The 131,464-nt window shown below is 42.9% G+C and overlaps 6 protein-coding genes across 10 annotated transcripts; 2 read left to right on the top strand and 4 right to left on the bottom strand.

The window, feature by feature from the left end:
- Positions 1 to 3,140: 3,140 nt before the first annotated feature.
- On the bottom strand, positions 3,141 to 18,065 carry rwdd1 (RWD domain containing 1). Its single transcript, XM_061715556.1, has 7 exons — positions 17,964 to 18,065; positions 11,261 to 11,326; positions 8,978 to 9,108; positions 7,583 to 7,726; positions 6,419 to 6,551; positions 4,531 to 4,593; positions 3,141 to 3,386 (listed from the first exon to the last, which is right to left on the bottom strand). The coding sequence occupies exons 1-7, from the start codon at positions 18,034 to 18,036 to the stop codon at positions 3,274 to 3,276; spliced, it is 723 nt and encodes a 240-aa protein (XP_061571540.1). The 5' UTR covers positions 18,037 to 18,065; the 3' UTR covers positions 3,141 to 3,273.
- Positions 18,066 to 22,062: 3,997 nt separating this feature from the next.
- LOC133440838 (calcium homeostasis modulator protein 5-like) lies at positions 22,063 to 28,451 on the bottom strand. The gene is made up of 2 exons (XM_061718164.1): positions 27,810 to 28,451; positions 22,063 to 22,836 (listed from the first exon to the last, which is right to left on the bottom strand). The coding sequence occupies exons 1-2, from the start codon at positions 28,350 to 28,352 to the stop codon at positions 22,447 to 22,449; spliced, it is 933 nt and encodes a 310-aa protein (XP_061574148.1). The 5' UTR covers positions 28,353 to 28,451; the 3' UTR covers positions 22,063 to 22,446.
- A 9,327-nt stretch (positions 28,452 to 37,778) lies between these two features.
- LOC133440837 (calcium homeostasis modulator protein 6-like) lies at positions 37,779 to 43,785 on the bottom strand. The gene is made up of 2 exons (XM_061718163.1): positions 43,240 to 43,785; positions 37,779 to 38,621 (listed from the first exon to the last, which is right to left on the bottom strand). The coding sequence occupies exons 1-2, from the start codon at positions 43,783 to 43,785 to the stop codon at positions 38,193 to 38,195; spliced, it is 975 nt and encodes a 324-aa protein (XP_061574147.1). The 3' UTR covers positions 37,779 to 38,192.
- Positions 43,786 to 57,884: 14,099 nt separating this feature from the next.
- Positions 57,885 to 78,615, top strand: LOC133440836 (CCR4-NOT transcription complex subunit 10-like). 5 transcript variants are annotated; one of them, XM_061718161.1, is made up of 19 exons: positions 57,886 to 58,003; positions 62,557 to 62,648; positions 63,057 to 63,218; positions 63,294 to 63,444; positions 65,271 to 65,410; positions 67,783 to 67,866; positions 68,099 to 68,182; positions 69,643 to 69,760; positions 69,862 to 70,011; positions 70,224 to 70,426; positions 71,184 to 71,305; positions 72,841 to 73,020; positions 74,430 to 74,510; positions 74,606 to 74,719; positions 75,428 to 75,558; positions 75,643 to 75,690; positions 75,764 to 75,891; positions 78,229 to 78,304; positions 78,390 to 78,614. In XM_061718161.1, the coding sequence occupies exons 1-19, from the start codon at positions 57,988 to 57,990 to the stop codon at positions 78,548 to 78,550; spliced, it is 2,241 nt and encodes a 746-aa protein (XP_061574145.1). In that variant the 5' UTR covers positions 57,886 to 57,987; the 3' UTR covers positions 78,551 to 78,614. The 5 variants fall into 5 exon arrangements, with proteins under 5 accessions (XP_061574142.1, XP_061574144.1, XP_061574145.1 ...); XM_061718162.1 differs by having other exon boundaries at positions 57,888 to 58,003; positions 75,643 to 75,675; positions 78,390 to 78,612; XM_061718158.1 differs by having other exon boundaries at positions 57,885 to 58,003; positions 63,057 to 63,444; positions 78,390 to 78,615.
- A 6,784-nt stretch (positions 78,616 to 85,399) lies between these two features.
- LOC133440835 (T-cell activation inhibitor, mitochondrial-like) lies at positions 85,400 to 103,653 on the bottom strand. Its single transcript, XM_061718157.1, has 10 exons — positions 103,482 to 103,653; positions 99,299 to 99,431; positions 98,906 to 99,056; positions 97,098 to 97,353; positions 94,919 to 95,041; positions 93,455 to 93,552; positions 92,630 to 92,721; positions 89,603 to 89,835; positions 87,388 to 87,519; positions 85,400 to 86,442 (listed from the first exon to the last, which is right to left on the bottom strand). The coding sequence occupies exons 1-10, from the start codon at positions 103,589 to 103,591 to the stop codon at positions 86,217 to 86,219; spliced, it is 1,554 nt and encodes a 517-aa protein (XP_061574141.1). The 5' UTR covers positions 103,592 to 103,653; the 3' UTR covers positions 85,400 to 86,216.
- A 10,647-nt stretch (positions 103,654 to 114,300) lies between these two features.
- LOC133440834 (gamma-glutamylcyclotransferase-like) lies at positions 114,301 to 129,117 on the top strand. Its single transcript, XM_061718155.1, has 5 exons — positions 114,301 to 114,485; positions 114,563 to 114,708; positions 114,777 to 114,909; positions 119,096 to 119,277; positions 129,040 to 129,117. Exons 1-5 carry the CDS (start codon positions 114,375 to 114,377, stop codon positions 129,047 to 129,049), a joined length of 582 nt encoding a protein of 193 aa, XP_061574139.1. The 5' UTR covers positions 114,301 to 114,374; the 3' UTR covers positions 129,050 to 129,117.
- The last annotated feature ends 2,347 nt before the right edge of the window (positions 129,118 to 131,464 follow it).

The raw sequence follows: 131,464 nt of genomic DNA, 5'->3' as shown, positions 1-131,464 counted from the left end.
TAGTCTCGGCACCAGTACTGGAGTTGAGGGAGGATGGTATCCCCCCTGAAATAAAAACGGTCCAAATCATCCTCCCTGAAATAAAAACGGTCCAAATCATCCCCCCTGTAAAACTGCCATCCCTCCTTTCCATCCCTTATGTCATTTCATCAATGAACGTGGTTTTACTGCTATTTCAACATTTAGAGTCATCACCAGAAAAATAACACCAGAAAAATAACTTATTTGACAATTTTCACCTGTTTCAGGTAAATTTTCACTTGAAATAAGTAGAAAAATCTGCCAGTGGGACAAGATTTATCTTCTCATTACAAGCAAATAAATCTTGTTCCACTGGCAGATTTTTCTACTTATTTCAAGTGAAAATCTACTTGAAACAGGTGAAAATTGTTGTTTTTTCCAGTGATGAGTCTTGTTTTAAGTGTAATAATATTTTTTTACTAAAATTAGACATTTTAACTAGAAATAGGACAAATATTCTAGTTAAGATTTTGAGTTTTTGCAGTGATCCATGTTACTTATCCTGTGAAGGACAGAGTCATATTGATAAGTTCAGAAAAGTGTTTTTTATTGTTGTGTTTTGATGTATTTGATGTAAGCCCAGTGGATATTTAAAGCTTACAGAAGGCTGCATTTAACTGCTGCTATGTCATTCCTGCAGTATTTCTGCAGCTGTTTTGGTCACTGCTATTATTTGTAATATATTATATTATTTGTAATCAGCACAAATTATCTGTCCCCATATGATCAAATCCACCATCCCCCCAGATTGTTTTTTACAACTCGAGTACTGCTCTGCGCTGCTGAAAAGTCAGCTGCAGTCGTGAGCAGCTATGAAGAGACAGAGCTCCTGGTAGATCTGGTCGTTCCTTATCTCCGTCTAGATCTTTTTAATTCTCTCCTCAGCACCAGGTTTATGAACATCTGACCCTCAGAGTTGGATCATCAAACAGACTTTTGCTGCTGTTGCTGGTTGAATAAAATGAACCAGAATCCGTCAGAGTCTCTTTCTCTGATTTCCTCCTCCTGACTCAGACGTCTGACTCCAACCCCCCGACCAATCGGTGGCCTGTAGTGTGATGATGTCAGATACAGCCCACTCAGCAGCTTAGAACCTCGGCAGAATAGTTACAGAAAAGTATCTACTCGGCACGTTAGACCCCTAGTGGGAAAGAACCAAACCGAGGTGAGTCGGGCTGAGTAAGTTCTAGTGGAAAAGCTCCATTAGTCTTGATTAACTATTTCTCAAGAAGCTAATCTGACCACTTGGACCACGGTTGGGAAGGTTGACATCATTGTTGCCACAGCCATGAGGTATTAGGAGCCCACAGTTGGCTTCAAATGAGTTCTCATTCACTCAAGATGCCCGTCCTTGCTGATGGTGCATGTGCCATCATCAACTCAGATGTTTCCAGGCTACAAAACCCCACTGCACCCACGCCTCTCTCTCACTCGCAGTTCTGACTGCGTTGAACAGTTTTAAGGTTTTGTTTCTCTGTTTATTCTTATGGAAGAGTATTAGGGCCATGCAGAAGAAGAAATATTTGAGAGAGGAAGATTTTTTTTTATTGTGCACTTCGAGAAAAAAAGTCGAAATGTCGAGAAAAATGTTGAAATACAATTTCGAGAAAAAAGTACAAATTTCAAGATTCAAGAAAAAAGTCGAAATGTCAAGTATAAAGTCGAAATTTTGCCTTTTTTCTCAACATTTCAACTTTATTCACGAAATTTTGACTTTTTTCCTCAACATTTTTAATTTTTTCGCAAAATTGTATTTCAACATTAATCTCGACATTTTGACTTTTTTCTCCAAGTGCATAATAAAAAAAAAAATCTTCCTCTAAAATATTCTTTTTATTTTTCTCCTGCCTGGCCCTAATACTCTTCCGTATATTCTAGTTTCTGTTGACAAAACTGATTGTATTCAGTTTGTTCAGTTCATATACAGGCACTTTAGTGCTGTTTGCATTGTTTGTTATGAGGGGGCACGTCCTCAAGGACGGGCCGTTTTCTTTGAGGGTGCAGTGCTGCATTTAGGAACGCTTGGAGTTTTCTGTACGGAAATGACCTGAAACAACTTTCCCAGATGTTTCTAGAACAGGGCTCGGCAACCCAAAATGTTAAAAGAGCCGTACTGTATTGGACCAAAAACACAAAAAACAAATATGTCTGGAGCCACAAAAAATGAAAAGTCTTGTGTAAGTGAAGACAACACATGCTGCATGTTTCTATATTAGTTAGGACTGGGTCCTCGGCTGCAAATGTCTTTCCACATGACTTTTTGTTACGCGAATCTATGGAAGAGTATTAGGCCCAAGCAGGAGAAAAATTAAAATAATATTTTATAATCTATTTATTTATTTAGATTTTTTTTTTTTCATTATGCACTTCGAGAAAAAAGTCGAAATGTCGAGTTTAATGTTGAAGTACAATTTTGAGAAAAAAGTCAAAATGTCGCAAAAAAGTCGAAATGATGAGAAAAAAGTCGAAAGGAAAAAAGAAAAACGAGAAAAAAGGAATAAAAGAAGAAAAAAAGGAAGAGAAAAAAAAGCCGCAAAAAAATGAAAATTCTTGTATACGCCTTAGAATGAAGGCAAATGGTGAAAGGTCGAGAAAAATTTGAAATGTCGACATTAATGTTGAAGTACAATCTCGAGAAAAAAGTCGAAATGTCGAGAAAAAAGTCGAAATGTCGAGATTAAAAAAGGAAAGGAAAAAGGAAGAAAAAAACTGAAAAAAAGGAAGAAAAAAAAAGAAAAAAAGGTCAAACATTTTTGAAAAAGCTCGAGGAGCCACTAGGGCGGGGTTAAAGAGCTGCATGCGGCTCTAGAGCCGCGGGTTGCCGACCCCTGATCTAGAACGGTGTAAACACGGCCAGAGGACACGTCTGCCGTGGATCAGGATCAAACCACAATTGGAAGCGATCTCTCCACACAAAAAGAAAAGAACCAGGAAAAGCCTGAGCATCCTCCTGCAAACTGTACTCAGTTAGCAGTGGTGACGGTGTGCAGCTTCCTCCTCATGTCCTGCTGGGGTCAGAGGTCAGGATTAGGAGACAGCAGACCAGGAGGAGACCAGGACGGTTGGTGAGGATACATGTGATGTTTTGCTGACCCCTGATGGACAAACGGAGTGAAAGCGGTTTTCTGGAATCTTTAATTGGTGTGATGGGAGTGAACACTGGAAGCTGCAACAGAATTTAAACGAGTCCTTAAAACATGTTTGCAGTCAGAACGCCGCGTTCTGCTGGGAGTTTGAAAAGTCTGAAAGGGTTCAGTCTTCGTCGCTGCCCATGTCCAGCGGGTCAAAGTCGGGGTCGTCCTCGTCCAGGTCCAAGTCCTCGATGTCCTGGAACAGAGACTCATCCACCTCCACGTTGTTTCCAGCTGCAGAACAAACACACCAACGCGAGCACACGTCATCACTCCACCCAATGGTTTAGGCATTTACAATAAAGAGAAAAGTCAACATTCATGCTGCATCCTCCAGAGAAAAGGACTACAGGACTGTCTCAGAAAATTAGAAAATTGTGATAAAGTCCTTTATTTTCTGTAATTCAAAAATGTCATACATTCTGGATTCATTACAAATCAACTGAAATATTGCAAGCCTTTTATTATTTTAATATTGCTGATCATGGTTTACAGCTTAAGAAAACTCAAATATCCTATCTCAAAAAATTTGAATATTCTGGGAATCTTAATCTTAAACTGTAAGCCATAATCAGCAATATTAAAATAATAAAAGGCTTCCAATATTTCAGTTGATTTGTAATGAATCCAGAATGTATGACATTTTTGTTTTTTTAAATTGCATTACAGAAAATAAAGAACTTTATCACAATACTCTAATTTTCTGAGACAGTCCTGTATGTTTCTAAGGCCCCGTTTCCACGTAGCAAAAACGTTGGTGTTTTCATGCGTTTTGGCCGTTCGTTTACGTGAAAAACGAAGCTCAAAGTCTCCAAAAACCATCATTTCTGAAAACTCCGGCCAAAGTGGAGATTTACAAAAACTCCGTCTTCACGTTTGCTTGTAAACAGAGAGAAAGGGACATTTAGTCTTCAGAACGTCACATTATGAGACAGAAACGTCACCAGCGTCATGAGTGACACCTGTGTTTACAATTTGTTTGTAACCGTCAATATTTTCTTGTATTTTACCTGTTTTATATTCTAACGTCACACTTAAAAGTAACTCCACTTCTCTGTCACTCCAAACCAAAGACTCTGGTTCATCTTGGAAGTAACTGGAAGTTACTCGTGTCATTTGTTGATGTTTTTTTCCAGGATTCTGATTGGCTAGCATGACTTTATCTTCTCGTTACACTGCCCCCTGTAGGTTTGGCTGCTCATAGCACCTTAACAGATATTTATGCAGGTTCCTGGAAATGATGGGATTTTTCAAAAAGTAGAGGGGGAAATATCTGTTTTTGTAAATACCCGGCTATGTGTAAACGTGGCCTAAGAATGATTATTTCCTAAAGGGCCAGATAATGTCAAGCGTTTTCCCTCAGCCGTCCCGTGCTTACCGTCCTCCAGGAACTGGATGTCTGACGTGTCCAGGTTGTGGTCCGTCTCGAACAGCTGCTTCCCTGCAGATAAAAACATGCTCATCATTTCTGCTGAGAGAGCTCTGGTGTGTGTGTGTGTGTGCGTGTGCGTGTGCGTGCGTGCGTGCGTGCGTGCGTGCGTGTGTGTGTGTGTGCGTGTGTGTGTGTGTGTGTGATAGCGTATTATCTTCCCCTAGTTGTGTTATGTTCAGACAATGGCCACGGTTACATGATGTTTTTTAATTCAGAATAAATTATTCCGAATTGAATCATTCAGAATTAAAGTATTTTCCTTCAAGTTTACATGGAAATAGTCATTCTGAATTGAGGTTTACATGGAAAACACGTTTCGTCTTAAGGTCTGGGGGTTGGGAAGGTTCTGATTGGATAGGGGGGCGGACCGGAAGTTACACTACCGGAAGAAAAACAACTTTGAAAAGCTCACAATTTTGATGTTTCCTGTTTCCATCTGTTCTTTTAATGATTTCTATTTATTAGATAGATGATCTCTGCTCTTGACCAGCGTTTACTGCTGCTGCATCTTGAAACTTTGTTTGGAAAACCAGCCCAGCGTGGAATATAAGATCATGGAGACAGACGGGCGAGAGAACGAGCAGAAAGAAAGACCAGAATTAATTTAAAGAGGAATACATTTATACATGATCACTGAATTATTCTATTCAGATTTTAAATCAGAATAAACCAGCCACTTACTTCAGAATTAATTTAAATTCAGAATGGCCATTTTCATTCAGAATTAGGTGTTTACATGGTCATTTTTACTCATTTTAAATCGGATTTAATTTTAATTCTGAATTAAAGAAGAATTAAACTTCCCATGTAAACGCATTGATTGTTATCAAATCAGTGTAAACAAATATGTTTACAGGTGGTGATTTACTTCATTAAATCTAAAATATTTATCAACAAAGTATTAAATGTTGGGGGCACGGTGGTGCAGCCGGCTCACAGCTACAAGGTCCTGGGTTCAATTCCCGCTGTGGGGGGAAAAGAAATAAAATATATCGTGATAAAAAATGTTCCTTTTAAAGAGGAAAAAAATAGAAGTATTAAATGTTGAAGTCCAAATATGATATTACAGTAATCCCTAGTTTTTAGCTGGGGTTTCGTTCCAAAAAGAACCCGTGATAAGTGAAATCCACGAAGTAGCAACCTTTTCTTTTTTTTTTTTTACAATTATTTTACAAGGCTTCAAATTGCAGAGATCAGCCCCGCCCCAACACGACCAGAGTTATTGGATTTGAATGGGAGAAAATGAAAAATTATTATGATAAAACTACAATAAGTACAGTAAGACAGATTGTGACTGGTGCGTATTTCCCTGCTTTTCTGAGCCGCTGCATCCTGACTCTGTAGTGTCTTTTTCTCCTAAAGCCGCGGTGCAGGAGTGTTTTTTCCAGAGTAGAACATAGTTATGGGTCGTTGCTGTCGCTCTTTTTTTCTTCTGGTTAAAAAGATTCTTCTAAACCGACATGGATTATATCTGAGACTGTAATGAACGATTCATCAAAGTTCCCGTTCTTGAGCTGCTGCTGAAGCTCATTGGTCGTTCTCAGCTTGTTGCTAAGCAACCAATGTTATTGACACAGGAAGTGAAGAAGTGGGGAGACTGTTCAGCCAATCAGAATGCAGAACACGATGCACAATGTAAATCCGTGAAGTAGCGAGACGTGAAAGGTGAACCGCGTTGTAACCAGGGATTACTGTATGCGATTACCAATAAAACTATCATTAACAGGTTAGAAGGAATGAACAGATGAAAGCTTCTCCGGCCGCTGCGAACAACCCCCCCGGGTGAACAACCCCCCCGGGTGAACAACCCCCTGGTGTGTTTGCAGCCGTTTACCCGTCAGTTTGCCTTTTCCAGCCTCCACCTCCTCTTTCTGCTTTTTCCTCCGGGCTTCTGCCATCTCCGACACAAATGTGGCTTTCCATGCCAGGAAGTTCTCGATGGTGACCACCGTCCCCTGGAACGCCACCTGTAATACACACCAGCTCTGTGTTACTGACCCCCACACACACACAAACCTGCTGTCCCCTAAACGTCCCACACGACCCACAACACCAGGGGAATGGGACTGGAACAGGGGGCGGCAACCCACAATGTTGGAAGAGCCATATTGGACCAAAAACACAAAAAAACAAATATGTCAGGAGCCGCAAAAAATGAAAAGTCTTGTATCAGCCTTAGAATGAAGACAAATGGCGAAATGTCGAGAAAAAAGTGAAATGTTGAGAAAAAAGCCAAAATGTCAAGATTAATGTTGAAGTACAATCTCGAAAAAAAGTCTAAATGTCGAGAAAAAAGACGAAACGTCGAGAAAAAAGTTGAAATGTCGAGATTAATGTTGAAGTACAATCTCGAAAAAAAGTCGAAATGTCGAGAAAAAAGTCGAAATGCTGAGAAAAAAGCCAAAATGTCGAGAAAAGTCGAAATTTCGAGAAAAAAGTCGAAATGACGAGAAAAGTCGAAATGTCGAGATTAATGTTGAAATGTCGAGATTAAAAAAGAAAAAAGGAAGAAAAAAAACAGAAAAAAGGAAAAAATGGCCTGCTTTTCTATACACACAGTTGTACCTTGGAGTGGACAATTATTATTATTGACTTTACTATTTATTTTTTTTTTTTAATTTATGGGTTTGTTATTATATACGTATATTTTGGAGTGAATAATTATGTTGTTGTTTTCTCTTGTTTTATTTGCTTAATACTTAAGCTTAATGTGTACAAATGTTGTATGCAGCTGAAAAAGGGTAAAGGAAAGAAGAAAATATATGTGGTGTATTGTTGTTGAAAACCAAATAAAAATTAAGTTCCAAAAAAAAGTAAAAAAAGAAGAAAAAAAAGAAAAAAAAAGAAAAAAGGGACAAACATTTTTGAAAAAGCTCCAGGAGCCACTAGGGCTGCGCTAAAGAGCGGCGGGTTGCCGACCCCTGGACTAGAATGCAGCGCTGCACCGCTGCTGCATTCCAGTCAGTGAGAGTGAACGCAGCAGAGGGGCCGGCGTTACCTTCTCTGCCTCCTCAATCTCCTTCTCTTTGCGTCGCGCCTCCTCCTCCCGTCTGGTCTTCATCACATCTACGATCTCGTTGAGCTTCTCCTGCACGGCCGTCACCAGCGTGAAGATCATCACCATCCCCAGGTTCTCCTCCGCCTGCAGGAGTCAACACATCAGTTCAGTTTCATACAGAAACCCAGCAAGGCCCCTGCAGACTTCAGTCCAACCACAACCCCGGTCACACAAAGCAGTTAGAATCCCATTAGGCTCCAACTGAGTCCAGATAGGAAGATGACACGTTCTTCTGGGTTCTCTGGTTTCCTCCTGCTGCCCAGAAACATGACTGACAGTTTGATCTGCGGCTCTGGGCAGGAGTTAGTGTGACCGACCCCCCCCCCGGGACAAAGATCTGAGCAGAGGTCAGACTTGTGCACAAGTCTAAGGGTCTATCCCAATCCCCCCCCTACTTTCTACCACTAGCCCTCACCCACTACCACTAGGTCCTTGTAATGTTCCCTAGGGATTGGGACACCACTTGCTACGTCACTGCGTGGTTTACGTTCGGGTACGTAAGCGACTGCGTAGTTACGTTTGCACATACGTCACACCATATCAGGAATCCCAGAGATAAAAGCTGTTTTAATTTCAGCTGTAGCGCTGTTAATATGCCACTTTATTAAGTTTTAATATTTTTTCAGGCGTAAAAGTAACCGTTAAGATCCCCAACCTGGGCTCAGTTTATCCAAATAACGCCTGTTAAGAAATTTGATCCGATGTTTTCGGAGATGAGAAGAGCCGCCGGCTCGGAAACTGATTTATGGTTCCGCGTTAAATCAACGCAGAGCCTACGGCGCCGCGTAACCTACGCCGTAGGCTCTGCGTTGGTGTAACACTGAACCATAAATCAGCCTTTATTCTGGCGAGATCTGAAGATACAACGCAACAACGAGCAAGCGAGTGATTATGTACATTCACTGAGTGAATATTATGAAAGTAAAATATATATTTCTCGCTAGAAATGTAATCAAAACACATTTTTATGCAGAAACTAACTCAAAATACTGATTTTATTCACCAAAAAATTAGAAATGTCCGCCATGTTTTTTGTTTGATTCAGTCTGTAAATGATGACGTAAAGCATTCTGGGAAATTTTCTCTAGCCCTCGGTCGGTGAGTCAGTATCTGAAATCCCTCACTGTGAAGGGTTAGATTCATCCACACTAGCCCTCGTTATGTCCACTAGCCCTACATGCAAAGAGGAATTGGGACACCACTACCCTCACGGGAACGCACACAATTTAGGGGTAGGGCTGAAAAGTAGGACTAGGGGGGATTGGGACTGGCCCTAAAACCTGAAGAAAACAGATGAAAGCACATTGTGTTACAACAGGCGACGTTTCCACAGACCTGCTGCTGCAGCAGGACCAGGACCTCCTCCATGTCCTGCTCCTCCAGGTTCTCCTGGGACTGGATCTCCCACAGGGGGGACTCGTCGGGGTACTTCTCCACATACGTGAACTTTAACAGGGCTTCCACGACTGGAAAACAGGAAGGTACATGTGATTGGAGGTTGACAGGAAAGAGGAGTGAACAACAACAGATCAGATCAGGAACACCTGCAGTGATGGTGTGTTTCTCTCCGCCTCGTGGCCGGGTCTTTGGCCCCGGGACCCGGCCAGGCTCAGCCCACAGTGGGACCTGCGGGACAACTTCTCCCAGACTCCGAGGGAGGGTGGGGGCATTGACAACGTTTACATGCAGTCAAAATTGGGGTTATTGCTAATATTCCGGTTACTGAAACATTCAGAATATTCCGTTTCCATGGTAATTAATCATTGGGGATATCTGGATTAAACCAGCGACGCACGGAGAACATCATGACGCAATTACCGTCATTTCTGCTTCTTCTTCCTGTATCCAAATTCAAAACAAATGCTGCTTCACGCAACTTTTCTCTCACCTTCTTGTAAATCTTCTATCCCGGTACTTTCTACCGTCTACAAATGCAGAAATGTTCATATCCTTCATTACATTTATGAAGTGATTAGTCTCCTCCTGGTCTTGTTTCTCCGTGTTTAGAAGAACTTCCTGGACTCAAAAGACCAGGATTCCTTGTGAACAGAGCATGTGCAGAAAACAAATTCCTGTTCCGTTTGATGGGGATATTCCGTTTGGCGTTTACATGACCCAATATTCAGGTTTTAAAAGGAGTAACCCAGGGCTCATATTGGGATTTTTAAAAACCCGAATATGAGCAAATTCGGGTTATTCAAAGGGGTTATTGGTCGACATTTACACACGGACATGGCCGTGAAAATTCGGGTTATTGCCAATATTCGGGTTTTAAAAGGGTTATTGATGCATGGAATAATGGACAGAAATTCAGTGGGAGTGGGCAGGAACAGTCAGGGCTCTACCATGATCTATGCCTCCAATATCCACGCAGCGGCTCAAACTTGTGGACACACCTGTCATGCCGGCAATACTTGGAGGATCTCCTCAACCCGACTGACCTGCCTTTAGCTGAGGAAGCAGAGAGTGGGGACTCTGGGGCGTGCTCATCCATCACCCAAGCTGAGGTCACAGAGGTGGTTCGTAAGCTCCTCAGTGGCACCGGGGGTGGATGAGATTCACCCTGAGTACCTCAAGTCTCTGGATGTCGTAGGGCTGTCTTGGTTGACACGCCTCTGCGACATTGCATGGAGGAAGGGGACAGTACCGCTGGGGTGGCAGAGTGGTGGTCCCTCTGTTTAAAAAGGGGGACACTGGACCAGCTCTATACCCCCCAAAGAGTGCTTGAGAGTTTTGGGGAGTTTGCTCAACCATGCCACATGTGCTTTGTGGATCTGGAGAAGGCATTCAACTGCGTCCCTCCTGGTAATCTGTGGGGGGTGCTGTTCCAGTATGGGATCCGGGGCCCTCTGCTAAGTGCTGTTCGGTCCCAGTACGACCAGAGCAGGAGCTGGTTTTGCATTATCGGCAGTAAGTCAGACCTGTTGTAGTACCGGACCGCCGAAAGGCAAATCTCTCGATTTATTGTTCCCTCTACACTCCCACCCTCACCTATGGCAGTCCCTCTTGTTGTCTTCCATCCTCACATCAATCAACAGACAGGTCAGAAGCTTAAAGCCAGGTTCTTACTTCTGCGTAGCAGCTACGCACAGAGCCTACGTCATTGCTCGTGATTCTACTTCTGCATCACTCTGTAATCCCACCAGCAGCTGCTAGGGGGCAGTGGAGGCTCTTTTCTGTAGCTTGCAGTGCCATTTCCTCGTTCACTTCCTGTTTGTAGCTCAGACATAACATCGGAACATATAAAGGATGTTGTACGCGACTTGGCACTGATAAATGTTCATCAGTCTTTTATATATAGTTTGCAGCATACCATCGTTCTACCCAACTTGAAAACAACAAAGAAGAAAGAATAACGAGAAATTGAAAGAACAAATACCACACTATCACATTTCTTGCAGTCCGCGTTGACGTGACGCAGTTACATTTGGAGCGGTGCACGCCGGGCTACGCCGTAGCTACATGTATACGTCAGGCAGCAGAGCACCTGCTGCTGGATCAGATGGGAGGAACAAACTGTGTCTAATGTGCGTTTACCATGGAGCTGGGAGATAGAGAAGGTGTGTGTGTGTGTGTGTGTGTGTGTGTGTGTGTGTGTGTGTGTGTGTGTGTACTCACTCTCCCCGTCCTCCCCTGCATCTGATGTCACAGTGATGGTGAAGCTTGTGGGCTCCTCTGACAGAACTGCAGGAACACAGAGGAGAACGTCATGAATGACAACATTCAGGTGCACAGACCTGGGGCCTCATTTATAAAAGAGTGTGTAGGATTCATACTAAAAGTGCACGTAAACCCAAAAGCCGGAAATGGCAGGCGCAAAAATTTTTATAAAACTGTGTGCACGCACACTTGCACACAATGTTCGCTTTATAAATCACAGTCCAGCTGGAAGGTTGTGCAGGTCAATTCGCCTCATATCCCGCCCTCTACATACCATAAATGGGCAATGCAAAGTAGTATTTCCATATAAATGAGCCTGCTGATCGATCATGCGCAGCGGCTTCCTGCAGTCTGTTTCTGCTGCGTCAGGATGAATGAGACGTGTCGAGCCACCGTGCCACTAAATTTCACGGAGACTGAGATGGAGATGTTGTGGATGAGGTGGAGGCAGGAAAACGATATTATTTGGTGGTCACAGCAAAAGTATAAATTGAAGAGATGTGATTTGAAGGTGGAGGCCAAGCGGTTTTTTATATATATATATAATGAGTTTTACGTGCGCGCGTGAAAGCTTTAAGGCTGATTTATGGTTCCGCGTTACACCAACGCAGAGCCTACGGCGTAGGTCGTTTTAACGCGGAACCATAATTTAGGCTCACGCACGCACGTAAAGGTTTCACTTGCGCGTAAAACTTATTATATATAAAAAAAAATCTGAGTCCCTTTAGGGGCTCCGTAGAGTGGCCCGGCACTCATTTGTTCTGTTCTCAGTCACTCTACGGTTGGGAACGGCCGGTGGGTGACGAGGAGGTTCCCGGCCCAGCGTGTCCTGCACCGCGGCTGCAGCAGCAGCACCAGAGTCCTGACTGACGCTGAGCTTCAAACACAGAGGGACACGATCAGTGCTATTATATTATAAGTCTGATATGTGATGACATTAAAAGTATGACACGAATCTGGCTTCATTTCACCACCTCACCGCCTGCATCGCCAGTTCCCCATATCTTAAGTAAGTTCCTACGGGAGGGTCAGGGTTGGCGTAGGGCAGGGGTGCTCAATACGTCGATCGCGATCTACCAGTCGATCGCAAAAGGTATTATTGGTAGATCGCGTGACATTAAAAAAATTGACGTCAACCTATCATCCATCCCGTCTTTTGATTGATATACAGGGCAGCCAATCAGATGACATCTGAATTTTGTCTGAGGTCATAGGTCGCTGCGCATGAGCAAACAACTGCGCTAAGTGCTAACCAACTAGCAAGCCGAGTTACGGCCAGTTTTCAGCCTTTGGTTTTTTCTAGGGTTGAAACGATTCCTCGAGTAATTCGATTACAAAAAATGATAGAGGAATTTTCTCTGCCTCGAGGAATCGTTTAACTTTTTTTTCGTTTAATTCCACCAGCTCAAAGCCTTGTATTACGCCCGGACTACGTTTAATGCGACACAACGCGCTGACGCTGCGCCGTACATACATGCGCTGCGCACGTTAAAGGGGGAAGAAAGAGGCGGCGGATATATTTGTTTTGTAACATGCCGTGCTCAGGCAGTCTGCAATGGCCCAGACGGGAGACACATGTAGTTCAGTGCTTAACTTTTATTTTTAATCCACGCTATATTCTTCTGGTCCGTACCTGCCGTGCAGGCTCTCCACGGCTACGCCGTAGCCTACGGCGTAGGGTACGCAGCGACGCACACCATTCTGCGTTGTTGTAACGCAGAACCATAAATCAGACTTTACCCGGTATATAAACATCGGTTCCCGCTACAGTTTTAACTAAAAGAAAAGGCAGAAAATGTCAGAAAAATTAAAACGTAATAAAGCTAACTGGGTAGTTTTCAATTTTAGGTCCGTAGTCATTCATGGATAAAACAAGCAGCACTGGTGTCTAATGTGCTCCAATACAGCAGGGCTCATCCTTTTATTTTGAACACTGCCAAAACTCTAACTTAAAACTTAACTAGAACTTTAAATTTGCTTGACACAAATGAAAGTTCAATTGAAACACGTGGGAAAACACCTAACCTTTTAAGTTATGTGTGTTATCAGGTGTAATGGCATTTTTAGGTTAGAAATAAGAACATTTCTTGGTAAGATCCTTAGTTTTTTGAGTGAACATAGTTAATTGTGTTGTGTTGTGCAATATTGGCTCATGCGATATAAAGAATCCTCAATATATTTATAAATAAATATATGTTTTGCATTTTTTGTAGTAGGTGGTAGATCATTTTGACTTGATCATTTTATAAGTAGCTCTCATGCTGAAAAAGTGTGAGCACCCCTGGCGTAGGGATACGCACATTTTTCAGTTAGTTTTTTCTTTTTAAATCCCAACCTTTGCGTAGAAGGTGGCTTGCCCATCTTTCAAGACCTGTTTTGTGCGCAAGCAAGCTTTATAAATGAGGCCCCTGGCACTAGGGCTGTTCGATTAATCGATTTTAAATCGTAATCGCGATTATGTAATTAGAACGATGTTAAAACGTGAAAATCGTAAAATCGATTTTTCACTTTTTTTTTTTTTTTTTTTTTTTTTTTTTAAAACCTTGGCTGCACACATATTAATGATTGATACCATATTAATGATTGATGGAAATACCTCTCAATACCTGCGACAAGTGCCCCATCGGAGAGGCTCTTTAGTGTAGGAGGGGGCGTTGTAACCATGGTGATATACTAACATTAGGGTTGCACGGTATACCGGTACCAGTATAGTACCGCGGTACTAGAGTTTTGAAAACGGTACTATACCAGCATTTAAAAACAAACGGTACTTTTATATATTTTTTCTATGCAAACGAATTGGTAAATTGGAGCCTGTCTCTTTAAGCACGGCAAGGTCCGCGAGTGTGACGTAGTTGCAGAAGCAGAGCCGCCTCCCCCTCCCACTCGCATGCGGAGGAGAGAGAAACGAGAAGTCGCGTGTTATTAGACAGACAGAGCGGGTTGAAATAAAATTGAAATAAAAAGAGATGGCAGCTGCAGAAAAGCCCGTACTTTTGGACAAAATGGGGGCCCGAAGTACGGTGTGGAAATATTTCGGGTTCAAACCGAGCGATAAGGGCGAACCACTGAACCAGACGCACCGCAGTGCAAGCGCTGCTACAACGCGTGTCTCGCAAAAGGAGGCAACACTTCAAACTTGTCCAAACGTTTAAAAGGACAACCACGCGGACTTCTTCCACGACTTCAGTCAAGAACGACAGGTGATAACTTTGTTCACCAGTTCACTGCACTGTCATGTCATGAAAGAAGTACAGAGCCTCTCCCAGCCCGTAGTAAACCTACAGCAGCCTATACAGAGAGTTAAAACATGTCCATGGTTAATAAATGCAATTTTTAAAATATATAAAAAAAAAAAAAATTACATTCTTAAAATATTTAAATAAATTCCACACACTAGAATATAACTTTAATATATTTTTTATATTTTAATATTATTTAATGTTTCATATATATTATAAACCATTAAGGCAATGAATTATATTAATTAATATTATATATTAAAACACACTTTTGTAAAACATTCCACTAGCCTACAATATCTAATCCTATCCTAGAGGACTGTCTCAGAAAATTAGAATATTGTGATAAAGTTCTTTATTTTCTGTAATGCAATTTAAAAAAACAAAAATGTCATACATTCTGGATTCATTACAAATCAACTGAAATATTGCAAGCCTCGAGGACCGGGATTGAGAAACACTGCTGTAGATAATAGAATGATCCTCAATTTATTTTTCTAGTTATGCCCATTTAATATTTCATGTGGCCTATAGTTTCAAAACACAAACCTTTTGAACAATGAGAACAAGTAAAATAAAGCAATGGAATTCAAATTAAAATGACCATGTTAATTAAAATACTGTACCCCCTCCCTCCCCCAATTACAGAAGTCCAGTGCTCCTGGCTCAGAGAGGGTGACACCACCCACTCAGAAGCAGGAGTTTTTGCTGCTACAGTATTTTATTTAACATCGTGACTTTAATTTGAATGGCATTGCTTTATTTTACTTGTTCACACTGTTCTAAAGGTTTGAACATTTTAATATCCCATGCCAATTATTTATTTTATTTATTGTTGTTATTGTTCCCAAAGTCTGCTTTAAAATAAAGGAAAATATTGACATTGAGAGAGTTCCACCTTTTTACAAAAAGTAGCGAAAAGTATCGAAAAGTATCGAAATACATATTGGTATCGGTATCGAAACAGAAATTTGGTATCGTGACAACCCTAACTAACATGCCACCGGGCATCCCTCAAGCCAGATGCCGTAGACCGGCTCGTGTTCCTTGCAAAAAACTTGCAAATGTGAACAGCAAATGTAATGACTGACATTACACACCTCTACCTCCTTCATGGGTTGCATTATTATTTAGCATGCAAAGACCCAGTTTAGTTTAATTAGAAAATGTCTTGTTTTATTTAATTGGAAATATAACTTACTGTATGTTTGCAAGTGTTGATTTGCTGATTTTTTTTTTCCAGAGATAAAACTTTATATATTTTTTTTTTTAAACTTTTTTTAAACTTATTTTACAGAGCTTTGCACTTTATTCATTAATTTTTGGTTTAATAAGAGCAAAGTTTGCACTTAAAGCCCAATGGGGCAAATGTTCAATAAAAAAACAGCATATTTGAAATAATTTCTTTGCCTTTTGTCAATTCACAAAATAATCGTAATCGTAATCGAAAATCGGATTTTGAGAGAGAAAAAAAATCGAGATTTTATTTTTGGGCAAAATCGAACAGCCCTACCTGGCACGTTTGGAGCTTTTCCACCAGCACCTACTTGGCTCAACTCAACTCGGCCAAATTTCTTTTCCATAACAATCAAACACCCAGATCAGAAGTAGGAGGTTGGAGAAGCTGCTGTGACGTATTTGATTGTGTATCTAAATGAAGAAGACAACAACACTAAAGATGTAGAACCTGGAGGAGATGATAGATGTGCTGCTGGGTCTGTGGCTTGTGTTTGATACCAAGTTAAAAAATGAGAGTGAGAGAAGATTCAAGCGGCGACGCTTTAGAATTTTCTTTTGGTTGTCTCTGAGCTGTGAGCAGCTATGACATTCCTTATCGCCCGTCTAGATCCCCTTTTAATTCTCTCCTCAGCCACCAGGTTTGTGAACATCTGCACCTCAGATGTTCACAAAGAGGCTGACGATCATGTACTTTAACAGCGACGTCTGTAATAGGTGGAATCGTAATTTTGTTTGTTTCTTAGAAGTTGGTTAACGCAGACTCAAACAGCAAGTCCTGGGAAAGCTGCTCTGCAAAAAAGAAGTCCTGTTGGGTTGATGGAGACGTCACACGGACATGAAGGACCAGGACCAGGACCGTCGATGGCCCTAAAAACTAACGAGGACTCAGCGTTGCCCCAACAGATTTCCTGTTCATCCCATCAGTTACCAAAAGATAAAATGATCAGAACCAGAGAGTAGAACCAGAAGATAAGCAGACCTACAGTACCAGAAGGGGTAGCGCCCCCGTGAAAATGTATACAATTATACAATCGAGCCCGTCGCCCCAGATTGACGTAGAAAAACAAAATTTGCTACACATGTACAACATGTCAAGACGCACCAAAAAGTCTCTTGGACCAATACCCTAACACCAACAGGAAGCCGGCCCTCTGATGACCGAATGTTCGCCATTGTCGCGCATCATATTTGAACAAACTAGTCCTAGGGATTCTATCACACCTTCTTCTGATTGGTCGATATGTGATAGTTCCTTTTTTCTGCCATAACTTTTGAATGGTTTGACATAAAGAGTCACGGGTGGTGTCATCGGACTTTGTTTTGAGTCCTTGACCTTTATTGGTGAAAATTGCACGCGCGAGGGCCCGTTCATCGCTGCTTGCAGCTTTAATTTTCCCTTTAATTTTATTTATTTTCTTTTCCTTCTGTTTTCTCTCAAATGCACCTGTTCCTTGAAGCATTTTGATAGTTTGATGCCTTGTTTGTATATAAAGATATTTATATCATTTATTTATAATGCTCAGGTATAATATTTATAATGCTCAGGTATAATATTGTAATGAAGTGCTGTAATATTTTTATAATGTACTAATAAGTATATTTTTTGTTAAAGTAAAGCTTGCTGTTATATATATTTTTTTTTTTATTTTGTATTCGAGTAAAATTTAAATAGAAACAAGGGGTAGGACTTCATAAGTTTTTACTTCCTCCTACTCCTTTTCGGGCATGAAGTTTTATTTCTTTTTGATTTTGTTTAATGACTGTTTATTTGTATTCTTTTTCTGATGTTTTGTGTAATTGTTTTTTTGTTTTTATAATAATTTTATGCTCGAAATAAAGATTTCAATTAAATTCGAAATTCCAAATTTTTCAATAAAAAAAACTCTCCACTGTATTGAGTTCAGCTTCTCTTTTTTCTACGGTAGCCCCGCAGGGACAAATCACCTCCATCACCAACACACATGACCCAGTCTGTTACAATACCGAGCAGAACCGAGAGAGAAGCAGACCCAGCAGCCTCCACATCCCGAGCCGCGTGTTTTGTGGAGGTTGTGTGTGTAGATCCTGCGGTCCTGCTGGATCTCTGCTGGGTGTGTAGCTGGACTCACGTGTGCAGCGGGTTTAAAGCGTGTTTACAGCGTGTTTACAGCGGGTTAACCCCCGGCCCCAGGGGCTCTAACCTGTGAAGGAGTCCGGGTAGATGGACTCGATGGCCTCCAGCTCGTTCCTCTGCTCCTCCTGGTAGTCCGTCATCTCGGGGGTTCTGGTCCTGACACGACTCTGGAACAGCCCCCGGGTCTGGCAGTCAGAAGGCGCGCCGATTTTTTCCAGTGGCCAGCCGCGGTACTGCAACCAAAAATCCCATGCGGCCCAGAAAGCTTTTTTCCCATAGACCGCAATAGTAAAAGAGAAGCCTCTAAAACTGTTCACAGGACACCTCCAGCTGTAATCCCCGGCAATTACTAATCTTTGTATTCTATATTTTTAAGTCATGGACTTTATATCCGTCAAAAATGTTTTATAACGGCCAGAAAAGTAAAAGAAAAGTCTCTTTCTGGGCGTGACGTCACGGATGACGTCACAGCCGTGTCCGTGCATTCCACGGATGTTTATATTAATATATATTATGTAATTATATTATATTAATACATTAATAATATATGTAATGCTATACATGTAATAATATACATTAATTTATGTATTATATTAATACATATTATATTAATATTCGCGGCATTCCCCCGGGGCATGATGGGAGGCCCCAGAGCATCATGGGAGGTGACTCAACTGCGCATGCTCTATGGGCCGCTGTATGCGGAAGTAAACCCGGAAGTCAGAGATTTTTTCGGCTTATGCGCTGGCTGAGCAGAATGCATTGAAATGAATGGGCGGCCATTTTTAGTCTCCGATCCAGTTTCTATAATACATCCATGCTCTGGAACCTGCGGCCATCGTCGTCCGGAACGACACTGCGCATGCGCGGCCTCTCAGAGGAAAAGCCGCGCATGCGCAGTGGCGTTCCGGACGCTGTACCGCCGCCAGCAGGACTGGAGGATCATTACAGGAGATACGGGGTTCCTGCTTAACCGGTGTTCTGCCAAGTTCTGCTGCTTTGAAAAAAAATGCTACCTAATGGTTTTCTACCTTTGTAGAGCTACAATTTTACTGTGTTTTACTCCCTAAACCACTTCCTTGTCTCTTGCCAGGCCGTCATTGTAAATAAGAATGTTCTTAATGACCTGCCTGGTTAAATAAAGGCGAATGAATGAATATCAAATAAAGCGATAGAATTTGTTTTTTTTTCTCTTTATCGTATAATGTTCACAAAGTGTAATGCAATTCATGTCATGGGTAAGTGTATTTTGAAGAATCAAATACTCAACATCCCATATTATCCATTTGTGCAAGAAATTGCAAACTTTGAAAATCGACTGTGCTCGTGCGCAGGATCAAATACTCAACATCCCATATTATCAATTTTACATCGTGCAAGAAATGATGGGCAATCAAACTTTGAAAATCGACTGTGCGCGTGCGCAGAACCACAAATTAGCAGTTTTCGGCAGGGAGCAAGAATTGGTAGAACACCGGTCCTATGATCAGAGTCAGGACCGGTGTTCTGCCAATCCTTGCTCCCTGCCGAGAAATGCTACTTTGTGGTTCTGCGCACGCGCACAGTCGATTTTCAAAGTTTGCATCATTTCTTGCACAAATGGATAATATGGGATGTTTAGTATTTGATCCTTCGAAATACACTACCCATGACATGAATTGCATTACACTTTGAGAACATTATACGATAAAGAGAAAAAAAAACAACAATTCTATCACTTTATTTGATATTCATTCAGTCATTGGCCTTTATTTAACCAGGCAGGTCATTAAGAACATTCTTATTTACAATGACGGCCTGGCAAGAGACAAGGACCATTTGGGGGGTAAAAGGAAGTGGTTTAGGGAGTAAAACACAGTAAAATTGTAGCTCTACAAAGGTAGAAAACCATTAGGGAGCATTTTTTGGCAAAGCAGCAGAAATTGGCAGAACACCGGCTCTGATCAGAGTTTGCTATCAGAGGTTAACTGGAGTCAAATAAATCACCATCATGGCATCAAGGTCTGCTAATGAAACGTCTGTCAGGGTGAGTTGAAGCAGGGAAACAGGACGGGGGCGCTGCAGGACCAGGGTGGGGAAACCCTGATCTAAAACCTGCAGGACGGGGGCGCTGCAGGACCAGGGTCGCTGTCTCACCACCATGTGCACCCCCACCCTCATAGGTAGCTACATGACTGACAGGGTTCACAGCTACACAGCTCATGTATTGCTGTACTTTACTGCCCTTTCTTTTTATTATTTTACCTCTTTTCTTATCATTTTATTTCATTTTATTTGTTAAGTGTAGTCTTAAATTAAATACTTATGACTTTTGAAAACCGTGCAAAGTTACACTAGTGATGGATAACCCCTGAATGCAGGGATTGTTACATAGAATTGTCAAATTGGTTTAATTCACCATAAGAATTGTTACAGATTACTTTTGTAATACTGTATTAGACCCGATCTTTGTACGTTTTGACCGTATAGAAACTTAATTCTTGCCATTGTAAGAATGAGATGTACCTGCTGTATCTACTGCCCTTACTTTTTAACAACTTGTGCTTTTTATTATTTTACTTCTTTTCTTATCATTGTATTTGTTATTTACTGTTTGATTGTGTCTTGCCGCTTTTAATGTTGATGTAAAGCACTTTGAATTACCTTGAATTGTGCTATACAAATAAACTCGCCTTGCCTTGCCTTTATTACAAACCCATTCCTGCCTATTGATACAGAGGTTGCAGCCAAATTTCAGAAAGTATTATCTTTGCCAGGGGAAGTGGACATGGAGATGGTTGAACTGCAACATGACATAGAGCTGAAAGCCATAGTCAAGGGACAGTGACTTTTGGGAAGTTGTCAGCAGAGAGAAGTTCCCTCTCCTCAGCGCATGTGCACTAAAAGTGAGTGCCTACTCTGGATCCACTTACCTCTGTGAAATGGCATTTTCACAGATGAAAATCACCAAATCCAAGTTCAGGAGCTTTCTGACAGACACCTCACAGTCTGCCCCAGCCTGGCTGTCTGTGCTTATGAGCCCAACTACAGTACAGGGCTCACAGACAGAGTTCAGTCACAGCCATCACCAGTACCCGAGTTGTAAAAAAGAATCAGGGGGATGGTGGATTTTATCATGTGGGGACAGATAATTTGTGCTGATTACAAATAATATAATATATTACAAATAATAGCAGTGACCAAAACACCTGCAGAAATACTGCAGGAATGACATAGCAGCAGTTAAATGCAGCCTTCTGTAAGCTTTAAATATCCACTGGGCTTACATCAAATACATCAAAACACAACAATAAAAAACACTTTTCTGAACTTATCAATATGACTCTGTCCTTCACAGGATAAGTAAAATGGATCACTGCAAAAACTCACAATCTTAACAAGAATATTTGTCTTATTTCAAGTTAAAATGTCTCATTTTAGTAAAGAAAATCTCATTACACTTAAAACAAGACTCATCACTGGAAAAAACAACAATTTTCACCTGTTTCAAGTAGATTTTCACTTGAAATAAGTAGAAAAATCTGCCAGTGGAACAAGATTTTTTTGCTTGTAATGAGAAGATAAATCTTGTCCCACAGGAAGATTTTTCTACTTACCGTATTGACCCGAATATAAGACGACCCTGATTGTAAGACGACCCCCTCTTTTTCAAGACTCAAATTTGAAAAAATACTTTTTTAACACCAAATTAAATTTTTATGCAGAAAATAATTACAGTACATCTGAAACAAATGATTATAACAATATATTTGAGAGAAAAAGCATGTTATTTTGCCTCATTCAAATCATGATCTTGAAGTTTGCATCATAACTTCTTCGACCCACTTTTCTCCAGATTGTCACCACGTTTCACCATTTTCTGTTATCTCTTCTGTTATTTCCTTGTCTTTTCTTTCTTACCGCTATTTTTTATTTTTCTTCTTCATGCTACTGCTATTTTTATTTTTGTTCTTCGTGACAGGGGTTTGCTTTGGCCTGGGAAGTTAAGTTCAGCATTCGCTTTAAAGATATCTGGCGCCATCTAGCGTTGTGAATGGGTATAACGTCTAGACCCCGAATGTAAGACGACCCCCACTTTTTCAGTCTTATTTCAATGCAAAAAACTCCGTCTTATATTCGGGCCAATACGGTATTTCAAGTGAAAATGTACTTGAAACAGGTGAAAATTGTCAAATCAGTTATTTTTCTGGTGTTATTTTTCTGGTGATGACTCTAAATGTTGAAATAGCAGTAAAACCACATTCATTGATGAAATGACATACGGGATGGAAAGGGGGGATGGCAGTTTTACAGGGGGGATGATTTGGACCGTTTTTATTTCAGTACTAGTTATGAAACATCAGAAAAGGGAAAGAAGGCAGTAAACAACCTAAAATAAGGAACTGTTTGTGGTTTTTGCTCATGCTCTTAATACTCTTAATCCTCTCCATGTCTTCCATCATGAGATGTGCTGGCAGGGTGTGGAGAGGACACATTCCTCGGTGAACACAAAGGGCAGCGTTGTTGTCTGAGACTCTGCTGGGACGGTGCTGGTGAGTGCCGAGCAGTCCTCACTTCATCTCCAGTCCGTGCTCCAGGTCCAGGACGGGTCTCCTCTCATCGGAGAAGTCCCGGTCGCTCCTCTCCACGAAGCGCTGCAGGGTGCTGTAGTACTGCTCGCTGCGGGAGAAGCTGTAGTAGGCAGAGATCTCCTCCCAGGCCTTGTGGTTGGGGAAGGACATGGCAGCAGGTTCCTTGTTCTCAAAGAAGCTCTGCAGGTTCCTGTTGGCCAGCTTGGTGGCGTATTCCACGGTGTAGGAGTCGAAGCTCTCCTTCTCTTTCTCCACGTAGCGCTTCCAAAAGGTCAGCTGCAAGTAGCTGACTTTGGAGCGGCAGTTTTTGTAGCAGGTCCCGATGAGGCCGACGATGGCAGCGATGATGATGATAATCCAGCCCAAGATCTGCAACACAACCAACGGAAGAGACATTGTTGAGATATTTCATCATCACTGGAAGACATTTTTTTTTTTTTTACCTCTTTCAAATAGATTTTCACTTAAAATAAGTAGAAAATTCTGCCAGTGGAACAAGATTTTTTTGCTTGTAATGAGAAGATAAATCTTGTCCCACTGGCAGATTTTTCTACTTATTTCAAGTGAAAATTTACTTGAAACAGGTGAAATTGTGAAATAACAAGTTATTTTTCTGGTAATGACTCTTGTTTTAAGTGTAATGAGATTTGTTTGACTAAAAATGAGACATTTCAACTAGAACTAAGACAAATATTCCTGGTAAGATTTTGAGTTTTTGCAGTGTATTACAAGAATTCTGGGATAATATTAAAAAGGAAATAGACACTATTCTGGAGATAGATGTTACACTAGAACCAATGTTGTTCTTGTTGGGAATCATACCCAAAGACATGTATAATGTAGACAAACAATAATCTTACCAGGAATATTTGTCTTATTTCTAGTTAAAATGCCTAATTTTTAGTCAAAAAATCTCATTACACTTAAAACAAGAGTCATCACCAGAAAAATAACTTGTTTCAAGTAAATTTTCACTTGAAATAAGTAGAAAAATTGAGAAGATTTATCTTCTCATTACAAGCAAAAAAATCTTGTTCCACTGGCAGATATTTCTACTTATTTTAAGTGAAAATCTACTTGAAACAGGTGAAAATTGTTGTTTTTTTCCAGTGATGAGTCTTATTTTAAGTGTAATGAGATTTTTTTTGACTAAAAATGAGACATTTTAACTAGAAATAAGACAAATATTCTTGTTAAGATTTTGAGTTTTTGCAGTGTATTTATTTATTTGGCAGGGACAATGCAGTCAAACATAGATACAAGCTCACTCTCCCACACAAATATATACACTATTTACAGATGAGTACAGGTTAGATTTTTCTTTAAGCAGGTTTTAGTTTTGGTGAAGAACATGTTAAACTCTGAGATGGATTTAGTTTCTGATGTCAGTGAGTTCCAGAGTTTACAGCTTTTATAGGAGAAGGCTGACTGAGGTTCTGGTGACTCTGTTGCTGTTTTGTCTCTCAGCAAATTGACAAAGTGGCTCAGGTGCTAAGTTGTTTATACACTTATACACCAGGAGAGAAGATGGAATGAAAGAGACATCACAAAATACATTTCCCACGCTTGTATCCTCCTCTTTTAGGCCCCGTTTACACATAGTCGGATATTTACAAAAACGGATATTTCCCCCTTTACGTTTTGAAAAATTCCATCGTTTACACGAGATCGTTTTCAAAATCTCTTTGTTTACACGAATCCGCATAAATACGCTGTTAACGTCATGCCAGCCAATCAGAATCCTGGAAAAAACATCAACAAATGATGATAGGGTACGCGGCGACGCACACCGTACGGCGCGCATCGCCGCGTACCCTACGCCGTAGGCTCTGCGTCGATTTAACCACAATTCAGGCTTTACTTCCAAGACGGAACGAGATTCTTTGGTTTGGAGTGACAGAGAAGTGGAGTTACTTTTAAGTGTGACTTTAGAATATAAAACAGGTAAAATACAAGAAAATATTGACAGTGGCCAAACAAATTGTAAACACAGGCCGCACACATGATGCTGGTGACGTTTCTGTCTCATAATGTGACGTTCTGAAGCCTAAATGTCCGTTTTCCTTTGTTTAGACGCAAACGTGAAAACGGAGTTTTTGAAAATCTCCACTTTGGCCGGAGTTTTCAGAAATTATCGTTTTTGGTGACTTTGAGCTCCGTTTTCGTGTAAACGAACGGCCAAAACGCATGAAAACGCCTCAGTTTTTGCTCCGTGTAAACGGGGACTCAGTCACCACCGTCAGGTCCACAGGTGAGGTGAGGTGAGGTGAGGTGAGGAGGGGAGGGGGGCACAGATCCACAAGGAACCGTCTCAGCTCTCTCTTTACCACACAAGTACAGAGTCCACATGCCTGCAGACTGACGGTTTGATAAGCTGATAAGATATCAGAGTTTAATGGTAATGCAGTAGCAGCTCTAAAATGTATAAACTAAGTGAATTTAGCGTAGACCTGATCGATCTGGCCCGATCACGTCATTATCAAAACATCGGTATCGGCCAAAAAAGTAAAAAGAGTATCAGGACATACCCAGTTATTTATGTTTTTAATATATTGATTTAATATATATTGATTTTATGATTGTATTTAACAACTGTATTTAACAATACAGACAGCTGATGTAACGTTTATAAGATATTGCCTTATAATATACATACACACACATACATATACACTGTGCTGAGTGTTTGTGTGAAATAAGAGTCAGGAGAGTCGTTTGTGTTGATTCTGTTAAGTATTCATTAGGAACAAACCACAGAACATGAAGACAATGCTGCTCAGCGTCTTCTGCCGGGACTACCATTAGTGTACAATAGTGGGGGGATTCTTACAAGGGAACATTCCCCCTACGCAATATGGAGCACCAAAGTAGCTCAAGTTTAGCTACGTAAACGCCAAGCACCCGGTCTCGAGCGCAGCCACAGCTAACGTTAGCAGCAACGATTTTGCCACAGCAACGATGTTGCCACAGCAACGCTCTTCCCCAAACTGGAGACTGGAGGAGAGCACTGTGCATGCGCACGTCTGCAACAGAAAGGCTGGCGAATGTTCCTGCCAAGTGGATGTGGCGAAGAGCATCTCTGAATGCACAACACCGGAACCTGCAGCGTGGGCGTGAGAGGGGCAGGGTAACGGCCCGGGCAGGCGGGGGAGAGATTTGTCCGTCAAGACTCCTCTCCCTGGCCCTGCCCCTTCTCAACCTTTCCCGACCCTGAACCTAACCTGGGGCTTGCTGATTGGGCCGGAGCTTCGGGAGCTGCGTGCTGGCCTGCGGTCCCCACCCCCGGTCATCCCGCTGCTGCTTCCACCTGCCTGCTGTGTTGTTGCCGTCCCTGACCAGGGGTGGACTGGCCATCGGGCATACCGGGCATTTGCCCGGTGGGCCGATGGGGATGTTGGGCCGGGCTGGGCCAAAAAAAAAAAATAATAATTTTTTTTGCCCGGGCAGGCCCATCGGCCCATTTGATTTTGTTTTTTACCTGACAACAACTGGTACCACTGGCCGATTGGTTATGATGAGTTAGATTGGTTATGGGCTGGAGTCAGGGCCGCCGCAAGGGGTGTGCGAACCGCGCGCCCCAAGGGGCCTCCTCGCGCCCCAAGGGGCCTCCTCGCGCCCCAAGGGGCCTCCTCGCGCCCCAAGGGGCCTCGCGCTATGGGCCGTTTTTTTTTTTTGTTTTTTTTTTCAAATTTATGTTTTTTTTTTTTCGTTTTTTTTTCTCGTTTTTTCCCTTATAAATATCAACAGTCACGTTCAATTACAGACCTAAATGTGTATTAGTCTGTGCATATCAATAAATATATGTGCAATGATGCGCGTGTCTGTTGTTCAACACAACTGATCAGACCAAGCGCAGACACAGGCTGCTCTGATCCAGACGGGTGGAGTTGGAACAAACTGTCACACAATGTCAAGAGAACGAGACAGGATCCGGAAATTTCCATCAGGGGATGAAAAAAGAAAAAAAACTAAAGAAAATGGAAGAGTTTAATGTCTCTCTGAAAGGCTCGTTTGATAAATTTGTTACAAAAATCACCGATCCGACCGGGTCTCAAGCAGCCGTGGGGCCCCGCATCGAGGCAAGAGATGATGATGAGGCAGGGGAAGGTATCCAGTATTTTGCTAATTGGAGAGTAAAATTGCGCATATAGACACCCGATCCGACCCGAAAAACCCAAAAAATTTCGCGCGCGCTCGCTATGCTCACGCGCGAGGGCCCCCCCAGCCGTTCCGCACAGGGCCTCGCAAATCTCCCAGGCAGCTCTGGCTGGAGTAGTCACAACATTAGAGCGCGTGGCTTATTATTGATATTATTATTGATACTATTTGAAGAATGATGAGTTCATATTCAATATCTTATATATTCTATAAAACTAAATTAGCAACTCCAAATTTAAGTTGCTTTTTTGACAGGGACAGTGGTGTTTGAATTTGTGATTGTCACTAAATTTTAATAATGCTGTGATTAATAGTGGGTGGGTGAAATAATACATCAATCTTTTTGGAGAAATGTTTACCTACAGTGATGCCATCGCCGCAAAGACTTTGTGTACATATATTGGAAGAACCCACTGTTTAGGCAATTCATGGTCATTAGTTAGTAAAAACAGAGGCAGCGCTGCATTCCCCCTGTTTAAAATGGTCAAATATGATGATATCCATCAATACCTGGTGGGCCGGTCTAGGCTCAAAATGCCCGGGCCGATTTTTTGTCCCAGTCCAGCCCTGTCCCTGACCCACCAGTCTGGCCCTCGGCAGGAGGGTCCCCCCTTATGATCCAGGTCCTGGTCCAGGTTTCTTCCCTCCTAAAGGGGAGTTTTTCTTGCCACTGTTTGGTTTAAGGTTTTTCTCCCACTAGGGGAGTTTTTACCTGCCATTGTTTATGTAATAATTGCTCGGGGGTCATGTTCTGGTCTCTGGAAAGCATCTAGAGACAACTTTTGTTGTATTAGACGCTATATAAATAAAATTGAACTGAATTGAATTGAATTGGATGTAAATGGCTAGGACTGCATCTGGTCAAGTCTGTTAAAAATTACTTTATAAAGCCACTTTTTGTTGTTATATATCAATCTTTTGATCTGCCACAATAATGTAATGAATTCAAACGAAAACACCTCAAAAGGGCTTTTCCCAGAGATTTTTAGGTGAGATTAAAAAAGAGATTAATTAGATTAATTAATTACAGATCTTAATTCATTTCAGTAAATAAATTGTAATCGCTTGATAGCTCTAGTTATAGTTACTGCAGTTTTGGCATGATATGAATCTGAATTAATGTGAACTGGAATTACACTGAATTATAAATAGATGTGAGTGAAGTGAAGTGAATGAGTTAATACCTGCGACTGAGCCCTGAGCATCAGCAGCAGCTCCATCCGCTCATCGTTGGAGAGTTTGGACCGATCACAGGGCACTCTGGCCAACTCCTCCCGACACCTCAGCGTCTTGTTTTTACAGAACAGATCCACCACCACGTTCTCATCCAGGCCGCTAATAGCACACTCGTAGAAGGTTCCGTTGAGCAGAGCCACGGAGAGCCACATCAGGGGGGGCACACAGGCGCCGGTAAAGATATTGATCAACACCTGGAAACATCCACAGCAGTTTCCACGAGGACAAAGCTTTTGGGGATTGAGACAGCAGCCGGTGTAGAGTCTCCAGAACTGACTACTCAGGAACAAACCCAGGACTAGGAGCACCACAGCAGGACCCAGCAGGAAAGTCAGCCCATAGGCAAAGTTCTGCTGGTGGTTGCAGGGGCACTGGAAGGACACCACAGAGAAGATCCGCTCCCCACCGATGGTGAGCAGGGCCATAAAGCTGTACCCGATGGTGGTCTTCTGGTTGATGATGAATTGCAGGACAGGTTGGAACTTATCCATGCTGTTGACTTTGAGGTGTTAACTTTCTATGAGTGTTATTGGTTACTCCTACTGGTGTTGCAGCAGCCTTGGTTACTCCTACTGGTGTTGCAGCAGCCTTGGTTACTCCAACCGGTGTTGCAGCAGCCTTGGTTAGTCCTACTCGTGTTGCAGCCGCCTTGGTTACTCCTACCGGTGTTGCAGCAGCCTTGGTTACTCCCAGTGGTGTTGCAGCAGCCTCGGTTACTCCCACTGGTGTTGCAGCAGCCTTGGTTACTCCTACTGGTGTTGCAGCAGCCTTGGTTACTCCTACTGGTGTTGCAGCAGCCTTGGTTACTCCTACTGGTGTTGCAGCAGCCTTGGTTACTTCTACTGGTGTTGCAGCAGCCTTGGTTACTCCCACTGGTGTTGCAGCAGCCTTGGTTACTCCTACTGGTGTTGCAGCAGCCTTGGTTACTCCTACCGGTGTTGCAGCAGCCTTGGTTAGTCCTACTGGTGTTGCAGCAGCCTTGGTTACTCCTACTGGTGTTGCAGCAGCCTTGGTTAGTCCAGCTGGTGTTGCAACGGCCTTGGTTAGTCCTACTGGTGTTGCAGCAGCCTTGGTTAGTCCGGCTGGTGTTGCAGCAGCCTTGGTTACTCCCACTGGTGTTGCAGCAGCCTTGGTTACTCCTACTGGTGTTGCAGCAGCCTTGGTTACTCCTACCGGTGTTGCAGCAGCCTTGGTTAGTCCTACTGGTGTTGCAGCAGCCTTGGTTACTCCTACTGGTGTTGCAGCAGCCTTGGTTAGTCCAGCTGGTGTTGCAACGGCCTTGGTTAGTCCTACTGGTGTTGCAGCAGCCTTGGTTAGTCCGGCTGGTGTTGCAGCAGCCTTGGTTAGTCCCGGTGGTGTTGATTCTGAGGTGTTGGATCTTTCCAAAAGAAATGCAACCAATAAATGGCAGCAACAATGAGCTGAGCAGCCTCTGTTATCTCTGCTTGACTCCAGGAAAGACTGGTCTGTCCAGCCGGCTGCCGCTCCTCCTTGTTGTGCTCCTCCCCTCAGATTATTAGTTTCCTCTTTCAGTCACTTCCTTGTTTTTCCCATGCAGCTGTCCATCATATCTTCTCTGTCTGGGAGTGGACATTTCCGCACGCTTATGCTGAAAACTGAAATGTCCTCGTATTTGCTGATGTTTGCTTTCTCTTTTTCTTTATTCTGTACCCATCTCTAATTTCCATGGGTCAAAAATCCAGTGTTTTGTTATTTTGACTACTATCCATGTTATATATAAGAGGTATATATAAACTCCAACCTGAAACCATTTCTTGTTAGTAAAAAGTAAAAACTAGAAATACAGCCACCAGAGAGTTGTGATGCTGCTGGGATTGTCTTTAACCATGTGACTGGTTTCTTTTATTGCATGTGAAGCTGCTGTAAATACAGATCTCGTAAAAACATGATGAAACTTGCAGACATTCCACTGCAAAGGAAGGCGAGGCCGCCAGCAGGACTGGGAGGAGTGGTTTTTCTGTTCCAGTCCTGCGGGAGCAACCACTCTGGAATCAATAAGTGCTCACATCCTCCCCACACACGCTCTTCAGAACATCGTCTCTTGTCTCAGCAGACCAGTAAAGAGCTCACATTACTGCAGATGTTGCACTGAACCAGCTGTTAATCTACTCCAGCCTTCCTTCACTCATGAACTGGACTCAGAGGGGACCGCGCCTTCTCTGTTCCAGCTCCAAAACTTTGGAACAGCCTGCCTCAGCAAATCACAGGCCTCTTCTCTGTCTGTTTTTAAATCTCTTCTCAAAACCCACCTTTTCTCCTTTTTATTCACTTAACTTATCATGGTTGTTTTATTTATGTGCCTTGTGTTTTATGGTGTTTTGTCTTCCATTTGCGTGTCCAGCACTTTGGACCATGTTGGTGTTTTTAAAGTGCTTTATAAATAAAGTTGACTTGACTTGACTTCAGGGGAAAATGTACATGTTTTTTTTTTTAAATACATTTATGGAATTACTCTGTGTCTATTTGTATTGATTATTTAATACATATAAAATAACTACAAATTTATATCAGAACAACATGATGGATTTCACTAGGTCAGGGGTCTGCAACCTGCGGCTCTTCATCCCTTTGGCCTTGAAAAAAACCCCGAACATAAATAAATGATATTTCTGAATTCATTTTTAGTCATATTATTAGTTTATTTTGTTGGGCAGTTGTCTTGGAGTTTGAGTTGATACCATCTAATTTTAAAAGAACTATTTTTAATTTCTATATTTATTTCTAAAGCTGCTAAGTTGTAGCTACATTTTTTATTTATATTAAAGTGGGGTATTTTTTTTATTTTACTTTTACACAAATATAGACTGAAATAGGCCTACAGTTCAGAGTTTAATTTATTTCAAAGTACGCCTACAAATGCACACTGCTTAAGGTAAGATATCAAATCACCCTCTTATAAATCTGTTTAAGGGAAATATTTGACTTTTTTTACTCTCTCCTTTTTGCATTTGGACTTTAACTGTTTTAAGTTAAACTGGGATGTCCACGTTGATATTGTTGCACTGACATAGTGAATGAAGTGAACAGAAATGAGTTAAATTGCGTTTGTCAGATACGCTTTTTCTGCTCTCTAAAAGCTGATTTATGGTTCCGCGTTACACCAACGCAGAGCCTACGGCGTAGGGTTTGCGTCGATTTAACGTGGAACCATAATTCAGGCTTCCTGACCACACAGATAAGCTACATAGCAGACTTCTGTGACTCGTAACCTTGCCATACTTTAGCTTTGACTGAATTGACGCCACTGCTCACCACCATATGAACCATCTCACCAGCAGGTGGTGAACAGCTGACGGCTCAGCTCCTCTCTTTACCCGGGTGTCCATAAAGGTGATCCTCAAACTGTGGTGGCCTGTAACACCTGGAACTCTTCATCACGAAACAACTAGTGTGGTGAAGAGGAATGCAAAGAGTTATAAACTTTGCTGTACGAACATGTTTTGAATATTTATGTTGCATGTGTGAAAGACTAAGTCAGGTGACTTAGACCGTCGAACAGCCGAGGAAGCGGTTACCCCTCGTAGACACTGAACCAGGTCACCACATTTCCTGCTGGAGCCCACACATGAATGTTTGATAACTTCTGGGGCCCTGTTTACACGTAGCAAAAACGGTGGTGTTTTCATGTGTTTTGGCCGTTCGTTTACACGAAAACGAAGCTCAAAGTCTCCAAAAACCATCATTTCTGAAAACTCCGGCCAAAGTGGAGATTTGTAAAAAACTCTGTCTTCACGTTTGCTTGTAAACGGAGAGAAACGGACATTTAGTCTTCAGAACGTCACATTATGAGACAGAAACGTCACCAGCGTCATGAGTGACACCTGTGTTTACAATTAGTTTGGCCACCCTCAATATTTTCTTGTATTTTACCTGTTTTATATTCTAAAGTCACACTTAAAAGTAACTCCACTTCTCTGTCACTCCAAACGAAAGACTCTCGTTCATCTTGGAAGTAACTGGAAGTTACTCGTGTCATTTGTTGATGTTTTTTTCCAGGATTCTGATTGGCTAGCATGACTTTATCTTCTCGTTACACTGCCCCCTGTAGGTTTGGCTGCTCATAACACCTTAACAGTATTTATGCAGGTTCGTGTAAATTATGGTATTTTTCAAAACATAGAGGGGGAAATATCCGTCTTTGTAAATACCCGGCTATGTGTGAACGTGTCCTGGGTCTCCTCTTACATGAAGGATCAGAAGGTGTGATCCCAGACTACATCACCTTCAGACCAATCAGAGCTCAGGAGCTGAGCAGCTCAGAGGAACCGTCCGTGGGGGAGTGAGGCTGATGGAATTAAACCAGCAAGGAAATGAAAAGGTGAGACCACTCTATGAAGGAACAATAGTTTCAAAGTTTATTTAGACGGGACAATGCATATTAATGCACACTACATTAAGCAGTATGAATACACCGGGTTTTAGCAGTAATGCTAGTTTCCACCCGCAGTCCCCACATACAACCAGACACACTCACACTCACACCTACGGGCAATTTAGAATGACCAATTAACCTAGCATGCATGTTTTTGGACTGTGGGAGGAAACCGGAGTACCCGGAGGAAACCCACGCAAGCACGGGGAGAACATGCAAACTCCACACAGAAAGACCCTGCTGGGCCTGGGAGTCAAACCGGGAACCTTCTTGCTGTGAGGCCACAGTGCTAACCACTAAGCCACCGTGCCGCCAATAGACACCAGAAAGAATGTCCTGAATGTTGAATCAAAAACAACTCAGTTTTCTGCGAGCTCCTTGGAGCTGCCTCTGCATCCCAGCTCTTTTAGTCTTGTTTACAATTAGTTAAAAACAGGACATTTCAGAACTATGATGTAATGAAGGGACACTGCACTGGCTCACCAGGGCGGAGCAGTCTCCACTTCTTTTTTTTTTAAAGATTTTTTTGTGGCTCTAGTGGTCCTTTATTCAAGTTGCAGACAGGAAGGGGGTAGAGAGAGAGAATGGGGATGACATGCAGCAAAGGCCGGGATTCAAACCTGCAACCACTGCAGGAGGACTGTAGCCTCAGTATATGAGCCGCTTCCTTAATCCACTGCACCACAAATTTTTTAATTAAATTTATTAACGGATAGCCCCTTGAGATAAATCATCTCGTTTTCGAGGGGGTCCAACATAAAACATACAACACAGTACAAAGCAGTTACATACAACATACATAATGGCTCCAATACACCAGTCCCCAAGACCAGCCACACCCGAAGAACACAAGTAAATACTGCATATAACACAGTAATAACAACAGGAACAACAATATTAATTACAGTCATTGTCATCATCATTATTATACAATATATGAAAAAATAGATACATTATGTATTAAAAAAAGACACAAAGGAAAAGGCAATACTCGAGGCAACTACATGGTTTATTGAGATTTAAAAATAATGAGTTTTTAAAGAGATGTAATGAATTGAGTTCTCTTATATTGATGGGTAGGTTATTCCTGATCTGGAATGGGGTTTTGAACTTAAAAGCACGTCTGCCAATATTTTTAAACATCAAAGGAACAAAAAAGGAGGACTGCTGAGTGTTTTTGAGAGAATATGAGGATGTATGTGGAATCAAATATACTTCAGCACTATTGTCCTTTTTAAATTTAGGGAAGGGAAGGTCCACGAACGGGAAACTAGGTAAGTCCAGGAGAACGGGCAGAGTACAGGGCTCTGAGCTGGAGAATCATCTGACACCGCAGCTTGTGGGAGGCAGGTTTAAGAGCAGGCTGGTTGATGAGGCTGACGGTTGTCAGGTGTGGAGAAGGTGATGAGGATCAGCTGCGGTTGCTCCGGCCAAGCCTGACCAGGCTTTGGCGCCCTCTGGTGGAGGAAGGGTGTGCAAAACCCTAACAAACTTGGCATTAACCATTTATATGTATAATACAGGACTGTCTCAGAAAATTAGAATATTGTGATTTTCTGTAATGCAATTACAAAAACAAAAATGTCATGCATTCTGGATTCCTTACAAATCAACTGAAATATTGCAAGCCTTTTATTATTTTAATATTGCTGATCATGGCTTACAGCTTAAGAAAACTCAAATATCCTATCTAAAAAAAATTGAATATTCTGGGAATCTTAATCTTAAACTGTAAGCCAAAATCAGCAATATTAAAATAATAAAAGGCTTGCAATATTTCAGTTGATTTGTAATGAATCCAGAATGTATGACATTTTTGTTTTTTTAATTGCATTACAGAAAATAAAGAACTTTATCACAATATTCTAATTTTCTGAGACAGTCCTGTATACACACACAAATATATATATATATTATATAACATTATATAATTGTTTAACTGACAAGTGATTAAGACGCCTCACAGCTACAACTTTAACTTATTGTTATCAAAAACATTTTTACCACCAACCAGCTCAAACTGTATTCAGCAGCAGCCAAATCAAATGGTATCTTTTCTACCAAAAGAGGGGTGGGGCATTGCAGGAAGGCAAATTAGGATGTGTTGTTGTCTTTCATAACATTTATGAGAGGCCAGCTCACAAGTATTAAACCCAGGTCCTCTGGGCTGAATGTGGCCCACGAACTTGTCCCATTTGGCCCATAAGAGAGTGAATAAATGGTTGTATAGTTCATGCATTATCCAGTTGCAGTGATTCTGCTAAGGTACATCAGTGATTGTCATAGTGTGGTCGAGTTGGACCCAGATGCAGGAGTTCCAGAAACGTGATTTATTTTAACTTAAAATAAAGAAAAAGCGCTGCTTAGCAGGATTGCAAAAACCAAAACATGAAAAAAATCCAAAATAACCTGACACACTGGGGGTAGAACAGTACTGACCAGCAGGGGGCAAGGGAAAGACAAGACAAGATATACACTCAGAGGTGGACAGAGTACTCGACCCCAGTACTTGAGTAAGAGTACAAATACTACTGGTCAAAATTTACTCTGTTACAAGTAAAAGTAGCTCAGTCAAAATATTACTCGAGAAAAGAGTAGAAAAGTACTTGCTTTTAAAGGTACTTAAGTATCCAAAAGTAAATGCTTTTAAATGTACTTTAAGTAAAAGTAAGAGTAAATTTCTTATTTTCCACATCAGTAAATTACTATATTTTTTCTAAATTAATTTAAGGATCTTTTAACTCTTGTTTCTGAGAATTAACTCTTTGAAACCAGCTGCACTGATGTGCTGCTTTTAGAACCACAATGTTATATAAAACCTGCAGATACACCAAAAACAAATCAAATGAATGGGATCATAAGAGGACAGCAAATGATGCAGAGTTTATTAACAATCATTAACTGAAACCAAATGAACCTGCACCATCCAACTAAGTCTGGATCCCCCTCAAAGACCACTGCTTTACAAAAAACTACATCCCTGCTTTCAATAACTCAAATGCGGCTCTGTGACAAACGCAGGCTACTTTGGCGGTATCGTTTTGAGGAGGCTTGACGTATTTCCGCTTTACGTACATCCCAGTGGAGAGCGTGCACTGTGATAGGTCTCCTCCTTTGACAAAAACAGCTTGTGTCCAATAGGATTTTAGGGAAGAAGAAAAAAGAGCAGACCTGAAAGTAACGAGTACTTTTCAGCCTTCCTAGAAATTTACTCGAGTAAAAGTAAAAATATTTGTCTTGGAAATGTATTCAAGTAAGAGTAATAAGTACCAAAGAAATCTAATACTCAAGTAAAGTACAAATCCTCTGGATATGTACTTAAGTACAGTACTCAAGTAAATTTACTCCGTTACTGTCCACCACTGTATACACTAAAGGCTTGATGAGACACAGGTGCAAACGATCAGGGCAGATGGGAACCAGGGAAGTCAAGACATAACTTAGACACAGGCGACACAGGTTTCAAAATAAAACATGAACTTAAATACCAAAACCTGAACTCAAAAAATGCGACAGTGATGACAGGACTCAAAACGAGTTGTATCTAGTGGCTCATTCACATGAGACCAACATGGAACCACCTGTCAATCCCACATGGGGCCCATTTTTTAGCCCCAACCCCAACCTAAACCCCAACCATAGTTTACGTGAGCTCTTCAACACCAAGGGGCTAAGAATTTTAACGTTAACCAAAAAGAAAAGTTGCTAAAAAACCTGATGCAGTCAGAAACCAGCTGGTTGAGAAAGGAGTTTCAATTAGATATTGTTGAAAGAACCAATTCCACTGATGCAGCAGATATGGTCATTTTTAGAGGACTGAAGGCCGGTTCATCCCTTACACCACTGAAAAATGTTTTTTTTTATTAGCAGTTAAGTACAGAGACAGCGATGATAGAAGTACAGTCGCTATAGAACCTAGTCTTGGCAACCAGGAAGTTGACTGTCCTGAAGCTCCTTCTGATTCAGATTCATTCCAGATTCAACAGAGCTCTTTCAGAGGTTTCCAACAGTACAAAGGAGGCATACTCCACAGCAGTACCTTTGGTTTCAACAATAACAGCCTGATGTAGCAATGAGTTTTGTGTCTTGCTTAAGAACATGCGGAAAATCAGGGAATCAAACTGCTAACCTTCTGATTGGAAGATGATGACTCTGCAGCCCTTCAGTTCCAAACCAGAACCAGCTGTCGGTTTGAGCCTGGGAGGCAGAAGCACTCGTCGTAGAACCTAACAGGAACAGAGCTGTCTTCTCACGTTCCCTCCACATCCTCAGACTGAACTACAGCCTGTCCTCGCACTTTGCTGACCTGTTAGATGGATGCAACCAGCGATGGGGACGATGATGGTGATGATGATGGTGAAGATGATGTTGACGATGGTGATGATGTTGATGTGGTATAGAGGGAATGCACATGACGTCACAGATGTGACTTCACAGCGGGTTTCGCCCACTGAGTGTCAGAAAGACTGAGTGTCAGAAAGACTGAGTGTCAGAAAGACTGAATGTCAGCGTAAACTTTCAGTTTGAGCAACTGGAAAACATCTAAAATGGGAAAGAGCTGTTGTGCGATCGACTGTACTCATAGATTTAGCAAGAAATCAGAGTTATCGTTTTACAGACTGCGGAAAAATAAGCTTAAGAGAGACAAATGGATCGCTGCAATTCGCAGAAATAACTGGATTCCAAGCACCGAAACGTTGATTTGCGGTTCCCATTTTGTATCAGGTAATGTTGGATGTTTGGGTAGCTAAAGTTAAACGGTCAAATTATAAAGTTCGGTGTCGTCATCACTTTAATTTCGCCAACAAATCCTGCCTTGAAGTCGGACCAAGCATCAAGACTTTTGTATGCCTTCAAGCTTTGCTTCGTGTATTTCCCCGGCGTAGAAGTTTAGTACATATAAATATCAGGAAACTAGATTGGTGGCCAAATATTAATGTCCATGGACCACTGGTTCTTGGTAACTCTACCAAATATTAATGTGCATGGACCACTGGTTCTTGGTAACTGCACCAAATATTAATGTCCATGGACCACTGGTTCTTGGGGTAACTGTACCAAATATTAATGTCCATGGACCACTGGTTCTTGGTAACTGTACCAAATATTAATGTCCATGGGCCACTGGTTCTTGGGGTAACTGTACCAAATATTAATGTCCATGGACCACTGGCTCTTGGTAACTGTACCAAATATTAATGTCCATGGACCACTGGTTCTTGGTAACTGTACCAAATATTAATGTCCATGGACCACTGGTTCTTGGTAACTGTACCAAATATTAATGTCCATGGACCACTGGTTCTTGGGGTAACTGTTCCAAATATTAATGTCCATGGACCACTGGTTCTTGGTAACTGTACCAAATATTAATGTCCATGGACCACTGGTTATTGGGGTAACTGTACCAAATATTAATGTCCATGGACCACTGGTTCTTGGGGTAACTGTACCAAATATTAATGTCCATGGACCACTGGTTCTTGGGGTAACTGTACCAAATATTAATGTCCATGGACCACTGGTTCTTGGTAACTGTACCAAATATTAATGTCCATGGACCACTGGTTCTTGGTAACTGTACCAAATATTAATGTCCATGGACCACTGGTTCTTGGTAACTGTACCAAATATTAATGTCCATGGACCACTGGTTATTGGGGAAACTGTACGGGTCGCTGTCAAGTCCAAGTGCCTTTAATTTAAGACGATAATCGGCTGTTATCCCGTCTTCTCCACAGTTTCCCCCACTAGTTGCAGCTGTTTTTGCCACTCAGTGCGAGTAAAGCCTGATTTATGGTTCTGCGTTAAACCAAGGCTCTGCGTTGATTTAACGCAGAGCCATAATTCAGCCTTAAGGGAGCGTGGTCCAGTGGGAGAGTGACGTCAATGCATACCCTCTATTACGTGCACCATCTTTGAGACGTGGATGTTCTCCTCATGGGGACATTGGACCCCCATCCACAAAATCAAGAGCAGCAGGGCTATAAGCAGATGAGTTGGAGCGAACTGAAACCATCTTAATGCCAACATCCGTCTCAGAGCAGTTCTCCACGCACCGGTGCAGAGTGCTGTAGTACTCGTCTTTGGTGCTGAACTTGTACAGAGCTGAGATCTTTTCCCAGTCCGTGTTGGAGGGGGTTTTGAAGTCTGCAGGGGCCGTTAGGTTGAAAAAGCTCTTCAGGTTCCTCTCGGCAAGCTCTTTGGCATGTTTGGTGCTGTACTCCTTGATCAGATCACTCTCCTCCTGAGTGTAGGCACTCCAGAACTTCAGCTGCAAGTAGCTGATAGGGGAGGTGCATCGCGCCAGGCAGATCAGCAGGAGGTTGGACAACATGATGGATGCGATGAGGAGCCAGCCGAGAATCTGTCAGCATTCACACAGAATCAGAAGAGTTGAAATGTTACAGCTGTTTTCACACATTAAAATGTTAAAACAGAATAAAAATTAACTGATCGCTGTGAATCTTATGGCACTTTTCCACTAGCACCTACTCAACTCAACCAAGTTTCTTTTCCATAAAAATTCAGCACCTGGAGCAGAAGTAGGAGGTTGGAGGAAGCTGCTGTGACGTATTTGATTGTGTGATCTAAACGAAGAAGACAACACTAAAGATGTAGAACCTGGAGGAGATGATAGATGTGCTGCTGGGTCTGTGGCTTGTGTTTGATATAAAGTTAAAAGATGAGAGTGAGAGAAGCTTCAAGCGGCGACACTTTTTAATTGTTTTAGTTTGTCTCGGCCCTGCTGAAAAGTCAGCTGGAGCCGTGAGCAGCTATGAAGTGACAGAGCTCCTGGTAGATCTGGTCGTTACTTATCACCGTCTAGATCCCTTTTTAATTCTCTCCTCAGCACCAGGTTTATGAACATCTGACCCTCAGAGTTGGATCATGAAACAGACTTCTGCTGCCGTTGCTGGTTGAATAAAATGAACAAGGATCCGTCAGAGTCTCTTTCTCTGATTTCCTCCTCCTGACTCAGACGTCTGACTCCAACCCCCCGACCAATCGGTGGCCTGTAGTGTGATGATGTCAGATACAGCTGACTCAGCCGCTTAGAACCTCGGCAGAATAGTTACAGAAAAGTATCTACTTGACACGTTAGACCCCTAGTGGAAAAGGACCTAGTGGAAAAGCGCGATTAGTGTTAGACAAATGCCACCTCCGATGAGTAGCATGTTTCTGCTGTTTTTCTCCAAACATGGTTGAGGACATGAAGACCAAACTTCTCCGGTCTGGTTTCATGTGTCCAGAGGACATTGTTCCAGAGGTCTGCTGGTTTGTGGACCTCAGTCGTGCTTCCGTGATCTTTTTAGACAGAAGAGGTTTTTGCCTGGAAACTCTTCCAAACAAACCGTTCTGGTTCAGTCTTCTTCTTGTTATTGTGCTGCCATTGACTTTAACGTCTAACATTCTGTGTGAGGCTGGGAAAATATCTTCCACTGTGTTTTCTACCTGTAAATGTGTCACAGTGGAACAATGAAAAGGTTTTATAACTCTTTCCAGTAGGGATGCCCCGATACCGATATCGGGGCCGATACTGCTCTCATATACTCGTACTCGCAAAGATTCTCCAATACCACACACCAATACCACTTAATTGTTGCTGTAGTTACTGATTAGTGACTCTAGGGGGAGATGTTGAGCTGCAGTCAGCGTGGTGATGAGAAGAGAGTGATACATGAGTGAGAAGAGAGTGATACATGAGTGAGACTGGCAGCGCCATTTCAGGCAAGATAGCGACAATTAATGCAGCGGGACGTCAGCAGTTGGACATGTTTCAAAATAAGGGAAGAGGACAGAAGCAAGGCAGACTGAAGCTACTGCTGCTAAGGTGTCAAGAGGAGGGAAGGAGAATACGTTTTAATACCAGCAACTTGATAAAACCAGGCCAACGCACGGCCAAAGGTCTGGGGGCCGTCCTCGGGACCGGGCAGACAGTTCGGGGGGGGGGTCGCCCTCGAGGCAGAGCAGACAGGATGCGGGGAGCCGGCTTCGGGGCAGGCGGGATGCGGGGAGCCCGGCTTCGGGGCACAGAAGATCCTCGAAGCTGGCTCGGGGGGAACCCGGGTCCTCGGCGCTGCCTGAGGGGGAACTCGGGTCCTCGGCGCTGGCTAAGGGGGGAACCCGGGTCCTCGGCGCTGGCTAAGGGGGGAACCCGGGTCCTCGGCGCTGGCTAAGGGGGGAACCCGGGTCCTTCGCGCTGGTTAAGGGGGGAACCCGGGTCGTCGGCGCTGGCTAAGGGGGGAACCCGGGTCCTCGGAGCTGCCTGAAGGGGAACCCGGGTCCTCGGCGCTGACTGCGGGACCATCACCGGAGCAGAGGCTGATGCATCCGGGACCACCGCCGGAACAGGAGCAAGCTGGGGCTGGGGCTGGCGCCGTCGTCGTCTCCCCTGAGCCTGAAGGCTCCTGGGCCCACCCAGAGCCAGGCGTGTTCCGCTGAAGGGGGACTCCTCCTCCTCGGCCCAGCACATGTTCTTTGCCGATTCCCGGCAGAAGAACTCCAGCAGCGTGATGAGCTCTCCCGCTGGGTCCATCTGGTCGGTCCGTTCTGTCAGGGTGTGGTTGATGAGGACCCAAAAGCAGGATAGCGGCAGGCAGGAGTTCCAAAAACAGGGTTTATTTAACAAAAACCAAAACCAAAAGCGCTGCTTAGCAGGATCAAAAAAGGCAGAACAGAAACAGGGATCCAAAACTAGAGGAGAACATGGAGGGAGCAAACAGTACGGACCGACAGCGAGCAGGGGAAAGACAAGACTAGATACACACAGGGGATAACGAGACACAGGTGCAGACAATCAGGGCAGATGGGAAACAGGAGGGACAGAACTGAAACTCAAAAACTGGGGGAAGTGTCAAACCCTGACATAATATGTTGGATATTTTCTTAAATGTGAAGACAGTGCCAGTGTGGAGACTTTTTATTTACACAGAAAGATAGTTTTTTGTTTAAAATAGTTATTCCACTCATTTTATTTATTTTTATTGAATTTATCTGTTGCAAATAAAACTTGTCTTCCAATTCATTGCATTTTTCACTACTCCCTACTTTCTAGACTGAAGGGCAACATCATCTGCTTCTCTAAGACTATTGCTGATGTCATCACATCTTGGCATGGTGTTTTTGAATGGTCCAGATAAGCAAACTGACAAAACAGCTGCTTTCACGGAGGTCTACTCTGCTGAGTGGATCCATGTGGTTTATGTAAGAATTGTTACTAACTCTCCACGTTTAACACCATCCATACCTCTGTTTAAAAAATTACAAATACTAACAATCTATGATGTGAATAAGTATCAAACAGGAATCCTGATGTATAAAGTCATATGCTCTCTGTTAACTTTACCCAAACATTTTCGTAATTATTTTGAGTTTAATTCTTATTATCATTCATACTCCACAAGACGAAGGAATGATTTGCATATCCCCTTTTGTAGAACCGCAGCTACATTTTCATTTATGTATCAAGGTGTTGTGCTGTGGAACAGTTTAAAACATCTAAGTGAAACGTGCTCAACATTATCTGCATTCAAAAGAAAGCAGAAAAAAGTTCATAGATTTTTAATATATCTGTGTTTTTCATTCACCATTATTCAAATATATTTCTAAGCTATTTAATTGTATTTTGAAGTATCGTATAACTCTGAGTTATCAGTTATACTGTATAGGCCTATGTATTATGCTATGGTTTTATTTTGTTCTTGTTTTTAGGAGGGGGGAGTCGCTTATAAGCCATCCAGTGCAAAAACTCAAAATCTTACCAAGAATATTTGTCTTATTTCTAGTTAAAATGTCTAATTTTTAGTCAAAAAATCTCATTACACTTAAAACAAGACTCATTACCAGAAAGATTTTCACTTGAAATAAGTAGAAAAAATCTGCCAGTGGGACAAGATTTATCTTCTTATTACAAGCAAAAAAGTCTTGTTCCACTGGCAGATTTTTTTCTACTTATTTCAAGTGAAAATCTACTTGAAACAGGTGAAAATTGTTAAATAACAAGTAATTTTTCTGGTAATGACACTTCTTTTAAGTGTAATGAGATTTGTTTGACTAAAAATGAGACATTTTAACTAGAAATAAGACAAATATTTTTTGCACTGTTCAAGTTTTTATGACCTCTCCTGCTCATCTTTTCTTAACTTTTTTCCTCTGTGTAATGTTCCTTTTTACGAGTGCAAACAATAAAACAAACAGTTTTTTATACAGGACTGTCTCAGAAAATTAGAATATTGTGACAAAGTCCTTTATTTTCTGTAATGCAAAAATGTCGTACATTCTGGATTCATTACAAATCAACTGAAATATTGCAAGCCTTTTATTATTTTAATATTGCTGATCATGACTTACAGTTTAAGAAAACTCAAATATCCTATCTCAAAATAATTGAATATTTTGGGAATCTTAATCTTAAAGGAGCATGAAAGAGCAGAAATGAGACTCTCTAGCGCCACCCTTCACCACGACGGCCGTACTGCAGCCAACAGTGAAGCCGGCACGGGAGAACGGGGAGAACGTGCATGCAGCGTCATGTGACGTCACATCCGCAGCCCAGCGCGGGAAATTCGGGTCCACAATTGTAGCACATTTTGCAGCACACAGCCTGTTCAAGGCAACGGAGAGATACACTAGAGGACTCATTCTTTTTGGTTTGGAACGCTTCATCTGACATTATTACTAGAAAACTTAAAACGTATACTAATTTTTTTCATAAATCCTGCCTCAATCCTGCCTCAAGCTCCTTTAAACTGTAAGCCATAATCAGAAATATTAAAATAATAAAAGGCTTGCAATATTTCAGTTGATTTGTAATGAATCCAGAATGTATGACATTTTTGTTTTTTTAATTGCATTACAGAAAATAAAGAACATTATCACAATATTCAAATTTTCTGAGACAGTCCTGTATATACTGATATGGTTGATTTTGAGTATAAATTTGAGTTGGAAGTCTGGTTCCGGGACCCCAGCAGGTGTCTTACCTGAGACTGAGCTCTAAGTGTGTTCAGGATCTCCTTCTGGACCTCCAGCCGGACCTGGCTGTCCCCCCCACAAGGCAGCCGGTGCAGAACCTTCTCACACTGCGTGTTGGAGTTGGCGTCCTCACACAAGTGTTGGTTGTAGACGCTCACGTTGGTCCCGGTCATCGCACACTCGTAGTAGCTCCCGCTGAGCAGCGCCACGGCGATCCAGCTGGACGGCGCCACCATGGCGGCGGCGCTGATCTGGAAGAAGGCCTTGATGCTGGACAGCAGGTTCTTCCGGTGCCACGGCTTGGCCCGGTGCTGGCACACACCCGTCACCAGCTTCCACGTCTTGGTGCTGAGGATGTAGCCCAGCAGCAGCAGAGCCAGCGCCGGGACCAGGAGGAACACCATCCCATACAGGAAATTCAGCTCATTGCAGGGACACCGGAAAGCCACAGTGGAGAAGATCTGCTCCCCCCCGGCCGTCAGCAGAGCCACCAGCCCGAATCCATAGTTTTTCTGTTTGCTGGCGATGTTCAGCACCGTCTTAAACTTATCCATGTCTGACTGCTGGTGCCGATTAAGCGACAGTTTCACTTCCACCCTTCACATCAGCCCCTTGCCCTCCCCCCACCCACCGCGTCTCACTTCCTGCACATCAGCGTGTGGCAGAAACTCTGCCGTCTGCATTTGTGGACAGTAAACACAGCCTCACTTTACAACTGACATTTACATATCTACATGGATCACCTGTGATCAGTTCCTGCTCCGCCTGCATATAAACGCTCAGCTGTAGACGCCGGTGGCACCTCAGTGGGTAACTTCTGCTAAATCCACTATCACGGCTTGACTTGAACTGGATCGGTCTGGATTCAGCTGTAACTGGAACAGATCTGACATGCACGACTGATGCTTAACTCCTGACATCAGGATCAGATCACCTATGTCGACTAAAGACAACCTGAAGCTCCAAACTCTTCGTGTTTCAATGTAAAAACAGTTTGCCTGCAGCACACAGTTCTATTATATGTTGTAATATATTAAACCAAGTGCACTTCCTCATTCAACCACAAACCCCAGAAGAACTTCCATATGCACAATACAATCCCCAGCACTCAAACCTGCACCGCAAAGCTAAAGCTGTGTTCCCGTTCGGCGATACTTCTGCTGCAGATGAAAGCAGAAAAATCTACATTCAGTTCCATTCAGAGATTCAGAAACACAACTGTGTTTTGTCTCTGATGTTATTCCTGCACCTAGTCTCCAAGAGTCGTTCTTATTCTTCTGAAACCAGCCCAAATTACTTTTAATCTTGGTTATTACCTGTTGATGCTGTATATACATCCATATATGCGTTACACGAGGTTCTGCTTTGGTGTTCCGCAGGGTTCAGTGCTAGGGCCATTGGGAAATATAATCCAGAATCACGGCAGACATTTTCATTGCTATGCTGATGATACACAGCTATCTATCTATCTATCTATCTATCTATCTATCTATCTATCTATCTATCTATCTATCTATCTATCTATCTATCTATCTATCTATCTATCTATCTATCTATCTATCTATCTATCTATCTATCTATCTATCTATCTATCTATCTATTAACACAGAAAAGAAAAATAACAGACTTGTCATGGTCAGATCCGTGTCACCTGAACAGCACCAGGATTCCCCAGCATCTACACTTTAGCTCTCCTGTACTGTGTTGCCGACTCGTCAGCTAACTCCAGTGTGTTTGTATCCCGCCCTGATTTTGTTGCAACGGTCGGATTCTAGTGGTCCAGTCCTGTTTCTTCTGACCTGGTCTCTTGTCTGGCCCCTCTGGGTTTGCCTGCTTAGCCTCTTCAACCCCAGTGCCCAGTAAGAGAAAGAAGGCTACAACAAAAGCTAAGAGCAAATTGCCCCAAGACACAGGGATTCTACTGGAGAACAGATTTACTCCACTCCCTCAAAATCCTGACTCCCTGAGAGAAGGCTCATCTTCCATCACCAGAGACAGGTACGAGGCTAAATCCTATGCTAACCACTGGGCCTCGTACACTGATAGTGGGCGACAGAGCTTTGAATGAGATAAAATGCTTCTGCAGCAAAAACACAAAAGTACTCTGTTTTACCAATGACATTGCATCTGATATCTCAAAGAAGATCATTACTGCTGAGCATCCGATAGCTAAAGCTTTCATCATACAGACAGAAGCCCTTGATGTTGTGAAGCAACAATGGGAGGTATTAAAGCAAGACTTCACTGATCTGATGAACAAAGCTGGAACAAAGCTGGATGCTTAAATACTGAGGTGTTTCTCAGTGGACCTGTACCGACGGTTCGGCAAGCAGATGAGAGATTCAGCAGGCTGATGATGCTAAACAAATGCTTGTGCCGCTCAATCAATGAATTTTATTGACTATTTCAACATCTTTTGGGTTCGCAGACATCTCTTTAAAGGGGACCTATTATGAAAAACAAGTTTTTTCTTGTTTTAACATGTATAAAGTGGTCTCCCCTCACCCTGCCAACACAGGGAAGCACAAAACCCATGAAAATCTGCAGGGTCTGTACACCCCGCCCGATTGAATCTTCCAGTGTAATGTGACTTTTTTGAGCCATTCTGAATCTGCTCCCGTCGTGACGTCACGACAGGAGCAGATTTCCATAGGCCGGCCTGTACGGACCCGGCAACTGCACACGAGTCTGCGGTAAGTGACGTTATTTTTTTATGTTATTTATATTTGTCTACAAGTTTGTTTTTGCATGGGCTAAGTATTTAGCTTAGCTCCGGAGCACCGGGGCTCCTCACCGGACCGGACCGGTGAGGAGCCCCGGGCCCCGGCGGCTCCAGTGTTCCCCTAACTTGTTAGCTAAATTAGTAATACATTTTTTTTCTCTTTATGTTTTCAGATCTTCCAAGCACCTGAAGCTCCTTCCTTGAGCCAGCAATAGTGCATACATGTTATTTATATACAACTCATGTTTTATTTTTTTAACAATAAAGTTGCCATTTGTGAAAATTCAGTATTGTGATTTCTTTACAGTTAATATGATTAATTTTTGTTGTAACATAAGAAATGATGAGAAATCTTCCTGTGTGAAGACGAGGTGACTAAAGGTTGATTTATGGTTCTGCGTTACACCAACGCAGAGCCTACGGTGTAGGTTACGCTTCGATTTAACGCAGAACCGTAATTCAGGCTTTAAGATCCGTTTACAGCGTGTAACTGAATGAGAGCGTCCGACTATCACGTCGAGCTGCGGGACATCGGACGCTCTCTGTCCACACTGAAACTGTTAAACTCTCTCTGTCCACACTGAAACCCTTAAACTAGCGGCCAGTTAGGACAGTCCAATACAAAAAAATAAAGCAATGGAATTGATTTTGTCGCAGAAGCTTCTCGCACGGGAGACGCTTTGTGTATGCAGCCGGCTCTTCAGCCCGGAGCGAGACTTATTCTCCTCCCCTCCTACACGTCATTCAAGCAGCCAATCAGCACAGAGCCTCATTATCATAGCCTCGCCTCCCCTTAGAATGAAGCACAGAAAAAGGCTTTAGAAGCTGTAAAACTAGAGACATGGCCCACAGGCTGAATTTCTGATTTATGTAGAAAAAACAAGCTTTAGATTGTTTTTAAGACATTCAAGGCCTGTTTAAAATATACATTAAATGCCATAATATGTCCCCTTTAAGGCAGGTGGCTCTCGTCCGAACAAGCCAGGAGGACAGTTGCTAATCAGCAACATTTTATATCATTTGCGCCACAAACAAGCCCCCGTCAATAACAAGAGATGTTCTAAAACAACCGATAAAACGGCGCTCTGGTGAGGACGTTGAGATAAGGACTGACCACAGAGGACAGAGTCAGAGGGAAACTGCAGGGTCATCGTCCTTATCCTCACCCCAACAGGGGGAGTCTCCCCCAGCCCCAACAGGAGACTTTGTGCCCTCCCCTGCTCATTCAGGTAGCCAATCAGCACAGTGCCTCAATATCATAGCCCCGCCCACTCAGAATCCCTCATAGAGAATGAGGTTAGAGAATGGGAAGATAAAGACATGGCTCAGAGGCTGAATTTCTAATTTATTTAGCAAAAAACATCAAAAGCTTTTTTTTAAGACACTCAAGGCCTGTTTAAAATAGGTGTTAGATGCCATAATAGGTCTCCTTTAGCCCCCCACATCACCCAACCCCTCCCGAAACCACCACCTCAGAAACAGCGGCCAACCAAAAGTCACTGCCCCCTCACCCCATCTCCTCTGAACCTCCTTATCAGTGATGTCTAATATGTGCTGGGTTCAGGCTGTGATGTCAATATTAAAGGGGACCTATTATGGCATCTAATACCTATTTATTATTTTATCATTACGACATCCAAAAGCAAACGAAAAGGTCTTCCATGGCAACAAAAACTTAAATAACGTGGTCAAAAAAACTGTAGACAACCACCACCCTCGTAACCAAACATTTTGGTTTTCCAAGCCGCGCCGCGCAATGACCTGACCCATATATCCTCCTGACGTACACAACACACACCCCGGAGACATAAAAAACAAAAAACAATAATATAAAGATTCTTAGCAAAATCATAAGCAGAATAAACACTATATAACTAAGACTAAAACTAAAACTAAGTTAAAGGGGACCTATTATGGCATCTAATACCTATTTTAAACAGGCCTTGAATGTCTTAAAAACAAGCTTTTGATTGTTTTTGCTAAATAAATTAGAAATTCAGTCTCTAAGCCATGTCTTTATCCCGTTTCTAACCTCCATCTCTATGTGGGATTCTGAGTGGGCGGGGCTATGATAATGAGGCTCTGTGCTGATTGGCTGCCTGATGCGATGGCGCGGTTGGTTGGCAAATCTTTTTTAATCAATGATTTTATTAATGAACACAATCTTGATTTTATGTTTTTAACTGAAACTTGGTTAAGTCAGGATAATAGTGTTGACGTTCTTATTGAGTCAATACCCCAGAAGTTTAGTTTCTTTAGTGAAGCAAGAATACATAAGAGAGGCGGCGGAGTTGCCACTCTGTTCAAGGACAGCTTCCAATGCAAGAAAATGTCTTATGGTCAATTTGACTCCTTTGAATATGTTGCCATTCAGTTAAAATCCCCCTGTCGAGCAATCTTAGTGACCATCTACAGACCACCCAAATATGATGCAAGTTTTTTTGATGAGTTTGCTAAACTACTGTCAAATGTGTGCATGGATTTTGATTGCATTGTTTTAGTGAGTGATTTTAACATTCATGTTGACAATCCTAAAGATAAGTGTGGAACTTTTAAATATTCTGGATAATTTGGGGCTTTCCCAGCATGTCACAGATCCAGCGCATAACCAAGGACACATATTAGATCGAATTATTTCCAAAGGTCTTAATATCTCAGAGGTTGTAGTGAACGATGTTGCTCTCTCTGATCACTACTGTGTATTGTTTAAAATGACCACAGTTGCCAATCCTATGAAAGGTGAAGCAGAGGTAATCAGAAAGCGTTATATAAATGATAACACCTGTGCATTATTCATCCAGGGTTTTACACCATCACCAACCCTTCCCTCAGTTCTAATTGATGACTTTGTTAACAGTTTCAGTTTAAATGTTATGACTGTTATTGATTCTATCGCCCCAATTAAGACCAAAGTTCTGTCCGGGAGGAAAAAGTCACCCCGGAGAAACGCCACACTGGTTAAAGAACAGAGAAGGATATGTAGACAAGCAGAACGCAAGTGGTGCAAAAACAAACTCCAGGTATATTACAACATTTATAAAGAGAGTCTTCGCAACTATAACCAGAAACTGAAGAATGCAAGGCAATCGTATTTTTCAGAGATTATCGATAGAAACAGTAATAATGCCCGCACACTGTTTTCTGTGGTAGAAAGACTGACAAACCCCACAGCCTCAATCCCACCTGAACTGCTGTCTGAAAAGGCATGTAATGATTTTGCTGACTTTTTCACAAACTAAATATTACAGATAAGACAAGCAATGTGCAGCCCCAGCTCAGGAATGATAACACTTGTGCCTACCCATCCTCTAGTCTAGTCCAGTGTTTCCCAACCCTGGTCCTCGAGGCCCACTGTCCTGCATGTTTTATGTTACCCTGCTTCAGCACACCATGATACAAGTGGCTGTGTCATCAATAGAATTGTGCAGGCCTTGATGACAAGCTAATTAGGACCATTAATTAGAATCAGGTGTGATGATGAAGGGAAACATCTAAAACATGCAGGACAGTGGGCCTTGAGGACCAGGATTGGGAAACACTGCTCTAGTCAATCTGGGACATTTCAGCCTCTTAGATTATACAACCTCAACGGAAACGGTTTCAAAATTAAAGCCCACAACATGCTGTCTTCATATTCTGCCTTCAAACTTTTTTAAAACAGTTTTTAACTGCATAGCTCCGGATGTATTGCAGATAAATACTTCTTTTCAAACAGGCCAGTTTACCCAAGCCTTGAAAACTGCAGTAATAAAACCTCTTCTAAAAAAATCAAATCTGGATGCTACAACACTTAGTAACTATAGGCTAATATCAAATCTGCCATTTTTGGGGAAAATCATTGAAAAGGTCGTTTTCCAGCAAATTCATGCTTTTATGATGCAAAACAATCTTTTTAACACATTTCAGTCTGGATTTCCACACCACAGCACTGAGACTGTACTCATCAAAGTCTTCAATTATATTCATCTGAATAATGACGCAGGCAAATCCTCTGTTCTGGTATTACTGGATCTCGGTGCTGCATTTGACACAGTTGATCATAACATGCTACTCAGCAGATTGGAAAAGTGGGTGGGACTTACCAGGACTGTGCTTCAATAGTTCAAACCTTACTTGCAAGATAGGGCCTTTTTTGTGTCAATTGGAAACCATGAGTCTGAGAGAACCAAGATCACATATGGGGTTACAAAAGGGTCCATTCTCCCACCACTTCTATTCAACATCTATATGTTAGCCCTAGCTCAGATTATGGAACATAATCATAATAAACAGCTAGTATCTACAACTACTAACTACAGATGGTGTCTAAAGCTAATAACTGCAGCTGGTATCTAAACCTAAAAACTGCAGGTAGTATTGTTGTGTGGGTGTATCAGGCATTTACCACACAGTAGTAAGGAACAGAACAGGACGCGACTTTATTCATCATCATTTCTTCTCGGTCCTTCTCCTTTTTCCTCCAAATCCTTCTTCCTTCCAAATGCAATGTCTCATTCCCTTCCATTACACAGTGTAACAGTGCCCTCTTTAGGACTTCAAATATGACAGTCAGGCAATTGCAGTGCAGGCATATTATTGTAAGAATTATTCATTGCATGAACACAACATCTTCCCCTCTTCAACAAAGGATACTTCTTATACCATAAAGAGCATTTCAACGCAGCAAAGAACATTTGCCTACTACACTCCGTACTATGTATAGAACCAAAATAAAGAATAAACTTGAACTCTTTCACAGATGTATGCATTTCTATTTACTCTAATGCCCATTTTCTTTTCTCTCACTTAAACATGGCAAATCCAATTAGGTGGGTTTCTACTCCTGGTAGGTCTGAGTGGGGTACCAGAGTCAGATTCAGGTGGTTTGTCAGTCCCTCGTTCAGTACAGTCCATTGTATTGTCAGATTCAGGTTCTGGGGTCAACTCTGGCAGTGCAGACAACAGAGACGCGTTCCAGACTCTTCCATCATCCAGCAAATAACTGTTTGAACTTCTCCTAGTCACAACAGTCTTTGGTTTGGTGAACTTCAGTTCTCCTTTTCTCACTTTCCATGGCTTCCTAACCCGTACTTGGTCACCAGGCTGGAAGTCTGTTTCTCTGGCATGTCGGTGAGCATCTGTGTATTGTTTTGATTTCACTTGGTTTTTTTTCACTCTTTCACGCACAGCGTGTTCGTCTGTAGACGGTACAGGCGTATCCTTTATCACAAGCTTTGTTCTCATCCTTTGTCCATGGAGCAGTTCTGAAGGGGATACTCCAGTGGTAGAATTAGGCGTTGCTCTGTAGTCCATAAGCAATGTTCTCAGGAATGCTTTCCATGGTTCTCTTTGGATTGTAGCATTCTGTAGGCAGTCTTTTATGACGCGGTTAAATTGTTCGACTTCTCCATTAGGTCGTGGATAGTAGACTGATGATTTCAGGTGCGTTATCTCCCTCGTCTTGAGAAACTCTGCAAACTCAGCGGAGACAAACTGAGGTCCATTATCACTGACAAGCTGTTTTGGATTCCCCTCTTGAGAGAAGACAGTGGTCAGGAACTGAATCACAGTAGCGGTGTCAGTATGGGAAGCGGAAGCTACATCAGGCCATTTACTATGGTAGTCTACCAGTGTTATGGCAAACCTACAGTCAGCAGGTGCTATCTCGAACTGGCCTACAGTGTCCACTGAAACCTTCTCCCAGGCAGCAGCTGGTAGAGGCACAGGATGAAGTGGAGCATCATGGGTCACAGTTGTTTTATCAGTTCTCTGGGGCATTGTTTAGTCCTCACAATGCCTTGGTGCGTTTCATGAGCGATGTCAATGAATCTTTTCTGTACAGACTCAGGCACGAGTAACCGATGAGTATCTCTGACGACACAGTCCTCTAGGACTGCAAGCTCATGTCTGATCAGTTAATAGGGCTGTAAATCAGGGTCAAGTGCTTTTTTCCTTAAGGGCCAGCCCGTCTTTATCTGTGTACGGAGCTTTGTGAGCACCGGGCAAGCACGGCAGGCGGACTGGAAGTCGTCCTCGGAGACAGCCCTCAGATCAGTTAGAATGGTCGCAACAGACTCTACATTTTCCGCGTATGCACCGTCTGTCTCAGGAAGCGGAAGTCTAGATAGACAGTCAGCCACATTGTTCAGTGATCCTTTTCTATATTCCACATTATAGTCAAACTCCATCAGGCGAGCAGACCACCTGGCTACCCGTAGGCCAGCACGGTTGTTCTCTTTGGTCGTCAGGAGCGGTGTAAGAGCTTGATGATCAGCGCGCAAAAGGAATTTTCTCCCCAAGAGCCATGTACGCCACTTCTCGGCAGACCAAACGCACGCCAGTGCTTCCTTTTCAACGATCGAATACTTCCTCTCAGCATCCGACAGACTGCGAGAAGCAAAGGCGACAGTCAGTTCTTCACCACTGTTGTCTAGTTGAGTCAGAACGGCTCCAAGCGCATAGTCTGAAGCATCAGTAGAAACTATGGTAGGCTTGGCGGGGTCGAAAAGCGCCAGTGCAGGGCTGTCCACGATCAGCTGTTTGACTTAGTCAATACTCACTTGTTCTATGTCGTTCCATTGGAATGTACAGTTCTTTCGCAGCAGAGCTCTCAGGGGCTCCCCAACATCAGCATAATTGGGCACAAACTTACTGTACCAAGTTGTCAGACCCAGGAACGAGCGCAGTGTAGCAAGGTCGGTAGGAGGTGGAGCATGTAGGATTGCAGTTATGTGAGAGTCATCCCGGTATGAGACCATCCGGGCTGATCTTGCAGCCAAGAAAGCTCACAGTAGTTTGACGAAACGTGCATTTATCTACATTGAGTTTCAGGCCTGCTGCATTTATCTTGTGTAGCACAGCCTTGAGATTGTCATTGTGCGCCGCTTTGAAAGTTCCGTAGATGATTAACTCATCAAGGTAGCACTGTACTCCTTTGAGGCCACTGAGGATTGTTGACATCATCTTCTGAAATGCGGCAGGGGCGGAGCTAAGTCCGTAAGGAACTCGGCAGTATCTGTACAGGCCTTCATGTGTTATGAAAGCAGTGAGCCCTCTGCTATCTTCATGCAGTGTCAGTTGGTGATAGGCAGATTTTAGATCTAGCTTGGAAAACATGACAGCTCCACGCAGCTCAGACAGTATATCCTCGATCAACGGCAAGGGATGGCCAGCCACGACGACGGCTTTGTTAGGTTCCCTCAGATCCATGCACATGCAGATGCCACCAGTCCTCTTCTGGGTAACTACAATTGGGGATACCCATTCAGACGCATCAACTCTCTCAATAATTCCATTTTCCTCCGGACTCTTTAGTTCACTTTGTCACAGTATCACGGACTGAAAGTTTTAAACGGCAGAGCTTTTGTTGTATTGGCTTCACTTCCGGCCGCACTTTCACCTGGTGTACAAAATCTTTTGCACATCCGAACACAGCTGAAGTTTTCACTTCCTGTTTGCAGGTTGTAGTCGAGGCTTTAGTTTGGTGGAGGGTTGCACAGACAGTAGCATTTTCGGTTAACCACTGTCCTCCTTTTATCTGTAACTCAAGAGCAGTCACAAAGTCCATACCTAGTATAGGTGTTCCGGTTTTGACTATGTAAAAGTCAGTAGTTGCACACTTGTCATGGTAAGTAATGTCAGCTTTAAGACATCCTAGCACTTTCAACTTCTCTTTAGAATAGGTAACAAGTTGCACTTTAGGTACATTTAGTTCAAACTAAAATGATCATGGCACGCTTTCTCAGGCAGTATAGAAACACCAGACCCTGTATCAACAAGCAGCTCAATATCACAAGCCTGTACAGTAGGTGCAGTAATAGTAGCAGTATACATCAACTTATTTATGTCAATGCCACTTCTCACAGTCAAGTCATTTCAGGCAAATTTACTTCCTTACTATTACTATTATTCCTATTAGAAACTTCATTTAAAGGTTTAACAGAGGACACACTCTAGAATAATGACCAATTTTCCCACATGTTTTGCATTTACATTCTTTAGCAGGGCAGGCTCTATCATTAGCAAGATGGTTGTCTGACCCAACCATCAACAACGATAGCATGTACTGTAGTGCGTGTTCCGTCTATCTTTGGCTTAGCACATTTTGGCTTGAAATTGCCCGCCTTCTTTTTCACATGCACAGCCGCAACATCCTTTGAAGTATCTGCAATGGCTTTCGCATTAGCTATAGCAGCTTGCACCTAGCTACATCCAGAGTTCTGTCCAGCGTCAGATTCTCTTCCATTAGCAGTCTCTCACATATGCAAGGATTATTGGTCTTATCTACAATCTGATCACACAGCATCTCATTCTCCATGCTGCCAAATCCACATTGTTTAACAAGCTTGCACAGTGCTGCCAAATAGTGATCCATTGACTCACCCACAGCTTGTGCTCGTTGCCGAAAAAAGCTCTCGTGGCCAATCAGCGTGTTTTCTGTCATTCTTTATCCAATCTGATTGACTCATGAGCTGTCAATCAAAGTCAATTCAATTCAATTCAATTCAATTCAATTCAATTCAATTTTATTTATATAGCGTCTAATACAACAGATGTTGTCTCTAGACGCTTTCCAGAGATCCAGAACATGAACATAAACATAAACATAAACAGGGTGCAGGCAGGCGGAAGCAGCAACAGCAGACATCCACGTAGGCAGGTGGAAGCAGCAACGGGATGACCGGGGATGGGGGGCGGGAACACAGGCCAGAACGCAGCTCCCGAGGCTCCAGCCTGCAAACATTCACAAAAGAGAAAAAAGGGGGGCCGGCACAAGAAACTACAGGAGCAATGGACAAAAATGATAGCTATGAGATATTTATAATAAATAAAAATGGTAATGGAGAAGAGAGGAAGGGAAAAGGAGAGGAGAAGAAGGGTGAGAGGCACCGCCCAGCGGATCATGTCGGTGCCCCCCTGCAGCATAAGCCTATAGCAGCATATCTACCGCGAAGCTATATTTGAGACTAACTATTATAGTTTTGTTCTATAGCTGCAACTATGACTACTGACTCTAACAGACTAGAGTTTACACTACCTAAAGATTTACCAACACCAGCTAGAGGTTTACTAAACACTAACTATAGGCTTTACTAAACAGAAAGGTTTTAAATTTAGTTTTAAAGGTGGAGGTGGTGTCAGCCTCCTTAACCCAGATTGGAAGTTGGTTCCAAAGTAATGGTGCCTGATAGCAGAACGCCCGCCCTCCAAATCTACATTTAGATACTCTAGGAACTACGAGTAAACCTGCACCCTGGGAGCAGAGAGCTCTGCCAGGAACATAAGGCACTATCAAATCTTGTAAATACTGCAGAGCTAAGCCGTTTTGGGCTTTATATGCAAGTAATAAAATTTTAAATTGAATTCTGAATTTTACAGGTAGCCAATGGAGCGACGCTAACACTGGAGAGACGTGGTCTCTCCTGCTGATTCCTGTCAGCACTCGTGCTGCTGCATTCTGGATCAGCTGGAGCCTATTCAGCAAATTACTTGGACATCCTGCTAACAACACATTACAGTAATCCAGTCTAGAAGATACAAACGCATGAACTAGTTTTTCTGCATCACTCTGCGAGAGGATTTTCCTAATTTTTGCAATATTACGGAGATGGAAAAACGCTATTTTACAAACCTGATTAACATATGGTTTAAACGACAAATCCTGATCGAAAACACACCCCTGACAGTGTAGACGCGCGACTGAATCTGTCACTCGCTACAAACGGAGTCACAAAACTGCCATAGACATCTATCTGTATCCGCCCCATGGAGCTGCTGCGATACGTCAATGTCGCCGCCATATTGGATGTTGAAAGACTGCGCTGTAAACTAATACAAGTAAATTGACTAATTTTCATAAAGCGCCTTTCTACAAAGAAATGTACGTTTTACGTCTCATTTATTCATTCACACACGCACTAATATACTTGGGAAACAGTTAGGCACCAAATATAATATATTTAATTTTCTGAGATTGGCAAAAATAAGAACTTTACTGATCCCACATAGGAGTAATTCATGTTATATCAGCTATAAAGAACAAGGTAGTGCCGAAAAACAATATATATCCCCCTCACAAAAATAGGAAAAATAGAGAAACATATTTTCTCATCAACAAAACAAATTTAAAATTTTTCAAATAACATATTTGAACCATTTTTCAGACAATATCTGTCAATATCTATATATAATAAATGAAAGAATCTGAAAAATGGTTCAAATATGTTATTTTGTTACTTGAAAAATGTTAAATATGTTTATGTAAAATATGCTACATGTATATGTATATGCATATGTATATGTAGTATATGTAATGTGTAATGTAATAAAAAATAACAAAAAAATGTATGTTCAAGTAGAGTTTATAGTTGTGTTGTAATCCCCACTCGCCAGTGCGCCCCCCCAAAAAATTTTATCACCAGCCGCGACTGAGTACGGAACAGAACAGGACGCGACTTTATTCATCATCATTTCTTCTCAGTCCTTCTCCTTCTTCTTGTATTAGTTTACAGTGCCACAACCAATATGGCGGTGACGTTGACGTAGGGTTCAGCGCTCGATGGGGCGTCTAAGTCTATGTCTATGTACCACACGACGAGTGTTGTTTCTGTGAAGGATCCCCTGAAGATGTTTTTCATTTATTTTGGAGTTGCTCTTTCTCTACAACATTATGGGTCCATATCTGTAATTTGATTTGTGTTTGTGTTAAACCACATTTCTCCCTTTGCTTTGAACATGTATTGTTTGGCTTCATTGACTATCCTTCTGTTAAAAAAACAATTTTATATTATTAATCTTATTATATTATTGACAAAATGGTTTATTCATAAATCCTAGTATACTAATCAAAAGCCTCTTTTTTGTATTTTTGAAAATGAGGTCAAACAATACATTAGAACCATTAGTCTCTCCACCAATGCAAAGGCCATCAAGAGTACAAGTAACAAAGTACAAATACTTTGTTACCTTACTTATGTAGAAATTTTGGTTATCTATACTTCACTGGAGTAATTATTTTTCAGACGACTTTTTACTTTTACTCCTTACATTTTCACGCAATTATCTGTACTTTTTACTCCTTACATTTTAAAAACAGCCTCGTTACTCTATTTCATTTCGGCCTTTAATAAAAACTATCCAGTTAAATTGCTCCATCCGGATAGAGTGAATTTGGTTGTGGTTGTTTCAGATGTTCTTGTCCAGTTTTGTTCTTACATCCGTTCCCTCAGATTCCTGCAACTAAACTTGGATGTACATTCCAATAAAGGTTAGGATAAATGATAACATGCCTCTGAAGTTTGACTTTTTGCACCATTACAATACTTATAGGCAACTAGTCATCATATCTGCTGCTCTCTGAAACACATGTTAATGCTCAATAGTACACATATATGGTTCTTTAATATATTTGCATTATACTAAGATGCATTCATTTTTAAAGGCTTTTGTCCTTAATGGCTTTTTCCCCCTTACATTACTTTTACTTTTATACTTTAAGTAGTTTTGAAACCAGTACTTTTATACTTTTGCTTGAGTAAAAAACTTCAACTTCTACAGGAGTATTTTTAAACTCTAGTATCTATACTTCTACCTGAGTAATGAATGTGAATACTTGACACCTCTGCTCTTTTCAATGTATTTTTGTAGTTCATTGTTTCAATGTGCCCTAATTTTCCGCTGCTGAGTGTGTGTGTGTGTGTGTGTGTGTGTCTCCCCCTGGCGGTGGATTGTGCTGTTTGCATCTTGTCTTTCAATAAAAAAAAAAAAAACCCACGACGAGTGGAAGGCGCATGCGCAGGTGCAGTGTGTTCCCCCGTCAGTACCACCCCCCGCCTGCAGGGGGCGCAGCAGCGCAGCAGAGCGTTATAGCCACCGGCGGCTCTGGTGCAGAAGAACAGCCCTGGACCGCAGCAGGGACGGTTAGCGTGCTCAGTTTAAACTGCCGGAAATCTGGAGACATTCTATCCATAATTCCTGCCTCTCATTCACAGAACAGGCAGGTTAATCTGACGCGAGGGAAACATAACGCCGGAATTTTGGGATAAACGGCTGAAAGATGGCAGAGAACACAGGTGAGTAAGCTGGAGCTAGCCGAGCTCGGCTGGTTGTTGTGAGCAGAACCTCAGAACCTGAAACGGTCCCTTCGCTGCTCGTTCCTCACCTGCCCGGTTGTCATGGTAACTGTCCTCACCTAATGAACAGCTTCTGGTCCGGCTCGGGCTGAATGATGGGCAGGCTCCTTGGTTCGGTTCCTGCTCATCAATCAGAACCCTAAAGCAACTGCCACAGTTCTGGATGTCTGCAGGTTCCTAGGGCTGGAAATCCTGGGAAGTTCTGGAATTTCAATGTTGTGGTTTCAAGGTCTGAAAAGTGCTGGAATTTTAGTTAAAGTGCTTGAAATTATAACTCTGTGTCTTTTACAAAATTGGGATCAGACTGTATAGTTTAGTTATTACAAGGAGAAATAAAATCAGTAAGATAAAACCAGGGTTCCTACACATTTTCCAAGGTCAAATTCAAGCACTTTCAAGGCTCATTTTCAAAATTTTCAAGCACCTTATCGCTGGGGTAAAATATCGACAGGAATATATATATACTCATGATTTTTTCCGCCTTTTATCACAATTTTGTACATTGTATCGTGCTGTAAACATCTAGTTATCAGGGTTCCTATGGGACTTGAAATCCTTGAAAGTTCTTGAATTTCAATGTTGTGTTTTCAAGGTCTGAAAAGTGCTTGAATTTGAGTTTAAGTGCTTGAAATTATAACTGTCTTTTACAAAATTGGGATCAGACTGTATAGTTTAGTTATTACAAGGAGAAATAAAATCAGTAAGATGAAACATAACTAGATGTTTACAGCATGATACAATGTACATAATTGTGATTAAAAAAAGCGTAAAAAACAATTGAGTATATATATTCCTGTAGATATTTTACCCCAGCAATAAGGTGCTTGAAGATTTTGAAAACCACCCTTGAAAGTGCTAGAAAAGTGCTTGAATTTGCCCTTGAAAAATGTGTAAGAACCCTGTGTCTGACACTGGAAGTTCTGGTTTGTGGCTCGGTGTCAAATGATCAGACCTGCGGAACTGCAAACGTAGATTTGCCAAGAACGTTTGAGGTTGGAGCATCTTGGATGTGACTGAAGAACCGAACCCCAGTGGTGGTGATGATGGGCCCGTGGAGGCCTGGGGGGGGCAGGTCGCCCCAAAGGTCTTAGATGGCTCCAGGACTTTTCTGGAGGCAGCCTGCCCGCAGGCCAGTGTGCAGGAGAGCAATGGTCCCCGGGCCGTGGCCCAGTACCGGGCCGGGGATCAGAAAGAAAAAATAATTTCTGTAGCATCCCCGACTGATGATGAATGACTCTCAAAATGATGGTTCACAATGTTTTTATTCCTTGGATGTAAATACACTGCAAACACACCGTAAGAGCTATAAAGGAATAAAATAAAATAGTTAGTCTTTTTACATTCATATAAGTGTCATTTAACTTAAATACAGACCGACGCAGCTGCTCGCTCGGCTACCGTTAACCACAATACATGAGTAACCATGGCAACCAAACTCAATATGTACATAAATGGGGAATAAAATTTGCAAAGAAAACAAATCCTTACCAGCAGGTGCGTTTTGTGTCAGTTAGGCTCCACTTTAGCATTCCCGACACTAGTTTAGTCTTTCAGACAAATTTTCTACTGCCGTTAAACCTTTACCGCCAAAGTCCGAAGCGCCGGATGTTGACGAGGTCTCGGCGAGACGCCTTCATATTCTCCTTATATTCTCCTTTTAATATATAACGAATGAAATAAAAGCCTGGCTTTAAATAATGTTAATTAGACATAAAAACACATTTATAGAAATACTCATATTAAAGGTAATTTACAATTTCCATTATGTTATATCATTCATTATTATTGTTATTATTATTATTACTATAGAGAAAATACCATAGTTTTTAGTGCCGATCTTGTCATTTTATTTAGTTTTTATCAACTACACCTTTATATTGGGCCGTGAAAATATTGTCAGACATTAAACCGGTCCTGGTCCAGAAAAGGTTGGGGACCAGTGCAGGAGAGGGTTTCAGCTGGAGTTGGCTCTGCCTCCAGGACCAGACCTGAATGTCTTCTGGTTGTCATGGTGATTGATTGATTGATTGATTGAAACCTTTATTGTCCCCTCTGTGGAAAATGAGTTGCCAAACAGCTCATGACATTCAAAAGAGAAAGACGAACAGTCTACAATACAACAACACATATAAACACCAAAATGTTACACTTGATAAAAGAACGTTTTCTTTCCTCCAGGTGAACATTACATTTTATTTTTATTTGCAAGTCTTCTCAGCACTGTGCAGAAAATGTGACAGAACAGTGTTTCAGTCTCACACAACGATGCATTTTCACTGTAATATCTGATGTCAGACCGGTTTACTACCAGAAAAGTGTACAGTAACCACTGGACTCATCTCTTAATCCTATTATAAGCATCTGACCCCTGTTACATTACTACACATTTCAAATTCTCTATAGTGCCAACAGTTAATACAAATAATAAACTCAGTTTGGCTCCTTAAATAATTCACCTTAATCAAAAACCATTTAAAATAACTCACCTTAATCAAAAACCATTTAAATGTCAGCATTAAAAACACCTCACTGACTGTATTTCCTTTTTTCAATAACAAATTATGTACACACGTTATCTGTAATTTCTGTATGTAATTACCTTCAATTCGACATGCATAATCAATTACAAATAACACACCAAATGAATAAATGGACATTAAACCCACTTAACTTGTCCTGATATAAGATGTGTGGATAGGTTGATAGAGACAGACAGCAGTCTCCATGGACTCCCATGTTTGTAGATGAGATCTGAATGGAGCAGAGGAGAAAAAGAGAGACAATCAGAGCCAGAATCAACTTTATTTGCAAGATTTTTTCCAAACAAATGAGGAATTTGATTTGGCACACTTTGGTTCTCAAGTTTCAATAAAATACAATATAAACTAAATGAATAAATTAAAAAAGCCACAGCAAAAAAACATGCACACCAAATAGGAGACAGAAGCAGCATTCACAGACATGAAGATGCTGCACAAATGTTCCCCCTCGGAGACCGTTGGAAGTTCAGCAGAATGCTGATCCTGAGGGAGGAACTGTGGTGTCGGTGCCCGGCGCTCTGTGCCGTCTGCCGGATGTCAGACGTTTGAAGATGGTGTGAGGGTGTGAGGCGTCTGCAGAGACGTTCCAGACCAGGGCTTGGGATCGGTTCAAATGTCAAGAATCGATTCGATTCAGAATCAATTATCATTTGGTTCGATTCCGATATTGATTTGGGTTAGTGTTATTAAAACAGTTTTTTTTGAGCTGTTGCATGAATTATATGACTGTATTTCTGCAACATATTAATACTAGTATTATATTGAGATTCAACAGCAAGTATTGCAGCTAATGATGCTGTAAGGACCAATCAGCTCCCAGAATGCTGATAGAACTGCTTTCAGAAACATCGTGGGGCAGAATTACCAAACAGATCCAGGGCAGCAAACAGACGGATGAAATCGGTTTTATTTTTTTCCATTTTGGTCTTTTTCGGGTTTTTAATTTTTGAGAATTTGGTTTTTAGCTTTTTTTTCAAATGTAACCCAAAGACAGTATATAAAGCAATGAAATATGGACAATTTATGCAAATATAACTGAAAACTTTAATGTTTTCATACCTTTTAAACATATTTAAAGGCCAAAACATCGTGCCCAACAAAACATTCCTTTTTTGGGCATAAACACAAAAATACCAAAAGTTGTAATGATGGAAAAAAAAAAATGATTTTCCGATTCTAAATTGATTCTCATATTAATTCCTAAAAATCGATTCGTATGTATAAAGATCCTTTTTTTTTCATTATTACATTTTCACCCGGTGAACTTTAATTCCAGTAGTCACGTCATTTAATTCTCACATGCGCGTGATGTGAAACTATCAAACAATGGACATGGCGTGGAAGAGTAGCGGTAGCGTTAACAAAGCGCTGGTTTTGAAAACTCCTGAACTAAATGAACTTTTCTTTAGAGAAAATGCTGGATATTTCAGCTTAAATTTCAATGAAGTTCATATCTATATTTACTATAGCTTGTTTGTTTTCTCTGTTATCGGACACACGGTTTGTCATGACACACCTGAAAAAGGTGCTTCATGGCGAGCATGATAATAAATTAGACAAGCTAAAATGATTTGTTTACTGCTGTTGCAATTTCTTTCTTTTTTTACACTTGGATATTTATTTCTTAGTTATTTCACAATAATTATTGTAAAATTATTATTTCACTAGTTATTTTACAGTCATATAATTCAGGCAACAGCTCAAAAAACATTTTTATTAACACTAACCCAAATCAATATCGAATCGAATATAATCCTGATAATCAATTCTGAATCTTAAGAATCGAATCGATACCCAGCCCTAGTGATAGAAGAAGATGAATAAGATGGACACAGGTCAATTGCGGTGGATAAGAAGATATCGAGACCTGCTGAGCTGCATTTTTGTGTTTTAATTCCCAGCCTTGTAAAGACTGGTCTTTTAAATGCCTCCTCTTCTCTTTTCTCTGGTCAGAACAACACGAGGCCAAACACGACGGCTCGGCATCTAGTGGGATGACGGACCAGGAGAAGGAACTGGCCACCAGCGCGTATGAAGCTTTTCTGGTAAACACTTGCTGTCACACTGAGATCTGAACCTGACCTGTAGATTTAAGAAAAGAAAATGGTCATGAAACACTTTGATTTCAGGATTCAACATTTGTTTTACTTCTGTTAACGTCAATCAACAGGTGTCCAACCTGCTTTGCATCAGCAAATGGCAATGGCAGCAATGATATAACTATATAAGAGTAGATATGCTATATATACTGGTTCATATATTTACCTCCAATTATATATTATAAAAATTGCTATAAATGCTTAATGTAAAACAGATAAAAATGTCTCAAAGAAAAAATAAAATGAAACATTTGTAGAGCGCTGGGTCCGGAGTTGGCGTTCCCCCGGCGTCCCAGCATTAGTGAGGTTGTGGATGATGTGGCTCAGATTTCTGACGTGCAGCTCCTTTTGCAGGCTGAGAAGTACGAGGAGTCTCTGAAACACCTGGAAACTCTCCAGGAGCACAACAAAGACGACTACAAGATCGCCATGAACAAAGCCGTGGTGGAGTTCTACAAGAGCAGCCAAACCACCACGGGGGTGCTGAAGCAGACCCTGACGGCCATGAAGAACCGGGTACCTGCACGTCTCCGGCGACGGTCGGGCGTGGAGGCAGCTCCGTCCCTGACGGCCGCTCTGTCTCTGTTTCAGCTGCACTCGTCCTCCGAGGACACCGACGGTCTGGACGACGTGGAGAACAGCCTGCTGTACTACAACCAGGCCATCATCAACTACTACACCCGCCAGTACTCGGAGGCTATCTCCATCGGAGAGAAGCTCTACCAGTTCCTGGAACCCTTCGGTACGTCCCACTGGCCACACGGACCACACTCCAACATGTACCTAACCACACGCAGCAACAGGCAAAATAAGATATGGGAGAGGAGAGGAGAGGAGAGGAGAGGAGAGGAGAGGAGAGGAGAGGAGAGGAGAGGAGAGGAGAGGAGAGGAGAGGAGAGGAGAGGAGAGGAGAGGAGAGGAGAGGTTTAAAGTCGAGAACACAGCAACCCGACGTCGCCCGCTGTCGGCCGACTGCTGTGTCGCCTGGCGTCGCCTGTGTCGGGCTGGGTCGGCTCAAAAAGAAGCACTTGAACACACCGCAAAGACGACACCGAACGGCAACTAGCATGTCTGCGTTTCAATTTGCTGCGATGTTTTCGGAGAAGAGCCGCCGGTCCGGGGCGCAGCAGCAGCTCACATACAGACGTGATCGCCAGGTCGACCTGCCGTCGTCCCGGGGAGAAACCTGCAGCTCTGTGGAGAATTACTGCTGGCTGAAATAAATCATTTAGGAAGATAAATGTTAGTTTAATAGATGAAATCTAACAGTTGTACCTACGCCTGTTAAGAAATTTGCTCCGAAAATTTCGGGATTTCTGCCTGCCGGCTCCGGAGCTGATTTATGGTTCCGCGTTAAATCGACGCAGATCTGAAACAGTGTTTCCTCTAGAAAAAATTGGCACCGGACAATGTGACCGGCAGGGTTTCAGTTTACCGGACAAATGTTTAAAATTCCGGTCACATAGGCTATATGAATTTATTGAGGTTAAAAATAAATCATATGCAGTAGTACGATATCAATGCAAGTCATTTAATAGTATTTTTTATTGAAAAACAGGTATTTAAAATAAAATAAGTCCCGTCAATTGACTCACGAGCGTAACTTCAAAAAATAAATAAATATTGCAGAAGCTTGCGCGTAACCTACGGCGTAAGGTACGCGGCGACGCGTACTCTACGCCGTAGGCTCTGCGTCGGTGCGACGCGGAACCATAAATCAACGCACACGTGGATGTCGGCGCCGCAGCTCCGCTTCCTCCCGGCACCGAGGCTCGGCGTGTCCCTCCGCGGTACTCCCGGGGACTCTAGTCCCGCAGCACCAGTGAGTATTTTCACCGGACATTTTGACCGCAGAGATTATAAAATACCGGACTTCGGCATATTTTACCGGACAAAGTCCGGCAATTACCGGACAACGGAAACACTGATCTGAACAGCCAATCACAAAGTGAGGTATTTGACCGACCGTCAACGCTGATTCGACATGTTGAATCGGCTGAAAAGCTGCCGACTGGCGGCTGACCTGTGGCGACGTGCGGGACACACCGGGGAAACTAGCCCGACAGACGAGCACCGACGGCCGACAATCAGCTTGGTGTGTGAGGGCCTTAAGGTTTAACAAGCCCTTTATTGACCAATCCACAGAATCACAACACACAACACTTCATTATCATCAACCCATCAAAAGAAAAACCTTCAGAACTGAAGCAAAAGTCGTCATCCCGCCCCCAACACAGCACATATACCCCTCCAACAGACCATCTATCCTCAAAAGCCTCCAGGTTTCCAGGCCCAGTGTTGGGACTAACGTGTTATTTAGTAACGCGTTACAGTAACGCCATTAGTTTTGGCGGTAACTAATACTCTAACGCATTACTTTTTAAATTCAGTAACTCAATTACCATTACCAAACGGTGCGTTACTCTGTTATTTCTGGCTACAGTTTCGCAAAGTGGAGATATTGAAGTGTTGAGTTGAAATGGACCTTTGCTGAGCATCCAGTTGTGCATCTCTGTGTTAATAAGTGAACACGTGTGTGAGTGTGAGGTGTTTTGTTGTGTGTTGCAGAGGAGAAGTTTGCCCAGGCCGTGTGCTTCCTGCTGGTGGACCTGTACCTGGTCACCTTCCAGCCTGAGAAGACCTTCCACCTGCTGGCCGTCCTGGACAAACTCTCTGCTCAAGGAAGCAGCAAGAATGGCAAAACCGAGGTAGTTACTGCACCGCCATGTCCTGGGGGTCCTGGGGGGGGCTCCAATCAAAACCAGCCATCAAACAGCTGGGGTGGTATTGTTGAACTAGGCTGATAGATTTATTTCAATACAGTAATCCCTCGTTTTTCGTGGGGGTTCCGTTTCAAAAAGAACCCATGATAGGTGAAATCCGCGAAGTAGCAACCTTAAGTAGCTTCAAATTGCGGAGATCAGCCCCGCCCCACCGAGACCCGAGGAACTGGATTTGAACGGGAGAAAATGAAAAATTATTATGAAAAATATACAATAAGTACAGTAGGACAAACTGTGACTGGCGCGTATTCCACTGTTCTTCTGATGCTGCATCCTCCTAAAGCCGCGGTGCATGTGTTTTTCCCAGAGTAGAACATAGTTATGGGTCGTTGTTGTTGCTCTTTTTTTCTTCTGGGCAAAAATATTCTTATAAACCGACATGCCACCATGGATTATATCTGAGACTGTAATGAACGATTCAGCAAAGGCTCCCGCTCTTGAGCTGCTGCTGAAGCTCATTGGTCGTTCTCAGCTTGTTGCTAAGCAACCAACGTTATTGACACAGGAAGTGAAGAAGCGGGGAGACTGTTTAGCCAATCAGAATGATTGGGTAAACGATCCACAATGCAAATCCGTGAAACAGCGAGATGTGAAAGGTGAACCGCGTTCTAGCCAGGGATTACTGTACTGGATGATACTTCAACTGTACCTGCAGCTGCAGAGGAAAGAAAAAGTATGTGAACCCCTGAGCGTCATGTGCATGAACGGAGGAGTATAGGGGCATCCTGAACCAGGTCCACATGGAGCACCGGGAAACAGAGACGGGTACAAGCTTCCACGCCTCATCTTCACTGGAAAGCTAGTTTGTTCCAATACTGTGGGTTTGAACGGCACCAGCAAGGTCTGGGTCTGGAACCGGCGTCGCCAAGGTCTGGAACCAGCATTACTCATATGTCCCCAGGTCTGTGGAACTGGAACAGGGCCCAGGTCTGGAATCGGCGTAGCCCAGGACTTGGGCCACGTTTCCACATAGCCGGGTGTAGCATGGCGAGTGCCACTGGGCCCGACTGACAGGATAGAGAGGACATGGAGTTTAGTGCAGAACCCTTTATTTGGCAAAATCACCGCCACACGTGCACAAGCACAGCTTCACTCGGCAGCTTCAGCTTCAGTCTGACCCAGCTGCAGTCTCTCAGTCCTCCTTATCAAGGCTGGCAGGGTGGAGAGGCTGATGGGACACACCTGTGTCCCGTCAGCCTGAGTGGCTGCAGCTACTCCACCCTGCCACACACCCCCAACGTCAAACTCGTGCCGGGGTCCGTCCGGCCGAGCCTACTTCAGCCGTCAGCCTCTCAGGGATCTGCTGGAGTCTGTCCACCTCTCTTCAGGTGAAGGGCAGGACTCACCTGGACAGGTGACCAGTCCATCACAGCACCACATGCTAACAGCCACACTCATGGGCAGGTTAAGACGTACACAAGAACAGTGGAAGAACCAGGCCCTTCTAGATGTGAAGGAACAGTGATGACCTCTGTGCTGACCACTGTGCTGTCCTAATGAATAACTGTAAAGTTATATCTTATTGATCGTATGTTACATTCTCCTTTACAGAGTTAGGAAAGTAGATATGAGGTCAGAGCTGATGCCTTCACACTGCAAAAACTCAAAATCTTAACAAGAATATTTGTCTTATTTCTAGGTAAAATGTCAAATTTTTAGTCAGAAAATCTCCTTACACTTAAAACAAGACTCAGCACTGGAAAAAATAACAATTTTCACCTGTTTCAAGTAGATTTTCACTTAAAATAAGTGGAACAAGATTTTTTTGATTGTAATGAGAAGATAAATCTTGTCCCACTGACAGATTTTTCTACTTATTTCAAGTGAGAATTTACTTGAAACAGCTGAAAATTGTCAAATAACAAGTTATTTTTCTGGTAATGACTCTTGTTTTAAGTGTAATGAGATTTTTTGACTAAAAATGAGACATTTTAACTAGAAATAAGACAAATATTCCTGGTAAGATTTTGAGTTTTTGCAGTGCAGTCTCATCCACTCATCAATCAGATCAGTTATTGACCAACTGCAGACCTAGGGTACTGGAACAGAGGCTGAAAAGGTAGTTCCTAGTTCCTGGTACAAACTGGTCCAACTGTGTCTGTGGTTTAGGCCAGTTATCCCTGATCCGGTTCTGAATTTCAAGCAGCTAAAGACCAGAGATCATGTGTCCTCACCCAGAGAGGAGAGTTTGAATGAAAACAAGCCTGAAGGAACGTGACCATGTTGTTGGTGACATGTTTGTTCATAACAGTCTCACTGAGGGAAGGTCATGAGCTGTTGAGTGTCTCTGATTTCAGGGCAGCAGTTCCGGCAAAGATGGATCCAGCCAGAGGGCAGAGTTGGCAGCCATGATTGAAGCAGCCAAGTCCAAGATGCACCAGGTAGGAGCAGGTCCAGCCCCCACCTCAATTATCCCCCGAGAGCATGTGAAGACACGTCTTTTCTGCTGTGACGTGTACACGGGCCCACTGGATGACACTATCTCAAGTTAACCCGTTTCCTACAGAGGTTTCATGGTTAAGTCATGGATTGAAAAGAAAGAAGTCAAGAAGAAGAATCCAGTTCAGGGCTGTTTTTGGACCCGTCTCTTCCTAACTGCATATTATTTTCCAGTATAAGGTGAGAGGATACATCCAGATGAAATCCTCCAAGGCCTGCAAACGAGAGATCAAGTCAGTGATGAACACAGCTGGCAACGTGAGTGTCTGCACACACCCGCACCAACACTTACAGGGCACAAAACACCCACACCAACACTCGCAGGGCGCAAAACACCCACACCAACACTCGCAGGGCACAAAACACCCGCACCAACACTCGCAGGGCACAAAACACCCGCACCAACACTCGCAGGGCACAAAACACCCACACCAACACTCACAGGGCGCAAAACACCCACACCAACACTCACAGGGCACAAAACACCCACACCAACACTCACAGGGTGCAGAACACCCACACCAACACTCACAGGGTGCAGAACACCCACACCAACACTCACAGGGCACAAAACACCCACACCAACACTCGCAGGGCACAAAACACCCGCACCAACACTCGCAGGGCACAAAACACCCGCACCAACACTCGCAGGGTGCAGAACACCCACACCAACACTCACAGGGCACAAAACACCCACACCAACACTCGCAGGGCACAGAACACCCACACCAACACTCACAGGGCACAAAACACCCACACCAACACTCACAGGGCACAGAACACCCACACCAACACTCACAGGGCACAAAACACCCACACCAACACTCACAGGGCACAGAACACCCACACCAACACTCACAGGGCACAAAACACCCACACCAACACTCGCAGGGTGCAGAACACCCACACCAACACTCACAGGGTGCAGAACACCCACACCAACACTTGCAGGGCACAAAACACCCACACCAACACTCACAGGGTGCAGAACACCCGCACCAACACTCACAGGGTGCAGAACACTCACACCAACACTCACAGGGCACAAAACACCCACACCAACACTCGCAGGGCACAAAACACCCACACCAACACTCGCAGGGTGCAGAACACCCACACCAACACTCGCAGGGCACAAAACACCCACACCAACACTCGCAGGGCACAAAACACCCACACCAACACTCGCAGGGTGCAGAACACCCACACCAACACTCACAGGGCGCAGAACACTCACACCAACACTCGCAGGGTGCAGAACACCCACACCAACACTCACAGGGTGCAGAACACCCACAGCAACACTCGCACCTTGGACAAAAGGGTAAATGAAGACTGTGTCTAGTTGGATATGAATTAAAATCAGATGAAAAAAGTAAAAAACTGCTGGAAAGTTTATGAAAAGTGTGTTTTTAAATACAGAAATGACACACATAACTGAGGCTGCGCCTTTCCACAAGGCGCGCCGTATGGTTACGAAAATACGGTAAATGTCATGTGATCGGCTGCTTTGAACTATTATTTTCCGATCTCCGATCAAAACTGATAGGAGTAATATCGGGCCGATGCCGATCGACCGGTGCATCTCTAGATGAAGATGAGCAGAATATGGCCACTTGAACCTGCAGCCATGACCTGTGAAATTGAGCTAATACACTGCACTGTGGATGAGCAGGTTCTGACCCTGTCCTGGTTCTGACCCATTTGTCCTCCAGTCTGCGCCGTCGCTCTTCCTCAAGAGTAACTTTGAGTATCTGAGAGGAAACTACCGGAAAGCAGTGAAGCTGCTGAACAGCTGCAACATCTCTGATCACCCGGGCCCCCTGAAGACGGGTGAGTTGGACTCCTGCAGTCCGCCCAGCACCAACACTGGAATCACTGATGTCTGATTCTTGTTGCTATGGGTTCCTGTCTAACGTGACTCTTGGATGCAGGGGAATGTGTTCGCTGCATGTTCTGGAACAATCTGGGCTGCATCCACTTCGCCATGGGGAAACACAACCTGGGTCTGTTCTACTTCAAGAAGGCCCTGCAGGAGAACGACCACACGTGTGCTCAGCTGGGCAACAGCAGCAACGGACAGTGTAGGTCCCGTCTCTGCTCCACCACAGCTGCTCATGTTCTCCTTACATCCAGCCTTCAGCACCAGGGTCACATGACACAGAGAACATTAACGTTACCACATGATGCAGTAAACACACCATATACTCGCCTTGCTTTGGATGAGTGACTGTGTGACTGAAATAGTGATAACTACCTGCTAAACTGCTGCCTCTCTCCCGCCCCCCTCCTGCAGCTAAGAGCTTCTCCGGCATCCCCATGTGCGCGCTGCTGGCCAACAAGCGCTACGAGCTGCTGTACAACTGTGGGATCCAGCTGCTGCACGTGGGCCGGCCCCTGGCGGCCTTCGAGTGTCTGATGGAGGCGGTGCAGGTCTACCACTCCAACCCGCGGCTCTGGCTCCGGCTGGCAGAGTGCTGCATCGCCGCCAACAAAGGCGTACGTCTCCACATCTGCCACAACGCTTTTCTTACTCCACCCATTCACAACAAGAGTCATGTCAGGAGGAATGAAATTGAAGCCTCATATCAGCTCAGCGTGGTCTGAAGTCCAGATCGAGGCCTTTTCTGTACAATCTCTTTATTAACCAGACAAATGTAATGTTCTGATACAGAAGTCATGTGACTGCATATTCCAGAAACTTCACACTTGACATGATTGCTTGAATGAAATTGAATTGACATTTTTTTTAAATTGAAAGTTAAGTATTGCAAACACTATAATAATTAGCATATTGAGGTTTATTCACCATTTAGTCCGAAGCGAACCGAGTCTTTTAAAATTGGAATGATGTCTCTACGATAAAGTTCGGCCGAGCAATGAGCACCCACATTTTTGCCATTTTTTTTTCAGCTTTTTGGCATCTAACGTTGCCACGATAACACTTTTGACGAAGAAAAGTAATAGCCATCAAGGCACGAAGGAGACGCATGTAATGATGTATGCCATGCCTGGGTGCACGTTGATGTTTGACCGCATTAACGGACGATTTATTAATATTCTCCTCCATGCAAATGGATAGGTTTTAGTTGCCATGGTAACACGCCCCATAGGATGGAATGGGATAATTTGGCTTCAATATCTCCAAAGCTGTAAACGACAGCCTAATGACTGACATGATTGGAGTTGTGACCTGGTGAAGGTGAATCAGGGGACGGGGGTCATGGTTGGTTTACCGGTGTGTTCTTGTCTGCAGGGCTCAGAGCAGGAGAACAAGGGCTTACCCTGCAAGAAAGGGATTGTTCAGTCGGTCATCGGGCAGGGCTACCATCGGAAGATCGTCCTGGCGTCCCAGGCTGCTCAGAACACCATCTACAGGTCAGTGTGGACGTAGACTCTCCAGCTGGGGGCAGCAGCGCTGCACCTGCGTGGCTGGGACAGTTGACCGTCACAGGTCACCTCCTCTAGGTTCATCCAGTACAGTAATCCCGGGCTATACCGCGGTTCACCTTTCACGTCTCACTGCTTCACGGATTTACATTGTGCATCGTGTTCTGCATTCTGATTGGCTAAACAGTCTCCCCGCTTCTTCACTTCCTGTGTCAATAACGTTGGTTGCTTAGCAACAAGCTGAGAACAGCCAATGAGCTTCAGCAGCAGCTGAAGAACGGGACCTTTGATGAATCGTTCATTACAGTCTCAGATATAATCCATGGTGTCGGTTTAGAAGAATCTTTTTGCCCAGAAGAAAAAAGAGCGACAACAACGACCCATAACTATGTTCTTCTCTGGAAAAAACACACCTGCACCGGAGCTTTAGAAGAAAAAGATGCTACAGAGTCAGGATGCAGCAGCTCAGAAGGGCAGTGGAATACGTCACAATTTGTCCTACTATACTTATTGTATTTTTTTTTCATAAACATTTTTCATTTTCTCCTGTTCAAATCCAATTTGATCGGGTCGCGGTGGGGCGGTGCTTATCTCCGCAATTTGAAGATTGTATAATAATTGTACATACATAAAAGTTTGCTACTTCGCAGATTTAACTTATCCCGGGTTCTTTTAGGAACGTAACCCCCGCCAAAAACCAGGGAGTACTGTACCACGTTACTGTGACAAACCCAAATCATAGGGTCGTTATCATTTACTGTCATGGATGTTTGGTCCACACAGCTGTGTGGTCACGTAGAGGTCTGAGCCGGTGTTCTGACCATCCATGCTACCCGTCCAGAACTGCTACTTTGTGCTTCTGCGCACAGTCGATTTTCAAAGTTTGATTGCCACGCGCATAATTTCTTGCATCCCTTCAGTCCACGCTGCAATTTGTTTGTTTGTGTGCCTTTACTTTTATTTCTTATTTTATACTTATCAATCCAAAAATAGTGATTACAAAATTGATAAATTGAGGTGTAAGTTGCTGACATTCATCCTGCAGTGACAGTGAGGTGATTAGTATCTTACATGAATGCATTAAGTGACAGGAGCATTATTTGATAGGATGTTACTGAACTATCAAATTATGCTACCCCTGAAATATTGATTTAAAATTGATAATATGGGATGTTGAGTATTTGATCCCTCAAGATAAACTACCCATGACATGAATGCTTTGCAGTTTGTGAACATTATACGATAAAGAGAAAAAAACAACAATTCTATCGCTTTATTTGATATTCATTCAGTAATTCGCCTTTATTTAACCAGGCAGGTCATTAAGAACATTCTTATTTACAATGACAGCCTGGCAAGAGACAAGGACCACTTAGGGAAAAAGGAAGTGGTTTAGGGAGTAAAACACAGTAAGATTGTAGCTGTACAAAGGTAGAAAACCATTAGGGAGCATTTTTGATAGGGTAGCAAAAAACAGAGTTGTGTGATTCTGACCCCTCAGAGGTGTCTCCTCTGTGTTCCAGCGAGGGCCAGTCGGCCGCCATCCCCGTAGCCAGTATGGAGTTTGCAGCCATCTGTCTGAGGAACGCTCTGCTGCTGCTGCCCGAACACCAGCAGCAGGACGCCAAGACGGACACCAGCTCCAAGAGCTGCAGCCAATCAGCCAACACAGAGAGCGGCAGCGAGAACAGCGACAACTGCAGGTCAGTATCGGGTTCTGTGCAGTCAAATGAAATCTAGTCCAGTCTGGTCCTCCGTGGGGCGGCTGGTGGCCCGGGTTCAGGGTTCTTCCTAGTCTGCTTCTGGTGGTACCCTCCCTCCTCCACTATAGTTACAGTTCAGGTAAAACCCTGTTTTCACCTCACACACAGACACACACACCTGCTCACTCACCTACATACTCACTCCACAGTTTTGGGGGGCAGATAATCTCAGTAGCCTAGTCTGGATTCAGTCTCAGGGACCTGGAATGGTTGCTGTTTGTGTCTCTGCTTGTTTTCTTGTCTCTTTGTTTTTTCTCTCTTGCAGATCTCAAAGGCTTGTGTGCCCGTTGTGCGTTTCCCTGTGTTTTTCACATTTGAGACTACCAGCGGATGCCACCCCTCACCCCCACCCCCGACCCCCCTTCCCTTCACATTAAAAAAAAAATAATTAAATACCGTATTTTCTGGACTAAAAGCCGCTACTTTCTTCATAGGTTTTCAACCAGCAGCTTATACAAAGGTTTCTATTCTGTGGATTTTTCTTCCACCGCTCGGGGCGCTCTAACCAGAATTAGAATCAAAACTAAGACAAAATAAATGCAAAGAAGAATACGCTACTTCTTCTTTAGCAGATAGAAGTAGAAGCAGATTTCAAACAGATAAATATATAAATAAATACCGGTTATTTTCTCTTGGTTCTGTCCCGTTTTAATCATCAAAGTTGCTGCCGTGTTAAAAGACACTTAGGAAAGATCTATTTAGGTACAAACATGTACATCATTTACAGTTCAACATCCTTCTGTACATGTAGTAAATATCTAATCTAACAACATAAATATCTGAGGCTTGCATATCTTTTTTTTTTTAAATAGAGCGGATGTGGCTTGTATATCTTTTTTTTTTATTATTATTTTTTTTAAAATAGAGCGGATGCTGCTTATATGCAGAAAATGCGGTATATAAAAAATGCATTAGGTTTTTACCAACATGGTAAAAATTTACGGACAATAATATGTGCAATAACAACATGTGCAATAACGTGCAATATCTGTGCTATATCTGTCTACCACACACACATCCTACCTGCTTTTTTTGCACTGTTTTTCTTTCTTTTCCCATACTGCACTACTTTTTTATTCCAATGTATATACTGTTTATATTTTGTAATTATATATTTTTTACTTTTTTTTTTACCCTTCCCCTGCCTGTGTGTGTTAAGTGTACTGCTGCTGCACAAAGTGAATTTTCCCATTGAGGGAGAAATAAAGGATTATCTTATCTTATTAACCATTAATATATATGCAGACAAAAAAAAGAGGATGCAAGACAGATGTAGTCATGTGATTGAAGTGGTGGTGTGTTTGGAGGACCGGTGGGGAAGAGCTCTCATGACTGCTGCTGTGTTTCAGTGGGAAAGGTCAGGAAGCAGACAAGTTCCTCTCTGCAGCTCCTTCATCTCCCCTCAGGAAGCAGGAGGTGGAAAATCTCAGGTAACCAGGCCAACTATCTCTCTCCTAATCTGTGCTCCAGTTTCAGTCCTCTCCACTGGGGTGTCTCTAAAGCCTGTCCCCCTGACTGGTTGCAGGTGCTCCATCCTGGCCTGCAGCGCCTACGTGGCGCTGGCGCTGGGAGACAACCTGATGGCTCTGAACCACGCCGAGCAGCTGCTGCATCAGACCAAACTCTCCGGATCTCTCAAGTAAGTCCCTGTCTGCTCATCTGTGGAGGTGTGGACGTCTGATGTTCAGTAAGGAATACCAGAGAAGTTAACTCTTCAGTCCTGTCCCAACATGCAAAACCCCGGGTCCAGGAAAGATAGGACGCCATGTGAAGCGCCAGTGGGACCCGAGTGCATTTCCTCTTCTTCTAAAAACAGAAGAGTATCAGGGCCAGGCAGGAGAAAAATAAAAATAATATTTTAGAGGAGGAAGATTGGTTTTTTCATTATGCACTTCGAGAAAAAAGTCAAAATGTTGAGAGAAATGTCAAGATCAATATTGAAGTACAATTTCGAGAATAAAGTTGGAATGTTGAGAAAAAAGGCGAACTGTAGACTTTATTCACGAAATTTCGACTTTATTCTTGAAATTGTATTTCAACATTAATCTTGACATTTCAACTTTTCTCGACATTTCAACTTTATTCCCGACATTTTTACTTTTTTCCTCAACATTTTTACTTTTTTCTCAACATTTCGACTTTTTTCTCGAAGTGCACAAATTAAAAAAAAATCTTCCCCCCTCAAATATTTTTTCTCCTGCGTGGCCCTAATTCTCTTCCGTACATACACATCTGGAGTAAGGGTGCATTGATGGTTTGACGTTGTCGGCAAAAACTTAACTAGTTTAGTTTTTTAAACCAGGTCAGGATCCAGGCTCTCATCTGTCCTCCTCCTTTGTGGATTCAGGTTCTTGGGTCATCTCTACGCAGCGGAAGCCCTCATCTCACTGGACAGGATTTCTGATGCCATCGCTCACCTGAACCCGGAGAACGTCAGCGACGTGTCTGTGGGGGTCCAGAGCAGCGACCAGGACCAGGGTCAGTGGGGTCATGGGACCGGGTTAGTGTGCTGTGGTTGGTCTGGTTTCTGACGTCCTGCTTGGTCTGTGTCTTTGTCTCCAGGTCCTGATAAAGGAGACGAGCCCGTGGAGCCCTGTGAGTCCTCGTCTGGTAAATCCACCAGTCCCAGTGACAGCAGCCCCCCAGGGCTGAGCAGACCTAACCTGTGTTTGTGTTTGTGCAGCAGGGAAGAAGACCCCCCAGTGTTACCCCAGCAGTGTGACAGCAGCCCGGGCCATGATGCTCTTCAACCTGGGGAGCGCCTACTGCTTAAGGAGCGAGTACGACAAGGCTCGCAAGTGTCTGCAGCAGGTGAGGGGGAGAATGCAAGATTTGTTGAGGGTTTGTTGGGGGTTTGTTGGAGATTTGTTGAGGGTTTGTTAAAGATTTGTTGAGGGTTTGTTGGGGGTTTGTTGAGGGTTTGTTAAAGATTTGTTAAAGATTTGTTGAGGGTTTGTTAAAGATTTGTTAAAGATTTGTTGAGGGTTTGTTGGGGGTTTGTTGAGGATTTGTTGAGGGTTTGTTGGGGGTTTGTTGGGGGTTTGTTGAGGATTTGTTGGGGGTTTGTTGAGGATTTGTTGGGGGTTTGTTGAGGATTTGTTGGGGGTTTGTTGGAGATTTGTTGGGGGTTTGTTGAGGGTTTGTTGAGGGTTTGTTGAGGGTTTGTTAAAGATTTGTTAAAGATTTGTTGAGGGTTTGTTGAGGGTTTGTTGAGGGTTTGTTAAAGATTTGTTAAAGATTTGTTGAGGGTTTGTTGAGGGTTTGTTGAGGGTTTGTTGAGGGTTTGTTGAAGATTTGTTGAGGGTTTGTTTAGGGTTTGTTGAGGGTTTGTTGAGGATTTGTTGGGGGTTTGTTAAAGATTTGTTAAAGATTTGTTGAGGGTTTGTTGAGGATTTGTTGGGGGTTTGTTGAGGATTTGTTGGGGGTTTGTTGAGGATTTGTTTGGGGTTTGTTGGGGGTTTGTTGAGGGTTTGTTAAAGATTTGTTAAAGATTTGTTGAGGGTTTGTTGAGGGTTTGTTGAGGGTTTGTTGAGGGTTTGTTGAAGATTTGTTGAGGGTTTGTTGAGGGTTTGTTGAAGATTTGTTGAGGGTTTGTTTAGGGTTTGTTGAGGGTTTGTTGAAGATTTGTTGAGGGTTTGTTGAGGGTTTGTTGAGGGTTTGTTGAGGGTTTGTTGAAGATTTGTTGAGGGTTTGTTTAGGGTTTGTTGAGGGTTTGTTGAGGGTTTGTTGAAGATTTGTTGAGGGTTTGTTGAAGATTTGTTGAGGGTTTGTTTAGGGTTTGTTGAGGGTTTGTTGAGGGTTTGTTGAAGATTTGTTGAGGGTTTGTTGAGGGTTTGTTGAGGGTTTGTTGAAGATTTGTTGAGGGTTTGTTTAGGGTTTGTTGAGGGTTTGTTGAGGGTTTGTTGAAGATTTGTTGAGGGATGTTGAAGATTTGTTAAAGATTTGTTGAGGGTTTGTTGAGGGTTTGTTGAAGATTTGTTGAGGGTTTGTTGAAGATTTGTTGAGGGTTTGTTTAGGGTTTGTTGAGGGTTTGTTGAGGATTTGTTGGGGGTTTGTTAAAGATTTGTTAAAGATTTGTTGAGGGTTTGTTGAGGATTTGTTGGGGGTTTGTTGAGGATTTGTTGGGGGTTTGTTGAGGATTTGTTGGGGGTTTGTTGGGGGTTTGTTGAGGGTTTGTTAAAGATTTGTTGAGGGTTTGTTTAGGGTTTGTTGAGGATTTGTTGAGGGTTTGTTTAGGGTTTGTTGAGGATTTGTTGAGGGTTTGTTGAGGGTTTGTTTAGGGTTTGTTGAGGATTTGTTGAGGATTTGTTGAGGGTTTGTTGGGGGTTTGTTGAGGGTTTGTTTAGGGTTTGTTGAGGGTTTGTTGAGGGTTTGTTGAAGATTTGTTGAGGGTTTGTTGAGGGTTTGTTGAGGATTTGTTGAGGGTTTGTTGAGGGTTTGTTGAAGATTTGTTTAGGGTTTGTTGAGGGTTTGTTGAGGATTTGTTGAGGGTTTGTTGAAGATTTGTTGAGGGTTTGTTGAGGGTTTGTTGAGGATTTGTTGAAGATTTGTTTAGGGTTTGTTGAGGGTTTGTTGAGGATTTGTTGAGGGTTTGTTGAGGGTTTGTTAAAGATTTGTTGAGGGTTTGTTGAGGGTTTGTTGAGGGTTTGTTGAGGGTTTGTTGAGGATTTGTTGAGGGTTTGTTGAGGGTTTGTTGAAGATTTGTTGAGGGTTTGTTGAGGGTTTGTTGAGGGTTTGTTGAGGGTTTGTTGAAGATTTGTTTAGGGTTTGTTGAGGATTTGTTGGGGGTTTGTTGAGGGTTTGTTGAGGGTTTGTTGAGGGTTTGTTAAAGATTTGTTGGGGGTTTGTTGAGGGTTTGTTGAGGGTTTGTTGAGGGTTTGTTGAAGATTTGTTTAGGGTTTGTTGAGGATTTGTTGAGGATTTGTTAAAGATTTGTTGGGGGTTTGTTGGGGGTTTGTTGGGGGTTTGTTGAGGGTTTGTTGAGGGTTTGTTGAGGGTTTGTTGAGGATTTGTTGAGAGTTTGTTAAAAATTTGTTGAGGATTTGCTGGGGTTTGTTGAGGATTTGTTGGAGATTTGTTGAGGATTTGTTGGAGATTTGTTGCGGATTTGCTGGTTTGTTGATGATTGTTCTCCTTGGTCTCCTTCAGGCTGCGTCGATGGTGAACACCAAAGAGATCCCACCTGAAGCCATCCTCCTGGGGGTCTACCTGGAGCTGCAGAACGGTAGGTTCCAAATCAGGACCTGCAGGTCTGGATCCAGACCCCAGGGCTGAGCTGTCCTCATGTCCTCTCCTGACTGTGTCCCCAGGAAACACCCAGCTGGCGCTGCAGATCATCAAGCGGAACCAGCTGCTGTCCCCGGCAGTCCAACAGGTGTCCCCAGACTCCCGGAAGAAACCCCCCCAGTCCTTCCAGCCCGTCCAGCCCGTCCAGCTGCCCCCGCCCTTCACACAAGCCCAACGGAAGTGAGGCTCCACCAGACCGCTATGAACTGCCAATCCCCCCCTCTGGAGTCCTCCGCCACCAGCTGATGGACATTTCACTTCACTCTCTTGAGTTGGTTTCCTGAAGAGTGAAAATAAATTGTATCTAATGTCGTGTGGATCTGTGGCTGCTGTGATGTTAGAACCCGTTGAAGGAAAGAGCCAGGAGGGGGCCGGGAGGGAGGGACGGGGCCGGACCTGACCTCGTCTGGTCCGGCGGTTGAAGAAGGAAAAAAGTCTGCAGACTCTCAAACATTGGTAATCTTTCAGTCCAGTTGTTTAGTGTGAAAGCGATTTTGTGGCAGATACAAGCTCCGAGCAGCAGCACCATCGGCACTTTTCCACTAGAACTTACTCAGCCCGATTCACCTCGGTTTGGTTCTTTTCCACCAGGGGTCTAACGTGCCGAGTAGATACTTTCCTGTATCTATTCTGCCGAGGTTTTAAGCTGCTGAGTCGGCTGTATCTGACATCATCACACTACAGGCCACCGATTGGTCGAGGGGTTGGAGTCAGACGTCTGAGTCAGGAGGAGGAAATCAGAGAAAGAGACTCTGACGGATTCTTGTTCATTTTATTCAACCAGCAACGGCAGCAAAAGTCTGTTTCATGATCCAACTCTGAGGTGCAGATGTTCATAAACCTGGTGCTGAGGAGAGAATTAAAAAGATCTAGACGGAGATAAGGAACAACCAGATCTACCAGGAGCTCTGTCTCTTCATAGCTGCTCACGGCTCCAGCTGACTTTTCAGCAGCACAGAGACAAACTAAAAAAAAAAAAGCGTCGCCAGTTGAAGTTTCTCTCACGCTCATTTTTTAACTTGATATTGAACACAAGCCACAGATCCAGCAGCAACTGTCTCAGAAAATTAGAATATCGTGATTTTATTGTAATACAATTACAAAAACAAAAATGTCATACATTCCGGATTCATTACAAATCAACTGAAATATTGCAAGCCTTTTATTATTTTAATATTGCTGATCATGACTTACAGCTTAAGAAAACTCAAATATCCTATCCCAAAAAATTTGAATATTCTGGGAATCTTAATCTTAAACTGTAAGACATAATCAGCAATATTAAAATAATAAAAGGCTTGCAATATTTCAGTTGATTTGTAATTAATCCAGAATGTATGACATTTTTGTTTTTTTTAAATTGCATTACAGGAAAAAAAAGAACTTTATCACAATATTCTAATTTTCTGATCCAGTCCTGTATATCATCTCCTCCAGGTTCTACATCTTTAGTGTTGTTGTCTTCTTTGTTTAGATACACAATCTAATACGTCACAGCAGCTTCACTCCAACCTCCTACTTCTGCTCCCGGTGCTGGATTGTAGTGGAAAAGAAACCAGGTCGAGTAGGTACTAGTGGAAAAGTGTCACATGACTACCAGTGGGGTCTCCCAGGGTCCAGGGTGGGGGTTAGGGCTGGTGAGTTTGGCTCTGGGCTCGGCTCAGGAAAGTGGTGGGGTAAGAGCTGATGGTGGAGCAGGTAGACGGGTGGAGAGGGACACTAGTTCTACTGGGACCGTACAGGGAAGGGGGTGGAGGCCCCGGGGGAGGAGAGTCGGTAGATTCCCGTTAGACCAGGGGGGTCCACCTGTTTCACTTCAAACCACATCCAGATCACGGCCGACCTGAAAGGTCCAGTTGTGTCAGTACCTGAGGTTCCTGCTGTGATTAGACAAAGATGACTTTTAATCTCAGCCAAATAAAGAGTTATGGCCGGCCGGATTTAGCCAAGCGGGCTTCGAGTTTGACTAGATCAGGGGTCGGTAACCCGCAGCTCTTTAGCGCCGCCCTAGTGGCTCCCTGGAACATTTTCAAAAATGTTTGACCTTTTTTTATCTTTTTTTCCTCTTTTCTTTTTTCCTTTTTTCATCCTTTTTTTCTTTCCTTTTTAATCTCGACATTTGTACTTTTTTCTCTAAATTTTGACTTTTCTTGACATTTCGACTTTTTTCTTGAGATTGTATTTAAACATTAATCTCGACATTTCAACTTTTTTCTCTACATTTCTACTATTTCCTCAACATTTCCACTTTTTCCTCGACATTTCGACTTAATTCTTAACATTGTACTTCAACATTAATCTCGACATTTCGGCTTTTTTCTCTAAATTTTGACTTTTCTTGACATTTCGACTTTTTTCTTGAGATTGTATTTAAACATTAATCTCGACATTTCAACTTTTTTCTCTACATTTCTACTATTTCCTCAACATTTCCACTTTTTCCTCGACATTTCGACTTAATTCTTAACATTGTACTTCAACATTAATCTCGACATTTCGGCTTTTTTCTCTAAATTTTGACTTTTTTCTCGACATTTTGACTTTTTCTCAACATTTTGCCTTTCGCCTTCATTCTAAGGCTTATACAAGACTTTTCATTTTTTGTGGCTCCAGACATATTTGTTTTTTGTGTTTTTGGTCCAATGTGGCTCTTTCAACATTTTGGGTTGCCGACCCCTGGTGTAGATGAATCAAATCTCAACGACTGTTTGCTGGGTTACAAAGCAGCATTCAGTCCTGGGAACAAAAACACTCCTGTGAAACAGGCTAGAAAACCCGTTTCAGACTGGACCGGACCAGGCTCGGTTCTGTTCAACATCCAAAACATTCTGGAGGAGTGGTGAACAGTCGGAGGATAAAATCACTTGAGGAGCCTAAATGGAAACTAGGAGTGGCTCCAGACATCCAGTCACTCACGTCCTGGGAGGGGTTTGGTTTCTTCCCAAAAGTGGAGCAGGATGCTGATTATTTTAAAGAAGTGATGATGTCGACACTTAAATCTCTTTGTGACGACTGGAACCAGAACCAACCTGAATGGAGTCTGACTGACTGTGTTTCCAGGATCAGTAACCCTTTTAAAACCCGAATAATAGCAATAACCCGGTTTTGCACGGCCATGTAAACACCAATAACCCCTCTGAATAAACAGAATTTGCTCATATTCCGGTTTTTAAAAACCCCAATATGAGCCCTGGGTTACTCCTTTTAAAACCTGAATATTGGGTCATGTAAACACCAAACGGAATATCCCCATCAAACGGAACAGGAATTAGTTTTCTGCACATGCTCTGTTCACAAGGAATCCTGGTGTTTTGAGTCCAGGAAGTTCTTCTAAACACGGAGAAACAAGACCAGGAGGAGACTAATCACTTCATAAATGTAATGAAGGATATGAACATTTCTGCATTTGTAGACGGTAGAAAGTACCGGGATAGAAGATTTACAAGAAGGTGAGAGAAAAGTTGCACGAAGCAGCATTTGTTTTGAATTTGGATACAGGAAGAAGAAGCAGAAATGAGGGGAATTGTGTCATGACGTTCTCCGTGCGTCGCTGGTTTGATCCAGATATCCCAAATGATTAATTACCATGTAAACAGAATATTCCCAATGTTTCAGTAACCGGAATATTAGCAATAACCCGAATTTTGACTGCATGTAAACGTAGTCAATGTGAGAGGCTGAAAGGACGGAGGGGTAATAAAGTATGTTCACGCCCTCATCAGCACCTCGGACATTTAAGTAAGGGATAATGCCCTTCCAGGTGACATTAACATAAATATATGGATGACGCGGGGCGCTTTGCCTCCGTGTCGTCCATATATTTATGTTAATGTCACCTGGAAGGGCATTATCCCGCTTATACCACGGTCACTTACCAAAAAACATAAATATTAAATCAGTTATTCATGCTTTAATGTGTTTTCAGTGTAAATCATTAGTTTTATAACCAGCCACAGTTGAGCGACTATTTAATCTCTCGTCTGCAGCCGTTGGAACCTGGTAAGTTACAAAGTTTTTTAACAAGCCATAACTCAGTTTCCTTGGTAACACCTGAGGGTCTGACTAATACCTGGAACAATCACAACCGTCCCATAAGCTCCTTAATGGACACAGTGTTGATTCTGCAGTAACTAGGACGGACCTGAGATACGACGGGAGATATTCTTTTCTCTCTTCTGCATCCCAGTCATCAAAATTGTTAAATTCACCAAATATATTAAAAGAAATTACAAAATCACTCATGTGTCCGTCCTGCGGTAGCCGGCTCTTCTTCTCTGAATCTCCGTTGCCGTGGTTACCACCTGGCAGTTGATCCAGTAATGATATTAAAGATATCTACCTTTGCTGCATGTCATCCCCGATCTCTCTCTCTACCCCTTTCATATCTGCAGCTTGAATAAAGGGCCACTAGAGCCCAAAGAAATCTTTAAAAAAAAAGATATCAGGCAATTTGACCGAACTTGTTTTCTAGGTGTAGGTTATAACCAGTACTGGAGTTGTAAAAATAAATCAGGGGGGATGGTGGATTTTATCATATGGGGACACATAATTTGTGCTGATTACAAATAATATAATATATTACAAATAATAGCACTGACCTGCAGAAATACTGCAGGAATGACATAGCAGCAGTTAAATGCAGCCTTCTGTAAGCTTTAAATATCCACTGGGCTTACATCAAATACATCAAAACACAACAATAAAAAACACTTTTCTGAACTTATCAATATGACTCTGTCCTTCACAGGATAAGTAACATGGATCACTGCAAAAACTCACAATCTTAACAAGAATATTTGTCTTATTTATAGTTAAAATGTCTCATTTTAGTAAAAAAATCTCATTACACTTAAAACAAGACTCATCACTGGAAAAAACAACAATTTTCACCTGTTTCAAGTAGATTTTCACTTGAAATAAGTAGAAAAATCTGTCAGTGGAACAAGATTTTTTTGCTTGTAATGAGAAGATAAATCTGGTCCCACTGGCAGATTTTTCTATTTATTTCAAGTGAAAATTTACTTGAAACAGGTGAAAATTGTCAAATAAGTTATTTTTCTGGTGTTATTTTTCTGGTGATGAATTTAAATGTTGAAATAGCAGTAAAACCACATTCATTGATGAAATGACATAAGGGATGGAAAGGAGGGATGCCACCCCCCCTCAACTCCAGTACTGGTTATAACTTTTAACCTATACCTGCCAGCCAATTAGAATCAAGTATTCACACAGACCGTGGTATAAAAAGAAGTAACAGCTGACGACGTCGACAAGCCGAGGCCTTGGGTGGAGGATGAACATGTGATGTTTGTGGTGGACGGGACAGAACACCAAACGGGAGGGAGGGATCTGCGTCTCCAAGCAGCTGGATGTTCCTGTGACTACAGTTGGACGTGTCACTCAGGTTAGGCTCCACGGGACTGTAGACACCCTCCCTGGACGTGGACACAAGAGGACAACTGAGGACACACTGAAGAGACGGACAGAACAACTTCCAAAGGTCCAGATCCACCAGTGTCAGATCATCATCACTGTTGGGACCGAGGAGGACTCCCGTGTTGGAAGAACACCAGAACCAGACTGGAATCTGTCCAAATCCATGTTGGCACACCACAAAGCTTCTGGGAGAACGTCCTCTGGACAGATGAGACAGAGCTGGAGCTTTCTGACCAGTCCAGGGTTGAAAACTCCCTGAAAGATAAATAAGGGACACCTCATCAACCCCATTACCTTCAGCCTTCCTGGCGTGGGGATGTTTTTAGACCCTTTTTTTGTGAGTGAAACGATTTTTTAACTGTTTGACTCGAACCTGAATTGAGATGCAAATTTTTGAATGCCATGGACACATGGAAAACAAATTATTATCCAGCAATTCGCTTCAAAGGAGCATGAGGCTCCTTTTAAGAAATGAGACTCGGGAGAACGGGGAGAACGTGCATGCAGCGTCATGTGACGTCACATCCGCAGGACAGCGCGAAATTCGGGCCCAGAATTGCAGCACATTTTGCAGCAACAGCCTGTTCAAGGCAACGGAGAGATACACTAGAGGAATCATTCTTTTTGGTTTGGAACGCTTCATCTGACATTATTACTAGAAAACTTAAAGCGTTTACAAATGTTTTTCATAAATCCTGCCTCAAGCTCCTTTAATACAAAATAACAAAATGAACTGAATAAAATAAGTATCTTTCTTAAACAGAAACCTGTCCTGCTTAAAGGGGACCTATTATGAAAAACAGGTTTTTTCTTGCTTTTCTCCATCAATCCACACTAATACATTTCTCCAGAATGAGCATGGATAGTACATACTATTCAGTACGTACTAATGTTTTGGACGCACTAAAAAATCTCACATACTCATCAGGGTATGGGATTTCGGACACAGCCCAAGTGTGGATTGATGGTCACTAGCTAAGCAGAAACTTCCCACAATGCAATGCAGCAGTGTTTGGTTGCAAAGTGCTGCACAGATACTTAGCAACCAACAAAAATGGAGGATAACGTTACTGGTACCAAGCAAAGCTGCAGCAGAAACACCATCACGCTACAATTCAAATGTGAGGAATTAGCTGTGATTTCAATTTGGTTTCCATAAGATTTTAACCAGATGATTCATCATTTATCACATTATTGTGTGGGTAGATGTATTTGCAAAGTTTACGAAGGAGAGAAAGGAGAAACGTCATCTTGTTTGGGCCAGGATAAAGAGGAAAGAGCGGAGCGGTGCTGCTACTGCTGCTGTGACAGGAGTTGTTACCATGGTAACAACTGCTGCTGCTGCTGTGACAGGAGTTGTTACCATGGTAACAACTCCCCCTCCCAACAGCAGGAAGGTCCGTGTGTCTCTGAGTAGTACGTCCCAATTAATGCAGACTACTGATATTTACTCAAAAGTGTGCCGAACTTAAGTATACTTTTTGAGTGTACTGTTTAGTACGGCATTTTGGACGCAGCGCCTGGACTCTAACTCGGATGGAAATGCACCACAAACCTCAAGGAAAAATAACTTTAATATATTAACTTGTTCATCATGTTAATTGTGAAAATAAAAGTTTATTTTATGACTGACTTATGTCACATGACAAATGAGAAAGAACTTTGTTGGTGTTTCTGGAGGAATACAGTAAGAGGAACGTGACACTAGGGAACCACCAGGGATCGGAGCGGGTCTCCGTGTTTTACACAGCAAACACAAAACTCAGCTCAGGGTTCTGCAAAAACTATCAATCTTAACAAGAGGATTTGTCTTATTTCTAGTTAAAATGTCTCATTTTTAGTCAAACAAATCTCATTACACTTAAAACAAGTGTCATTACCAGAAAAATAACTTGTTATTTGACAATTTTCACCTGTTTCAAGTAAATGTTCACTTGAAATAAGTAGAAAAATCTGCCAGTGGAACAACATTTTTTTGCTTGTAATAAGAAGATAAATCGTTTTCCACTGGCAGATTTTTCTTATTTCAAGTGAAAATTTACTTGAAACAGGAGAAAATTGTCGTGTTTTAAGTGTAATGAGATTTTTTGACTAAAAATGAGACATTTTAACTAGAAATAAGACAAATATTCCTGGTAAGATGTTGAGTGTTTGCAGTGTGGTTCCAGTTCCTGGTCCTGGGGGACTGGTCTAAACACAGACTGGTCCTCTAAAGGAGCACAAACACAGCAGCTTATTCAAACACAAGGGTTGTGGTTCCTGGGGTTGTGGTTTGGGGTTTGGTTCCTGGACCTCTGGACTCCTGCTGGACCTAACCAGAACCTCAGGGAGGTCAGAGTGTCACACGTGTTGTATTCAGGCTCAGGGAGGAGCTTCAGCTGGTTCCTGTGAGAACGTCTCTGCACCTGTCCCCGTCAGCCCTTCCAGTCCCAGGGGACGCAGACGACCCCGTCCTCCAGGACGGAGTAGAAGTGGGACACGCAGAGGTGCAGGCCCTGCAGCAGCGCGGGCCGCAGCTCCAGCAGCCGGCGGCAGCACGACTCCATCTGCCTGCAGCTCACGTTGGGGTCCTTGGTGAGAGTCTGCAGGGAGAGGACCTGCAGGCAGGAGTCCACCGCTGCATCCTCTGCAGCCTGCAGCCTGGACACACACACACACATCAACACACAGGGGAGGATATGATAGATTTGCTGCCGGGTCTGTGACTTGTGTTTGATATTAAGTTAAAAAATGAGAGTGAGAGAAGCTTCAAGCGGCAACGCTTTTTTTTTTAATTAGTTTATCTCTGCGCTGCTGAAAAGTCAGCTGGAGCCGTGAGCAGCTATGAAGAGACAGATCTCCTGGTAGATCTGGTCGTTCCTTATCTCCGTCTAGATCCCTTTTTAATTCTCTCCTCAGCACCAGGTTTATGAACATATTGGACCAAAAACACAAAAAACAAATATGTCTGGAGCCGCAAAAAATGAAAAGTCTTGCATAAACTTAGAATGAAGGCAGCACATGCTGCATGTTTCTATATTAGTTAGAACTGGGGGGAGATTTTTTTTTCAGTTTGCACTTCAAGAAAAAAGTTGAAATGTCGAGAAAAAAGTCAAAATTTCGAGAAAAGTCAAAATTCAGAGAAAAAAGTTGAAATGTCGAGATTAAAAAGGAAAGGAAAACGGAAGAAAAAAAATGAAAAAAGAAGAAAAAAGAAGAAAAAGGGAGAAAAAGGTCAAACATTTTTGAAAAAGCTCCAGGGAGCCACTAGGGCGGCGCTAAAGCTCAGCTGGAGAAGACCAAGGATTTCACAGATTTACACAGAAAGATTATTTTTTGTTTAAAATAGTTATACTACTCATTTTATTTATTTTTATTGAATTTATCTGTTGCAAATAAAACCTGTCTTCCAATTCATTATATTTTTCATTGCATTTTTAGCCTAGTTATTTTTGTGGTAGAAGTATCGTATCGGTACTCGGTATAGGCAAGTACACAAATTAAAATGGGGGCCTCCCTAACCTGAAGCCCTGCTGCTGACCAGCAGCTCTCATGGATTCAGAGCGGGGCAGGACCGTGATGGACCGGCTCTGTGTTCTGACTCACTGTTTCCTGCGCTGGGTCCGGTGCCGGGCCTCGGGGGCGTGGCTCTGCAGGAACACCTGCAGCCTGGACGGGTCAGCGGTGCTGGAGACGATGAAGTGTCCCATCTCATGGAGCCGGGGCCGGGACCGGTCGCTGACACGGACACACACACAGCTGGTGTCACACACACACACACCTCAACACCAGGCAGGGCTCAGGAGAATACAGGACAGAGATGGACAGTCCCAGGACAGTCCACACTGCAAAAACTCTAAATCTTACCAGGAATATTTGTCTTATTTCTAGTTAAAATGTCTCATTTTTAGTCAAAAAATCTCATTACACTTAAAACAAGAGTCATTACCAGATAAACTTGTTATTTGACAATTTTCACCTGTTTCAAGTAAATTTTCACTTGAAATAAGAAAAATCTGCCAGTGGAACAAGATTTATCTTCTTATTACGTTATTCATGCGTTTGTATCTTCTAGACTGGACTACTGTAATGTGTTGTTAGCAGGATGTCCAAGTAATTTGCTGAATAGGCTCCAGCTGATCCAGAATGCAGCAGCACGAGTACTGACAGGAATCAGCAGGAGAGACCACGACTCTCCAGTGTTAGCGTCGCTCCATTGGCTACCTGTAAAATTCAGAATTCAATTTAAAATTTTATTACTTGCATATAAAGCCCAAAACGGCTTAGCTCCGCAGTATTTACAAGATTTGATAGTGCCTTATGTTCCTGGCAGAGCTCTCCGCTCCCAGGGTGCAGGTTTACTCGTAGTTCCTAGAGTATCTAAATGTAGATTTGGAGGGTGGGCGTTCTGCTATCAGGCACCATTACTTTGGAACCAACTTCCAATCTGGGTTAAGGAGGCTGACACCACCTCCACCTTTAAAACTAAACTTAAAACCTTTCTGTTTAGTAAAGCTTATAGTTAGTGTTTAGTAAGCCTCTAGCTGGTGTTGGTAAATCTCTAGTTAGTGTTTAGTAAACCTCTAGCTGGTGTTGGTAAATCTCTAGGTAGTGTAAACTCTAGTGTGTTAGAGTCAGTAGTCATAGTCGCAGCTATAGAACAAAACTATAATAGTTAGTCTCAAATATAGCTTGGTGGTAGATATGCTGCTATAGGCTTATGCTGCAGGGGGGACCGACATGATCCACTGGGCGGTGCCTCTCACCCTTCTTCTCCTCTCCTTTTCCCTGCCTCTCTTCTCCATTTCCATTTTTATTTATTATAAATATCTCATAGCTATCATTTTTGTCCATCGTTCCTGTAGTTTCTTGTGCCGGCCCCCCTTTTTTCTCTTTTGTGTATGTTTGCAGGCCGGAGCCTCGGGAGCTGCGTTCTGGCCTGTGTTCCCGCCCCCCCCCCCCCTCTGGTCATCCCATTGCTTCTTCCACCTGCCTACGTGGATGTCTGCTGTTGCTGCTTCCGCCTGCCTGCACCCCCCCCCCCCCTCTGGTCATCCCGCTACTCCTTCCACATGACTGTTGTGTGCTGCTGACGCCCCCCCCCCCCTCTGGTCATCCCGCTGCTGCTTCCACCTGCCTGCTGTGTGCTGTCGACGTCCCTGACTCCCCCAGTCTGGTCTTCGGCAGGAGGGTCCCCCCTTATGAGCCTGGTCCTGCTCAAGGTTTCTTCCTCCTAAAGGGGAGTTTTTCCTTGCCACTGTTTGGCTTAAGGTTTTTCTCCCACTAGGGGAGTTTTTACCTGCCATTGTTTATGTAATAATTGCTCGGGGGTTTATGTTTATGTTTATGTTTATGTTCATGTTCTGGATCTCTGGAAAGCGTCTAGAGACAACATCTGTTGTATTAGACGCTATATAAATAAAATAAAATTGAATTGAATTACAAGCAAAAAAAATCTTGTTCCACTGGCAGATTTTTCTACTTATTTCTTTTTTTTTTTTCTTTCCGTTTTTTTTCCAACTTATTTCAAGTGAAAATCTACTTGAAACAGTTGAAAATTGTTGTTTTTTTCCAGTGATGAGTCTTGTTTTAAGTGTAATGAGATTTTTTTGACTAAAAATTTGACATTTTAACTAGAAATAAGACAAATAAAATAAAAAAAATCTTGTTAAGATTTTGGGTTTTTGCAGTCCAGGACCCTCCAGGACCCTCCAGGACAGTCCCAGGACCCTCCAGGACCCTCCAGGACCCTCCAGGACCCTCCAGGACCCTCCAGGACAGTCCCAGCAGCAGCAGCAGCTGGTGCAGCTGAGGTACGTACCTCTCCAGCATCAGTGTGAGGTCGTGCAGACTGCGGGGGTGCAGCCTGAGCCGCTGGGCCAGCAGCAGCTTGTGGAAGCAGCTGAGCAGGCTGTAGTGCTCCGTGATGAGCTGCTCTGCTCCCAGTCTCTCCACCAGCACCACCGTGGCTCCTCCCAGCAGCAGGCTGATCCGCTCCTTCAGCCAGTCCGTCTGCTGCTGCAGGCTGCGGTAGCTGGGCAGCTGCTGGAACAGCTGCACCACCGGCACAAACCAAGGAAGTTATTCAATCCCATTTAAAATGATTAAAATAACCATGTAAGTTTTTAATATTTTGACTCTGTGATGTCTCAAGTATTATATTGTTTCAGGTGAACATGTTTGTAGCTAGTCCCCCTTCCTTCTTTTTTTTCCTTTTACCCTCTCCATTTTCATTGCTATGAGCAGGTAAAAAAGGTGTGAGAAATCTTTTTTTTTCTTTTCCTTTCTTTTTTATTATTTTAATTTTAGTTTTAATATTTTTACTTTTTTTCTCCCCTTCCCTTTTATATTATTTTCCCCCCTTTTCCCTCTCTTTATGAATGAGTTGTCTTCTTTTTATTTTACTTTTATTTATATCAAAAAAAGGGACATGATGTAAGCATGCAATATTGTATAACATGTATCACCTTTGTTCCAAATAAAAATTTGAATGAAAAAAAAAAACATGTAAACACCTAATTCTGAATGAAAATGGCCATTCCGAATTAAACTTAATTCCGAAGTAAGTGGCTGGTTTATTAAAGTCAAATCAAAGTCCAGTCAAATTTTATTTGTATAGCACATATACAAACGACTGAGCGGCAACCAAAGTGCTTCACAGAAAGTGCATTAAATGCTAAAAGCAAGGACATAAAAAAGGGACATTTTTAAAAGATTTGTATTATGGTTTATTCTTTTTTTTAAATATTTTTTATCCCCGATTTTTTCCCATTTTATCACCCAGTGCTCCTACCTAACAGTCCTGGGCGTTGCTCCCTCTACCAACCCCGGGAGGGCCCTGCACTGAGCTCAGGTCTCCTCCTTAAACTGAGGAGTGAGCAGCATCTTTTCACCAGAGAGGGTGAGGATTCTCCCCACCCCATCTGTTCCCCGGTTGACCAGAGGGGGCATGTGTAGCCCAGGACTGTTGCATGTTTTTGTGAGGGTAGAGAACATTAGCTACCCAGGGGAACACGGGGAGAACATGCAAACTCCACACAGAAAGGCCCTTTCTCCAACCCCACCCAGAGTGTGGAGCTGAAGTCATGGGGGAACTAACACGCACTTCAGCGCCCACAGCGTCCCCGGCGGGAATCAAACCCAGGACCTTCTTGCTGTGAGACCGCTGCACTACCAGCTGCGCCACCGTGCCCCCATTATGGTTTATTCTGATCTTAAATCCGAATAGAATATTTCTGCGATCATGTATACACTCATTCCTCTTTAAATTAATTCCGGTCTTTCTGCACTGCTCGTTCCCTTGCCAGTCTGTCTCCATGAAGCTTATATTCCGCGCTGGGCTTGGATAAAGCCGGTCAAACGTGTTTTCCATGTAAACCTCAATTCAGAATTACTATTTCCATGTAAACTCGAGAGGAAAATAGTTTAATTCGGAATTATTTAATTCGGAATAATTAATTTAGAATTAAAAAACAAAAATCCGTGAAATGCCCAAGTTTTTGAAGTTCAATGGACGTTGTTTAATATTATTATTTTTGTTTCTAAAATGTTATTTAGTGGTATTTTTCATCACCACTTGGTTGATTATTTATTATTACATTATTATTATTCATATAATATTATTTATTATAGTGGCTTAGTTATGAGTTTTTGTAACCGCAAGTTACTGTTTGTTACTGTCAGTTTGTAAGAGCATGTTTTTAACGCTGTTTTAACAGTGTTTTATTGATGTTTCAATGGTGTTTTGATGATGTATTAAAAGTGTTTTGACGTCGAGTATTTAACCGTGTTTGCTGTTGCCATGACGACGGAGGGGGCATAACTGATGTGAATTTATTATTTTTAGCACAAACCACAACCGTGTGGTGAAAAGTGGTGCCTTAACCTAACCAGACCTTAACCAGAGCGTCGTCAAAACACAAAATATCATTTGTAATGGCTTTTGAACCAGGGAGTGGAGAGGGGCGATATTTAAATTCATTATTTTAGCCATTCTCTCATTTCGTCAACCGTTTGACGCCGTTTGAAATTCCCTCTGGGCGTCCCCGCTACGTCATAGAGCAGTGGTTCTCAAATGGGGGTACGCGTACCCCTGGGGGTACGGGAAGGCACTCCAGGGGGTACGTGAGATTTTAAAATATACATATATTTAAAAAGTACCATCCATGCAAAAATCCTTTAAAAATAATTATTTCATAAATAATTGAGTAAAATATAAATACATACAATACATAACATAAAAGTCTAAATTCATCAAATGAATGTTATCTTCAGGAGTAGGCTATTCAACTTATTATCCTAAAACCCCAGAGTCTCCCCCACACCAGGATGGTTCCACCTAACCTGTCAATCACCTGGCTTCACCTGTCAATCACTTGGACCAACGATGGAGTCGTGGTTGAAGCGTAGCAGCAATATTTTTATGTTTAATAAATCAGTTACTGATGGCACAGTGCTCTGTTTTAGGTCTTTTTTTTACAAAAAGTGCTTTGCGCTGGTTAGGGGGTACTTAAAAAATATTTCACAGGGGGAACATCACTGAAAAAAGGTTGAGGACCACTGTCATAGTGACGAGTCGGGATCCTGAACGTCCATCACACCTCTCCCTCATTATGAATGGGGAATTTCTAAACTATGATGAAATTATAGTGCTCAACCATGGTTAAAACATGACTTTTGTTTTGTTTTAATTAATTTGTATGGCTAATTGCATAGGTATAATATCCGTGGTGCTCACACGGAATGTTACCACTTTGTGCGGCACCACCACGTAAAATATTGGTAAGAGGTCGTGGACATTTCCTGGATGTTTGTGAGATGAGGTTGCACGGGCCGAGAGCAGCATCACCTTGGTCCACTGGTGGTGGACGTCCATGGTTCCCAGCAGGACGTGGCCAAAGGCGTTCATCCCTGACTGGTCAGCAAACACCACGGTGTGTCCTGGAGACACGAGGGCGCACAGATCACTAACAGTTTTTAACAATACCTTTATTGAATTTTTTATTCACATACAGGACATTATTAGAAAGGACATTTCACAACAACTGTTGACTTAACAGTCTTAACCCCCCCAAAATTACTACAAAGTATCATAGGACAGTATTGTAAGTACAGTCCAATGGTACCTCTAGCAAATTAAAGATATACATAAACAAAACTTACACCTAAACAAAAATGACTCTTTTGCTGTCATCCTCCAAGACCCTTCCGAGGTTCACCACTACTCTGATATTCTGCGGCCCTAGGGGGGCCGCGGAGGTACTGCAGGGGGTCCTCCAATTTAAATTCCACTGGCAGATTTTTCTGCTTATTTTAAGTGAAAATCTACTTGAAACAGGTGAAAATTGTCAAATAACAATTTATTTTTCCAGTGAGGACTCTTGTTTTAAGTGTAATGAGATTTTTTGACTAAAAATGAGACATTTTAACTAGAAATAAGACAAATATTCTTGTTAAGATTTTGAGTTTTTGCAGTGTGCCTATTCTTGTCTTGGGGGTTCATAACGTATTATTCAGTTCATTCATTTATAAGAGACAGAGGTCAAGAAAAGCAGAGCAAAGCTAACTGAAAGGGGAAGCGAGAGGTAAAGACAGAGTGGAGCAGGATGTGGGGATGCTCAGCTGACAGACTAACTCCAGAGATCTTGTCTCCTTTGTGCTGAAATGTGTTTACCTTGCAGGTGGATGAAGTCTTCTGGGTTCTGCTGGGCCAGCCGGCTCAGACTCTGCAGCTGAGAGCAGCGGTGAGCCACGCCCCAGCTGCGCTGCCACCTACACACATCACATCACATCCCAGCATCAACATCACAGCATCAACATCCCAGCATCAACATCCCAGCATCAACATCCCAGCATCAACATCCCAGCATCAACATCCCAGCATCAACATCACAGCATCAACATCCCAGCATCAACATTACTGCTTCAGTATCTGCAATGAAACCCCCCTACCAGGCAACACTAAAGAGCTTCCAGACGTTGAAAAGACTACCGTATTTTCTGGACTATAAGCCGCTACTTTTTTCATAGGTTTTCAACCATGCAGCTTATACAAAGGTAAACTATTCTGTGGATTTTTCTTCCACCACTCGGGGCGCTCTAACCGGCATTAGAATCAAAACTAAGACAAAATAAATGCAAAGAAGAATACGCTACTTCTTCTTTAGCAGATAGAAGTAGAAGCAGATTTCAAACAGATAAATAGATAAATAAATAGCGGTTATTTTCTCTTGGTTCTGTCCCGTTTTAATCAGCAAAGTTGCTGCCGTGTTAAAAGACACTTAAGAAAAGATCTATTTAGGTACAAACATGTACATCATTTACAGTTCAGAATCCTTCTGTACATGTAGTAAATATCTAATCTAACAACAGAAATATCTGAGGCTTGCATATCTTTTTTTTTAAATAGAGCGGAGACGGCTTGTATGCAGGTGCGGCTTGTATATCTTTTTTTAATTATTTTTAAAAAAATAGAGTGGATGCGGCTTGTATATCTTTTTTTAATTATTTTTTAAAAAATAAAGCGGATGCGGCTTGTATGCAGGTGCGGCTTATAGTCCACAGTGCGGTACATGGTTTAATCCAGGAGTCTTCAACCTTTTTTAGCCCAGGGATCCTTGGATGAGAGAAAAACAGAGCAGTTCCCGCTTGGAGTTCTTATTTTTCCCCGTTTTTTTATGTCTCAAGTTTTAAGCCTGACTTCTAATAACTTTTAAATGTGTTGTATTCTGCTTATATCACCTTATTAACCAATTCCTGACTGGGTTATTAGCTACATATGTTTATGGTTGATGAAACTTAGGCCTCGTCCTCGACATTTCGACTTTGTTCTCGACATTTCAATTTTTTTCTCAGTGCAAGTGCATAATGAAAAAAAATAAAATCTTACCCCAGTTCTAACTAATATAGAAACATGCAGCATGTGTTGTCTTCATTCTAAGGTTTATACAAGACTTTTCATTTTTTGCGGCTCCAGACATATTTGTTTTTTGTGTTTTTGGTCCAATATGGCTCTAAAACATTTTGGGTTGCCAACCCTGGTCTAAGCAGACGAATTCATCCATTCATCATCAGAGTTAACGTGTGACTTCTAAGAGCCAGAACCTGTCCAGTGTAGAGTGTAGAGGGATGGAGGTACCTGATTCCCCCCAGGTTAAATCTGTGAGCCAGCTCCTCCGTCAGCCGGCTCAGCTCTTCCCTCCGGGGAACATTGGCCTGGTGTTTCTTTGTCGCCTGCGGCTCGTTGTTCCTCAGCCAGAGACTGGTGAAGAGAAGAGAACGTCAAACCCTCCGGAGAAGACCGAGACCACTAACACAAATTACACCGGACTCCAGGGGACTAAAATACTGACGATGATTAGAATCATGGTTCTACCGGATCCACTGGGACCAGTATGAAGCTCCCAGACCCCTGAGCTTCATCTGGATCTGTTAGTTCCTATGAAGCTCCCAGACCCCTGAGCTTCATCTGGATTTGTTAGTTCCTATGAAGCTCCCAGACCCCTGAGCTTCATCTGGATCTGTTAGTTCCTATGAAGCTCCCAGACCCCTGAGCTTCATCTGGATCTGTTAGTTCCTATGAAGCTCCCAGACCCCTGAGCTTCATCTGGATCTGTTAGTTCCTATGAAGCTCCCAGACCCCTGAGCTTCATCTGGATCTGGTTTGTTGTGGTTCCAGAACCAGAACCAAGCAAGGTGAGGCAGCGTTCAGTTATTCTGCTCCTCACCGGTGGAACAAACTTCCTGTAGACCTGAGGTCTGCTGCAACTGTAGATCCTTTAAATCAGGATAAAAACATTACTGTTTACTGAAGCTACTCTTAAATTAAATACTTACACTGCAAAAACTCAAAATCTTAACAAGAATATTTGTCTTATTTCTAGTTAAAACTTCTCATTTTTAGTAAAAAAAAATCTCATTACACTTAAAACAAGACTCATCACTGGAAAAAACAACAAATAAAGTTGTAATAATATGAGAATAAAGTTGTAATAATATAAGAATAAAGTTGTAATAATATAAGAATAAAGGCGTAAAATTTCGAGAATAAAGTCCTAATGTTGCGAGAATAAAGTCGTAATATTATGAGAATAAAGTCGTAATATTATGAGAATAAAGTCGTAATATTATGAGAATAAAGTCCATGGACCACTGGTTCTTGGTAACTGTACCAAATATTAATGTCCATGGACCACTGGTTCTTGGTAACTTTACCAAATATTAATGTCCATGGACCACTGGTTCTTGGTAACTGTACCAAATATTAATGTCCATGGACCACTGGTTCTTGGTAACTGTACCAAATATTAATGTCCATGGACCACTGGTTCTTGGTAACTGTACCAAATATTAATGTCCATGGACCACTGGTTCTTGGGGTAACTGTACCAAATATTAATGTCCATGGACCACTGGTTCTTGGTAACTGTACCAAATATTAATGTCCATGGACCACTGGTTCTTGGGGTAACTGTACGGGTCACTGTCAAGTCCAACTGGCTTTAATTTAAGCTGATAATCAGCTGTTATCCCGTCTTCTCCACTAGTTGCAGCTGTTTTTTCCACTCAGTGAGAGTAAGGGGGCTGGTCCAGTGACGTCAATGCAGACCCTCTACTCCTGCTTGAATCCCTGTGCCCACCGCTGTGGTTCATCGTTTGTGTATTCTGTTTCAACCCCCCCACTACCGGTCCTACATCAGAAACCCCTGTGTTAGGATTTCATGAAATTATTGAAACTCAAAACTGTCTAGGCTCTCTCTTCAAAGTAATCTCATTCTGATTAAGAGCCAAGGGTAGACAAAAATTAGATTAGAAGTTAAATACAAATACACATTGTAGGAGAGGAAACAGGGGAAAGGTGACACCTTAAGGTGATTTCCCCTTGATAGCAATACACATACAATTTGTTGAGAGACGACAATGGAAAGAAACAGATGTTTAGCATTGGGGGGTCTGATCTGCGGTCTGGGGTGGCACCCCAGGTGAGAGAAATAACAAAGGAGATAGAAGTGACACCTTTTGGGGGTCTTTTCCCGTTCCCTCAACCAATGAAAATCATTTGCAAAGAACACCTCCTTTTCAGTATAAAAAAGATTGGATCGATGACCACCGCGTGCATTTCTCTCGTACCCACGCGGTCTGAGGAAGTGTACCTCCGGCCGGAGACAAATGTACCTCCGGCCGGAAAAACCTTGTGCTTGACATCATTAAAAGTTGTATTAACCTGTGATTCTTTCCACTAGTCTTTCTTGATTCACCAGACAAAAGAACATATATCTTTCACCTGTCAGGACCCAGGTGAGAGGTCTGGTACTAACTCGAGTGTGGGCTCCACTCTGCTGGCCTGCTGCAGCTCCATCTCAGGGTCCCTGAATCCTGTGAAGCTGTAGTAGCTCTTATCCCATCGGATAGGTCTGTAGAAAGGCAGCCCTGCCTTAGACGGACCTTTAGACGCCTCCGAACGTCCCGTCAGGTCCTTCACGTGCTCCACGGGTAACCTGCAGGAGGCCAGCACCTTCATCACGGTGCTCAGGACGTCGCTGGTGTGCAGGGTGAAGCTCACGGCCTGGAAACCTGCCAACCAGGCGCACGCTTTTACATCTCCAACATCAAAACTAGGCGACACGGGTAACTCACGATTCAATACTGTGGCGATATGTGGTCCACGATAACGATAATATCACGATACACTATATCTACGATGTTCGAATATTGTAAGAAATTTAATCAACGATATATATCACGATATATGTGACTGAAAAATAAAAAATACCCATAAAAAGGAAAACATCTGTAGTTATGCATTTATTCAATGCCAAAACTTTATACAATGTACAAAGAAAGTGCATCTGTATAGAGCAGGGGTCGGCAACCTGCGGCTCTAGAGCAGCTCTTTAGCGCCGCCCTAGTGGCTCCTGGAGCTTTTTCAGAAATGTTTGACCTTTTTTTTCCTTTTTTTCTTCTTTTTGTTCTCTTTTCCCTTTTTTTCCCTTGTTCTTTTTTTATTCTTTTTTCCTTTTTTCCTCTTTTCTTCCTTTTTAATCACGACATTTCGACTTTTGACTTTTTTCTCGACATTTCAACTTTTTTCTCAACATTTTGACTTTTTTCTCGAAATTTCGCCTTTTTTCTCAACATTTTGACTTTTTTTCTCGAAATTTCGACTTTTTTCACAACATTTCGACTTTTTTCTTGAAGTGCATAATGAAAAAAAATTCTTCCCCCAGTTCTAACTAATATATCTACATGCAGCATGTGTTGCCTTCATTCTAAGGCTTATACAAGACTTCATTTTTTGCAGCTCCAGACATATTTGTTTTTTGTGTTTTTGGTCCTCTAAAACATTTTGGATTGCCGACTCCTGATCTAGAGCCTCACTGCCTCCTAGGCTTGTAAATGTAAACACTGTACAGCTGGACAAATTAAAGTGCATGAACATTAATAACATGTTTTATATAAACAAACAAAGTGCACTGCTTTGTTTCTAATACTGAAAAGTCAGTGAGAAACTTAGTTTTGCATATTACCTCACTGCCTGTAAAGGACCAATTGCCCTTATTTGGTCATTTCTTTATTCAGTTATTTCTCTTGTATAAATATTTATGATTTACATTATTTTAGCACCTGTCTTTAATTGAAAGGATGAACGATCCTTTGAAAGGAGAACTTTATTTTGAAAGGGACTTTTATTTTGAATGTTCACAGCGGATATCCTGCATCGCAGTTAACAGGTTTTGTACGTTTTTTTTGCTGCGTGTGTGAGATTTCAACAGTTTCTTTTGTTATAGTGTCTCAGTTAGAGAGGAAAAAGGTAATGTTGTCAATGAATACGTTTGTAAATATTTGTTTGAAGTGTGTTGTAAGATGAATATCTGTTTTACTGCAGCTCTTACGGTGTGAAGGAACTTAATAAAATCCTGAACATCAGTTGAAGACTCCAACGTTTCCAACATGACAACTGCGTAAATCCATTATGTGTGTTGTAATAAAAATCGATATTTGCCATCAGTTCATCGATTATTTATTGCGACAGAGAACGCAACAATATATTGCAATATGGATTTTTTTCCCAGGCACTAATCAAAACCCGTCAGCAGGTTGATAAGGAGCACGGAGGAACGTGTACCTGAAGAGAGAAGCTCCGGCCGTACGTCACTGCTGTCCTTCGTGTCTTTGATGTAAAAGGTGAGTTTCAGTGGCTGGACTGAGCTTCTTACAGGTTTCTGAAGGTTTTCTAGATAAGCGTTCAATCTCTTCAGTGAATTCTCATTCACTTCCTGGAAAGAAAAAGACATTTCCAGAATTTCAGAAACACTGAGACGACAACGTTTATTGTAGATAGAGCTCTTCCGGCTCTGGTTTGTAAACTAGACGTGTCATGGTGTGCTGCGTTAGGAAGGAGGAAATGTTCAACTACGTCATCTGTGGTTTGTCTTCTAGCCCATGAAAAACAGCAGATTTACATGTTAAACTTTAAACCCTGACTTGTTGGATCCATCACGTGGACTTGTTGACCCACCCGCTCTCGAGGATGTTGACCAAAGAAGTCTGGATGGACAGCAAAGTAGAAAGGTCTGAGAGCGTTGACGGCCTCGGCGCCGGTCAGAGCTCTCTGCTGGACCAGACATGACACCACACACGTCCTCTGCGCCCTGCAGGGGAAGAAAAGAAACAATACGGTTCATTTTAGAGGCTAATCCCTTTTAGAAACATACACTTGAAGTGCTGCTTCTCACAACTAACCCTAACACTAACGAAAGTCCATCCACTTTTTCAGCTGCACAGACACAGAGCTGCTGTAAACGGCGGTGCAGAGACCTCATGGATGAAGTGATTTCAAGAGGAAAGCAAGTCCTCGTCACTGGTGGTAACAACCCCAAATAACAAACAGGAGAATCTCTTAGAGAGGGAATGTGCATGACGTCACAGATGTGACTTCACAACAGAAAGACTGAGTGTCAGCAAGACTGAGTGGCAGCGTAAACTTTCAGTTTGAGCAACTGGAAAACATCTAAAATGGGAAAGAGCTGTTGTGCGATCGACTGTACTCATAGATTTAGCAAGAAATCAGAGTTATCGTTTTACAGACTGACGAAAAATAAGCTTAATATATATATATATATATATAAGAGAGACAAATGGATCTCTGCAATTCACAGAAACAACTGGATTCCAGACACAAAAACGTGGATTTGTGGTTCCCATTTTGTATCAGGTAATGTTGGATTTTTGGGTAGCTAACGTTAAACGGTCCAATCATAAAGTTCGGTGTCAGATTCGGCATACAGATTTTTTTGCTTGTAATGAGAAGATAAATCTTGTTCCACTGGCAGATTCTTCTACTTATTTCAAGTGAAAACAGGTGAAAACGGTCAAATAAAAAGTTATTTTTCTGGTAATGACTCTTGTTTTAAGTGTGATGAGAGTTGTTGACTAAAAATGAGACATTTAACTAGAAATAAGACAAATATTCTTGGTAAGATTTTGAGTTTTTGCAGTGCACTGCCCCCTGTAGGTTTGGCTGCTCATAGCACCTTAACAGCGTATTTATGCAGGTTCCTGGAAATGAAGAGATTTTTCAAAAACGTAGAGGGGAAATATCTGTTTTTGTAAATACCCGGCTATGTGTAAACGTGGCCTCAGAGTTTGTTGGAGCCCGTTTGTGAAACAGACCCCTGTTCATCTGGGGTTACCCAGACCTGCTAGTCTCCCATTTCGACCAGGAAACGACCGTATTTTACCCCTCTTTCCCACCGTCCTCCCGTATCAGTATGTCCCCGTAAATTTACCGTTTTATAATACAAAGAAATGGGATAGCTAATTTACTTTCCTGAAGAGGAGCAGGACAGGGCACAGTTACGCGTTCTGAAAGATTGACAACTGCGATTTTATGGCTCTCACGGGGGAAGAAGGATGTCCGTCAACAGCACCAGGTGGAGGAACAGAAACATGCGTCTATGTCATCAGTCAGGAACGCCAGAGAGCCACATGAGTGGAAATGACAAATTAAAAAAAAAAGTAAATGTTTCACTTGAAGACAATCTATGTTTAAATGAACTGAAAATATTTAAAATAAATATATGGGCTTTAATTCCCTGTTTTCATTGTGGCTCTATTAAAGGAATTACATACAGTCAGTCAGTCCGGAAAGTATTCAGAACGCTTCACTTTTCCCACATTCTTTTATGTTACAGCCCTATTGATAATAGGAATAAATTCATTTTTTTTCTCAGAATTCTACACAAAACACCCCATAATGACAACATGAAAGAAGTTTTGATGCGACTTTTGTCAATTTATTAAAAATAAAAATAACAAGAAATCATATGAGCATAAGTATTCAGAACGTTTGCTTAATACTTTGTAGAAGCTCCTCTGGCAGCAATTACAGCCTCAAGTCTTTTTGAATAGGTTGCTACAAGTTTGGCACACCTATTCTTGGGCAGTTTTGCCCGTTCTTCCTTACAGACCCTCTCAAGCTCCATCAGGTTGGATGGGGAGCGTCGGTGTACAGCCATTTTCAGATCTCTCCAGAGATGTTGGATGGGATTCAGGTCTGGGCTCTGGCTGGGCCACTCAAGGACATTGACATGGTTGTTCTGAAGCCACTCCTTTGATATTTTGGCTGTGTGCTTTGGGTCGTTGTCCTGCTGAAAGATGAAGCGTCGTCCTAGTCTGAGGTCAACAACACTCTGGATCAGGTTTTCATCCAAGATGTCTCTGTACATGTCTGCATTCATCTTTCCCTCAATCCTGACTAGTCGCCCAGGTCCTGCTGATGAAAAACACCCCCACAGCATGATGCTGCCACCACCGTGCTTCACTGTAGGGATGGTGTTCTCCAGGTGATGAAAAACACCCCCACAGCATGATGCTGCCACCACCATGCTTCACTGTAGGGATGGTGTTCTCCAGGTGATGAGCGGTGCCTGGTCTCCTCCAAACACCACGCGTGGAATTCATGCCAAATAGTTCAATCTTTGTCTCATCAGACCAGAGGATTTTTTTTCTCATGGTCTGAGAGTCCTCCAGGTGCCTTTTGGCAAACTCCAGTCGGGCTGCCATGTGCTTTTTAGTAAGGAGGGGCTTGCGCCTGGCCACTCTACCATACAAGCCTGATTGGTGGATTGCTGCAGAGATGGTTGTCCTTCTTGAAGTTTCTCCTCTCTCCACAGAGGAACGCTGGAGTTCTGACAGAGTGACCGTCGGGTCCTTGGTCACCTCTCTGACTAAGGCCCTTCTCCCCCGATTGCTCAGCTTAGGCGGGCGGCCAGCTCTAGGGAGATTCCTGGTGGTTCCAAACTTCTTCCATTTAAGGATGATGCAGGCCACATTGCTCACTGGGACCTTCAAAGCAGCAGAAATGTTTCTGTACCCTTCCCCAGATTTGTGCCTCGAAACAATCCTGCTTGGGAGGTCTGAAGACAATTCTTTTGACTTCATGTTTGGTTTGTGTTGCAACATGCACTGCCAACTGTGAGAGCTTATGTAGACAGGTGTGTGTCTTTCCAAATCAAGTCCAATCAACTGAATTCACCACAGGTGGACTCCCATTAAGCTGTAGAAACAACTTGAGAGAGATCAGTGGAAACAGAATGAACCAGAGCTCAATTTTGAGCTTCATGGCAAACGTTCTGAATACTTATGCACAGGTGATATTTATAGTTTTTTATTTTTTATAAATTTACAAAAATCATAACAAAACTTCTTTCATGTTGTCATTATGGGGTATTTTGTGTAGAAATCTGAGAAAAAAAATGAATGTATTCCTATTATCAATAGGGCTGTAACATAAAAGAATGTGGGAAAAGTGAAGCGTTCTGAATACTTCCGGACTGACTGTAGGAATGTCCACAGCATCTCAGCCAGTGCGTTTACACGGGAAGTTTAATTCCTCTTTAATTCAGAATTAAAATTAAATTAATTAAATCTGATTTAAAATGAGTAAAAATTACCATGTAAACACCTAGTTCTGAATGAAAGTGGTCATTCTGAATTAGACTGAATTCCGAAGTAAGTGGTTGGTTTATTCCGATTTTAAATCCCAATAGAATAATTCCAGATCATGTTTACACTCATTCCTCTTTAAATTAATTCCGGTCTTTCTTTCTGCTCGTTCCCTCGCCCGTCTGTCTCCATGACGCTTATATTCCACGCTGGGCTGGTTTTCCAAACAAAGTTTCAAGATGCAGCACACAGTAAACGCTGGTCAAGAGCAGAGACCATTTATTTAATAAATAGCTTGGAGGACCTGGAAATAATTAAAAGAACAGAACATCAAAATTGTGAGCTTTTCAAAGTTGTTTTTCTTCCGGTAGTTTAACTTCCGGTCCCCCCCCTATCCAATCAGAACCTTCCCAACCCCCAGACCTGGAGAGGAATTGGAGAAAGACCATCAAACGTGTTTTCCATGTAAACCTCAATTCAGAATTACTATTTCCATGTAAACTCAAAGGAAAATAATAATTCAGAATTATTTAATTCAGAGTAATTAATTCCGAATTAAAAAACATCATGTAACCGTGGCCAGTGTCAACAAAGGCCGGGCTGAGCACCTAATTGTAGTTTGTAAGTGGTTGACAGGTAGTTATTTTAGATTTCTTGTAAACCTGTCCTAAAATGTAACCTGGGTGGGGCTGGTGGGACAGCGACGGACAATGTCCCTTATTCTTAAATCCAGAACTTGCCAGGTGTGCTGTTACCTGGTGGAGCAGCGCAGCAGGGCGTGGACAGACATCACTGCTGCTTCACAGGTGAAGCTGAAGATCTCGCCTGCATTCTCCTGACCTGCAGCCGGCCTCGGTCGCAACATCACCTGCACCTGGAGCGGCTGCTGACGCCATCCCTGCACTGGTGGTCCCTCCCACTGTCCTTCAGCACAGAAAACAACGGCATCTTCATCACATCACACATGCTTGACCAGGGGTCGGCAACCCAACATGTTGAAAGAGCCACATTGGACCAAAAACACAAAAAACTAATATGTCTGGAGCCGCAAAAAATGAAAAGTCTTGTATCAGCCTTAGAATGAAGACAACACATGCTGCATGTTTCTATATTAGTTAGAACTGGGGGAAGATTATTTTTTTCATTATGCACTTCGATAAAAAAGTAGAAATGTTGAGAAAAAAGTCGAAATGTCGAGAAAAAAGTCGAAATGTCAAGATTAATGTTGAAGTACAATCTTGAGAAAAAAGTCTAAATGTCGAGAAAAAAAGTCAAAATTTCGTGAAAAAAGTCAAAATGTCGAGAAAAAAGTCGAAATGTCAAGATTAATGTTGAAGTACAATCTTGAGAAAAAAGTGTAAATGTCGAGAAAATAGTCAACATTTTGTGAAAAAAATCAAAATGTCGAGGAAAAAGTCAAAATGTCAAGATTAAAATGGAAAGGAAAAAGGAAGGTTAAAAGGTCACCTTTAAAATGATACTATCATTCAAGCTAAGATGTGTGGGTATATTATACATTTCCTGAATCCTTATGGTCCTGTCAGTATTCCAATTTTTGTATTTTGTGTCTCTGTTGTTCCTAGATGACACAGGGAAAAAAAGATAGTATATCCTTTAGGCTAAGATGGTGTAAAAATGTGTGTTGTTTATAGTTTAAAGGGGACATATTATGGCATTTAATGTATATTTTAAACAGGCCTTGAATGTCTTAAAAACAATCTAAAGCTTGTTTTTTCTACATAAATCAGAAATCCAGCCTGTGGGCCCTGTCACTAGTTTTACCGCTTCTAACCTCTTTTTCTGTGCTCCATTCTAAGGGAAGGGGGGGGTATGATAATGAGGCTCTGTGCTGATTGGCTCCCTAAATGACGTGTAGCAGGGGAGGAGAATAAACCTTGCTCCACCAGAGCAGCCCGAGTCTGTAAATAAATACAACACTGAATTTTCACAAATGGCAACTTTGTTGTTAAAAAAAATTAAATATGAGTTGTATATAAATAACATTTATGCACTATTTCAGCCGGATCTACCCGGCGGATGCTGAACGCTGCCCCGGAGCCACGCCGGGCGCCCGGCGCATGGCTCCGGATGCTGTGCGACGGGCGCCCGGCGCACAGATCGGCTCCGGGGCGCATCCTCTGCGCATTGCCCGTTACCGGTGATCAAACCGACAGATTTCGCTGAAAATCTCAGAGAGTGAAGCTGGTCCGACCTGGGAAGGACCCCCGAGGACCCAGCTCCCAAACCAACCGGGAACCTGGATGATTTAACCCGGATCCGCTCCGCCGCGGCGCCGCGTCCGACTGGCTCAAGGAAGGACCGCTCCAGCAGGCGCTGAGAGCTGTTTGTGGGCGTGGTTTCAGCAGCGGAGGCCAAACCTCTGCGCCTCGGGTGACGTCACCCTAGGCGCAGATTTTAAATCGGCTCAAAAAAAATCACGTGACACTGGGGGACTCTGTCCGGCGGGGGTCAGACACCTTGCAGAAATTCATGGTATTTTGTCTCCCCTGTGCTGGCAGGGTGAGGGGAGACCACTTTATATATGTTAAAACAAGAAAAAACGTGTTTTTCATAATAGGTCCCCTTTAAAGGGCTGCAGTGACCTCTATGTTGGTCAGAAAGATTCACATCTTAGCTTGAATGAATGCTTTAAAGGTCCCCTTTAAAATGATACCAAAGACAATATAGTGAAACATTGACAGATATCCTGTACATGAGTCTAAACCAGGATATGCAACAGCTTCTAAAATGTAATTTTCTGAAGGGGGTGGTAACTATGATACAGCTGCACTCAGGAAGGTTATCAGACCAAAATATCATTTTTACAGACATGGATTTTTTCAAAAATCATATAATAAGTTTTGTCACCTTGAGTGGGGCTGACAAGTGAAATGTTGGACTATTGGACTATTCATCCTAGATGCTGCTCTAGCATGGAACTGAACTGTATGTGTTTCCGTTGCAGGTTTTTCCCATAGACATGTCTCCTCCTCCTCCCACGGAGCTGCTGCGATACGTCAACGACGCCGCCATATTGGATGTGGCAAGACTGCGCTGTAAACTAGGAGTAATTCATGGTATATCAGCTAAACATAGCTAAAGCATATTTTGCATAAACATATTTTAAAATTTTCAAGTAACAAAATAACATATTTGAACCATTTTTCAGATTTTTTCAGTTATTTTATTGTCTGAAAAATGGTTCAAATATGTTATTTTGTTATTTGAAAAATGTTGAATTTGTTTTGTTGATGAATATGTTTCTCTATTTTTCTTATTTTTGTGAGGGGGGATATATATTGTTTTTCGGCACTACCTTGTTCTCTATAGCTGATACAACATGAATTACTCCTATGTGGGATCAATAAAGTTCTTATTTTTGCCATCTGAGAAAATTAAATATATTATATTTGGTGCTTAACTGTTTCCCAAGTATATTAGTGCGTTTGTGAATGAATAAATGAGACGTAAAACGTACATTTCTTTGTAGAAAGGCGCTTTATGAAAATAAGTCAATTTACTTGTATTAGTTTACAGCGCAGTCTTGCCACATCCAATATGGCGGCGACGTTGACGTACGGCTCAGCGCTCTATGGGGGTTTTTCCTTGCGATATATGGGTTTTGCGTGATTCTAGAGGTAAATGCATCGCGACTACAGGTCTAACTAGTTTGTGAGCTGGAGGCTGGTTCCCGAGAGGTTTGCAACCAGACATTTGTGCTGAGGTTTAACTAGTTTATGCGCTGGTTACTGGTTTAGAGGAGGATTAAAGGGTCGACAGAGCGACCTTACCTTCTGCACTTGTTTACGTCTCCGTCTTCTTCTCCTGTCCTCCGGTGGCGCTGCCCGCCACCTGGCGGTCGGAAGACGCAACTACACTCTCAGTGTGGGCACCATAGATATATATATATAAAGGCCTTTATATATATCTATGGTGGGCACAGGCTTGTCTGGGTAACACATTTATTTATTTTATTTATTTTAAATTTTATTTAATCAGGAAGTGCCTTGAGATTAAAATTTGCATTTTTATTTTTATTTTCTCATTGATTTTACAAAAAAACAAGGCACATTATACAATCCAAAAGAACATTTTCATCAAAGAACACTGAACGACCAATGAGTAAAACAAAACAAAGAAGATACCTAGCGAAAAAGAAAGAAAAGGAATAAACAAACAAATTATAAATAAATAAATAAATGAATAAATAAATAAATAAATAAACGCAAGTGATCAGTCAGGAATTACGGAACAAAGATACTTCTGAAGATGCTGGGCTTTTTTAATTTTCAAAAAGCGACATTTATGAATAAAAAATGTAGCCAATATAATTAAATTATTAATTCCAAAGTCTATTTTTTTGTCCTCCAGTTGTAAACCAACTTTAATACTTTCAAATGTAAGAATAGGAATGGTTTGATCATTATAGGTTATCCAGTATTGGAAAGCATCCCAAAAGGTCCCAGTTAAGCTACAAGAGAAAAAAAAAGATTCTCTTAGGTTTCGATGTCTGCGTTACAAAAAGTACAATTACTCAAATCTGAATTAAACCTTTTATGTAAAAAGTCATTACATGGATAAACCTCATTCATTATTTTAAAATGAACTTCTTTAGCCTTAGGTGGAAGTGGAAAGGAGAGGTAACTGGTTCTCATCTTAAGAAGAATTTATTATTGCACTTTTTCCCTTGAGATTAAAATTGACAACAATTGCTCTGTTACACAAAGTAAAGGATTCATTGGACAACAAAGCATTATTCATTTTATATAACACTATGATTGTTCCATATCTGACCTACTGTACCATGTTGAAGTTTGGGGAAATGCCTGTAAAACATATATTCAGTCAATTTTCATTTTGCAAAAAAGAGCCATAAGAATAATCAGTAGAAAACGATATAGAGATCCAACAAATCCATTATTCCTTCAGTTAAAATTGTTGAAATTTCATGAATTAGTAGATTATAGTATTCTGCAAATTATGTTTAAAACTCATAAGAAAACTTTACCAATCAACATTCAGAAAAGATTTGAAAAAAGAGAAAGCAAGTATAACTTAAAAGGAACAGAGATCTTTAAAAAAAACAAGATTCAGGACTAAATTGAGGGAACGTTGGCTGCGTCCGAAATCCCATAATTCCACCCTAATGAGTAGCAAAAACAGTATGTGAGATTTTTTATTGCGTCCGAAACATTAGTTCGTACTCAATAGTATGTACTATCCATACTCATTCCGGAGAAATGTATTATTGTGGATTGATGCGGTGCGTCCGAAATGCCATACTAAACAGTATACTTAAGTTCGGCACACTTTTGAGTAAATATCAGTAATATGCATTAATTCGGACGTACTACTCAGAGACACACATCACTTCCTGCCATTGGGAGGAAGTGACGTGTCACAGCAGCAGTAGCAGCTGTTACCATGGTAACAGCAGCAGTAGCAGCACCGCTCTGCTATTTCCTGTTTATCCTGGCCCAAACAAGATGACATTATATAATATTATTATATACCAATATTATAATGTTAATATTATATAATAATATTATTATACTTAATATTATACTTATGACATATATGTATCGCTTAGCAACCAAACGCTGCTACATTGCATTGTGGGAAGTTTCTGATTAGCTAGTGTCCATCAATCCACACTAATAAATTTCTCCAGAATGAGTATGGATAACGCATACTATTGAATACGTACTAATGTTTCGGACGCACTAAAAATTCTCACATACTGTTTTTGCATACTCATTAGGGTGGAAGTATGGGATTTTGGACGCAGCCATGGACACCAGCTAAGCAGAAACTTCTCACAATGCAATGCAGCAGTGTTTGGTTGCTAAGTTCTGCGCAGATACGTATATGTCATAAGTATAATATTAAGTATAATAATAGTCCATCCATCCATCCATCCATCCATCCATCCATCCATCGTCCGCCGCTTTATCCGTTCCCGGGTCGCGGGGACAGCAGCCTCAGCAGGGATGCCCAGACTTCCTTCACCCCAGACACTTCCTCCAGCTCCTCCGGGGGGAGTCAGAGGCGTTCCCAGGCCAGCCGAGAGACATAGTCTCTCCAGCGTGTCCTGGGTCTTCCCCGGGGTCTCCTCCCGGAGGGACATGCCTGGAACACCTCCCTAGGGAGGCGTCCAGGAGGCATCCGGTACAGATGTCCAAGCCACCTCAGCTGACTCCTCTCAATGTGAAGGAGCAGCGGCTCGACTCCGAGCTCCTCCCGGGTGACCGAACTCCTCACCCTATCTCTAAGGGAGCGTCCAGCCACCCTGCGGAGGAAATTCATCTCGGCCGCTTGTATCCGCGATCTTGTCCTTTCGGTCACTACCCAAAGTTCATAACCATAGGTGAGGGTAGGTGCGTAGATTGACCGGTAAATCGAGAGCTTCGCCTTTCGACTCAGCTCCTTCTTCACCACGACGGTCCGGTACATCGACCGCATAACTGCGGACGCTGCACCGATCCGTCTGTCAATCTCCCGCTCCATCGTTCCCTCACTCGTGAACAAGATCCCGAGATACTTAAACTCCTCCACCTGAGGCAGGACTTCTCCACCCACCCGGAAAAGGCACGCCACCCTTTCCCGGTGGAGAACCATGGCCTCGGTCTTGGAGGTGCTGATTCTCATCCCTGGCGCATCGCACCCGGCCCGGATCGCCCCAGCACATGCTGAAGGTCTGATGAAGCCAACAGGACAACATCGTCTGCAAAAAGCAGAGATGAAATCCCGAGGTTCCCAAACCGGATCCCCTCCGGCCCCTGGCTGCGCCTAGAAATCCTGTCCATAAAAATTGAACCGGTCACAAAGGGCAGCCCTGCCGGAGTCCAACATGCACCGGTAACAAGTCTGACTTACTGCCGGCAATGCAAACCAGACTCCTGCTTCGATCATACAGAGACCGGACAGCCCTTAATAGAGGGCCCCGGACTCCATACTCACTGAGCACCCCCCACAGAATGGCACGAGGGACATGGTCAAATGCCTTCTCCAGATCCACAAAGCACATGTAGACTGGTTGGGCAAATTCCCATGAACCCTTGAGCACCCTGCGGAGGGTATAGAGCTGGTCCAGTGTTCCGCGACCGGGACGAAAACCGCATTGTTCCTCCTGAATCCGAGGTTCAACTATCGGCCGTAATCTCCTCTCCAGTACCCTGGAGTAGACTTTCCCGGGGAGGCTGAGAAGTGTGATCCCCTTATAGTTGGAACACACTCTCCGGTCCCCCTTTTTAAACAGAGGGACCACCACCCCGGTTTGCCACTCCAGCGGCACTGTCCCCTTCCTCCATGCGATGTCGCAGAGGCGTGTCAACCAAGACAGCCCTACGACATCCAGAGACTTGAGGTACTCAGGGCGAATCTCATCCACCCCCGGTGCCACTGAGTAGCTTACTACCGAACTACCTCAGTGACCTCGGCTTGGGTGATGGATGAGCACGCCCCAGAGTCTCTCTGCTTCCTCAGTGGAAGGCATGTCAGTCGGGTTGAGGAGATCCTCGAAGTATTCCTTCCACCGTCCGACGATGTCCCCAGTCGAGGTCAACAGCTCCCCACCCGCACCATAAACGGTGCCGGCAGAGTACTGCTTCCCCCTTCTGAGGCGCCGAACGGTCCTCCAGAATTTCCTCGAGGCCGACCGAAAGTCTTCCTCCCTGGCCTCCCCGAACTCCTCCCAGACCCGGGTTTTTGCCTCCAGGACCGCCCGAGCCGCGGCTCGCTTGGCCTGCCGGTACCTATCTACTGCGTCAGGAGTCCCACAGGCCAACATAGCCCGGTAGGACTCCTTCTTCAGTCTGACGGCATCCTGTACTTCCGGTGTACACCACCGGGTTCTAGGATTGCCGCCACGACAGGCACCGGAGACCTTGTATACCCAAATATTTAAAGCCCCCTGGTGTCCAATGAAAGGGACAAGATGTAACCATTTCTTCCGTTGGTGTCATGTGTAAGAGAACAGTATTAGATTTACTAAAATTTATCTTATAACCTGAATAACTTCCAAATTGTTTAATTGTGTTTTGCAAGTGTGATATTGATTTCTCTGGGTCTGTGATGTATAAAAGAATATCATCTGCATATAAGGACATTTTATGTTCATTATTATCTTTAAACTCTGAATACTTATGTTGTCTCTTACACTTGCCGCCAAAGGTTCGATCACCATTGCAAAAAGCAAAGGTGACAACGGACAGCCCTGCCTTGTCCCTCTAGTTAAAGAAAAAAAGTCAGAACACCTGCCATTAGTTATTACTGCAGCTTTTGGACAATTGTAAATCATTTTGATCCATTCAATGAAGTTAACACCCAAATCAAATTTATATGAAACAGAAAAAAGAAATTTTCACTCAACCCTATCAAAAGCCTTCTCTTTCTTACCTTTCTTTCTATACACTGAAGTTCTGAAACAGCAACACTAAGACTGTTTGGTATTGCAAAGTAAATTTTGCCATGTGTAAAGCTAGGGTTTTTAGAGTCCAGACTTTGCCTCAACTCTGCCCAGAACAAAGCCTTTAGCGTCCATGACGTTTGAACTGTTAAGTGTCCCAACCCCTAGGCATTCCTGAACTGTGCAACACATGGACTGTTGGACCTGTGGTTAGCTCCAACGTCTACGGCCAGCATCCCAGTCATCGGACCTAAGGGGGGATATTAGGACACAGTCCTGTGTTGAGCATGGAAAGACTTGATCTAAATTCTGAGGCCTAACTCTGAGGCCAGCCTTGATTTCTTACAGCCGACCGCCTGGTTTGAAACAAAGGAACCTCCATAATTACTCAAAGCTCCAGCAGGCTTTGTATTTACGGCACATCAGTGATAAGAAATAGCCCCCTCATTGGGCATTGACCCTAAAAGGCAGAAGGGGCCAGTGCCTATTTATGGCAGCCCGGGCCCAGCCATAAAGAGCAGTCTCCCCTGTTCTCTTTCCTCCTCTTTTTCCTCCTCTCTGACTCCCAAGATCTCTTCTACCTCAGACCTGTCCACGGTCCTATGGAGTTCTCTATGAGCTGTGAAGAAGGCCATATCTCCTATCTTAGCATTAATAGCTACTAGCTATGGGCCTTCTCCATTATCGTGCCTGAAAAGCATCTGGTTTCCTTGAAATAGCAACCATAGTCTGGAGTGCTGCAATGAGTGACCCGTGAACGTTCAGAGCCCCAGATGAGCCGAACAAGGGACCCTTGCATGCCCCAACGTGAACGCCTTCGGACCGACCTGGAGCTGAAGGAGGCCCAGCTGCTGCCCCTGCTGCATCCCCTCATCCACTCTGAGATGAGGAGAGCAGGAGAGAGAGACATCCGTTCTTCATCAGGATCACCTGTGGAGCGTAACCATCCAGCTGTTCACCAAGGAACCGGCCAGACCAAACTACCTTTTTCTTCAACTACAAAGATCCACGTAAGACACACAACACTTGTTTCCTCTAAATGGGGTGCAAAACCCTCACTGCTCAAAACATCAGCTTTTGCCTTGTGCTACTCCACGGCCGAAAATGATTGCGCTGTATGGGAGAGGTCAACTCATGCTAAAGAACTTGATCCAGTCCTCAACAACACCTGTCGCCTTGTCACTGGATGCCTAAAGCCGAACAACACTGATAACCTGCAAATCTTTGCTGGCATTGCCCCACCAAAGATCCGAAGGGAAGTTGCCAGCCACGTAGAATGCTTGAAGCAGTCCACTGACCCAAGACACCTTCTCTACGGAAAAACTGCTGCAACCCAAAGACTGAAATCAAGAAAAAGCTTCCTCAGCCATACAACAGCCTTGGATACTACACCTTCCGAGGAAAGGCGGAATCTGTGGAGAGCTAGTCTGGAAGCAACCCCTCCTAGCCACGACATGAGAATACTGTCATCGGAAACCCTCCCAAAAGTCAAGGATGAAACATGGGCTAAATGGAAGTGCCTCAACCACCTCAGAAGCAAAGTTGGACGAACAAAGGTGGAAATGATTAAATGGGGATATATTACAAAACCAACTACCTGCCCCCTGCTCAACGGAACACCTGGCGGAATACAATACCTGTGCACAAAAATGTGTGGAAAAATGGATGGATGTCATCTAGCTCTCAGCCTTACCACCATGAAGACTCAAGAAGAAGAATTGCCAAGTACTGGCAGACGGTTTCTGTAAGCCTTCAGTCTCACCAAAAATGGAACATGGACAACCCAAACCTGCATATCAGCAAGACAGTCCTTATTATGGACCTGCAATACCCGCGCTCTATGTAGCTGGTGGGCAAAGTTACCAGCATCTCCCACAGCCCTGATGGTAGGGTTATGTCAGTTGAGGTAAAGGACAAGATGGCATTGAGGACAAGATCTACAGGAGTCCTGTGGTACACCTCATCCAACTGCCTCCCCTGCTGGACTAGCCCTACACGATCAGGCACTAGTGGGCTTCCCTCCGATGTTTCATACGGAAATCTGGGGGCAGATGTAGAAAAGTCCCCACAACCATAAAAGTGGTTAAACTGATAAACTACACTTCCACCACAGCTGTCCCCCTCCTGCTGAGAGTTGACTAGTCCAGACTGAACTCTCAGCCAATCAAGAGCCAAACTTGGACTTTAGTGGTTGCTCCCCCTGATTCGGAGCAGGACCTGGTGATAGTGTGGACTATTATTCTCCTCCTGTCAATGCAGCCGCCTCGTGTTTGCGTGCGTCCATGAAAAGTAAGAGCTGTACTAGTTATATTACTAACGATAGTGGAGTTACTGCTTATTCTTGTGCTCTGGTTGTTTGTTGCGCAGTTTGTACTAGCATGTTGTCTGGTTAGTCTCTAGTTTAGTTTCAAGTGTGTCTTGTTATTTCAAGACACACTAGAACTAAGATTCATGAGCAGGCCTCAACCACATGAATAGTAGTGTGGGTTTGTACCTCCAATGCTGCAGATATTGATGACCAGTAGAGAGTGCTCATTCCCTACGAGTTTATTTCAGTTCTACCAATAATTGCTTAGTATGTCCTTTGTTTAAGCCTATTAAGACACACATACATATACACACACATATTACTGTACTAGTGATGTGAGTTCAAATTATACTATAATTTGCATTTATATTTAAGCATTTGCAATGTACATTTATGTTCTTATTGTTCTTCTTTACACATCCAAATAAACACACATACAGTGTGAGGCAGCTGTAATTACAATTGTGGTGGTCAATAAAGTTCATTATGTGAAAGACACCTGCGTGGTCCTGACCGATCCTCTGCTGCGGGTTCCAATTCATCAGTCCAGCAAATTTCTGAAGTTAGGAAGCTTGCGTTCTTTATACGTAGATCCACTACCATGAGATCATATTTGTTATGTTTTAACACAAACCCTTCAAAGAGAGTAGTAACAGGAGAGTGTTTGAGAGCTTTTTTCCCAGCACATGAGCTAACTCTGCATTGTGTGAGTGGACGGGGCTCAGTGGCGGTGGGGGGAGGATTAACATGAGAATGGTGATTGGGGGCTGAAAGGTTTGTCCTTCATTTCTGTCACTCTGCAGCCTATGAGCTGTCATCTCCACTGTTTTACTCTCTATGTTTCACGATGTCCACTCACTCTGACGGCTCATTGACTTCCTCACATCAGTCCTTCGTGTTTTTGTCTTCCTCCTTAAAGAACTCTGTGACAGCATGGAAGGCAACCAGACCTTTCTGTACTTTGCCTATGGCAGTAACCTGCTAAAGGAGCGTCTTCGCCTGAAAAACCCGTCTGCTACAGTACACTGTGTGGCACGGATGAAGGTGCAGTCTGAAACTGCGGTCATGTTCCACACACTTACGTAAACACACTACAAAAAACCTCTCTTGTCTCTTTTCAGGACTATAAACTGGCTTTTGGGAACCACAGAGGCCTTGCCAGTGACCGCTGGCACGGAGGGGTGGCCACCATCGAGCACAGCCCTGGAGAAGAGGTGTGGGGGGTGGTGTGGAGGATGAACATCTCTGACCTGGAGTCACTGGACAGGTACAGGCTTTGCTCAGAATATTTTAGGGAACATTTGTCTATGAAACTTACACACGTGTGGCATTCAGTCAGGAGAACGTGAGGTTAGGTGCATACAGGCCCGTGGAGCTGTCGGTGAAGATGAAAGGTCAAGAGGTCAACTGTCGCACCTACATCATGAACAGCTGTGTGTACGCCCCACCGTCACCGCAATATCTGAAGGTAAGTCCAATTTAGCTGTTCCTCAACTCAGAGGAGGTGACGCTTTTCATTTTGTTCGGTTGATGGTTCTTTCATGTACTTTCTCGTCCTTGCCATGACACTCTGATGGATCTTCCTTTGAGTAAGACATGAAGGAGGACAGATCCTGAAATGTCAAGCTTTGAGAGTGTGGTATGGAGGATGTGGTGGTTGGCCGTGTCAAAGCCAGCAGACAGGTCAAACAGTATGAGGACTGAGGACAGACCAGCAGATCTGGCAGCCCATAGTGACTCAGTAACTGACAGAAGAGCAGTTTCAGTTGAGTGGCACTGCCTAAAGCCAGACTGATGTGGATCATACAGGCAGTTGTCGTGAAGGAACTGTGAGACCTGACTGAAGACGGCTCGTTCTAGAAGTTTAGACGTGAATCGGAGCAGTGAAACCGTTTTTTCCGGTAGTTTTCAACCTTGGCAGGGTTGAGTGTGGGTTTTTCAGCAGTGGGGTGACCCGAGCTTGTTTGAAAGCAGAGGGAAAGATGCCAGATGTAAGAGAGGAGTTGATAATGTTGGTTATTGCCGGTTTGACTGTCGGTAAAATGCTCTGCAGGATGTCGGTAGGGACAGGATCGAGAGGACAGGTCGCCCTAGGGTCTGGATCCGGCCCTATGGTTCCTCCACCGACCACTAGGGTCTGGATCTGGTCCTATGGTTCCTCCACCGATCACTAGGGTCTGGATCTGGTCCTACGGGTTCTCTACTGACCACTATGGTCTGGATCTGGTCCTACGGTTCCTCCACCAACCACTAGGGTCTGGATCTGGTCCTACGGTTCCTCCACCAACCACTCGGGTCTGGATCTGGTCCTATAGTTCCTCCACCGACCACTATGGTCCGGATCTGGTCCTAAAGTTCCTCCACCGATCACTAGGGTCTGGATCTGGTCCTACGGTTCCTCCACCGACCACTAGGGTCTGGATCTGGTCCTACAGTTCCTCCACCGATCACTAGGGTCTGGATCTGGTCCTACGGTTCCTCCACCGACCACTATGGTCTGGATCTGGTCCTATAGTTCCTCCACCGATCACTAGGGTCTGGATCTGGTCCTACAGTTCCTCCACCAACAACTAGGGTCTGGATCTGGTCCTACAGTTCCTCCACCGACCACTAGGGTCTGGATCTGATCCTACAGTTCCTCCACCAACAACTAGGGTCTGGATCTGGTCCTACAGTTCCTCCACCGATCACTAGGGTCTGGATCTGGTCCTACAGTTCCTCCACCAACAACTAGGGTCTGGATCTGGTCCTATAGTTCCTCCACCGACCACTAGGGTCTGGATCTGGTCCTACGGGTTCTCTACTGACCACTATGGTCTGGATCTGGTCCTACAGTTCCTCCACCAACCACTCGGGTCTGGATCTGGTCCTATAGTTCCTCCACCGACCACTATGGTCTGGATCTGGTCCTACGGTTCCTCCACCAACAACTAGGGTCTGGATCTGGTCCTACAGTTCCTCCACCAACCAGTAGGGTCTGGATCTGGTCCTATAGTTCCTCCACCGATCACTAAGGTCTGGATCTGGTCCTATGGTTCCTCCACCAACAACTAGGGTCTGGATCTGGTCCTACAGTTCCTCCACCGACCACTAGGGTCTGGATCTGATCCTACAGTTCCTCCACCGACCACTAGGGTCTGGATCTGGTCCTATAGTTCCTCCACCGACCACTATGGTCCGGATCTGGTCCTACAGTTCCTCCACCGACCACTATGGTCCGGATCTGGTCCTATAGTTCCTCCACCGACCACTAGGGTCTGGATCTGGTCCTACAGTTCCTCCACCGACCACTATGGTCCGGATCTGGTCCTATGGTTCCTCCATCAACCACTATGGTCTGGATCTGGTCCTACGGTTCCTCCACCAACAACTAGGGTCTGGATCTGGTCCTACAGTTCCTCCACCAACCAGTAGGGTCTAGATCTGGTCCTATGGTTCCTCCACCAACCAGTAGGGTCTGGATCTGGTCCTACGGTTCCTCCACCAACCAGTAGGGTCTGGATCTGGTCCTACGGTTCCTCCACCAACCAGTAGGGTCTGGATCTGGTCTTATGGTTCCTCCACCGACCACTAGGGTCTGGATCTGGTCCTACAGTTCCTCCACCGACCACTAGGGTCTGGATCTGGTCCTACGGTTCCTCCACCAACAACTAGGGTCTGGATCTGGTCCTACAGTTCCTCCACCAACCAGTAGGGTCTAGATCTGGTCCTATGGTTCCTCCACCAACCAGTAGGGTCTGGATCTGGTCCTACGGTTCCTCCACCAACCAGTAGGGTCTGGATCTGGTCCTACGGTTCCTCCACCAACCAGTAGGGTCTGGATCTGGTCTTATGGTTCCTCCACCGACCACTAGGGTCTGGATCTGGTCCTACAGTTCCTCCACCAACCACTAGGGTCTGGATGCATCAGTGAGTTAAATAATAATAACGATGATGAAGATGATGAATCCTACAGAAATAGAGTCCAACCTATATTTGGCTGCCACGACCTTAACTCAAGATCACATTTTTATTTCAAAACTATTTTATAACCATTCAGAGAGGCGGGACTAGTCCCGCCTACTCTATGTGATGTCACAGACAAAAAATAAAAGACAGCAGCGTAAAATGCTACTAATATGATGATGAGTGAGGTGGGAGTGTTGCCGTCCACTCATCCATTCACTTCTGTTTGTGAAGCATCTGGAAACGGTGCGCTCACAACGGTGGGGGTGTTTACAGATCTGGCAGCTGTAAGCCACAACGCCGGAACGTTCTACAGCATGACTTTTGTCTTCCATAGAGCTCCGCCTGTCCTGTCCCCTCTGATTGTTTCTGTGTAAGCAGCTGCACTCTGGACTCACATGGCTGTTACAAACTCATACAACAATGTCCAGATGGTGCTACCCCCTCTTTTAATGCTTTATTTGAAGTATAAAAACACACAATGTTAGTTACTTCACCAAGAAAAGCCCAAAAGAAAAAAGAAAACATAATAATGTGGGCAATCCTAAGTACCATTGATGAACCGATCACAATTATTGATGAACTGATCACCATCACTGATGAACTGATCACATCACTGATGAACTGATCACATCACTGATGAACTGATCACCATCATTGATGAACTGATCACCATCACTGATGAACTGATCACATCACTGATGAACTGATCACCATCACTGATGAACTGATCACCATCACTGATGAACTGATCACCATCACTGATGAACTGATCACCATCACTGATGAACTGATCATTATTGATGAACTGATCATCATTATTGATGAACTGATCACCATCACTGATTAACTGATCATCATTGATGAACTGATCATCATTATTGATGAACTGATCATCAGCAGGTGTTCAGATGTCCAGAATCACATATTTTCCATCCGTTGGTTGGTTTGGAACATTCAGGTGTGTGATAACATAATGGCAAAAGGTAAAAACAGCAATGATCTTGGAGAAGAAACCGTTGCTGCCTATCAGTCTGGGAAAGGTTATAAAACATGGAAAAATAAATTGGATAATAATAAATGTTATTTATAATACACTTTACATTACTGCAAATCTCAAAGTGCTACAGTTTGATAATTAAAGAGGAAGCAGAAATAAAATCAAGATAAGAGATAAAAGGATAAAAAGTCAAGACATAGGTAAAAAGAGAATAAAACAATTAAAAACAGCAACTAGGAAAAAAAACAGCAGCAAAGTTTAGTGAGAAAATGCTTTGCTAAAAAGAAAGGTTTTTAGTCCTTTTTTAAAATTGTCCGTAGTTTGTGGTGCCCTTAGGTTGTCAGGGAGGGCATGGGGAGAGGAGGTCTGCACCTCTCACCTCTGGGCCAGAACTGTGATGCTCAGAGAAATTGAAAAATTAAATGATGATGAAACAAGCAGGTGGGTGGAAATACACAATATGAACAAAAATGTCAACATTGAAAGGTTGTCATTAATGTGTGCTGAATGTTTGGCTGTAAAAGTTATTAGAGTTGATTGGTCTTTCCTGTTATTTTGAAAAAGGGATTAAAAAGGCCAAAAATATCAAAGTGCTTGTCATGGCTCCGTCTCTGTGGGAGAAGGACGGTGGTGACTGTGGTGACTGGTGACCTTCAGCTGTTGCTGTTGTATTTGGTCCCAGTGATTCTCCTCCTGTGACTGTCTGCAGGTGATTGTGATGGGAGCAGAGCAGAACGGCCTGCCCAAGGACTACCAGGAGAAACTCCGAGCTATCAAGACAAACATGTATGAGGGTCCTCTCCCTGTGATGGCTGACGTGGAACGAGCCAGGAGGAAGAACCAGGAGAGGGCAGACCCTGCTCTGACCACCGCTGATCCAACAACATGCAGGTGCTTTTGTTCTTTCTAATCTCTAAGAGGGACATGGTTGAATATCTTTTCTGCTGGCTTGGAGAGTGCAGACATGCCCCTGCTTGCTCCTGCTGCTTAATGCTTTTTTTTTTTGCTTTTAAATCATTCAAATTTTCTCCACAAGTCTTGGATATGATTTTATTATTTTTCTGTTAAGTAAACCAAGACTTTTTGAATCATCTTATGCTTTTTACAACTTATCTGACGAGCCAGTGACTACAATTCTCTCAACATGCCCGAATAAGTGATCCAAACAAAGTCTCCCTGAATTTGTGCACAACAAGAAAGGATTTTTGACTTAGAAACTGAAAAAGGACTTGACATGACATGAAACGCTCCCAGTGGATCCCACTGGTAATAAATCCACACAAAGGAAAGGTGAAAAAACTGCTACTCACAACTTAATGATGCCATGTCTTTTCCAAAACGGTATAAAGACACTTATAATGGACTTGGCGCAAAGCCGAAGGAAAGTCAAAATGTTGCTATCAATGGAGGATATGTTACATCACCTTCAATAGAGTTAAACAGATTTTTACATCTGTCAGGGCCAAAAGGGACTGAGCATAACAAACAGAGAGACAGTAGAAAGCAGCACGTGGAAAGAATACCTGTGCCGTGTGTCAAAGTCAAAGATACTCTTGTGCGTGGAGACGGAGCTGTATCTAGCATAAACATAAACAGAGCAGTTACTGGCAATGCCAGTATCCAAGTGCCACCGTCTCTGACATCACAAAACTGTGACCTGAGGTACTGGCAAAACACCAAGGGGTGAAACGAGTGACTGTTCACGCGGGTTCAGTGGACATCAAAGCAAGTTTTTTTTGTAGAGAACATTTCATGTAAAAGACAGTTCAAAGAGATTTTTAAAAAATGTATTAAAAAGTTAAATTATTTAAAAGAGACCTATTATGGTATTTAATGTATATTTTAAACAGGCCTTAAATGTCTTAAAAACAATCTAAAGCTTGTTTTTTCTACATAAAACAGAAATTCAGCCTGTGGGCCATGTCTCTAGTTTTACCGGTTCTAACCTCCTTCTCTATGAGGGATTCTGAGGGGGCGGGGCTATGATAATGAGGCTCTGTGCTGATTGGCTGCTTGAATGACGTATAGGAGGGGAGGGAACAAACCCTCGCTCCGGGGAGAAGAGCAGCGGCTGCGTACACAAAGCGTGTCCCATGCGAGAGAGCTTCGGCGACAAAATAAATTCCATTGCTTTATTTTCTATTGGACTGTCCTAACTGGCCGCGAGTTTAACGGTTTCAGTGTGGACAGAGAGAGTTTAACAGTTTCAGTGTGGACAGAGAGAGTTTAACAGTTTCAGTGTGGACAGAGAGAGTTTAACAGTTTCAGTGTGGACAGAGAGAGTTTAACGGTTTCAGTGTGGACAGAGAGCGTCCGATGTCACGCAGCTCGACGTGATAGTCGGACGCTCTCATTCAGTTACACGGTGTAAACAGATCTTAAGCCTGAATTACGGTTCTGCGTTAAATCGACACGTACCCTACGCCGTAGGCTCTGCGTTGGTGTAACGCGGAACCATAAATCAGCCTTTAGTTCCCTGAAGAGGGAACGGGTCACCTCGTCTTCACACTAATTCACACAGGAAGATTTAATTGAATTCTAAACAGGTACACCACAGTTATTTACTCCGATTCCTCATCATTTCATTTCTTATGTTACAAGACAAATGAATCATGTTAACTGTAAAGAAATCACAACACTGGGCCGCTCGGTGGCGCAGTGGGTTAAGCAGCGGGCCATATACTGAGGCTACAGTCCTCCTCCTGCAGCGGTCGCGGGTTCGAATCCAGCCTGCGCACCTTTGCTGCGTGTCTTCCCCGTTCTCTCTCTCTACCCCTTTCCAGTCTGCATCTCCAATAAAGGGCCACTAGAGCCCAAAAAAACCTTTAAAAAAAAGAAATCACAACACTGAATGTTCACAAATGACAACTTTATTGTTAAAAAAATAAAAGAACATAAGTTGTATATAAATAACATTTATGCACTATTGCTGGCTCAAGGAAGGACCGTACGTTTTCTGAAGGTGTCGTTGAACCGCTTCAGATGCTTGGAAGATCTGAAAACATAAACAGAAGAAAAATGTATTACTAATAGAGCTCCAGTGTTACCTAACGGGTGAGTGGCTCCGTTAGGGAACACTGGAGCCACCGGGGCTCCTCACCGGTCCGGTCCGTGAGCAGCTCTGGTGCTCCGGAGCTAAGCTAAATACTTAGCCCATGCAAAGATCATACTTGTAGACAAATATAAATAACATAAAAAAATAACGTCACTTACCGCTGACTCGTGTGCAGTTGCCGGGTCCGTGCTGTTGGTACTGATCCTTTTATGAGGGTAAATGTCGATGCAAAAACTGTCCCTCGCTGTGGAAACAGTCATCGCTTCTAAACAATGGCGGACGCTCCAGCCGGCGGAGTTGGTTGTGGGCGTGGTTTCAGCAGCGGAGGAGACCGAGGCGTGGTTTGCATTTTGCTTACGTAACGAAAATGCACAAATCTGAACGGCTCGTAAAAGTCACATGACACTGGAAGATTCAGCCGGGCAGCTGTACAGACCCTGCAGAATTTGGTGGCATTTCATCTTTTCTGTGTTGGCAGGGTGAGGGGAAACCACTTTATATATGTTAAAGGAGCATGAGGCTCCTTTTAAGAAATGAGACTCTCTAGCGCCACCCTTCACCACGACGGCCGTCGGGGGTACTCCAGCCGCCAGTGAAGCCGGCACGGGAGAACGGGGAGAACGCACATGCAGCGTCATGTGACGTCACATCCGCAGGACAGCGCGGGAAATTCGGCCCCCGAATTGCAGCACATTTTGCAGCACACAGCCTGTTCAAGGCAACGGAGAGATACACTAGAGGGCTCATTCTTTTTGGTTTGGAACGCTTCATCTGACATTATTACTAGAAAACTTAAAACGTATACAAATTTTTTTCATAAATCCTGCCTCAAGCTCCTTTAAAACAAGAAAAAACGTGTTTTTCATAATAGGTCCCCTTTAAATAAGGTTAAAAGAATAAAACAAATGAGATGCAAGAAATAAAGGTTGTAGTGTATTGTGGGAGATAACTGAAATGCAGCAGTTTTAAACCTTGACTTAAATCAATAGAGGGTATGCATTGATGTCACTTTCCCACTGGACTACGCCCCCTTACTCTCACTGAGTGGTAAAACATCAGCAAAAACAGCTGCAACTAGTGGAGAAGACGGGATAACAGCCGATTATGGGCTTAAATTAAAGGCAGTTGGACTTGACAGTGACCCGTACAGTTACCCCAAGAACCAGTGGTCCATGTGTCTCTCCTACCTGATATGTCTTAATGGTGTACAATGTGTGGCTTCGTCGTGTGACTTTATGTTAGTCTCTTTGTCTTTTTTTTTTAATACTACTGAACTGGGGCCTCATCTATAAAGCTTGCTTGCGCAGAAAAAGCGCCTGAAAGTTGTGGAAGCCGCCATCTACGCAAAGCCTCGGATCTAAAAAGAAAAAACTAACCGAAAAATCTGCTTATCTTTACGGCAACTCGGACCCTCCCGTAAGAATTTACTTAAGACACGGGGAACTGGCGACGCAGGCTGTGAGGTGGTGAAATGAAGCCAGATTCATGTCATACTCTTAATAATGTCATCACATATCACAACATATATCAGACTTATAATAAAATAGTGCTGATAACGGAGCAGGCGGCGGCGGGGGGGGGGGATGACTGCCGCTCCGAGCCCACTACTCCACGCCGAAGAGGAAAAAAGAAAGTGTTCTGATTAAAATAAGGAAAGTTGGACTATATAACAATTGCGTTCATAAGGATAAAGTTTTCAAAAAAATAAAAATTAAAGAAATAGTCCCTTCTCCCCGTGTGTGTCTGCCTGTCATGCACGGGTACGTGCGCTCATGTTGTTTACTTTTAAGCCGGAATTATGGTTCTGCGTCACACCAACGCAGAGCCTACGCCGTAGGGTCCGGCGTAGGTTGCGCGTCGCCGCGTACCCTACGCCGTAGGCTCTGCGTTGGTATAACGCGGAACCATAAATCAGCCTAGAGCAGCTCTGAGGGGAGACGGGAGGGAGGAGGGGGAGCGGGGGCTGCCGGGCCGCCGTCCCGAGTGTCTTGATGATTTGCTGAGCCTACCGTTAGTTTTTAAACTGTAAAAAGTGGGGGGGACAAATACATAATTTTGAAAAGTGGGGGGGACATGTCCCCCCTGTCCCTAGTGGAAATTGCGTCGTGCGATCGTGGCACTAACGGGCAGCAACGACGTGCTGCCACTCACTCGCTTTATTTTATACTATTTATATACTTTTTCTACTTTTACTGTGACCACCAAATAATCTCGTTTCACTGTCCTCTCTCCACATCATCCACAACATCTAGATCTCAGATCTCAGATCTCAGCGAAATTCAGTGGCACGGTGGCTCGACACGTTCATTCATTCTGACGCATTCATCCCTAACAGGCTGCAGGAAGCCACTGCGCATGCTCAGTAGGCTCATCCATATGGATTTATGGGCGTGTTGAGGGGGGGATATGGGGCGGATTCAGCTGTGCAGCTTTCCAGGTGGACTGTGATTCATAGAGGGAACATTGCGTGGAAGTGTGCGTGCACGGGGTTTTATAGATCCGGATTTTTTTTTGCGCCCGCCATTTTCGGCTTTTGGGCGTACGTGCACTTTTAGTATGAATCCTACGCACTCCATTTTAAATGAGGCCCCTGGGCAGTTGTAATTTCATTGTGTCCTATATAGGTATCTATCTAGACAGGGAGCAAGTGTAAAGATCTAAGAACTGGAGTTATATGGTCTCTTGGTCTTAGTGAAGACTCGGGGCTCTTGGTCTTAGTGAGGACTCTGGTCTCTTGGTCTCTTGGAGGTTCTAGGGAGATCCGTGAGAACAGCATTACAGTAGTCCACTTCACTGAAGATAAAAGCTGGACAAGTTCTTGTAAGTCCTTCTGAGACATCAGTCCTTTAGTCATCCACATGTCCTTTAGGTGATAACAGATTGACTTCACTAATGTCTTAATGTGGCTGTTAAAATTCAGATCTGAGTCCAGAACCTGAGCTCAGATGTAAGTCGCTTTTGATAAAAGCGTCTGCTAAATGACAATAGTAGTAGAAACACTACCAGATTTCTGGCTTGAGTCTTGGTTTTTAGCTTCACTGCTTCAAGCTGAGTGCTGACTTTTAATCTTTCTTCCTCGACTCCAAACACTATTATTTCTGTTTTGTCTTCATTTAACTGCAGAAAAGGACGAAGAACAATGGAACAGTCTGAATTCTTAAAAAAAGACTTCAAGAAACTATTTAAGAGTCTTGATAAAGTGACAATACCAAGGTTCATTCGTGGAGGAGCTGTGGCTCCTAATTAGGTAACACATTGCGTCACGTATTGCGTCACTTCCAGTTGTCAGGCTCTGATTCCTCCAGACTTTTTTTTTGTCTAAACTTAGATTGTTTTCTGCTAAAGTAATACTATATATGGTAAACTTCTATCTTTAATTCAAAACTTGCACATTTTTCTCTTCTGTAACTTTCATTGTCACCAATCAACGGTACACTTTCTGTCTGTTAGCCTCTTAGCATGGCCTCCCCTTCTCCCACCGTTTCTCCCCCTTGCTACTCAGTGTGTGAAATGTTTATTTATTCCTCTGGCTCCTTTAGCGAAGACGGTAAATGTCTGAAGTGTAGTTTATTTGCAGGACTGGAGGCGAGGCTCAGTCAGTTAGAGGTCCGGTTCCGCCAATTTGACCATAGTCCGATAGACTCGTTAGCTAGCCAGGCTAAGTTAGCGACGGACCGGCCTGTAGCAGCTGCTGGTAGCTGTTCCCCTGCAGCTCCCGAGCAGCGGCCAGGCAGGGCGACTGGGTGACGGTTCGGAGGAAACGTAGTCCTAAAGGGCACACGGAACACCACCACCCGCTTCATGTGTCTAACCGATTTTCCCCACTCAGCGACACACCCGTTGAGAAGCCGACCCTGGTGATTGGAGACTCCATAGTCAGGCATGTGAGACCGACTCCGGTGACCATAGTTAGGTGCATCCTGGGAGCCAGAGCGGGAGAAATTGAAGCAAATTTGAAGGAGCTGGCAAAGAGTAATCCTAAATTTGGTAAAGTTATCATACATGTCAGTGCTAATGACTCCCGTCTACGTCAGTCGGAAGTCACCAAAGTTAATATTGTCTCGGTGTGTAACTATGCCAAAACCATGTCGGACTCCGTAGGTTTCTCTGGTCCCCTCCCCAATCTGACCAGTGATGACATGTTTAGCCGCATGTTATCGCTCTGCCGCTGGTTGTCTTGGTGGTGTTCAGAAAACGACGTGGCCTTCATTGACAATTGGAAGACGTTTTGGGAAAAACCCGGTCTGTTTAGAAGAGCCGGCATTCATCCCACCCGGGATGGTGCAGCTCTTTTTTCTAGAAATCTGGACAATATTATTAAACACTCCCCCTGACAATGCAGGGTCCAGGCCAGGATGCAGAGCTGCAGTCTTACACGCTTCTCTGCTGCTTCTCGAGGACCAACGCCTGCCAAAAAAACTGTAGGAATGCATTATGTAATTGTCGATTCTAAATAGGTGCCTAGAAAAATAGAATTGGTTGCAGTTCCCTGCCCTCCAAAAGTTTACCAGGTGTGGCGTGATAGAGGCATTAATCAAAATCTTGTTCAGTTTATACATGCAGCCATTGGGAAGTATAATCCAGAATCACGGCATACACTTTCATTGCTATGCTGATGATACGCAGCTCTATTTGTCTATGAAGCCGGATGAAACAGAACCATTAGCTAAACTTCAGGCATGTCTTAGGGACATCAAGGACTGGTTGTCCGGAAATTTTTTGCTTCTCAATTCAGATAAAACAGAGGTCATCGTTTTTTGGTCCAAAGCATTTTAGGAACGAATTAGAAGGTGTTGCGATGGCTTCCAGTGCAACTGTGAGAAGCCTTGGTGTCGTTTTCAATCAGGATTTGTTGTTTAAACCATGTATTAATCAGGTTTGTAAAATAGCATTTTTCCATCTCCGTAATATTGCAAAGATTAGAAAAATCCTCTCGCAGAGTGATGCAGAAAGTCTAGTTCATGCGTTTGTATCTTCTAGACTAGATTACTGTAATGTGTTATTAGCAGGATGTCCAAGTAATTTGCTGAATAGGCTCCAGCTGATCCAGAATGCAGCAGCCCGAGTGCTGACAGGAATCAGCAGGAGAGACCACGTTTCTCCAGTGTTAGCGTCGCTCCATTGGCTACCCGTAAAATTCAGAATCCAATTCAAAATGTTATTACTTGTGTATAAAGCCCAAAAGGCTTAGCTCTGCAATATTTGCAAGACCTGATAGTGCCTTATGTTCCTGGCAGAGCTCTCCGTTCTCGGAGTGCAGGTTACTGGAACCAACTTCCAATCTGGGTTAAGGAGGCTGACACCACCTCCACCTTTAAAACCAAACTTAAAACCTTTCTCTTTAGTAAAGCCTATAGTTAGTGTTTAGTAAACATGTAGTTAGTGTCTAGTAAACCTCTAGTTAGTGTTTAGTATACCTCTAGTTGGTGTTAGTAAACCTCTAGTTGGTGTTAGTAAACCTCTAGTTAGTGTCTAGTAAACCTCTAGTTGGTGTTAGTAAACCTCTAGTTAGTGTTAGTAAACCTCTAGTTAGTGTTAGTAAACCTCTAGTTAGTGTTTAGTAAACCTCTAGTTAGTGTTAGTAAACCTCTAGTTAGTGTTTAGTAAACCTCTAGTTAGTGTTAGTAAACATCTAGTTAGTGTTTAGTAAATCTCTAGTTGGTGTTATTAAACCTCTAGTTAGTATAAACTCTAGTGTGTTAGAGTCAGTAGTCATAGCTGCAGCTACAGAACAAGACTATAATAGTTTCGTGGTAGATATGCTGCTATAGGCCTATGCTGCAGGGGGGCACCGACACGATCCACTGGGTGGTGCACCTCACCCTTTTCTTCTCCTCTTCCATTTTTTATTAATTATAAGTATCTCATAGCCATCATTGTTGTCCATCGTTCTTGTAGTTTGTTGTGCTGGTCTGTTGTGCTGGCACCTCCCCACTCACACTAAAGAACATATTTTGGACTTGGTCTGCTGCTCTGGTGTCACTCCTTGTAACTTTTCTGCAGACAATCTTCCGTCTCGGACTGGACTCTCTGTTCACAAGGAAATGTACCACTCCCACATCGTCTACTACAAAAACACCCTCTCCTCTGTCAAATTTCAATATTACGCAGGTCTGATCAGATCTGGTGACGGGAACACCAGGGCCCTATTCTCAGTGCTGATCAAAACACTACAACCCCGGACTCTTTTCCCCGTGATTTCTTAGATGTTTCCTTGCTTTAAAGCACCCTGATACAAATGACTTAGTCATTAACAGACCTGGGCAGACCTTGATGACAAGCTGATGACGACCATTATTCCAAACCAGGTGTGTCGCTGCAAGGGGACATCTAAAACGTGGAGGACAGGGGGTCCTTGATGGATAAGGATGGGAAACACTGCCTTAGGACACCCTACTAGGAGCAGTTGCCATGACAACATTGCTCCTGGGATAATTTTTGGCACTTTTATTTTCATTTCATAACTGTAATGATAGGGATGCCTGTTTATTTAACTTGAAATGAAGTGTGAAAATGAAACATGTTTTTTAATTGTGGTTATTGTTGAATATAGTTTATAAAGAAACCCAGACCTTCCTTGTTGCAAAATGCAGGAAACAGGAGTAATCCACCAAAGTCCTTTCATAATAAAAATAAAAATGCTGCCAGACAGGACAATCAACAAAATAAAAAAATAAAACCAACTGGGGACACAAAAAATTCAGAGCTGAAAAAGACAAGAAAGCACAGAAACACAAGGAAGAGAAAACAGCATAACACACACTTACAGACAGGTAACGAGATGCTGGTGGGGACAAGACTGAGCAAAGGAAGTGACACACCAGCACACACTTTCAAGATAAAGCAGGAAACCGTCAAACTTAACCTAAACAGGCTTTTAAGAAACACAGGGAACCCAAACCCACAATAAGGAAAACACAGAGACAAAAAAACACTCTCATACCATTGATTCATTGATTGATCGTTCAACAGGGGTAAGAAATGTGAGATAATACTTTTATGGCTTTCTTTATAACAGCATTTTTCTGTTTTTACATTTTCAGTGTGTAATGTTCTTTAAATGAGACTCATTGTCCTCATGCATCAAGGTCATGACCATAAAAAGAGAACACACTTACAGATGCAGAACGTACATGTACACATTCAAACACATTCATCAGCGGAAACAGTTTTTACAACTCTAGTGTTTCACCATTTCCTTCAAAACCGTATCATGTTTCTGCCTCCAACGGGGTTTTGAGCATATCTTTATTATGTATTACACAACTTATATCTTTGTGACCCCTAATTTTTAAAAACGTCATTCCCTTCTGCTGGTTAATAAACACTGTTTCATCTGATAGCAGCTTGTAGGTAATCTGTCATAAAATGTTTAATTATTAATATCTAATAGAGGTCACAGGTTTTATGGCTGTTCCTTTGAACGATTACATCCAGCACGGCAGAGATGATTAGACATGTCTTTTTCAATCCTGTCGGGGGCAGCGCTGTTCGCTCAAACTCCGCCAGTTTCCTCTGCGCAGTTATGATCGTATGCTGCTCGACATTCTCCCTGGTTCAACCGCATTTAACTCTGAGTTCCTCTGTTCTCTTCTCAGGAACCTCTGAGATCACAGCTGAGCTGTGGAGTCTTCTTCGTACCGTCAGTCCTGTTACAATAAAGCTTTATTCAGCAGCCTGTTCTGGAGCTTCTGACTGGTTTTGTTGCAAGATCTCCTGTGTATGAAAACACTGCTGTGTTGGATTTTACCAGCAACAGGCTTTTCTACCTCCTTCTTCAAAAATGACAAAAGCCTTGATTTGCTGAAGTTGAATGGAGACACTGGTTCTCCTGGCCTTGAGTAACAAACTATGAAATTAAATATCCATGGAGGAATGTCCCATGGACCCAGCTTCTTCAGAAAGAACAAATTCAACTATATCCAATTCACTGTATTATTTATTGTATAACAAAGGAAAATGCTGTAGTGGCTGTTATCTCTTCACAATATTCAGGCTATATTAAATAATTTGTCTTAGAGAAGTATATTAATAATAAAAAAATTAAATAATAACGAAAACCAAACGGGACCCTTAATCAGCAGTGGTCTCTAATCAAACAAACAAAAAATTAAATAAGAAAAACCCAAATGGGCCCCTGGAATGGTGGTGGTTATTCTGTCCCTGTTTGAATGTGTTTAAGAGTGATGTGTGTAACTTAGGTTACCCCCGCTACGCGTTCATTGTACGCTTGAAGCTGAAACACAGACCTTACCCGGCAACAAAAACATTCTATTTTTTGATTGGGTGATAGGTTGGTAACTCCAGACAGTTACTCTGAGCTGTGCGAGACTCGTACAGCAGCGTAGTCTACATTTGACTTGTTTGTAAGATGGTCTGTTGGAATTACTGTGCGGTGAAGTTGATTTCTCAACATGAGAAATGCCATATGTGGCCTGAGAACGTGTTAACTTGTTGAAATGCTTGAGACGTGAGAGCCCTGGGTTTGAGCATGTTGTTGGGATTAAAGGCACAGCTCTAGGTTGGTTTAAATCAGATCTATCTGACAGATTTCAGTTTGTTAATGTACATGAGGTTTCTTCAGAGCAGACGAGCGTCAGTGCCAGTGCTAGGACCACTCTTGTTTATGTAGCGCCCTTAATCTTAACTATTGATCAAAACTATAATAATGACACACATTCAACTAGGTTCGGAATTAATATGGGTACCTTGAATTAATTAATTGACTCACGAGGAGAGAGTGGACGTGAAGTTGAACAGTAACAACTTCTATTGCCTCAGTACCAATTATATGGCAGTGCAAGTATTTGCATAAACAAAATATAACATACCGGTATATTACAAAATAGAGCTTTTTCTGAATACAAAAAACTAAAATAAAATAAAACAAAGTTCAAATAAAAGTGTCCCTTTTTCCAGAGATTAAAGACCTGAGTTTTTCTCTCTCTTTAATGTGCATCTCCTTTAAAGGGAAAGGAGAGAAGAGTTCCTTTTGACTTGTTGTGTGCACACTGTTTCTAACACTACCCGGGTAGTTTTATTGTGTTGTTCTTATCTGGACTTGAATAGATGGAATGAGTCGATGGTCCTGATGTCTTCTGAGGACGGACCTCACGGCTGGCCACACCGTGTCTGTCCACAGTCGATCGTGTTTTATGTTGGCTCGCCACTGAACCCGCAAGGATTCAGAATTATCCAGTTCTGGGGCCTCATTTCTAAAAGAGTGGGTAGGATTCATACTAAAAGTGTACGTGCGCTCAAAAGCCGAAAATGGCGTGCGCACAAAAAAATCCTGATTTATAAAACCGTGTGCACGCACATCTGCACGCAATGCTCGCTTTATAAATCACAGTCCAGCTGGAAGGTTGCACACGTGAATTCGCCTCATATCCCGCCCTCTACACACCCACATTATACCATAAATGGGCAATGCAAAGTACTTGATGACTGTATTTGCATATAAATGAGTCTGCTGAGCATGCGCAGCGGCTTCCTGCAGTCTGTTTCTGCTGTGCGTCGGGATGAATGAGACATATGTTATCCTGCTAAATAATTTAGAAATATATTTTGGTCATTTTAAAATACTACCGTATTTTGACGACCATACGGCGCCGTGTGGAAAGGCGCACCCTCAGTTTTGTGTGTCAATCTGTATTCAAAACACACATACGGCGCACCGACCGAAAAGGCGCCGTCTACACACACGGAGCGCCACCTTACAACACACACACACGCGCGCCGCACAACACACACACACACACACACAAGCATACAAGTGGGCATATTTAAGAATAGAGCAGGAGCAAAACTTAGTTTGATTGTACTTTATTTAAGTTATTACATTAATCAGTTGTCAGGAATCAGCGTGTCGGGTTTCATCCGAGACTGATCGCGCTGAGACCGGAAGAACTGATCAGCTGAGACCGGGAGAACTGATCAATGAGACCGGGAGAACTGATCAGCTGAGACCGGGAGAACTGATCAGCTGAGACCGGGAGAACTGATCAGCTGAGACTGGGAGAA

This window comes from Cololabis saira, chromosome 3, assembly GCF_033807715.1.
Source record: "Cololabis saira isolate AMF1-May2022 chromosome 3, fColSai1.1, whole genome shotgun sequence".
In the NCBI taxonomy this organism is placed as follows: domain Eukaryota; kingdom Metazoa; phylum Chordata; class Actinopteri; order Beloniformes; family Belonidae; genus Cololabis; species Cololabis saira.
The sequence above is the reverse complement of the archived record's forward strand: the minus strand, read 5'-3'. Positions and strand labels throughout refer to the sequence as shown.

Excerpts from the sequence above, each read along its gene's own strand:
- rwdd1 (XM_061715556.1), bottom strand. The coding sequence starts at position 18,036 with ATGACGGACTACCAGGAGGAGCAGAGGAACGAGCTGGAGGCCATCGAG. Across the intron at positions 11,327-17,963 it reads CTACCCGGACTCCTTCACAG|TTCTGTCAGAGGAGCCCACA; the intron begins GTTAGAGCCCCT and ends GTGTTCCTGCAG. Across the intron at positions 3,387-4,530 it reads CATCCAGTTCCTGGAGGACG|CTGGAAACAACGTGGAGGTG; the intron begins GTAAGCACGGGA and ends TTTGTTCTGCAG.
- LOC133440838 (XM_061718164.1), bottom strand. The coding sequence starts at position 28,352 with ATGGATAAGTTCCAACCTGTCCTGCAATTCATCATCAACCAGAAGACC. Across the intron at positions 22,837-27,809 it reads TGCTCAGGGCTCAGTCGCAG|ATCTTGGGCTGGATTATCAT; the intron begins GTATTAACTCAT and ends GTTGTGTTGCAG.
- LOC133440837 (XM_061718163.1), bottom strand. The coding sequence starts at position 43,785 with ATGGATAAGTTTAAGACGGTGCTGAACATCGCCAGCAAACAGAAAAAC. Across the intron at positions 38,622-43,239 it reads CACTTAGAGCTCAGTCTCAG|ATTCTCGGCTGGCTCCTCAT; the intron begins GTAAGACACCTG and ends GAATGCTGACAG.
- LOC133440836 (XM_061718158.1), top strand. Across the intron at positions 63,445-65,270 it reads CCAGTTCCTGGAACCCTTCG|AGGAGAAGTTTGCCCAGGCC; the intron begins GTACGTCCCACT and ends TGTGTGTTGCAG. Across the intron at positions 67,867-68,098 it reads CCAAGTCCAAGATGCACCAG|TATAAGGTGAGAGGATACAT; the intron begins GTAGGAGCAGGT and ends ATTATTTTCCAG.
- LOC133440835 (XM_061718157.1), bottom strand. The coding sequence starts at position 103,591 with ATGTTGCGACCGAGGCCGGCTGCAGGTCAGGAGAATGCAGGCGAGATC. Across the intron at positions 93,553-94,918 it reads TTTAACCTGGGGGGAATCAG|GTGGCAGCGCAGCTGGGGCG; the intron begins GTACCTCCATCC and ends TGATGTGTGTAG. Across the intron at positions 87,520-89,602 it reads CTCACACTGATGCTGGAGAG|CGACCGGTCCCGGCCCCGGC; the intron begins GTACGTACCTCA and ends TGTCCGTGTCAG.
- LOC133440834 (XM_061718155.1), top strand. The coding sequence starts at position 114,375 with ATGGAAGGCAACCAGACCTTTCTGTACTTTGCCTATGGCAGTAACCTG. Across the intron at positions 114,486-114,562 it reads ACTGTGTGGCACGGATGAAG|GACTATAAACTGGCTTTTGG; the intron begins GTGCAGTCTGAA and ends GTCTCTTTTCAG. Across the intron at positions 114,910-119,095 it reads CGTCACCGCAATATCTGAAG|GTGATTGTGATGGGAGCAGA; the intron begins GTAAGTCCAATT and ends GACTGTCTGCAG.